This window comes from Lissotriton helveticus, chromosome 1_1 (genome assembly GCF_964261635.1).
Source record: "Lissotriton helveticus chromosome 1_1, aLisHel1.1, whole genome shotgun sequence".
Taxonomy (NCBI): Eukaryota; Metazoa; Chordata; class Amphibia; order Caudata; family Salamandridae; genus Lissotriton; species Lissotriton helveticus.
The window spans coordinates 1,422,255,147-1,422,399,325 of NC_136057.1; the positions used below are offsets into that span (position 1 = coordinate 1,422,255,147).

Genomic DNA, 144,179 nt, shown 5'->3' on the forward strand with positions numbered 1-144,179 from the left:
CGGGCCCGGGTTATCTTCATTCTGGGGCGGCGCGTTATCGGCGTCCGCCCAGGCTTGCAGGGCTGATTTAAAATCCTCTTTGGTGTTGAAGCCCGTGGTAGCGATGCCTAGGTCCTTGCAAAATTGTTTTAATTCCTTGTGGCTGTAATCTTCCATCTTTTCTTTCTGGAATTCCGCTGTCGGTCTGGTTTCCTGAGTAGTCATGGTCGCGGTGTGTTTTTCTCGGTAGTGAGTGAATTACTCTCTTGTACGATCTGCGTCGGCTCGGATCCCACCGCTGCCACCAATGTTTGAAAGGCGACCCCGGGGGAGGCAGAAGATGTCTGACTGACCACCCCTAGGTCCACCTCTCCATCAAGAAGTAGCTGAGTGTTACTGAGAGGCCTTCTGGGTGAGGGCCCTCTCCTAGGATCGCACAGCAGAGTAACCACACACCACAAATGGACACCACACCAGAGGTCGAGTTCGTAAGCTTTATCAGGCAGTAAAGGCGCTGGTTCCCAGCGATCTGTACAAGTAGACCGAGGGGTCTGTAAAGTCTCGAAAAAGGGGGGTCAGAAAGCGGGACAGTCTCGGTTGGGGTGTATGAAGGGATACCCTGCGCACAGCTCTCAATCCTCGAGCCGGGGGTTCCGAGAGGTTGAGCCGCGGCAGCGCCAGCAGGCTCTCAAGATGGTTCAGCAAAGGTGAGCCGCGGCAGCGCCAGCAGGCTCTCAAGATGGTTCGGCAAAGGTGGGCCGCGGCAGCGCCAGCAGGCTCTCAAGATGGTTCGGCAAAGGTGTGCCGCGGCAGCGCCAGCAGGCTCTCAAGATGGTTCGGCAAAGGTGGGCCGCGGCAGCGCCAGCAGGCTCTCAAGATGGTTCGGCAAAGGTGGGCCACGGCAGCGCCAGCAGGCTCTCAAGATGGTTCGGCAAAGGTGGGCCGCGGCAGCGCCAGCAGGCTCTCAAGCTCTCGTAAGGTTCCAGGAAAATGAGTTCTTCTGGGGTCGGCCGTGACAGCGTCAGCAGGGCTTTCCAGTCCAGGATACAACTGACGTCCTAATCCAGGGCTGGCCCAGATATAGGACTGGAGTCCTTTGATGTCCGGACCCTTGCGCCGGGGGGGTCAGAGGGGCCGGGATGATGGTGTCCAGACACCCAGCAGGGGGGTGGAGCCAGCACCCAGGGAGGCCGGAGGGCGATCGAAACCAGGCGTCCGGGGACGGCTGGAGGGCCATCGAAACACCCTTCTCTCCGGGATCTGTCGAGTGGCCACTCGACCACCTGGGTGGATCTTGGTGCCTCGATGTCTGGGCTGTGCTGAGGCCTGGGCCGGGGCCGAGGCCACGTGGTCGTGACGTGGTGGGCCCAAGATTGAGTCGGGCGCAGCCTCGTGCTTAGGTCGTGAGGGGCCCACGCTGGAGCCAGGGCGGTAGTGGGGGTCCGAGATGGTGGCCGGACCAGCAATGTGGGGGCGTGCAGGGTCGGGCGAAAGGGCTGCCCGATGCTGGGTGGAGGGCCGATGTCGTCCTGGACCCACCATGCGGGAGGGGTAGGACCACGCCATGAGGCCGGGTCCAACAGTGGAGCTTCTAGATCATAAGGATCTATCGATATGGGCAAATGTTGAGAAATTGGATTTTTAACTGGGGCGCCAGAAAATCCTACAGAAATATTCGTTAAGCCAGACAAAGGTACCCTAGGAAGTTTAGAGTGGATGATGGAACTCTTTGTTGCACCAGTGTCCAATAGAAATGGCTCTGAAACACCTAGTGCAATGACTTTAATATAAGGCCCATTTTGGTCCACTGGAACTGAAATGACTCCCTCACTTTGTCTATGGCTGTCCTAGCTAGTATGAAAACCTTGACTCTCATCCTCGGTATAATAATCATCATTGTAATAATGGGCAGACTGAGCATTCTGCTGATCAAAATAATTCCTGGAGTTTTGAGAGGGAAAGGAACGCTGGTCTTGAGATGATGTACCTCGCCCCCTACCCCTGGGTGCTGACTGGTAGCTACCTCGGCCTCGCGGCCCAGGCATACCACCAGTACGCTGCAACAAAACCAGGCAACTATTCTTGAAGTGACCTTCCTCTTTACAATAGGCGCATTGATTTGGACCCAGTGGGGGCCGGGGAACAAAGGACTCAGGTTTTTGTAACAGCTTCTGGAATTGGGGAAGCGGCTGAAACTGACGCTGAGCAGGACGAGGGGGATAAGCCTGTTGCAAAAGAACTTTCGTTTTTAATTCCTTCGTTTTTTTATCAAGGTTATCCTTTTCCTCTTTATCCCTATTTTCATAATACTAAGCAGTAGCCAATATCTGAGCAGAAGAAGAAATGGCCCATAAACTTTCGGAATTCTTCAATTTATTGCAAAGTTCAGGGAGCAAATTAAACACAAATTTATCTACAAACAATTGTTGGCCACCTTCCGTGCTCATATCCTGACCACTGTGATCAAGAAACGTCTCCTCAAATCGAGTAAAGAAGTCGGAAACGCTTTCATCTTTCTTTTGTTTACAGGCAGCTAACTTATCCCAATTATCATAGTTTTCATCAAAGCAATGATCCTAGCGGGAAGGTCTGTAATTAAAGCATCAGGTTTAGCACCACCCACTTGGAGTCCATCTGCGGCAAGTATAGCAGCCCAATTACCTCCTAATTCTTGGTCATGGTCCTCTCTTCGAATCTTAGTCCACAATGGTTGTGGGACCACATTTCCCATTAGCATGTCTATATCGGCCAAATTCATAATGCATGCATCAACAGTCTGGGACAACTCTTTGTAATAACCAGCAGGATTTTTACGGGGGTCTGGTAAGGATTGTTTCAGTGCCAGAACCTCAGATCTCTTCCAAGGAACATGTACCCATACACGTTGAAAGTGAGCGGGTTTAGCAGTATTAGCGCCCTGGACTAGAACCGCATTGTCAGGTTCCAAGGCGCCGGACGATCACGGGCCGCCACCAGGAACATAAACTACAATTCCCGGCATGCCGTGCTTACGTCACGTACCAACGTGAGCTGCGCGCGCACGCCAGGAAATAAAGGTCTGATTCGGACGGCGGTGAGACGCCGATAATTCCGTCTTTGCGGTGGCGTTTCCTGAGTCCTGGTTTTGAAGCGGTAAGAGGTGCCTGAAGGTTCCAAGTCCGTCAGAATCGTGAGTAACCTGATATCGTTGGGGGTGTGTGGCGTTGGTAGTTTCGATCCCAACAACGCACCCACTGCCTGGTCATACTTTGGGAGTTTCACTCGGAGGAGTGGTACTCGGAAGTTCATTGACTTTGAGTTCATTATTTTACCTTGGTGGCTTTACGTTTGATCGTTTGGGAAATTGACCTATTGCTTGTTCTGAGCCAAACTAAGCCTACCCGGGTATGTTTATATTGTACATATTGTAAATACTTGTAAGCTTGCACTGTGGCGATAGGACTCACCTGGAGCCTGTATCGAGCCTCGCTACTGCACGCCCTCTCAAAGTACTATCCCTCAGAACTTTCGAGGGCGCAAGCTTAAGGGAGAAAGTGTTAGAAAGTGAGCTAAACTCTGAGAACCACAAGTGAAGATTTTCCTAACACTGGGTTTTACGGAGGAGATTCCGAAGGTTGCAGTGTTCATAATTGTTTATTTATCTCACTCTAACAGGAGACAGGAGGGGTATTGGAAACAAAAAAGGGAACTGTGAAATCGCCCATTTATAGAACATCACGCATTGTTCATGGTATGTGTGTACTCTCTATTCCGCACAGCACAGAACAGTACAGTGCACTTTGAGCAGAGGGAATTGAATCGTGTTCGCTTTGTTTTCACAGTTGGGCACAGTTCTTCAAACCTCATCAGACCCCTGTCTCCTTTGGATTAGATCATTGAGTATTTTTCTTTACAGGTAATGATTGATGGCAGTGCGGTGGTTTTGGGTTAAGGAAACGTAAAACACACTGTTAGAGGTTAGGGAGATAGGGTGCTCTAATATCTTGTTCTTTGTTGTTGCAGATCTCCCTCCCTGCTGTTCCCTTCCTTTCCTGCGCCCCGCTGTACTATCTTAGTTGTTCGTTTCTTAGTATCGGAACACTGAGGTTGTTCGGTAGGGCCGGGATTAGGACTCTCATCACAGCCCCGAGGAAGGAGGGAGCCGAGCCTGATAGAATTATCGGCCCACGGATTTTGCCTCCTCTTGGCTGTGTTGGGAGTTCACCATGACCACCTTAGAGGACGTCATGGCTGCTTTGGCCTTAGTGCAGGTGGAGCTGGCAGCTTCCAATAGAGAGGTAGCGGCTTCAAGGGCTGAAAACGCACAGTTACGAGCCAGGCTGGACAGATTGCCCACCACTACCACAACAACCGGGGCATCCAGTAGCTCTTCCCCTACCACTTCCGTGGTGGTGGAAATGCCTGCACAAATCCCTCTAGCACCACCAGAACGATACTATGGGGACATAAAAAAGATTCAAGTGTTTATGACACAGGTACAGATGCACTTTATGTGTAAACCCAAGATGTTTTCCACACACCAAGCGAGGGTAGCTTTCCTTATATCATACTTAGGGGGGGAAGCTGCACAGTGGGCTGTTCCCATAGTCAAAAGGGATGACCCACTCCTGTACCACTGGGACAATTTCAAGGAAGAATTCGAAAAAACCTTTGATAGGAGAGCAGAGACCATCACGGCTGACAGAGAGTTGTTGAAGCTGAAACAGGGAGATGTTGATCTTGTCACCTATCTCAACAACTTCCGGAGACTCGTGGCCGAAACAGATTGGCCTGAAGCAAAAAGAACAGCCTTGTTCTATCAAGGCCTTAGCGAAGACATGAAGGATGTATTAGCCCAGATAGACCCTCAACCCCGTACATGTTCTGCTTTAATAGACCTTACCTTGCGCTTAGACCATCGCATGAAGGAAAGGAAAGGAGAGCATAAGAAGAAGGATAGAGCCGTGATGCCTTATGAACAAGCCAGTAGCAGTGACAAGCCGGCTCCTTCTTCTGATGCAATGGAGATAGGGGCGGTGCGAGCCTCCTTAACCGCCAGCGAAAGAGAACACAGACGCAAACAAGGACTGTGTCTCTATTGTGGGAAGAAAGGCCATTTCTTACGTGAGTGCCCGGTTAAGCCAAAACACAACCGGGTTCGGGGAGGACAGAGCCTTGCAGGAGTGGCAGCAAAGGAGTCGGAAAACTACACGGCTTGATGGTGAACGAAGGGAAACCCTCAGGCATACACATCATCCCTTCACTCACCCCGAATTTGGTGGACGAGCGGAACCACCTCTTTTTGAACATGACCATACACATCGACAACAAACAACATGAAGTGCAAGTGATGGTTGATTCTGGGGCTACAGGATGTTTTATGGACTGTTCTATGGCTCGCCGATTGGGAGTGAAACTAGTCCCCAAAGAAAGACCCGAAACGGTCTACACTGTTGATGGCAACGAACTACAAGCAGGCCCGATAACCTACCAAACGAGGGAGTATGAAGTCATTTGTTATACTTCCCACCATGAAAATCTGATCTTCAACATTATTGAAGCCCCGCAATATGGAATCATCCTGGGTCTCCCATGGTTGCAAAAACACGATCCTGACATAAGGTGGACTACTAAAATGATCCAGTTCCTTTCCCGTTATTGCCGCGAACACTGTTTCTCAAAGAAAAAGAATCCGGCACAAACCGTAGAGCCTACGTATTCGATAGCCACAGCTGCGGAAAAAGACGTGACCCTGCCTTCGTGTTACGCTGAGTTCGGGATGGTTTTCAGTGATAAAGAGGCGGAAGTGCTTCCACCCCACCGGACGTATGATTGCCGCATTGACCTCATCCCTGGCTCAGAGATCCCTAACGGGAGGATTTATGCTCTAACGCTACCCGAAACGGATACGCTGCGAGAATATCTCGACAAATACCTGGCTTTAGGATATATCCGACCATCCAGATCCCCTGCAGCATCTCCTTTGTTTTTTATACCCAAGGCGAATGGCGAAAAAAGATGCTGCATAGACTACAGAGCATTAAACGCCGTCACCGTGAAGAATCAATACCCGCTGCCGTTGATCCCGGTGCTGCTGGAACAGGTCCGGGCGGCACACATCTATACGAAGCTGGATTTGCGTGGGGCCTATCACCTTGTTCGCATCAGACGGGGTGACGAGTGGAAGACAGCCTTTAAAACGCGGTACGGACTCTATGAGTACTTGGTGATGCCCTTTGGGCTCTGCAATGCCCCGGCCGCTTTTCAATTTTTTCTAAACGAAGTCCTTCGCGAATACCTGGATCGTCATGTGGTCGTTTATATAGACGATATTCTCATATATTTGAATTCAACAGAGGAACACATCACACACGTAAAATCAGTGTTGCGAGCGCTTCAGGAACATCACCTCTTCTGCAAAATCACCAAATGTGAATTTCACGTCACAACGGTGGAGTTCCTGGGTGTTATGCTTACTCCATCAGGACAGGTGATGGCCGAGAGGAAGGTCCAAGCGATTGTAGAGTGGCCGCGCCCCACCAACGTCAAAGACATCCAGAGCCTGTTGGGGTTCGCCAACTTCTACAGGCGATTCATATCTGGCTTCTCTGGAATGGTATCACCCCTCACAAGGCTTACGAAAAAGAACACCCCGTTTGTGTGGGATGAAGAAGCCCAACAAGCATTTGATGCTCTCAAGACCGCGTTCTCCTCCGCACCAGTATTAACACATGCCAATCCGGACATCCCGTTCATAGTAGAGGCGGACGCATCTGAAATAGCACTGGGGGCAGTGTTGTCTCAAAAAGAAGAATCAACAGGCACCCTTCACCCGATAGCGTACATGTCTAGGAAGCTCAGTTCTGCGGAAATCAACTATACCATCGCGGAGAAAGAGCTGCTTGCCATTCGAGACGCCTTTATGGAATGGCGACACTGGCTAATGGGGGCTCGACACCAGATCACGGTTTATACTGATCATCGAAACCTCCAGTTTCTACGGGCTGCTAGACACCTGTCTCCCAGGCAATTAAGGTGGATGATGTTCTTCGAAGAGTTCCGTTTTGTGGTTACATTCCGGCCTGGTACCAACAACAGGAAGGCGGATGCGTTAACAAGGAGAGAGAATCTCTTGATACCATCGGAGAAACCCGTTCGGTCCATCATTGAGCCTGCAAAAGTCATAGGAGTAACCCATACCGATGACTTTTTGTTCCGTGTTAGGAGGGGAGTACAAACTTGTGTGTGGCGCACTTGGCTCAGACATCATCCAGAATGGAAACCAAGACATGGCGTTCCAATGAGAGGAAAACAGGTCCTGGTGCCCACAAACGTTTTACGTAAAACAGTGTTCTCCTGGTGCCATGAGGTTCCGTGTGCCGGTCACATGGGGTTTGTCAAGACGTTAGAGAAAACCCAGAGGCAATTCTGGTGGCCTTCCATCAGACCTGATTTGCGCAGATGGGTGACGGAGTGTGCCACTTGTAGTCAAATGAAAACGGACAGACAGAAACCTCAAGGACTGTTGCAACCTCTGCCCACTCCAGAGAATCCGTGGGAGAGGTTCTCAGTCGACTTCATTGTGGGGCTTCCGAAAGACCAAGGAAAAACAGCCATAATAGTGGTAGTGGATTTTTTGACGAAAATGGGCCACTTCATCGCCTGTGCCCAGGTACCCACAGCAGGACAATTGGCCCATCTACTCCTGGTGAACATTGTACGACTGCACGGCCTTCCCCGGGACATCGTGTCCGATCGAGGGGCACAGTTCACTGCGAGATTTTGGAAAACTTGGTGTACGGCTTTGCACATAACTTCGTCTGTGTCCACCAGTTTCCATCCACAAACGAACGGACAGACAGAGAGACTGAACCAATCCTTAAAACAATACCTCCGATGTTATGTGCAAGAAAGCAGCGATTCCTGGGTTGATTGGTTGTGGGTGGCAGAAGTAGCCTATAATAGCACTCAACATGCATCCACTCAACACACACCTTTCTTTTGTTCATATGGGCACCATCCCAGGTTCACCCCCATGCTGTTGCCTTCTGATAATGTGAAGCTGCCAGAGGTAAGGGAACGGATGTTGCGGGTGCGCAAAATCCTTTTGAACGCACGCAAGAACCTTGTGAAGGCCAAAGCCAGCTATAAACACCAAGCAGACAAACACCGTAGACCTAATCCGGTGTATCGGAAGGGTGATCTAGTCTGGTTATCTGCCAAGAACATTAAATTCAAGAAGCACAGTGTGTTTAACCCTCGGTTCATAGGACCGTACCGGGTGGTGGGGCATGTGAATCCGGTGGCTGTGCGCCTGCGTTTGCCTGCGCAGCTTCGCATTCATCCTGTGTTCCACGTTTCCCTCCTGAAACCCTCCAGAAGTCCAGTTCGTAGGTCCCCTTTGCCTCTCTGGGTGCAGCAGGATATGGAGTATGAGGTGAGGTGCATCCGGGACTCTAGGTGGGTGAAGGGTCGCTTGCAATACCTTCTCTCCTGGAAGGGGTTCGGTCCGGAGGAGGATTCTTGGGAGCCGGCGAACGCTGTTCGGGCTCCCCGGTTGGTGGCCCGGTTTCACCGTTTGTTTCCTGGAAAGCCGGGGGGGGTGTGGGCCCCTTTGTGAAGGGGGGTGTACTGTCAGGTTCCAAGGCGCCGGACGATCACGGGCCGCCACCAGGAACATAAACTACAATTCCCGGCATGCCGTGCTTACGTCACGTACCAACGTGAGCTGCGCGCGCACGCCAGGAAATAAAGGTCTGATTCGGACGGCGGTGAGACGCCGATAATTCCGTCTTTGCGGTGGCGTTTCCTGAGTCCTGGTTTTGAAGCGGTAAGAGGTGCCTGAAGGTTCCAAGTCCGTCAGAATCGTGAGTAACCTGATATCGTTGGGGGTGTGTGGCGTTGGTAGTTTCGATCCCAACAACGCACCCACTGCCTGGTCATTCTTTGGGAGTTTCACTCGGAGGAGTGGTACTCGGAAGTTCATTGACTTTGAGTTCATTATTTTACCTTGGTGGCTTTACGTTTGATCGTTTGGGAAATTGACCTATTGCTTGTTCTGAGCCAAACTAAGCCTACCCGGGTATGTTTATATTGTACATATTGTAAATACTTGTAAGCTTGCACTGTGGCGATAGGACTCACCTGGAGCCTGTATCGAGCCTCGCTACTGCACGCCCTCTCAAAGTACTATCCCTCAGAACTTTCGAGGGCGCAAGCTTAAGGGAGAAAGTGTTACAGAGTGAGCTAAACTCTGAGAACCACAAGTGAAGATTTTCGTAACACTGGGTTTTACGGAGGAGATTCCGAAGGTTGCAGTGTTCATAATTGTTTATTTATCTCGCTCTAACAGGAGACAGGAGGGGTATTGGAAACAAAAAAGGGAACTGTGAAATCGCCCATTTATAGAACATTACGCATTGTTCATGGTATGTGTGTACTCTCTATTCCGCACAGCACACAACAGTACAGTGCACTTTGAGCAGAGGGAATTGAATCGTGTTCGCTTTGTTTTCACAGTTGGGCACAGTTCTTCAAACCTCATCAGACCCCTGTCTCCTTTGGATTAGATCATTGAGTATTTTTCTTTACAGGTAATGATTGATGGCAGTGGGGTGGTTTTGGGTTAAGGAAACGTAAAACACACTGTTAGAGGTTAGGGAGATAGGGTGCTCTAATATCTTGTTCTTTGTTGTTGCAGATCTCCCTCCCTGCTGTTCCCTTCCTTTCCCGCGCCCCGCTGTACTATCTTAGTTGTTCGTTTCTTAGTATCGGAACACTGAGGTTGTTCGGTAGGGCCGGGATTAGGACTCTCATCACAGCCCCGAGGAAGGAGGGAGCCGAGCCTGATACGCATCTCTCCAAACTGGGGGAACCTCTCTCATAGGATAGTGTTTTAGTTTTCTTCGAACAGAAGATTTGTGTTCAGGCAGAGACCGACAAGTGAACATTGTTCTAAAGGTGACAAGCGTCTGTACAGCATTCTCAACCTCAGCACCCACAATTGTCCCTTTGTCAAATTCAACCTGAACGTCTAGCAGACCCTGAGGGGCTGGTCCTAATCCCGCATCCTCCCACTCTTGAATAAGAATAACACACATGGCATTAACAACATGTCTTTGTGTTGGCGCATCCCACTGCTGAAAAGTATTCATGATGTCTTGTACATCATACTGGAAACCATTCGTAATCCACCTGCGGGCAAGGAGGTCTAGTTTGTTTTGTTCTTCGGGACCTGGAAGCTGACTATGAGTCTGCCTACGAGGAAGAACAGGAGTCATGTTGAATGACTCAAAGAAAGGGGACAAAAAGCCAGAAACTGTGTCAACCATCCGCTTACGAACTGAGGGGGAATTCGACATAAGGACAGGGGACAAGGTATTAGGCAGGGCAGAAGAGGGGGTAGAAGAGGGGGTGACAGAAATAAAGGGAGTCTGAGGCAAAGGTGTCTGAGGCAAAGGAGGTGGCGGGGTTGGCATTACCGGTAGGGGCAAGGGCAGAGGTGCAAGGACCGGCTGGGGAACAACAAGTGGCTGAGCGGGTGGCAATAGTAGAGGTGCATTAGCACCCGGTGCATAGGGCGGGGTAATCTCAAAAGGTGAGAAATTAAAGGATCCTTTTCGGGGTCAACATCTTTTGCAGGGGAAGTTGGCAACATCGGATAACACTTATCTATTGCCATACTATGTTGTCTATCTAAAACCTCAATCGCACGATCAGTTTAATTGTCTTTAAATTGCTGATCAGCCTGTATAACCGACATTTCTTTTCCTTTTCTATCTCTTTTTGCATGTTTAATTTATTTCTGTTTTGATTCCTTTCGCCAAATGCGAAATGAGTCAAACATTGCCGGCCGGGCTTTTCTCCTAAATAGTCTTTCCTCTAAATTATCCAACACACATGGCTCAAAACTACCATCCTTCTGCCATTGTAAAATACCGTCATTCTTAATGTATTTTTCCCAAAGGTCGACAAAGATGATAGGACCAGTTCCATGTTTGGAATAAACTTCATATTTTGGAGTCCCTACTGAAGGCACTGGACAAGTGTCTTCTAGTCGGGAATCTCTTGAACAACAACAACAACACCATCTCTTGAACTTACTGAAACCAGGCATCGTTATTTCACTGGCCTCTTACTAACATCAAGGGGTCAACCAATTTAACACAGTACAAACATACTCACCCCTCGGCTTCGGTTATTGCAACAATCGAATCAACGCAAAATCAAAAACAAAGATGTGGGAGCGACCCACAATTACTTAACTAAGTATTCTCTCACACCAACAGAGGCCCGTTTATCGTCTCAAGATGCCAGTCATCACTAACGCGAACCAAAGCAGGGCGGCGGTCAGGGCAGCAGTCATCAGCAGCCGTCGGAAAGGAGAAGCTGCGTTGTAAAGACCTTCGGTCCACTTCTGACATGCAGGGGTCACTTATGTGGTGCGCATCCTCCGGAATTTTCTCACGTAGCTCCTCACGACCCTCGGGCTTGACCATGACCTTTGACGCCGCCCCACATTGGGCGCCACTTGAAGAACCAGGCCTTTAAGGGCCTAGCAGGGCAGGGCACGCCTAAATCTCCGAGTTCACCTGCTTCGTCGTACAGAGACACAGGACACTCTGTTAAGCGTAGACAACAGGATTTATTAGCTGCAGCTATGCACAGTGATCCTAGAAGTACACCAATGGTATGTTCTCAGGAGACTGCCCCTTTACTCCGGGGCTCACAGTCTTTTATATTCTTTTACACCTACATAAGAGCACTCCCAATGCGCAAAATTCGGACCAATGAGAAGATATATTTTTTGAGAAAAACAAGACATCATATGATTAAATTATCCACCCCCTAGGTCATGTTTTGACTAACCCACAGGTGATTCAATAATGGTGTCCCTGAGTTAATCAACAGTGGTAGACATGTTTGTGTATTGTAAAAGAGGTCAATTTGCAAGGCAATATAAGACGGGGAGAAGGACAATGAAAACCAACAGATGGTTTGAAACAAGGATTAGTGTGTCGAGACAAGAATACTGAAGGCCAGCAGGTAGTTTGGATAAGGCTTAGTGAGTCGGACTGGTTCCTGGAATCGACTTCACCTCAAGGATAGAGGGGTTATTTGATACGTGGCAGTACGAAGGGCAAGAGTTTTCTGTTCGTTAGGCTGCCTGAGTGAGGGCAACACAAAATGGCGGTGTAACGCAAAATGGAGTTGGAACCAAATTTCCTCAAGTGAGCCTCCTGAGGGCTTCTTTGCCCTTGCGCCTGCATCTGTATTATAGCAGTCACTGAGGCAAAGCGAATCCCTCATTTGCATGCAAAATGCCCCCATGCAAATGAGGGAACGCCCCCAGAAGATAGCGCTGGTGCTTTATGTACGCCAGCACTCTCGGTATTACAGAAGGGCCTGCACAAGCGTCTGTGGCCCCGTCGGTCAAACCAAAGTGTTCCCAGGGAAACGCAAAGCGGGCGCAAACACCTGTTGCGCCCTGGGGGTACTTATGTAATACGGCCCATGGTGCTTCCTGTCTCAGAGGTGGGATTCACCTCACAAATATTAAATGAATAGGAATAAGTGTAATTAGGCCATTCATACCACTTCTGGCTGAAAAGCACTCCGTTCAGGCACCTAAGACCTATTACACGCAATGAACTGTTGCTCATCCAGTGAGAATATATGGCCAGTGTGCTAACATTAGTGCTTGCGATTACCAAATAGCGAATGTTTACAATTCGCTGTTTGATAATCACAAACACTAATGTACTAAAGTGTTTTTTACACTTTTTACAAATCCTAGTGGGTCGCAAATAGAACTACCTCCAGTGGTGGCTGGCACAGATCGGGGTGGCGGGATGTAAAAAAATAAAAACAAACTTACCTTATCACCACGTCTCTCCTCCATCGTCTTTCCTGTCTGGCCGGAAGCAGGAAGCACCCAGGCTCCTCTAAGCAGGGCACAAGTCCTAAAAAAAGAAGTGGGGGGACGCTGATGTCATGACAGGAAGTGACATCACAAAAGGTGGCTTGCACTATCAGACTCATTGCCTCCCCTTCCTCACCCCTTAGATGCGATTGCATCAGAGAAGCCAGCGCGTGAGCAGCGTTCTGAATGAGCTCCGATCTCGCCCCAGAGAATCCAAAGAGTGAATGTGTGGCCCCATTTGCTCCAGTTATCGAGCTCCCGGTAAAATAAGTGGGGGGACGCCGTCCACCAGCGTGGTACCTCAACTCGAGCCCTGCCCCTAAGTCAATCACAACTCTGCAATGCTGTGTTGCGATTGGTCTGAGCGCCTTGGTTCGGCGCTCAAATGGGGACTGGGAGCCTGGGCATGTTCTCCATCCAGGCTGTGATGCAGCCTGGGTGGAGAACATGCAAAGTGTGCATGACTGTTTGGCCGGCCCAAGACAGCTGGCCAAATATTTGTGCGCACTTACAGAGTGCCACTACTCCTCCCCCTGCTCTGTGAGAAGAGTAGCCCCACCCGGCCCCGCAAAACTGCTGCAGCTGAAACAAATAAAATTATAATAACTTCAAGTTATTATCATTTTATTTTTCCTTTTTTACCAATTCTGAAAAACAGTGGGCTGACGCTCCTCTGCTTTAGTGCGGGAGCCGCCACTGCCTAACTCATGAATATTAATGAGGTAGGTCTCAGTTTGCGGCCATTAGAAATCACAAAAACTACAGAGAGGGTGGCCTGCTGGGGTCAGCAGATCACCATGTCTGTTATTGCTTGGAATTGGAAATAAGTCATCATTTTTTTTTTTTTTTTTTACAATGCAGACCATTTTCCTTAAAGGAAAGTAGGAGGCGTTTAAAAAAAAAAAGTTTTCTTTTCCTTTTTTAAGAGTAGGCAGAGGTCCGTGGGACCACTGGCCACTGCATGCTCTTAAAAAATAATTGTTTCCAATTCTCAGAGGGGAAGGGGTCCCTCGGGCTCCCCTGCCCATTTGCGAATTGGTTACCACTAACTTTGAGTTGGTGGTCAAGTGCGAATGTTTTGCGACTGTAATTCAGTTGCAAAACATTCATACATCTCATTCAGATTAGGTTTTTGAGAGGAGTGCACTAAACATGCCCCTTCCAAATACCGAATGACAAACACAAATTATGATTCGGTAATGCGTTACCAAATCGCAATTTGTGTTTTGAACATATTTAAAAGCATTTTTGCGCTCAGAAACGACCTGATCAGCTGTTTCGGACATGCAAAAATGCTTTGTAACTGTGGCCCATACCTTTTTGGGAAGTCAATTCAAGCCACAAGGATTGTTCCTCATCCTCAATCTAAACAGACCTTGCAAGTGTCTAAATTCCATGTGTGAGTAGCTCAGCCAATCCAGCCTTTTTCCTTTGTATTCTGGGAGTTTACAGCCTGATTCATCATTCTCCCGTTTTGCGAGCCCCTAATAGCGAATCATAAGGAATCGCTATTAAGGACTTGCAAAACGGGATTCATGTAGGAATTGCAAAAAATATTGCGATTCCTACATGTTCCTTATTTGCGATTAGCAATTAGCTAATCGCAAATAAGGATGCGATTTCAAGGGTGCAGGGGTGTCCAAAGGACACCCTGTAGCACCCCTGAAATGTAATCTACATTGGTGTTGCGCACACACATGTCCAAAGGACATGTGTGTGTGTAACATGCAACTTAGGAAAATGCATTTAAATGCATTTTTCTAAGTTTTTGCTATTTACCACGAGGTCTGACCTCTCGGTAAATAGCGCCCAAAATTGCAATTTCGCAATTTTAAAATGATTCATGAATTGCATTTAAGGAGTCTCAAATAGAGATTCCTTAAATGCAATTCTTCGCAAATGTGCGAATTCTTTAATAGCGAATTTTGCATTTGGGATGATGAATCCCAAATGCAAAAATTGCACTCGCAAAAGGCAAGATTCTGAGAATCTTGCCCTTTGCAAGTGCAATTTAGCTTGATGAATCAGGCGGTTAGTCCTGTGTATCACTTCCTAAATCAGTACAATAAGTCCCAGAATGCTAAGACAAAACTTTGAGAGCTCTACGTAACTTTACCTGAAGTCTTCTTTTTATCATGAACACCGTGTTTTAGTACTAAGTATTTATTTAGCAACCCAGTACTCAGTGAATTCTGGGAATTGTAGTCCAGTTCCAATTTATTGAACAAATTGTACTAATGTGCTCTATTGCAATAGCTTGTAAAAGGTAACACTGAAGTGGAATATGATGCTCCGAATGGCATGGCGTCCTGGATACTTCTTTAATTTTTTTTTACTTTTTTGACTCACGTAGCTGTTACACGGCCTCGTACCGTGTGTGACATCATCCACCATTAATGAACACCAATTTGCATTGTGATATTTGTGGCCAATACTCTCAGAGTTAAAGGCGCAACTACGAATCCCAGAATGCAGTATGCTGTAGGCTTTAAAGCAAGGCACGGCCGATGGGTCACTCACACTTGTCATGAGGCCACTTGCCAGCTATGGATATTCATTCTCCGCTTCTCCCTCGGCGCATGGAGGTCGTTTTGGGCTGCAATGAAGCACTACACGGGTACTCAGTGTTACAGAACTTTTGAAATTGTGCGCGCTTATCACGTGTCCAGTAAGACGTTCTCAACCCCGTCTCCACGACCCCCAAAGCTATCAAACAAGTCACCTCTGGATCGCCACCTTCCAAAGGTCATGAATCCACTTAATTTATCTTCAAATCCTAGACTCGCGTTGATATTTTTATTGGAGGGCATTATCACCACACCATTAGGAACTAAGCACACGGGAACCTATTCCTGTCAGAGGAGATTAAACCTGTCCCTTCCCCTTTAAGGGCTTGGCCCACCTGGAGCAAGTGTACCTGTGCCTGGTGACGTCACCAGAGCCCAACCCGGAAGCAGGAAGCCGAGCAAGGGCAGGAAGAGTGACAGGGAACTCGAGGGGCTGGGACCGAGATTCACGACCAGAACACATCCAGGACACCCGAGAGAAGAGGCAGCACTTGAACCCGCGGCCATGTCATCCTCGGCCGTCTTCATCCTGGACCTCAAGGGCAAGGTGAGCAGAGGGCCCGTGCAGGGAGGAGCGCGCCCAGCATGTCAGTTTCCAGTCGTATTGTCCGATGCAGGTGTGAAAATCTGTATGCAGCCTGCTGGCCCTATGCTTGAATGCTATACAGATAACCGAGCGGGTCAATGTACCTGTTGCAAATAGCGTAGCGTAGGCAAGTAATTTTTTGTTTTTTTACGTGTAACCTTTGATCATTCTGGTTTGTTTTTGCATTATTGTCCTTCCTTTCCTTCCCAATGTAAAGCGCTCTGATTTCCTCTGGGATCTTGTTCGCGCTATATCAAACTTTATACATAAATAGGTTAACCCATTAAGAAACCCGGACACGTGTAACGCGGCATCGGATACGCAGATCGCGTGTTTGGAGATATCTTAGTGGACTAATGCGAATGCTGTGGTGAACTGCCGGAACTTGCAGGTCGCAGGTTCAAACCGGGGCGTGGTAGTAAGCGGGCTGCAGAGTTGTGTGTGTAATGCTCACCGTCGACAGTAGCTGACCCCGAACCGTAAGGGTCACGCAGTCTCGAAATTTTCGAAAATAATAATATACTTGAATCATTCATACATAGTCCTAGTTCCTAAAAAACTTCCTCTTCGATGAAAGTCATGAACCTGAAACAATACTGCGCCGACATACATCTCTTGCATGCATACTTTCTCCCACGCTGCAAGAAGATGCCTTCTATGTGGTAATATATATTCTAAGGTTATGAGTTTGAATGAGATCCCTTGCAGCAGAATGAGTGTGTTTACCTAATACAGTGTGTGTGTCCTTCTGAGAGTCATACACTTTTAATATCTTTCCTGGAAACAGTGTGGATCACGGAACATCAGCAAAGGCAGTCTTGGGTGATAAATATATATATTGTGGAGGCCCCAGATGGACTGTAACCGTGGTTCTTCGAGAGAGGTAAGTTACTTACCTGCTGTGGCAGAGATGTGTTCCTCGATTTCCCTAGCCTCTCGGGGGTTCTTATGACGCTGCAGAGAGACACCCTGAAGAGTCTGCCTGACTAACAGTAGTTCTGCAGGAGACTCTTTTTATCCGGACCCAACCACTAGATGGCGACATAATGCACAGCATGTGAACCCAGAAAAGGATTCATGCAGCAAAACAGTAGCTCTGCAGGAGCGCCTTTATTACTCTTGCTGAACATTCATACCGATTGCAGGGAATTTCTTTTTAGTATCCTTGTCACCGGGGCAGCTATTCTAAAGTCAGAAAAAAAGAGCAGCACGTGTCAGTGGAAGGGAGTTACCCGTAGCAACAGGTCTCGCGCTCGGTGTTATTCTTCAGATTCATAACCTTAGAATAATTTCACCCATCATTCAGGAAGAAGCCGTTGGAAAGAGAAGACACTGTGAGATTATGAGAGAGAAAGAGAGAGAGCCCAACTGCAAGGTGTAAAGCTGCTTGGCTGTAACAAATGGTTTGCGGCGTGTGTTAGCCTTCTCATCAATACGCTTTCTCACAATAATTTACCTTCGACGATTGTGATTTTTTTTTTTAAAGGTTAGAAATATTGGAAATTTAAGAAAGGTCTCGGGTTGTATCAGAAACTTGCGTTTGTGTCGGAATCCCCCTCCTGCGTGGGTGCGTGAGCTGTGCTGTCCACTGTTCGTAGCGTTTGTGTTCACATTGTAACATCTGAGCTGCCAGCAGTTTCTCTCGAGTCCACTCATGGTGAGATTAGAACACAACGCTTAAGCAAAGTGGCGTAACCTGCCCAGCGGCATACCAGACGAGCCCTCCCTGCCCCAGCCGGAGGCTTTGATCTGGGTCAGATCTGCAGCTAAATATCCGTTCTCTGTAACCCTCCCGGGGGTGGCGGCTCCACCCCTGCTGTTCTAGTGGGACAGGGGCGGCTGTAGGCTCATGGTGGCCCTGGGCAGGGAGTGTAGGTAGGGGGCCCCGGAAGAGGGGGTCCGGGCGGGGCGGAGCGCGGAGGCCAGTGAAAAGGAGCGGTCAGGGTGTTTGGAAGTGGAACAGAGCCAGAGGCCGCCAAATCCCTGCCAGGGGCCGCCACGCAAATATGTATCCATCCTCAGAGGATTATTATATTAAGGATATATATTGGCGTGGTGGCCCCTGGGGTTTGGTGGCCCTGTGCAGGTGCACAGCTTGCACATGCCTACGGCCGCCCCTGAGTGGGAGTCCGCGGGGTGCATCTATGAGCAGTGTCTCTAGGGCAGGGTGCTGCCTCGCACTGTGTGATCCTGTCCCTCAGGGTAGGCTGCACGCACTGAGGGGCTCACCCCCGGGGGTGCGTCCTTAAGCCCGCTAACAGTCAGGAGTATGGTTAGGGCTCCCGGTTTTATGGGTGTTTTTTTTTCTTCACATTTCCGCCTGTATTTATCCATATTTATTTTTGGGGCATTTTATCTGTATGTATCCGTATTATGGGGCCGATTACGATGGCGGACGGACTTGCGTCTGTCCGCCACCCCCGAGGTGGAGGGACCGTCCGCAAGGGCAGCGGCGTTCCCTCCATGCCAATTAGGATGTGACCGCCACCCTGGCGGTCACATCCTGTATCTTTAACCTGTATCATTGCGGCGGGTGCTGCTTCAAGCAGCACCCGCCTCAATGTTAAAAATGCATGCATTGCATTTGCATGCACAAAGCGGCAGGCACCTCGCGGTGCCTGCCGCTTTGTGCATGCACATGCAGGGGGGTACCTATGGTACCCCCCATGTGCACCCCCACCCCCCCTACACCCTGGAGGGCCCGCAAGTGCCCCCAAAAGCAAAGGTCCACATGCTTTTTCACGGCGGAAAAACCGCCGCGGAAAAGCATGTTTACACACGCTTCCTAATTTGGCTGGCGGTGTCTTGCAGACACCGCCACCAAATAGCGGTCTACACCCCGCGGATCAGCGGCGGACGGACCTGCCGTCCGCCGCTGATCCCACCGCCATCCTAATCTGGCGGGTGGTGTTGTCAGGGACCACGGCGGTGAATTCGCATCCTCCGGGCCGGCGGTGGCTTCCACCGGCCCGGAGGATGCGGATTCACTGCCATCATAATCTACCCCTTAATTCGTGGTTTGTGTATGAATGAAGTTAAACTGTACATTTCCATATTTATTTAACTGATAGACGCACACTCTTTCTTTGATGTCTGTCTTGTTTTAGCTATTTAAGCTGTCAAATATTACATAACCATACATCCACTGGTAAATACTAGCATTACACCATAAATATATGTTGACATTTGCCGTTATTTAATACATTTCATTCTGGTTTTTAATTTCCCATGCTGAGCTGCTGGCCTATTATTAATCAAAGACAGCATGGAGAGTCACTTTAAAGGAGCACAATTTTCTGTATTTATCCACTTTAAATAAATCATTACATTTGTGTCTCAAGGCGCTGGGGGGGAGGGGGGGGACGGTGCTACTGATCGAAAAGCCAGGTCTTGAGAAGTCTTCTGAAGGCCAGCAGGTCCTGTGTCTGTCGTAGGCTGGTAGGGAGAGGATCTGCCACCGGCGGTGGTTTTCCGGAAGCGTGGAACTGTGGCGAGGGCGAGGTTGGCAGAGCGGAGGCTGCGGGTGGGGGTGTAGCAGCTGAGTCGGTCTTTGAGGTATGCTGGTCCGGCGTTGTGTAGGGCATTGTGTGCGTGGGTGAGGAGTTTTAAGGTGATCCTGTTGTTGACGGGGAGCCAATTCAGGCCTCTCGGGTGGGATGTGATGTGGCTGCGTCGGGGGACGTCGAGGATCAGTCGTGCAGAGGCATTCTGGATGCGCTGCAGCCGTCTCAGGAGCTTGGTGGTTGTTCCTGCGTAGAGGGCGTTCCTGTAGTCCAGTCTGCTGATGACGAGGGCCTGGGTGACTGTTTTTCTCGTGTCGGTGGGGATCCATTTGAAGATCCTGCAGAGCATTTGGAGGGTGTTGAAGCAGGAAGCGGAGACGGCGTTGACCTGCTTGGTCATGGAGAGGGCGGAGTCGAGGATGACCCCCAGGTTGCGTGCGTGATCGGTGGGTTCTGGGGCTGTTCTTAGCGATGTTGGCCACCAGGAGTTGTCCCAGGCTGAGGGGGTGGGGCCAAGGATGAGGACCTCGTCTTGTCTGAATTCAGCTTCAGCCTGCTGTCCTTCATCCATTCGGCGATGGCCTTCATTCCTCTGTGGAGGTTGGCTTTGGCGGTGTGGGGCTTTTCGGTGAGGGATATGATCAGCTGGGTGTCGTCGGCGTAGGAGATGATGTTGAGGCTATGTTGTCGTGAGACGTGGGCGAGTGCTGCCATGTAGATATTGAACAGCGTCGGGCTGAGGGATGATCCCTGTGGAGCGCCGCGGATGATCTCGGTGGTCTTGGAGTGGAAGGGTGGGAGGCGGACACTCTGGGTTGTGCCGGAGAGGAAGGATGTGGTCCAGGCCAGTGCCTTCTCTTGGATTCCGGCTTCATGGAGGCGTGCTGTTAGGGTGTGGTGGCAGACCGTGTCGAAGGCTGCTGATAGGTCCAGAAGGATGAGGGCGGCTCTTTCTCCTTTGTCCATAAGGATCCTGATGTCGTCGGTGGCAGCGATGAGGGCGGTCTCGGTGCTGTGGTTGCTGCGGAAGCCGGACTGGGATGGGTCCAGGATGTTGTTATCTTCGAGGTAGCGGGTCAGCTGTCTGTTGACTATCTTCTCCGTGACTTTCGCCGGGAAAGGGAGCAGGAAGATGGGCCGGAAGTTCTTGAGGTCGTTTGGGTCCACCTTGGGTTTCTTCAGTAGGGCGTTGATCTCGGCGTGATTCCAGCTCTCTGGGAAGGTTGCTGTCTCAAAGGAGATGTAGATTGTTTTCCGGAGATGGGGTGCGATGGCTCTGCTGGCTTTGTTGAAAACGTGGTGAGGGCATGGGTCAGATGGGGATCCAGAGTGGATGGAGTTCATGGTCTTGATGGTGTCTTTGTCGCTGACGTTGGACCAGGCGGTCAGGCGACTGGTGCGAGTGGTGGTCGCAGGGGTGGAGGTCTCGGCGGTGGATGTGGGGGTGGCGGTGTTGAAGCTGTCGTGGATGTCGGTGATCTTGCGGAGAAAGAAGGTGGCCAGTGAGTTGCACAGGTCTTGTGATGGTGGAATGTCGTTGGTGTTGGAGCTGGGGTTGGAGAGTTTTTTTTCACGATGTTGAAGAGCTCTTTGCTGTTGTGTGCGTTGCTGTCTAGGTGGTCCTTGAAGGCGGTCCTCTTGGCGGTCCTGATGAGTTGGTGGTGTCTGCGGGTGGCGTTCTTGTGGGCTGTGTAGCTGTCTGGTGTTCGTCGCGGAGCCAGCTCTTCTCCAGCTTCCGACAGGTGCTTTTGGAGGTCCGGAGGTCTTCGGTGAATCATGCGGCTTTCTTGTTGGTGTGATTGGTGGTGGAGGTCTTGAGTGGGGCGAGGGTGTCGGCGCAGTCATTGATCCACTGTTTGAGGTTGATGGCGGCGGTGTCGGTGGGGTCGGCAGGTGGTCCCAGGGCGAGGGTGGTGGTCAGTTGGTCCTCTGTGACCTTGCCCCAGCAGCGGCGTGGCATCTGATGGGTGCGGTGGTGTGTGGTGGGTTTCCTGAAGGTGAAGTGGACGCATCTGTAGTCTGTCCAGTGGGGTTCGGTGGTGTGGTTGAAGGAGACGTGGGGACTTGCGGAGAAGATGGGGTCCAGTGTGTATCCAGCGGCGTGGCTGGATGTCGTCACAAGCTGTTTGAGTCCCAGGTTGGCGATCAGGGCGGTGGAGTTGGCATCGTTTTTGTTCTCGAAGGTGGAAGTTCAAGTCCCAGGGGAGGATGTAGTCCATGGAGGGGAGGGCGTGGGTGCTGATGAGGTCGGCGATGGAGTCGCTGAACTGTGGTCGGGGTCCGGGTGGTCTGTAGACGAGTGTTCCTCTGAGGGTGGTGTTGGGGTCGGGGTGGATCTGGAAGTGCATGTGCTTGGCGGTGGTGAGGGTGTCGTCGGTGTTGGTCGAGACTCTGAGGGTGTCCTTGTGGATGATGGCGATTCCCACTCCGTTGGTGCTGTCTCTGCAGGAGATCTTGTAGCCTTCTGGGATGGCTATGGCGATGTCTGGTGCCGAGGTGGCGTTCAGCCAGGTCTCCATCAGGAAGGCGACGTCGGGGGTGGTTGAGTCCAGGAGGTCCCAGAATTCGATGGCGTGCTTGCGAGCGGAACTGGTGTTGAGGAGGATGCATCGGAGGTGGTTGGGTTCTCTGGTTGACGGTTTGGAGGGCCGGATGCTGGTGAAGCTGCAGTTACGTTTAAGACACACAAGTGACTGCAACACACAAAACGTGGTGTACGGAATCAAGTGCCCCTGTGGTAGAATGTACATCGGCAAGACTGAGCGTAAGATAAAAGTGCGAATATCAGAACACAAAAGTCGAATTCGTAATAACTCTCTAACCTCGCCACTGGTACTACATTGGATTCAAGAGAAACATAGCATTTCGCAATTAAGATTCCAAATTCTGGAACAAGTACCATTGAAACAAGGTGTAAATAATCACCAGAAATTACTGCAACGTGAAATTTTCTGGATTAAATATCTACAGACCATGATGCCAACTGGGCTTAACGACAAATATGATCTAGCGTGTTTTTTATAGAGACAATTGTGAATGATAATAACAAAAACACAGCAGGTTGCATTTCTTTATTGTAATGTCATTAAGCACAAAGCAAGAAATGTGTACAGATGTTGAAGAAGTAGTCCAAAAGTTGTGTACCCAGAATCATGAGTAATGATCCAAATGACTACATAATATGAGACCCTAAATAATTCGTTGAAAGCCTAGCACACATATCATATAATTATTGAAGAGGTGTCCAAGTACACATAATATATGATACTAGGTCCACAATACATGTAACTTAACATTGGATCACAACACAGTATTTCATTACAGAATTAACAATCCACGAAAACACAATCAAATTAGTTCTAGGAATCTCCAATATTAGATAACATTTCCCTAGTTGAATATAGGAAGAAGTAACAGTCAATCGCCAACAGGAGTGGCATACAGTCTCTTGTAATACACTTGAGTTTCACCGTAGCAAATAGGGTTCTAATATATACAAAAGTTATACACTCACAGCGGAGCACTCAAATAACAGGTAGTGTTTAGATAAAGTAGTAACACACAGCATTGGATAATGTTTATGACGGTGTTGGGCAGGGTAGCGAGGTTGATCAACATAGTGTTAAGATGGCGCCCACGGAGACTAATGGAGACGAGGACGGTCGAGCCAGTCCGTCGTCAATTACAAACACCGCGCAGTGGTTTTGGGCAAAAGCGGCGTCTTAAACAAACCGGAACAGACAAGCGAGGTAGCGGTCAGTCGGAATTTGTTGATTACGATACAAGCAGTTGGCACAGGTATGTAGGCAGCGTGGTTAATCAGGAGCGTAAAAGATAGTAGACGGGCGTTGCGGGCCATTTATAACGTTGCCTTTCGGTCTTTTAGATTAAGAAGACACAGAGCAAGACAAGGTAAAAATACGGAGAGCTACTGCGACCCGTTTTTCTTTTTTGAGTGTCATTTTAGTGGTGACTAAGGCAGAGTTGTGATTTGTGTATTACAGAGAACCAAGGCATATTCAATTGAGGTATGTTTTCAACATATAAGCTATGAACATGGAAGCAGTGTATTGAATATAGCAGTAAAGACAAAGGTTTTTCTTTTATATTTTTTCAACAGCAACACGTGAGAGTATAACTGGAGGTACGTATTTAGTGGAGTATCATAATCAATCACATGAGTCCAAGTGGTTTAGTTATATATGGGTCTGTATTTTTATTTGTGTTTTTCAACAGAAGTGTAGAGGTTATCACGAAACACAGCATAATAAAAGGGACACAGCCACTACAACCAGGTAGGCGAATATTCAGGTCACATATTAAGGAAACCCCTCACTCAAACAAAAGACACTTACACCATGTTTTCTTACTTTTTTTTTTCATAGAGACTGCCCCTGACGAAGGCACACACAAGTGCCGAAATGCATTGGGCTCATTCGAGAAAAGTTGATTAAATGCAATGTAACATATGTGCCAAATAATAATGAATTACTATAATGTAAAAATGTACTGTGAATTTTTGTTTGCAACTAAATAGTCATATGAATGTTGAAAAATGAAATGATAATTTATCAACAAAAGAGTATACTAAAGAAATAAAAGGTAAATTCATGAAAATACACATAAGAGTGGTTTAAACTGGATTAAAAAGGAATAAATCACAGAAAGCGCCGGTGCGCCAAGTGAACAGTGCGCGATTGGGTGGAAACTCAATTTTCACCATAACTACTTAGGTACCAGGATTGACAACCCTTAACAATCGCGGCACCAGTGTACAAGTGTGAAAAATTAGTTAAACTCGGAGTGCTCCTACAACTCTTTTCAATATGAAGCTGCAGTTCCGGCAGGTGAAGGGCCCTTTGGTGCGCTTCGGGTTGCCCGGTAGCAGGAGTGATCTCGTCCGGGATTGAGTGCGTGGAGGGTGCTGGAGTCGTAGTGCAGTCTGGTGTTGTGGCAGCTTCGGGGTCCATGGGTTCTGGTGCTGGGCGCAGTCCAGGCGCAGACGGGCGCAGACAAGCTTGCTTTTGGCACGCCTTCGGCGCGCCAGCTGCGCGCGGCCGCCATAAGAAGGGGAGGTGAGAGGGAGGAGCAGCTGGGAGGGATCCAATGGGGGCGGGTGCACAGGGACGCAGTGGCGGGAACGGGCAGGAAGGAAAAAACAAGCCCAAGGCAACAGGAAAACAGCTGAAAACAGAGGCAATACGGTCACAAATGCAAGCGGTCACAGTACAACTGGGGCACAAATACAAGCGGTCACAAGAGGATACTGGGGGCACAAAACAAGTGGCAACAACAAACCTAAGGCCCACTGGCCACCAGGATGAGGTGCAGGTGGAAGCCTGCGGGTGGAGGCGGGCCTCGAACACCCACAGAACGAGTCGGGAGCGGGAGCACAGGATCACAGGCGCAGTCAGGTGGAGCTGCGCGGCGTGGGGAGTGACCTGCCTGCAGACAAAAAACACATTGTTTTCTGTCTGTATTTATCTGTAAAAATGGAAAACAGGGAACCTTAGGTATGATCAACACTTGCAACGGCGGACACCTGGAACCGCACCTCCACACAGTTACCTTCAATTCACAAAGTGGTTCACTACGTCCAAGGTGTCGGCCATTGCTTGACACTTCTGCTAATCAGAAATATATATGCATTGACCACAGAATGGTGCACACAAAAAGAGAGTATAAAGTTCTTAGTTGTATGTTGATTTTCTCCTTTATTCCAACAATTTTATTTTGTTGTTTTTTCATAAAAACAGCCAAATTGTTTCGTTCAGACCAAGTTGAACTTCATCAGGGCTTATTTTTGTATTTGTTTCATAGTATATGATTGAACAAGAAGTCCATTCGAATGCTTGCGTCTTAATATCTCATGACATGATAGTCATCCATTTGGGCTGGGGTCAGAATATTACCCAACCACAACATCCAAATCCGTGTTTCGTCTCCACACCGTCAAATATTACCTCTCTCACAACCGGGAAAACAAGTAATATTCGACTGTATGGAGATGAAACGCAGATTCTGGTGTTGCAGTTGGGTAATATTCTTTCCCCAGCCCAAGCCCAAGTGGATGACTATCTTATCACGAGATATTAAGACAGCAAGCATTCGAATGGACTTCAAATGGACTTCTTGTTAAATCATGTACTATGGAACACATACAAAAACAATCTCTGATGAAGTTCAGATTGGTCTGAATGAAATGCATTGGCTGTATTCGCTGGCTGTTTTTATGAAAGAACAACAAAACAGTTTTTGGAATAAAGGAGAAAGTCAACAAACAACAAATAATTGTATGCTCTCTTGTTTTTGAGTGCACCATTCTGTGGTCTATTCAACAGTCGGGGGCTCGTTCAAGCAAAGGCCAGTGAATATCTATGAAATAGGAAAGACTCGCTGTCCCTCATCACATTCTTGTGGGGTGGGATGGGGGGGGCTTCATTTTACATTACACCACTTGCCATCCCTGCAATCCTCTGGGGTATTTCTGGGTTTCTAAAGCAGTAACTTCTATTATGGCACATGGCATGGAGATCTGGGGTAGGGCTTCATACTCTAACACTATTCCTGGAGACCAGTGGGGAGTCTATACCTTCTAACACTGCTTCTCTAGTCAGAGTGGCAATACTTACATTGTACATCTATACCTGTGCCTAGGGGTACAATCACACACATTATGCAATCTCTGGAGACCTTGGCAGAAGGGTACATGCCCCAAAACCATCCATGGGGTCTTCTGGTGGAGGCCGCCTGTCCGGCCCTGGGCATGGATTCAAAAGTCACTGAAGATCCATCCTGTCCTATTAGAGTTAAAAGTCATGACATCCTCTTGGGTCTACATTAAAACACCGTCCTGAATTATTATATAGCACCAATAACACCATTGGCACAAGATGGGTCTCTACCAACTGCCTAAAGCTTGCTTCTGAGAAGACTTCCCAAGATACTGAGAAAGTTCGAGTTCTTTGACTATCCCAAGTGCAGTGATCTAGCTATCTGTCTATCTATCTATCATTTATTTTTGGTTGAAACTACCGACAGGGCAAACTGCCTGTTTTGCAAAAGACATATTGTGGATTTACAAAGCAAATACAAGGGCTTTAGACCTGCCCATTGCTTGGCTTTACTGGCGCTTAATTTGCTAGTTTTTTCCTGGATTGCTTTCATTGTTTCAGCCTGTCCATGTGGTGTTTGCCCCTCCTATGGAGCACAGTCTCTTTACCATCTATTAGATTGGCCGGATTCTATGCTTCCTCTGCTTAGTTTTAGGGAATTTCTTTTTTCTTCTTGTTTCAGTACTCCATGAGTGCATGTATTTTTCAGCTGTCTCTCTTATGTGCTTATTCCCCCCTCCATATTGATGTCTATCTCTCTCTCTCGCCCATGTACTTTTCTGCCCTACCTGCACTTTTGTTGCTCTCTCTCCCGTTCCACGTTGCTCTCTCTGTATTTCTTCCTCCTGCTTGCCATATTTCTTTACCCCACCAGCCACAGTGTTATTTCGTTCCCATCATATACCTACCCGCGTATCAGTTTAAAAAAAAATGTAAAGCCCTTTTGCACTACGTTTTGGAAGAGCGCCATTGCCCTACAATTTATTTTTATTAACCAAACCAAATCAGTTAGGTATTAAAAAACAGTTGGAAAAGTTTCCATTTGTAGACACCTGCATGCCTGTTTAACTCATGCGTGCAATAAAATGACACAGAGGCTCAGTGGTCACGTCTTTTTCTTCTCTTCTAAAAAAGAATAGTCATGCTAGGCAGCAGCATCATTGATGTCAGTCAGCATGGCCAAATCATTTATTTTTTCAGTTTAAGAAGGTTTTATTAAAGTTTTGCAAAGTAAAAAAAAAAACAGAACATAGGCCATAAAGAAACATAAATTATGAATGAATAGAATAATACAAGCAGGCAAAATAATACAGGATGCATTGTAATCAAGAAGGATAGAGGAGATGGAGTAGGAGAAAGGAAAGAGAGAAGAAGAAGAAAAAGAGACAGAAAAAGGACAAGTGTTAAAAAGATATAGAATGAAAAAAAAAAAGAATTAACCGATAGGTTTGTTAGAGAAAAGATAAGTAGTGAAAGGAAGCCATAGGAGATCAGATTTGATTTTTTGAGAGATAGAAGAAGAGGAAACCGTGGTAATCCTATGTTCATCACAAATAAAATTCTACCAAATAAGCATTGACAATTTGGAATTATCTTTCCAGGATGATAAGATAACCTTAAAAGCTAAAGCAATAAAAAGGTCAAACAATCTAGAAGTAGACGGTACTATACCTATATCAGGCGATAATTATCCTAAGAAAACATGTATTAATGATATAGTGGTATTAAACTTAAAAAATTAACATACAAACATTCCAAACTGAGTTCCAAAAGGAAAAAACAGCAGAACATTCATATAATAAATGTTTTAACGTTCCTACAACACTGGAACAAGACCAGCAAAGAGGGGAGGAGTTGGGTGAGAACTTGCAAATACTAACAGGAGTAATAATCGCTCTATGATAAACAAAATATAAAGATTGAGTTATACGAGCAGCTGCAGAGACTTTAAATAACTTAGACCATAGTTTTTCCCAAGTAATAACAGAAAAAGAGACAGACAAATCATTTTCCCAAGCAATTTCAACATTGGATTTGGAGCGGAATTGAACATTGGATAACAATATGGAATATACAAGAGCAGCCTTAGGTCTGTGGGTAGAAAACAGAGGGTATAAAGGAGTGGAGGGTGTTATGGAGGGAAAATCAGGTGGGAGTGGAAAAGTAGATAAATGGGACCAAATAGCAGTAACAATGATAGTGTATTCACTAGCTAAAGAGCTAGGTAACTGATATCTAAGTTGCAATTCATGGAAGGGAATAATAGAACAATTATGGAGAAATTGATAAACATAAGAGACATCCTTATCCTTCCAATGTTTGTAATAAAAAGATTTACTCTTATATTTAAGAAATGTATTATACCATACACTGGATGATAAAAAACATTGCAAGGGAGTTAAGTCTTTAGAGAAAGTATTGGAAATTAGGGTCTGGGAGTATTTTAAAATGGGATGTTTGGTCAAAAAAGAGCAATTGGACATGAAAGCGACAAGTTTAAATGGAAAATCTTTCAATAATGATCGCTCAAAAAGAACCCATTTAGGGATTGGTAAATCCAAGAAATCATAAGCTAATGAAAAAGATTGTTTAATCAGAAAGGCAGAGTGGTAAGCTTTAAAATTAGGAAATCGAACACCACCTTCATTTTTAGGGCGAGTAAGTTTAAGCAGGGCAATACGAGGATGTTTACTATTCCACAAGAATTTCGTACAGATAGAATTTATTCGGGAAAAATATACATTAGGGATTTTAACGGGAAGCATAGAGACAGTATACAACACATGGGGAGTAATCATCATTTTAATAGTATCCAATCTGCCCCACCATGAAAGAAATAATGGAGACCATAAAAGAAGGAGGGATTGGAGTTTCTTAATCAAATTATTAAAGGTAAATTTAAGAGTATGCGTTATGGTTGATGAAAACCATATACCCAGATATTTAATCTTGGCAGGGCACCAGGTAAATTCCGTATCACTAAACATAAATTGATAGCAAACAGAATTTAAGGGCAGAACTTCAGTTTTAGATAAGTTGAGTTTGTAACCAGATATAGAGGAATAAAGTCGGACTTCATCCATAAAATGTGGTAATGAGTCAGCAGGGTTGGACATATAAATCAAAATATCATCCGCATAAGCAGATATTTTAGTTTCAACAGAAGAAAATTTAAAGCCAGTAATCATGGGGTTATTCCGAATGCGCTCTAGGAATGGTTCAAGACATAGAATAAATAATAAGGGAGAAAGGGGGCAACCCTGTCTCGTACCTCGAGATAAAGAAAAAACTTAGAAAACTGATTATTAACAAAAATGCTAGCACGAGGACAGGAATATAACAATGTAATATAAGAAATAAAAGAGGGTCCGAAGCCAAACCATTGAAGAGTCTGAAATATGAATTGCCAATTCATGCGGTCAAATGCTTTTTCGGCATCCAAAGAGAGAGCAGCAAGGGGGTCTTTAAATTTCTTGCCGAAGGAAATAATGTTAGTGAACATACGTGCATTGTCTGATGCTAGTCTACCTTTCACAAATTCAACCTGATCTGTTTTAATCAAAAGGGGGATAACATTATCTAGACGAGATGCAAGGATCTTGGCAAAAATCTTGCAATCATAATTAATTAAAGAAATAGGGCGGTCATTTTTACAGTAGGAATGGTCCTTATCAGGTTTGGGGCTGATGATAATTAATGCGTCCATAAAGGACCCCGAAGCTCTAGCATCAGCAATGAAGGAATTAAAGAGTCTTAAAAGTTTAGGGGCAAAAATAGAATGAAAAGTGGAGTAAAATTCAACAGGGAGGCCATCTAGCCGAGGAGCTTTGGATTTCTTCAAGGCACGAATGGCAGTAGTCACTTCCTGAAGAGTAATATCTTTTTCTAATTCGGCACATTCATCTGGAAGGGATGGTGGTGGGGGAAGGCCAGAAAAAAAGGATGCTAGATTCTGATTGGAGGGAAAAGTATCATCTGAGTAAAGAGACCGACAATAGTCATGAAAGACGTCCGCAATATCTTCATCAGATGACACAAGATTGTTAGTTGTTTCATTAAGAACAGGGCCAATGGTTTTACGTTCAGATTTAATTTTTAGATAATTTGCTAGCATCTTGCCTGCCTTATTCTGACCACCATGGTATTTAGATTTGATTTTAAGCAAAATATTACAAGCTTCAGTACTTGCCAATTTGTTAAGTTCAGTTTTTGCTGCAATTAAGGCATGAAGGGCAGTAGGAGCTTTAGATGTAAAATATGTGTGTTCTAATCTTTTAATGTGTTGCAGTTGATCTTCATATTTAGTTTTAGCAATCTTTTTCTTTTTGGAAACAAAGGAAATAACAAAGGCATGAAGGGCAGCTTTAAAAGCATCCCATGTATTTGGAATAGATGTATTTGAGGGATCATTGAAAGAAAAAGAATCAGTAATAAAAGTAGTGACATCTTTGATAAAAACTGAATCAGACAACAGAAAAGTATTGAGTTTCCAACGGCTAAATTTGGAGGAGGTAAGGGAAAAATCAAGTACAGCATAGACAGGTGCGTGATCTGATATAAAAATAGATCCAATTTCAGATTTCTGAATAGAGGGAAGTAAAGATTTACTAACTAGGATGTAGTCAATTCTAGACCTAGTATGGTGCATATTAGAGAAAAAAGTGTATTCCCGTGAGTCAGGGTTACAGGTTTTCCACACATCATATAACGGACGAGAGGTAATGGCAGATTGGAATGATTTGTGAGTTTTGTCAGTTTGAAACTTATATTTAGATAATCTATCAGAGTAAGGGTCTAACCATTGATTAAAATCCCCAGCAACAATAATATTAGGGCAATCAATAGAAGAGAGGAGAGTTTTGATATCTGACCAAAATTTGGGATCTGGGCGAACAGGGCCATAGATGTTCAACAAAACCAATGTTTTATTATGGACCACAATCTTAGCCATTACCCAAAGTCCAACATCATCACTTTTGGTAGATACAATTTGAACTGACAAAGCTTTGTGGAATAATATTGCAACACCACCTTTCTTATTGGAGGCAGGGGAGGAAAACGACCTGACCCACCCAATGCCTTTTTAACTTTAATGATTCAACATCAGAGCAATGAGTTTCTTGGAGAAAAGCGATTTGAGGGTGAAGTTTAGACAAATCTGACAATACCTTTTGTCGCTTGATAGGGCTCCCAATACCACGGACATTCCACGAGACAAGGTTACACATAATGAAGGGTTGGAAGGATGGAAAACACACGGAGTAGAAACACTGCAGGAATGAGACTACAAAAAAAACACACCAAATAAAAAGGTTACAGGGAGATAAAATATCACAAAGAATCATAAAATCAGAACAAATGTACTCCAACACATTGAACAATAGTAATGAACAATATGTAGAAAAATTGAACGACCAAAAAGTTACAGTGAAAGAGACAGCATGGAAAGAAAGAAAAAGAAGAAAGGAAGTAAAAGCAAGAAAGGAAGGACAGATAGACAGAGCAAAGCAGAGAAGAACAGTAAATAGGAGTAGGAGAAGAAGAAAGATACGAAAAAACAGATCAAGGCGAAATAGCCAGATCTGTGAGGAGATAAGAAGACAATGAGAAGGGAGCATAGTGACGCAAAGCAAGGCGAATCCCAGAATGAGAAACAAAAGAAAATGAGGAAGAGAACCATAGTTGAAGAACAAAGAAAGTGAATCAACTAAAATAGAGTAAGATGAACAGTAATAACACATAAAGACAAAGGAAAGTAGTATAGAAAGAAGAGCTAGTTACATATTTAAGGAAAGGGAGAGAAATAAGAGTAACATAGAAAGTTAAATATTAGTGTCCATTCCATTAGAGGAAAAGGATTGGAGGAAAAGTTTAAGTTATTCAGGATCATCAAAGGAGCGTGAGCGGCCGTCATGGGTTATTTTGCAGAGGCAGGGATGAAGAATGCCATATTGAATGTTAAGATGTCTCATTTGAGGACGAAGAGCCAGAAATTCTTTCCGACGGGCATTAGTTGCATTAGAGATGTCTTGTGAAATGAAGATGTTATGACCGGACCAGCTGAGACGACGCTTGAGTTTAGCAGCCTTTAAGACAGTCATAAGTTCAGTAAATTCCAAAAAGAGCTTAATAACACCACGAGGTTTGGTGGGATTTGAAGTAGGCCGACCCAGACGATGTGCCCTTTGGATGTTGAGGGGAGTCCCTGAAGTCGGAAGAGCAAGAAGTTCAGGAAGGAATTTCTGGAGAAACAGAACCATATTGGAGCCCTCAACATTTTCCGGAAGACCAAAAAGGCATAGGTTGTTACGACGATTGCGATTTTCTAAATCCTCAGCATGAATCTTTAGTTTATGGATCTCCTGTTCTAGAGTCAGAATTTTAGTGGAAATATCATGTAAGTCACTGACACGTTGTTCCAAATCCAGCACTTTGCTTTCCATAACGATCCATCCATCTTCAATTTGCTTCAATTTTTCATTTGTCGCAGTCGTAAAAGGTTGAAGCCCTCGCACTTCATCTAAAATAGAGTCAAGAACGGGGTTCTGTGAAGACTGAATAGGTGATGGTGGATCATTTTTGTGCCTTTTGGGTTTCGTGGTCAAGGATTTGGGGAAATGTGAGTCGTGTGCCATTGTATCGCAGATGGTAATCACAAACAGTATGTAGAACAAAAGCACTGAAAAGAATCAGCCCCAATCAATGAAGACACAAGATTCTTGACGAAAATCAATTCAAGATGGCAACTTGCTGTGGGACAACTTGTGGAGACGTGAGCTCAGCGGCCAAAAATGGCGGCCGCCCACGTCTCAATTGACAATGACAGACGACACATCACAGAATTACTGGAGCATACTGGGAGTGTAACAACTTAAATCGTTGTACAAACTCAAGTGGAGTAGAAATCCGGTGTGCAGCGCCGTAGCTCATTAAGGATATGAGCAGGATAAGGCAGATAGGAGAAACACAAATAAAATCCTTGATAAGGCAGAACAAGAAATGAATCCCAGCACAGCCACAATTGCAGCTATTGGCAGCAGGAATCGTCAACATTCAAAAATGAGTGTATAAGAGGCAAGGAAAAATAACCATTATGATCCACACTTCCCAGAAACTGCAGCTCTTGTACTCAATAATCCTGACAGGGTGAAGAAACAGCAAACATGACAGAAAGTCTATGGTGGCCCTGAAGCAGGAAGAAGGTCATGTAGAAAGCAGCTTATGAGCGAAGTGTCCAGCAGGAAAATGTGAGGAGAGAGGCGGCCAGGCATGGGGGCAATGTTGCGGCCAAAAAAGGAAGAGAGAGAATGATTTACCGGAAGAAATAAAATAAACGCAAGCGCGACGCCTCAAAATGGCGGCCGCTCACGTTTCCTGAAGTAAAGCAGTCGGAGCTCATCCGATGAAAACAGGACAAGTGAACGGTCAAAACCGTGTCCTGACACTCACGGCATCTTCCGGCAGAGATACCTGAAGATTTACAAGGATTGGACACAGCAGGAAGGCTCTCGAAGAAAGACGAGTACCGCCGCCGAGCGGAGCTCCGGGATGGTCCGCCATGTTGCGTTGGCGTCGAAGCCACGCCCCCGGCCAAATCATTTATGACTCCAATAATCTCATAAGCGCGACTTATTGGTTTTACCAATGCCTGTTTAGGTAGTGTTGTATTTTTTAGAGTGATCCAAGGTGAGTGTTTGACTCTGCCTCTCACCAGTGACTGGAGTCACCTTGTAAGTGATCGTGTCTTTTCACACTAATGGCATCCCATGAAGTGTCATGCGAATGACGAAGCTGCAAAAGGCACTCACTCACTCTTTTTTTTCTTTACACTGTGCCTCCACAATAAAGCCACATGAGGTGATTTAGCGGGTGTTTTGACACCAATTCTCTTTATTTGGCTGCGAACAGCCATAAAAGCAAGCGAGACATGCACAAAATAGCAATAGAATACCTACAAATCATTAAAACAATCAAATAAATTACATAAAATCATCAGGTTTGGGATATTAATGAGCAACAATCTGGATAAAAAGAGCCTGTGATGAACAAAACAGAGATTAACACTTTAGCCGCGGCCATTATTTTGCGGCAGGGCGGCAGTTCTGCGGAGTGGGCGGGGCCGCGTCGGCCGTTGGTTGTTCGCAGCACCAGCGAGGTAGTGCTCGCGATGGCCAACAGCCGACGGCAGCAGTTAAAGGGTTAAAAGAGTCGAGTGCTAAATCATAAATCCACTAAAATTAATCTAAAAACATCGACCTCCAAGAGCGAACTGCGGCTTTAAGAAACAATCTCATGTCCACATCTTTCTCTCTTGCTGCCCCACAATAACTGGCTGATGTGTCCGAAGATGTGCTGGAGTCTAGTCCTCATTGACAGGTTTGTAGTAAATGTTTCACAGACAATTCAGAAGTTGAAGTGCATAAAGAAAGCATAGAACTGTGATTCTGAATGCATGGTGGGGAGGGGTGGGGCTGCGCCAGAGAGTGGGTAAAAAACAGTAAAATATTCTGCAACTATTATGTTATTTTTTCACCTTTTAGGTAAATACATATAAATTGTAAAGCGCACACCTTAAATTAAAAAATGTATGTTAAAGTAGTCTGTGGCAAATGTTTACTTTTATGTTATGAAAGCTCAATTGGTTAACGCAATCCCTTCGTATAACCAGACTGTGACGTATTTTATAGTGCTACGAAGCCCAAGCCTGCTTTATTACTTTAAAACTGTATTACACACAGTAAAGGATAGATTGTTGCAAAAAATGTGTATGGAGATATGGGAGTAAATTTACTAACAACTCCGGCAAAGCAGCACAGCACCCAAAGTTGTGCTGCATTGCCAGGGCCGGACTGGGAACCAAAACTGGCCCTGGCAAAGTGCTCCGGGGGTTGGGGGTGCCACCGAGCTCTTTGCCAGGGCCGGTTTTGGGCCGATTTTGTTACAGGGCCTGTAACAAAAACAGCCCCCAGGGCCCGAAACCGGCCCCCACCTGTGCGGCGCGTAGTCTGAACTGCAGATTGTTTCCAGGAGGGAAGATGCAGCAGGGATGGTAGAATGCCCATTCGATAATGAAGGTATTTTTCTTTCTTTCTTTCTTCTGTTGAATCCCGCACCTAGACAAGGTTGCGGAGAACACTTAGCGTAGCTATGCACAACGAACCATCCATGGGACCTTTCTGTGAGTGCCGCCTTGCCATTTACTAAGGATAGTCTTTTCACCGACTTCGTTACTCGTTGTTTGAAACATTGATGGGTCACTGAGGCCACTCAGAGTTTCTCAAGGCCCAGACAGTCTGATTGATGCTATCAGGTAGCTCATAGGAAGTGATTCCTCCTTAAGTGGATTACATTCCATAGATGGGAGTTCACTCTTCCTCCTTTTGACCTTTTTAATCTTATACCAGCACTTGACATAGGCTCCTTTGCTGGCGATTTCCTGGCTTTGCAGGCCGAATTCCAGCCTTATTTGGGCTGGTGAGGCGTACTTAGGTAGATTAAAAATCACCCTAGCCACTCTTGAGACAGTTTTGTCTAAAATGGCCGCATAACATCCCCTCAGGCACTCGCTCCCATAAGTTATAACTGGAATTAACTTTGCTTGCCAGACTTGTAGCAGTGGGATGAGGCTTGGGCTGGCAGTTTTGTGTTTAATGGATTTTAAAGCAGTGCAATTGCGTTGCCTCTTTTCTTGATGGCTTCTTTTTGTTAATAAATGTGCCTTTGTCTAATATCACTCCCAAGTACTTGTATTCTTCAACTACTTTTATTGTTGTATCGGCCAGTTGCCAGCGATGATTAGAGGTTGTCTTTTTTTTTATATAATCGGATTACCTTTGTTTTATCATAGTTGATGGTTAGACTGTTGGTTGTTGAGTATCTACTGGTTGTGTCTAGTAGGTGTTGAAGACCAATGGGAGTTCAACTCATCAGTACGAGGTGAACTGCGTACAACAGGTTGGAAAGAGGGAGCCCTCCCATCCTTGGTGCACGTGAATTACAAATGTCCAGTTCGGTCGATAGGTCAGCCATATACAAGTTGAAGAGCATCGGGACCAGATAAAACCCCTGTTTAAGCCTGATGGTGGCTGGAATTTTTCTGGACTGGAAATTTCCTTCTCCTAGCTTTACTTGGACCCACATCTTGGTGTGTAGAAGTATTAATTGATTTAAAAGAGCAGATGGTATTTTCTTTTCCTCAAGTTTATGCCAGAGTTTGTTCCTGTCAATTTTATTGAAAGCTGATGAGTAGTCGATAAAACAAAGAAAGAGAGGTTATTTTGCTGATTTGGCTCCATCTGCTAGTAAGGACAGGGCAAGTATATTCGTTGTTGTTCCATGCCTTTGCAAAAACCCATTTGAATAATAGGTATTATTGACTTTTCTTTTCCCAGGCGGTGAGGTTATCCAGAAAGAGGCCAGCATAGTATTTGGCCTCTGTAAATTAAGGCAACAAGCCTGTAGCTATTTGCTATGTTCTTGTCTCCTTTCTTGTATATTGGAGATATAATAGACCCTCTCCAGGAGTCTGGGATATGGTCTTCTCCTGAGATATGTACAAACAGCGGTAGTAATGCAGGGGCCCAGTACTCCGGATCTTTTTTAATAGCATCGGTGGGATCCCGTTAGGGTCCAGCTTGCCTGTTGCTATCCTGTCCTTAATCTGAAAAGTTGTAAATGAAAGATGATCGTGTCCTACTGGGACAGATGGATCGGAAAGGGTTGCCTCCGAGATGTTGCAGGAGCTCTGCTGCCTGTGCTCCCCCCTGTGCCCACCCCCCTTCGGGGTTACCTGGGTTTTTGGGCTGGTCTGGACTGTGTCCTACTTTGGTTTTGGCATCAGTGCTAGGAAAGACTAAGGGGCACTAAGAATGTACTAAGAACGCGCACAGGGAGAGGTGTGGCGCCGCGGCCAGGGTGACTGACGCTGGAATCTGGGGATCAGGGTTCGAGCCCCGGCTCCAGCGGCAGGTTAGCCCGGCACCATGTGACTCTGGGCAATAGCTTGCTTAATCTTCCCGACGGCCCCCCGCGCCTAGAGACCCTTACGGGTGATTGTGCGCTTTACAAATGTGGATTATGTGGATTTACATTTTAGGGCAAGGTGGTGGCACCCCCGCTGCAGCGTGTACACCAACGCTTGCTGCCTCTTCGCTGCGCTCCGGCTGACCCAAACTCCATGCTGCTCTGGGTCAGTGTTCGGTGCACAGTGAATACTGACCCCGCCTTGACTCTTGCCTGGACCAGCCTTGCAACCCCACTACAGGGGATCACAGGGGTTCACGTGGCTCGCACCGTGGCCAATGGGCGTAGCTGGACAAACGAAGAAACGCTGCCACTTCGTTCTGCTCTGCACCACGCTCGCAATGATCAGGCCGGGTGCTGGGAGCCAGAACAGTCAAGTAGAGTGAGTGCGGCAAGACTGTCGTGATGGCCCTCTGCAAACCGCACCCGGTCTTGGACTCACTCCACCGGGCCGCCTCCACGGAAAGGGCTCTATCTGGCGTCCGCAAAAACAACACAGCTTTGCGAGCTGGACCACACCTCCAACGAGGCTCAAATAGAATAGATTTTTGTCGCCATGTAGCTTCAAATGATTCTGCCAATTATAGAAATATAGTGGCTGCCAAGCAGCATTTAGATCCGCTGAGTAACCATTTGCCCACATTTCATTTACTTTGAGGTAGCGGGCATCATGGCAAGAAGGCTTGTTTCTTCTTTCGGTCTACCTCTACCCTTGCTTCAGCAAGATGAGCCCCTCTTCCCTTTCAACCAGAAGTAACTAAAGGCCTGCATTAAGCATTCTGGAACTGTTGTTTTCCTAACAAAAGTGGGGGAACAATTACTGTAAAATTACAAAAGACTGGGAATGCCTTTCTCAATAGACCCCCCCCCCCCCCCCCTCACTTCAACCGCGGAGGTCATCCAACAGCTATTTACAGACAGAGGAGACTTTGTTTATGTTTCATTGCTTCTTGTGTCTCATGATGTCACACCCTCTGTGCCCAATCAACCCACTTGCAAGGTGCCCATAAAGAACATGGGCACGATTTTGATAATTTTACGGAACAGAATTCCACATAGGAAGTCTGCTCCACACAGTTCCCAAAGGCCCAGTGTTTCTGCACCTGAATTTCATTGGTGTGGGATCAATTAATTCAGTATTAACAGCTGGAAAATCCAGCAGGTAAAATCACTGTGGGGAAAGTCTGCATTGCAGGCCGGAACCCCTTCCATGACTCTGGGCAGACCTGGGGTAAAGTGGGGGGGAGCGTTACATGCTCCCACCTGCCAGCCAACTTTCTACACTCCTTCCTTCTCCCTCTCCACCTCCGGCCTTTACCCCTGAATTAAAACAGCTCCCTGCACAATATTAACGCGGCCATTTGCATACTTTTACTAGATGGAAAATGTCGATTCTGTGGGTTGAACTCTAAATTCACAACACTTCAACTTCAACAAAAGACAGAGCGTAAGATTCCATCCGAATGTAAAAGAGAGAGGCAGTGTTCTCATTTGTCTAGCACCTTCTTAACCCCTGAGAGACACAAAGCGAAGATACATTGCTTCATTTTATTTACATAATGGTTTGCACACATTCATAACATTAAGCACTTTTTAAACAAAAAGGAAAAAACAAAATATTCTGCCATCCGGTGTTTCGGAACAATTCTTATTAAAGTCCCAGCCCTCCGAAGATTGTCCACTTTCCTGATCCCAGGTAATTGTTGTCTTAAGCAAAGTCAGTCAGTCAAAGTATCTTTATTCGGTTCAAAGAACCTTAAAAGAAAACCGAGCGTAAAATATTCAAGCAAATCCAGCATAAAGTGCATTCATAATTATAAGGTGCCAGTTTCTGCAAGATTACATTGCTACATAAATAAATACAATACAGGTTTAGATAATAATCCGTGCAGTTCATAAAAGAAGGCGTTCTTAGAAACCATTGTGGTATTAAACATGAATGTAAACTACTAGATCATAGGGAAAATCATTTATACAAATATGTAAACTCCAGGCTAAAGTGCAAATGCCATCTAATCACAAGAAATACAAGTCAGTGAATAGGATACAGTAAATTTAGTTACAATTTTTAACACCAGGGTTAAAAATTGAAAAAAAAGTATTAATTGTAAACATATAAATACTGTGAACTTTAAAAAGTAAAGTTTAAAAAGGTACAATCTAAATGTTTTCAAATATATTAAGACCGAGATCCTACTTAGAATTTATAACCATTCTTCATTCTAATATAATTTGCAGCCAGTAAAAAATTCGAAACTCCATACACAACAAGCTTGTTATTATCAGTTTTCAGAATACGCATCATTTCCATGTACCTTCTCACACCCAACTTTCTTCCTAACGGTGCAATCCATTTCTGTCTAGCTTTCTTATAAGTATGACAGAATAAAATAACATGGGCTATACTTTCCCTTGTTGACAGCTGGCACATTTTGCACTTGTTATCTTCCTCTTCATTTCAAGCAAGTCCCCACCTGGCCGTAAAGGATCTAACTAAAAGGGTCCCGTACCTTAATTTTAAATACAATATTTTTGCAAGTTTAGGTTCTATTTGATCAAGGAAAACCTCAAAGCAAGGAACGGGTTTAACCATCAGGTAGTCATTAGTTAGTGGGCCAGCACTACTATTCGATACAGTTTTTAAAACAACATGGTTCCAAAAGATCCTCTTAAGTTCTTTTTTTGAACTAAGGGTCAAGTTTTCTGGGTGGAACCAAAATTCGCTAAGCCCTAAGTCTGTTAACCACCTGCGCACATTAACCAGCCAAGGGAAGGATACATGTGTATCTAGTGCAATTAATTCTTTCAGTGCCATTCTGTACATGAAAAGTTCTTCAGTAGCCCATAACCTGATCCAGTATAGTAGGGTCATCAGTACTGCTCTGTCCTCTATACGTTTTAATTATAGATCATATGTGAACGGAATCATCGGGGTGTTTTAGGGTAGGGGGATCAGTGCGCGTAAGATCCTGTTTTCCCCCGTGACCAATGTAGCTATTTGCTCTCCACCCCACAATTCGGACCCATAAAGAGAGGCAGTTTGAGCCTTTGATTTATATACCTCCAATGCCGGAGTAATAGATTTAGTATAAGTGGCATGGAGTTTTTTCAGTATGGGCGCCGATTTCTGCGTTAAAACAATTCCTGACTCCTTAATATAAGGACACCATGAGAGCTTCGAGTCTAGGGTCACGCCTAGGTAAACAAAGTTGTGAACCCACTCTATTGCAGCACCGTTGAGTGTGATATTGCTTTTAAAACTTTTGTGGGGCCTGATACACATATACTTGGTTTTTGAAAGGATTTATTTCCTGGCCCTTTGCTGTGCAGTACCCCTCCCAGCTTGTTTAAAAGATTCTGGAGCCCCCTGGGAGTCTGCGAAAGCAAGATAGTATCATCCGCAAAGGTAAGGGCGCACACGTGGGAGTCACCTAAATTAGGCGAGTCATGTTTTGAGTTCAATAGGGAGTCTATCATATCATTAATATAAAGGAGGAAGAGGGTTGGCGCCAGAACACATCCCTGGCGCACACCTCTCCTCACCGGGATCTCCTCAGTTAATTCCCCACCGGTCCCCCAACAAACTTTTGCGTAGTTATTTTCAAGAAGTCTTATCAGTTGCACCAGGATATTTTTGGGGACACCTTGTTTTAACACATTTTTCCAAAGTAAATCTCTTGGAACTAGGTCAAATGCGGCCTTAAAATCGATAAAAGCCACATACAGACTACCCAACTTATTTTGGAATATTTCCAGGCAATGGTTAAAAGTCTGAACACCTGGTCTATGGTGCTGATTCTTTTTCTAAACCCAGCCTGGTAAGGGGACAGTATGTCACTCTCTGTTAACCAATCATTTAACCTTTCCAGGAGGTGCTTTGCATATATTTTATGGGTAATGTCTATCAGGCTAATCACCCTGTATTTGGCGGGATTGTCTCTACACCCCTTCTTGTGTATAGGGACAATCACCGCCCCCTTCCATGAAGCAGGGATGGGTTGACCACTGCTTATCGCATTACACAGTAGATTCATGTACGGTGCCCATACATCTGGATCATGTTTAAAAAAGTCCCCCGGAACATTATCAGGCCCTGGGGCTTTCGATGCCTTGATTGATGCGATTGCCTGCCTAGTTTCTGAGATAGCAAAAGATATTAGAACGATCTCATTAGATTCTAACAGTTCTCTAATAGGACTTGGGTTCTGATGGAGTGTCAATTCCTCTGGTGCATATAACTGTCCAAAATGATTAAACCAAGTAGTGGGAGCCAGGTGGTAGCCCTGGGCAGGCTTACTAAGTGTAGTACCATTTGCGATAATCCGCCAAAATAGTGAATGATCTCTCGCCCTTGCTGCAGCTAACAAATCTTCCCATCCAGCATCCTCCCAGCGTTTGCGCTCTGTCCTTAAGATCTGATTATAACTATTCCTTGCTTGCTGAATTAAAACTGGTTCTTTGGAGTGCAGAGTTCTAATTAGAAGTTTTTTAGCAGTTCTGCACGCTTCATTGAACCAGGGATTAACTAATTTAAACTTGTTCTTGAGGGAAAGTTTCCCTATTGCTGTTCTAGTAAGTAATGGTTCAATTTGTACCACTAACATAGAGTGGATTTGAGTAATTAAAATAGGATCTGTAGCCTCTTTAGAAAAAAAGAAAGATAAAAGATCACTAAAAATATTATATATGGCAGTCAAAGGTTCGATTTTCCCTAGGTTTGTTGGCCATTTTAGGGCCCTTTTGTTATTACACAGCATAGGCTGAGGACCTGCACTCCAGCACAATACTGGGGTTGGATATATTTAGCTTCTAACGTTAAACTAAGGGGGAAGTGATCACTTTCCCTCCTTTCCTCTACTCTAAAATCAATTACATGTCCCCAATGTGTGGCACTTATCATGATATAATCTATTGGTAAAAACGCCTTGCCCCTAAGGAAGGTATTTGCTCGCTCAATATCAGATGGACACCTGCCATTGCATGCCCGCAGACCTTTTTCTATAGTGAAATTAAAAGACTGAAGAGCTGAAGCAATGCACCTTGCTAGATTGTCGGTGTTTAACTGTGGGATACCTAATACTTGATCTTCTTCCTCAGTAACAGATGACATACCCCGCAGGGGTTCGTAGCAACAGTTAAGGTCACCTCCGATTAATATAGAACCATCATTAGTAATAGTCAATGATCCCAGCTAGCTGGGTGATTAGCGGAGTTTCCTTCGCAGGATCATGTGGTCTTATGTATATATTGAGAAGTAGGAAAGTAGATTTGTTTGCAAGTCTTAAAAGTAATCCCTGGATATCATCTGATCCTGTCCGTACTTCATCTATTTCAACATCTAGTTGGTTCCTAATCCAAATTAGGAGACCACCAGAAGGTCTACCCTTATTGTGGTGCGTTGCTGCAATACTAAATGTCCGATAACCCACTTTAAATATTGGTTCCAAGGCCCACGTCTCCTGGAAAAGGCATATATCAAATTTATCCATCTAAGATTGCCAATCTGGTTCCAATAATTGTTTAGGTACGCCAGTTCTATTCCAGGACAAAATATTAAGGTTGCTTATTATAGGGGCACTACCGCTTACTGAAGTCTGCTCACTTTCTATAGTGGCATTAAGGTTGACAGGAGGAACAGTAATCCGTCCCCCTGCAGGTTCCTCATATAAATTTTCCTTAGCGGGTATTATTCCCGATAAGGACCCCAGTGATCGCACTGCTCCCAATTGTTTTGCAATGCCAGGTTAGGGGGCTCACTTAGTCAATCCACTTGTCCAAGATCACTTTGGGGAGTCGGAGCGATTACTGGGTTAGCTGTAATAACCTCTGTAACAATGGGACTTATCCTAAGGCCAGTATTAGACGCTACGGTTTTGTTTTGTCTAATCCCTATCTTTGAATCAAAGGAACCATGAGTTGTCAAATTGAAAGCTATCAAATTCTCTGCCATTATCCTTCGAGTGAAAGGTTACCCTAATATCGTCTAGGTCCCCCCTTCTTGTTTTGGCCGTTCCACAGTTTTAATGTCAGATTTAATTATGGAAAGGCAATGACGTTTAGACCATATCCAGTGAATAACCTTATTTGACAGGGAATCCATATCCTCCTCAATTCCCGGCTTCAGTCTAGGGGTATTAGTTAGAAAGACATGTGATTGATTCCATACCCCATACAAAGGATGAGAAGATCCCTGTTTTGAAGCTTGGAGGGGCAGCTCCTGGTGCTCATCTTTCCTCCAGTTGTTCGTCCATTCACAAACACTCCCTTCTAAGCTCACGGGTGGCATGGTATCAATTGCCACTTTTCTCTGGCTATTCGCTTGTGCACGTGCATACCCACGTAAACTAGCAGGTGGTGTACTATCGGGGGTCCTTCTCATATGAGGAGGAATTTGCTCTTGTCTAGCTCGACTATGCTGTTCCAGTCGAGCTAGTGGTTGGGAACCTAGATTTTGTTGGCGGCCACTTCTGTGGTCGATGTTACAGGGCCCTTGATTACTACAAGTCTGGGGGTTAGCTAAAACAGTTATTTGATGTGAGCGCTCAATCGGTTTGGTACCATTATTTTCAGTACTTAGCTCACATGAGTTGATCCCATGAGAATGAGAAATGTGGCCCGTCTCATTTAACTGAATGTTATTAGTGAGCATTTCTATCATCTTTTTAATCACACTGACCTCCTCCTCTACCTCTGTTAATTTGAGGGTCAGCGCAATTATCAAACTATGGGTTTGAGTAAGATCAGGGCACTGAGAGGGAGGTAATGCCGGGAGGTTATCCAAACTCCCGTTAGATGTTTGTCCCCCCACATGATGGTGCTCTGGGCATATTTCTAAATTTTCAGCTAGGACACAGAATCTATTCGAACATTCAACAGTTACAATTTCATCTAAGATATTAGTGGTTGTGAACTGATTGCGTGCAGGATCATTATTTAAGACATCAGAATTACTTGTTGAAACCAATGTCTTTTGCAACAGGGGCGCTGGCGTTATGAAGAGGTGAACTTTTTCTACTGGCTGATGAACAATAACTTCGTTACTAGTAATAATTTCCCTACTTGGGGACTTGTTCTTCTTGTTATAATAGGATGACATTTTGTTTCTGCCTTTAGACATGTGCCCTCTGCCATCTGCTAAAATATTTTCTACCTCCTCTATGAGTCTATCGATATCCGCCAGTGTATAATTATCAGCTGCGGATTTTTTCGGTTCATGAGTCCTCGCAATTTTTCCCCTACCAGTAGTTACTTCTGCAGCTTTTCTTTTCCCCATCTCTGATAGTCTCCCTGGGGGGGTAAAATCGATCTAAGATGGAAGTGTGAGGGGGTCAGACCTACAAATCTCATGGCGCCCAACCAGATGCAATCAAAGTTTTAGTAAGTAGTTCCACTTGGTAAGTACACACAAATAATTAAATCCTGGTGAGTTAATTCCTACGCAGCTATCCTCAGGGTGGAACTATAGAGATCACCACCTGTCCCAGAGTGGGCTGCACAACATATTATAATAGTCTTTGGAGTACAAGAAGTCCACCACGATAAATAAAGTTCCCAATGACGGTGATCACACACTGCAATATATCAGTTCTCTTACCAGTCGAAAGTTTCAGGAAACAAAAAAGGACCAAATATTGAGCTTTCAAGAGGGTTAGCCCAGTCCAGTCTTAATCGGGCTTAGACGGGCGCGGACGGGCCCGCCCTTGGCCCGAGCTGGGCGCGTCCCGCGGGAGGCGCCAAGTCGATTTAAGCGCCTCCGGGCGCTTGCTGGTGACGGCGGTGGTGCGCGCCACGCAAGGGAGCCTTGGAGATGTAGTCTCCGAAGCCCAAGGCAGCCCCACGCGCAGCCAGCACAAGCAGCAGGAATTTCAGGAGCAGACCCCCCTCCACGCTCCTGGGAGAAGGAAGATGCACAGACCTGCCCCCACAGCGGTCCTGGGCCAAGGTAAGTCTTAAGGGCGTCCCCCCCCCTTAAGCAAAGTGTATTTTGGCTTTTTTTGTTCTGCTGGGGCTGTTTTGGTATTGATTGGATGCACTCTTGGGCCTGAATCCCCGAGTTCGCACCTTTAAAGGCTAGTTCCCATAATCTGTATGCACTTTTAGACCGGTATTCTATGTGGTTGGAACTGTTTATTAACCCTGGGGTAGGACTACGCTACGCTTGCGGAGCGTGCGTAGTTAACGCTTCTACACGCTACTCAAATTGCACGTAGCACTGTGCAAAAACGCATATCGTAGCAGGCAATTTTTGCTTGCTCGTGGTCCTCAACGTCAAGTTGGTGACCGCAAACAAGCAAAATCGACATCCCGACTAGACTTTTTCCTCGTTAGCTGATCTTGAGCGTGGAAAATATACCTCTCAGCGAGATTCTTAACACGGGAGGTCAGGTTTCTCATTGCGAGTGGTCGCGTATGCTCGCGACCTCTCACGATGAGAAACTACCAGTCCGCGTAGAGAAAGCTGCAGCTTGAGTGCAAATCTACTCGAGCGGCAGAAAACGACCGGTTGCACTGTGCAACATGCAATGATTGCACAGTGCAGACAAGCATCCAGCACTGTGCAATCGGTGCGAACAGCATTTTTCCTACCGCACTATGCAGTTCGCATAGCTCGTGAAGTGCACTTCGCGTAGCTACGCGTAACACTACTATGGAACTACTACGCCCAGGGTTACTGTTTATACACAGACCACTTAATAGATGACAGGCATTGGCTTGTGTGGCCACACCTATCCTCACACTTGTATTCGACACCCATGAGTAAGTGCAACTGTACGCTTGTTAATATTTTTTGAGGAGTTTAAGCCACATGCACACACCAAAACACCTCAAGCATTGGCGAGACTGCACTCACACACTTCTGTCCATCAATTACAACTGAATGCTTAAATACTCTCTCACTCATTTTCCCTTCAAATCCACACAGAGGCATAACAGCAAAACTTATTAGGAGCGAAACTCTGGTTCTGATGCATGACCTAAAAAAACTCTCCATAAAGGATGCATGACGGACACACACTGTTCAGTCTGTGGCAACTGTGCATTCACACCTTGTTCGAAGTATGATTCAATATATATTCTACATCCGTGGTTCTTAACCATTTGACTTCTGTGGATCCCCACTTAATCATTACTGGAACCCGGGGACCCCTAATAATTCACTATTAGAATCCAAGGACCCCTACTCGGGATTATTGGAAGCAGAGTGTCAGGGACTGTCCAGGACCGTCTGCGACAGAGTCAGGGACTTGGACAAAGACTGGCTACTGGGTAGAAAATGAAGCAGAAAAGGAGTAGAGCACAGCCCAGGATCACACAGGAAGTCGAAGGAGGAAAAGGGATCCAAAGGAGAAGCCTGTACAAGTGAACAAGATGGCTAAGACTCAAAGGATGGGCACTCAAGAGGCAATTTAGCATTCAGAATAACTACAATCAGGATGGACGTGTAGACATATATACATACACAACAACATTAACAATAAAGGGAATGTGGGGTAAAGCACTCTGGAGCTCCACACAGTAATACTGAAGCTCAGTAAGTTCCTCACTCTCAGTTGCTGTTACAGATACTGACTGTAAATACCCACATATAGGATATGCATGCAAAGGCAGGGTCTGTGGAGCTGATTCTTATGGTGATGTTATAAATGTAACTCAGCGTGTCCCGTCTGGGAGACGTCCCCTAGTCACAGCTCATCCGTCCCAAAAGGGTTATCCAATTATTAATGAGTTACACCGTTGTTAAATTCACATTCATTTTAATTTTTCATTATTTTCAAGAATTCCTTCATTCTTTATATTTATAAATCCAAATAAGTGGTATTAAATCTCATTCTTCAAATACATCCATCATCCAATGCATTTCGGCTAGCAAAAAGCCTTCATCAGGGATATGGGTCTATAATCAAAAAAACATGATACATGAGGGAACAGAAGCTGATGTTCGACATGTGGTGACTCAATAGATGAAGAAAGTGAAATGGTGAGAAGGCCAACGCCCCCAGATTCAGATATTAAGAATAGGTCGTGAAACTCAATAAAACAATGGATTGTGAAACTAAATCAACACTAAATCACCCGTGAATGCGGAAAAAATGAGTTCGAATTATATTACACTGTAAACAACCTGCGTATGTCATAGAGATAGAAACTAAGCACTCATATCTACATAAAATGACGCCTGTACTGAAGTAATAGTCAAATTATTATCATGTGTAGCTCCTTATCAAACATTACAAACATTAGTAGTTCAAAAAAAGGTTCAAACAAAATATTCGTAATAAATCTACTAAATCCACAGTAGCTACACATTTTCAAGATGCTTCACATAACATCAGTCAATTGAGGTTTCTAATTTTGGAGTCAGTCTCAAAACAAGAAGGAGTTGACAACAACAAACTCCTCTTGAAACGTGAAAACTTTTGGATTTATAAACTTGATACCCTTAAGCCTAATGGGCTGAATGATAGGGTTGAATTTAGCTGTTACCTATAGAACCACTATATTGATACTGTACTTGCTTTGTAAGCCATTGAATGTTCTCCGCCAATCAACTTTGAGATAATGATATTCACCTTTTTTTAATACGAATCTCCTTTTACTTTTAATTTTATTTCTCTCTATTTCTCTTTATTATTATTTTGATCACAATGTTGAACCGTTATCTTTATTATTATTTTTCACTAGCATACTGTGATGTTTTGCGTATACTGTTCCAATATGGCACTCTCTTTCCCCAATAGAAGCTTAGTCCTTCGTTTATCTTCTTTAATGATAGCTTAACCGGCACCACTGCCCGCGGTCTTCAGACGCGAGCAACGTGTCGAGTACAAGTTCGGAGTCGTATCATCTCGCTCTTAAGTAAGTTTACTAATTGAAACGTTTAACCAGGATGACGGGAACATTTGGTTCCTCTTTGTCATATGTGCTTGTCACGATTTACCACGGAATCACCTTTGGTTGTAGCAATGTTGTATTGAAATGAAAATGGCGCGTGACTATTTTTGTTTGAACCTTTTTTTGAACTACTAATGTTTGTAATGTTTGATAAGGCGCTACACACGATAATAATTTGACTATTACTTCAGTACAGGCTCCATTTTATGTAGATATGAGTGCTTAGTTTCTATCTCTATGACATACGCAGGTTGTTTACAGTGTAATATAATTCGAACTCATTTTTTACGCATTCACGGGTGATTTAGTGTTGATTAATTTCACGATCCATTGTTTTATTGAGTTTCACGACCTATTCTTAATATCTGAATCTGGGGGCGTTGGCCTTCTCACCATTTCACTTTCTTCATCTATTGAGTCACCACATGTCGAACATCAGCTTCTGTTCCCTCATGTATCATGTTTTTTTGATTATAGACCCATATCCCTGATGAAGGCTTTTTGCTAGCCGAAATGCATTGGATGATGGATGTATTTGGAGAATGAGATTTAATACCACTTATTTGGATTTATAAATATAAAGAATGAAGGAATTCTTGAAAATAATGAAAAATTAAAATGAATGTGAATTTAACAACGGTGTAACTCATTATTAATTGGATAACCCTTTTGGGACGGATGAGCTGTGACTAGGGGACGTCTCCCAGACGGGACACGCTGTTGGTACATATTTGACGCACCCAAGCACGGAGGGTGCACCCTATAGCACGCCTGAATTGACAAAATAAGAGAAAATAGTGTGTGCAAGTGGGATATAAACTTGATAAATGTAACTCAGACAATACTCACAGTGAACAAGAAACACCACCTAGGTTGTCGGCTGTGCCTGCGAATCCTGGCGATCAAACAGGAACACGCAAGGCAGTATCAGCAAGGGGTAGAACTAAATATAAGCAAAATAGACAAGGAACTAGCCAAGAGAGGGCCTAACAGGTAAGGAAAAACATCACAGGGCACACTTGGCAGAAAGCAAGTAATAAACATAGAAGGTAATAGAAGCAAGGCAGCAGGAATAGAAAGACAATGAACTAGGAACGGGAACCAAGAAAATGGGAAGAAAAGCAGGGACTGAAAAAGGATATACAGAAGCGGAGGCTACAAGGGTATACTAGTATGGTATTGAATCGGGAGTAAAGAAAGCAAAATAGCACAGAAGGCTGTGCTGGAGCAGGAACAAGAATTGAGCAAAAGCTAAAAAGTCAAGGTAACACTGCAGGCAGTGTTAATTCAGGACAAAGGGAAACTGCTACAGCTCAGGAACAAGGAATGCTAAGGCCCAGGATTCAAGGAAGCACTGCAGGCAGTGCTAATTCAGGAACCAGGAAAACTGCAGCAGCTCAGGAACAAGAAATAACTAAAGCTCAGGAACCACAGGAAACGAGGAATTCAAAAGCTCAGGAAACAATGGAAACAGGTGTCGGTCTCACCGGTACACAGCTACAATGACCAACCTTGGCTTGAAGGGAGCTGGGGCTTAAAAGAGCTCACAGTAATCACATGAATCGGGTGTGAGTAGGCTAGCAGCAGCCAGCCACATGTGAGCTGAATTCCTCCACCCATCCTTGGCCTGCAGGGGTTGGAGACGAAGCAGTAAGCAGGGAATTCTAGGTAATGGAGTTCCAAACATGAACAGGCTGGCTACAAGCATAAGCAGGCTGGCTGTCACAAAACCCGGCATAGATTGGGAATGGTGGTGGGCACGAGAGTGCAGGGAGCGAATTGTGACACAGGGAACCACAACATAAGCATTTTCGATAATTTGAAACCCAAAACAATACAGAAACATGCATTCATCAAACAAATACATAGATGATTAGATATATAATTTAATACACAAACAAATATATAAAGAATCAGAATTTTAATTTTAATGGGAAGGTTAGAGCTTTTATAAATTCAATTTAGGCCATTCATTGTCCATAGTATATTCTGTTTAATGTACTTGTACTGCTCCACGAATCAATCTGAGAATAATAACATCGTTTTTTTGCTTCCAGTTTCAGATTCCTTCACATTTACAAAATGTTTTTAAAAATGTGAACTTTAAATTTTGCTTCTTCATTTATATACATTTTATTAATTTTCCAATCAATTGTGGTTCCCCTGTGTAGGCTTCGTGATCCCCTAGGTGCCCTTGGACCACAGGTTAAGGACCACTGCTCTACAACATACTCTAGCCTTACAGCTCAGTGAGGTTCATCTGCAGTGTGCTTGTTATATTCCATTGAGATGCTGCCTGGAATGGCACATCTCTGTGATGCTGTGTAGATTCTGGTGTGATGTCATCCCTGTGGCATCATTGACAGTTGGTCCAGCTGTGTCTGGCAAGAAGCTGTTTTGGGATCTTTGTCCTAATTAATTAATAAATATATCTTCAAGCTGTTCATCACGTTTCCTCTTGTATTCGATTGCAACAGTGCTGCATCTCACATTGCCACTTCCCCTAAACCTGGCGACCATTATGGAATGTTGTTGGCTTTATTGCATCATTGTTTTACCATTCTGAGATTACCAAGCCATTGGTTATAAACAAGGCGACCATGCTGTAATTGTAAAATTACAATAGACGATATGAAGAACGAGTGCAAGATGTCACGCTGCAATATGTAGGTTCATTGTTGTATGCATAGATTACTGAAAACAACAATCTTCCACGCCCTATGAAAATGATTATACCCTGATAAGTCCTCATTTAGTTCACTCTATGATTCTAAAGCCAAGAAAACGTTGTTAAAATTCCATTTGGGCCATTAGGAGTGTGTAGAATAGATGATGCTGACTAGTGACTGTGGTCCATCACCAGATGCCTCTTACTGTGAAAAATAAGACCATTCTGAAGCAGTAGCTGACTCCCTAACCGAAGATCACTTCATATAGTTTTTGAATTTGTTCCATCTCCAGTGAGTCAGGCCCACTTGGCAGGTTTGAGCGCTATAGACTATTTAGCACAAACTATATCATACCTCTTGATCTCTAATTGTTCTTGCGTAGAAGGTCCCCCTGGTGAATTCTATCATTTAAACAACACCCTGCTTTCTACTGTCCTACACACATTATTTAAGGAATATGAAGACACTGGCTTCCTAGGCCCTATTTCCATCAGTCATCTCTTGCACTCCAAAATAATGGAAAGACCTTTTTGACTGTGGTAACTGATACACCAACTAATTGATCTTCAAAACATAGCAAAGACGCAGGGGTCGAAATGGATGCCAATTTCTAGAATTGGATTGTCCCTTCACCCATTGATTGGACAATTATACCCATATATTAAAGCCAGATAAGATCAAGGCTCATTACAGAATGACGGAGAGGCGGTGTTATATTTGTATTTACCTGTCCTTTACATTATCCCCCACACTAACCACTGTGTCGTTCACTTTAACTTGCACTGTAGCTCCTTGGTTTGTCAGAGACATCTTGATAACTATTCATTTAATGTATGATTAAATTAATGACAATACATCTAAAGCCAGGTGCATAAAATGTATGTATCTTCTATACTGCCTGCGAACAGTAGTTTGATCCCCAATAATTTTATGACATTAAATCATTTCATGACCACACATTTGCCCTTGAGGTTTGTTTAAGGGTGTATGCAGAAAAACCTCTGATATTTCCACAGTGCCACAAACCAGGGCATCGAAAGGGATCCCACTTTGCTTTAATAATTAATACTGTGAGCCAAACATGAGGCTGCCCGTCACAAGACATCCACACAGTATTTGCAGCCTCTCTTTCTTAATATTTTTATTAGTAAGACATATATGATCTCACAGAATCCGGAAGCGGATTATGTTTAAAACTCTGACTCTGGTGCATAAAGCACTTTTTGGCTCGGGAGCAAGGTACCTGCAGCGAAGGCTTGCCTTTTATCGCCCGGTCCGCTCACTTCGGTCGGAATCTTTGTTCATGGCCGCGGTCCCTCGAGTGAGGAAGGCTCGCACTGGGGGTCGCTCCTTCAGTCTCAGGGCCCCCCAGCTGTGGAACTCCTTACCTCTGGCTCTACGTAGTACTCCCAATCTGTTCCTGTTTAGGAAGAGCCTTAAGACCTGGCTCTTTAACCTCTAGGGTGTTCTTTTTTCCTCTGTCTCTGTTTCATGTTGTTATGTTTTTTAATCGCTGAGCTGCCTACATAAAGCGCCGGGACACTCTTTCTGAGTAGCCGTGCGCTATACAAATAAAAGTATAACATAACATAACATAACATAACATTGCTATGGTCTTTTGAGATTACTGTTTCCTTCAAGCACAGCCAACAACTCTTCATATTTCCCAATGTATGCATCTTGCCATTACCTTAATGCTTTTAAACCCATAGCTGATCAGCTGAGCGATGGTCTAAAGGTAGCCTTGAAGTGGACAGACTGTTCACCTGATTCGTAATGCCTATGTAAATAGCCCAATACATCACTATCTTCATGTGGAAACTATAGTGTTTCTTTTTAAAGTCTTGCAACCTCAAGTTGCGTGCTATTAAAAAATAAATCCTCTATATTTCTAAAACCTGCATGAAAAACTGACCTTTAAATAATACTTCTGATTGTCCCCTCTTCTTTTTTTTGGTTTCAAATGGCCTTTTCCTTCCCTCATGTCTCTGGCATATGCCTACTCTCTCCGAGGGCAGCCTCACTAGGTCACATGCATCTTCGGCTTAATGTCTAGTAATGTATTTCTGCAAACTGTCAATAACTCATTTTAAAGATCACAACCACTCCTTATCTTCAAGTCACATCACAGCAACCTAAAAATACCTACTCTTCTCTAGCTCATCTATCAACCCCATCCAAGATCTGCATGAATTCACAGACTGCTTTCCTACTAAGGAGCTCACCAAACTCCTCTTAATTTAACCTAGCTCAAAAAAACTGGAATGAATGAATGTGTGGATAGTTTGCTTGAGTGTACATGCCAAATCCCAGTACCATATAACACTGGACTAACCTTGGGTTCCAGGGCAGCATGCCCCCCGTTTAAAGCACTTTAACGTCTAGTCAGCAGAAGTAGGCGCTATATAAATGAAATTACTAAATAATGCAATATAATGACTTATGGACCGCCTAAACCCTTCAGTGACATGGTATGCATTTTCATATATAGGCAAGACCTATTGGTATTGCCAATGCTTATTACGGTTTGTCCATAGACTATAAAATTATCAAATTCACTAAAACATGTTTGTTGTAATTCCATTGGATTGAATAATATGTTTAAAAATCACAAGTTATCCCTCGTATCTTGTACTGGATCTAAGGATAGCTCTGACCCATAGTTTGAAATGTTAGCCCTGCCTCCATTGGTTGACGTGTCAAACCCCACACCCCTCTCAAAGTTCATTATTTAGTTGCACCCCTGACTCTAAAGGGCTTGATATGACCCTTCACCTCGATAACACCATAGAAAGTGACTTCACGTGCATTATGACACAATAACGTCATAGGGAGTGATCTCACAAAACTGGCTCTGAAGACAGGCAAGTGTGTCTGTCTAAAGATCTTTCTTAGAAAGAGCTGCAGCATGTTCACACACCATAATTAGCAAAACCTGGATATGCACTTATTAAGAAAGAGAAAAACGACAGTCAGCTTGGTTAAATCCTAGTTGTTAGTAAGCCGCACAATAGCCGAGGCACATTACACATACGTCGCCCCAGATTGACGACTCCTCTTAGAACCGGTGTCTGTTTAGTTTCTAAGAAAATGAAGAAATTCACAGATTAGCTTAACATCTGCGTTTGAGGAGCAAACTCTGAGTATAACTGCACCATGGCAGAAAGTTCGAGTCCAGAACGAATCCCAATGTTGTGCACTTGTTTTGTGTCATTAAATACTTGCAAACTGAGAAAGCACACTTGTGTGTACCTGTTACAACAGTACATTAAATACTAAGAAGTATTGCTACACTTTATGCATGCAAATCATTTTACTCCATAGAAATTACACATAAAAACATGTTATGTAAACAAACATATTAAATCACATAACTTAACCTAACTGTATTTTTATTTATTTATTTATTTATTTATTCAAAGTTTTATATAGCGCGAACAAGATCCTTACAGATATCAGAGCGCTTCACAATGACAGGGTAGGGGCAGTAGGAATGAACAGAGGTAATGGGAGCATTGTAGTAGTCACTAACATGAAAGGATAATAATAACATACATAAAACATATCAATATACAGTCAGGTAAACAAGTAATATAAGACGGCACAAGTCATTGATCCCACTACAGAGGTGTTCAGGTATACCTTGGGTGAGTGGAAGGCTTATACCAGTGTTTTAGTATAGAGAGAGCACTGAGTGGGGGCATCGGGAGGGTGAATCAGTGACCCAACGTGTATCATATATTGGTCGGTAGTAAGAAAGTAGCGTAGTAGTGTCTCCATCAAGTAGAGGTATAGTGCCAGAGGACAAGGTGAGCATTGACACAAGGCAATGCAGAGTCTCTGATCCAGCACCTATAAGGTTCAGGAGATCTTGGCCAGAAGGATGGTTTTCACCTCTTTCTTGAAGAGTGCAGTGGAGGAGATACGCCTTGTTTCAGGAGGGAGCGCATTCCAGATCCTGGGTGCCATTCCTGAGAAGGAGCGCTTGTAAGTTTTCTCTTTCCGGAATCTACGGGGTTTCAGGAGTAGATTTTTTGAGCTTCTATTGCATCTCGAACCTCCTGCTATAGACAACTTTTGAGCGAGGTAGTTGGGTGCATTGTGGTGCACGGCCGCGTGTGTCATAACTGCAATTTTTAGTTGTATTCTGGCTTCAAAAGGCAGCCATTTTAGGGACTTTAAGTCTGGGGAAATATGCGAATGTTTTCTTGAGCCAGTAATGAGTCTTGCGGCAGCGTTCAGGGAGGCTCTTAAGGGTGCTGTTGTGGATAGCGGGAGTCCGCTGAGGGCCACAATTCCGTAGTCTATTCGAGGGATGACTAACGCTTGTACAGCAGTTTGGAAGTCTTCAGCAGGGAGGAAGGGTTTAATTTTCCTCAGTGTGTTGATTTGGAAATTAGCTGCTTTTGTGGCTTTGCTGACGTGCTGCTGCATGTTGAGCTTGGCGTCCAGTGTGATGCCTAGGGATTTCGCTGAGTTCACGATGGTGGGTTGGACATTGAGTGCTGTTAGGTTGTTGAGCCATGTTTGGGTGGTGGAAATTTTCGCCGGGGGTGAGATGAGAAGGAACTCCGTTTTCAGAGCATTTAGTTTGAGGTGATTATCGGCTAGCCAGGATTGAGTGTTAATAAGCGTGGAATTCAGATGTTTGATATCTTCCGGGGATTGAAGCTTTAGGTACAGTTGTGTGTCGTCGGCGTACATATGGAATTGGACATTAGAAGCTTGGAGCAAGGTGGCGAGCGGTTCCATGACGAGGTTGAACAATGCGGGGGAGAGGGAGGATCCTTGTGGAACACCTAGATCTGCAGGCACAGGTGAAGATAGCACATTGTCGATCTTGAACTTCTGAGACCGGTTGTGAAGGAAGGACGAGAACCATTTGAGAACCGTTCCCGATAGACCCATTCTAGTGCTTAGCAGCTCCAGCAAGTTCTCATGTTTGACCGTGTCAAATGCTGACGAGAGATCAAGTAGGATGAGGAGGCAGGACTCATTGCGATCAAGAATTTGGAGGGCGTCATCAATTATGTGTGTAATAGCTGTTTCCGTGCTATGTTTCGTTTTCGCTTAACAAGGCAATGAATAAACCTGTCGCAGCAATCAATTAGTACATTCTGTGCATAGTTTATATGACCCACCCATTCATTACCCAGAGTGGAAGGGAGTGGGGTTTTGCGTAAGATGGGGTTCGGCCCAAGTTATTCAAGCCATGTATAAATCGCTGACTGCTAGGATTTGTATAATGGGCAAAGAATCTAATCTAGGTCATATAACTAGGGGGACAAGGCAGAGGTGCCCATGCTATTTGCCCTGTACATTAATCCCTGCTTAACAATGTTGGAAGAGAGCAATAAGATCAGCTCTACACTCTGTGGGCAGTATCAGGCTTTGGTTTTAGCCTACGCGGAGGTTATTGCATTGGTGACCTTAGATCCAGCGGGTGCTATTCCGGAGATAGAGGGACTGGCCCATATATTCGGGGTGGTATCAGGGTATAAGCTAAATCCAACGAAAACACAAATTATCTGCACAAAGGCGGCCTGTCCAGGAGATGCTCGTGTAACTGAGGAAGCTACGTATTTGGGTATTAAAAGCAGGATGTGCCTTCAAGAACTAGTAGAGGTTAACTGGAGAGGTATTTTGGATGGGATTAAACAGCAATTGGACCATCTGGAGTGTTTTCATCTCTCATGGTGGGGAGGTGCAATGTTCTTAAAATGAACATCTTACCCAAAGTTATGTATTACTTTAGAGAAGTACCACTAGAATTGACACAACTACAGTTGCAAAAATTGCAGTCTATATGTGATAGGTTCCTATGGGCGAAGGCAAACTCCAGAGAGCTTTTAAATATATGATGCGACCGCGTAATTGGGGGCTAGGCAGTCCCTAACTTTACATTTTATTACTATGCCTGCCTCCTTCAAAATATGAAGATTTTTTTAATGGGGGAGGAAGTGGGCACCCTGGCGGAAACACCATCAATATATCAGATGCTGATGGGTTCAGTAGCTAAAAATAGTTTTGAGGTTTTTGGAGCCAATCTATTTTTTTTTTTTTTTTTAAACACGCTTCAAAGTGTTGGTGGCAGCATATAAGGTGTGGAAGACAATACGGAGTATGTTACATATTAGGGGCACATGTTTCTATACCCCTTTGAATTCTACGACAATCCTGCTCCCTGTCTTCTGGGAATTGAGAATGGATAAATGGAGGGCTAAGGGTATAACGCAAATAGGAGGTTTTTTTGATGATGAAGGACTCTCCTCTTTTTCGAGTTTGTCGGATAGATTTAGTTTGCAATAACTGTTTAAAAAAAAAAATATTTGCAAATGTGTGATTATCTATGCAAACAGAAGCCGAGCGGGATAAAAATCAGTCCTCTGGTTGAGGCAGTAAAAGTGGCAGCTAACATAGGTGGACTATATAGCACCCTAATGGATACACAGCGGGATGATCTGGAAGCCCAAGATCGTAAATGGTGCATTCGGCTAGGGCAGGAAGGGCTGTATATGGAACATTCAATAGACGTGACCGAACATTTTTTGGCATTTGCCAAATTGAAAGCCCAACATTTTCAGTCCATATTTGGCTTGTATCATGCACCCGCGAGGATGTTGAAATGATGCGGCTCAAATGATGGGAAGTGTTTTAGGCGTGGGATGGAGAAGGCTGATAGCGGGCATATTTTTTATGTGTGTATCTATTTAACACAATGGAGGGGACATATCGAAGGGTTTCTGTCTGAAATCACAGGCGTAGATAGTTCAATAACAATGGATGTAATGTTACTAGGGGTTGGGGACAGTCTGAGGCGGGGACAACCGAGGTATCCATTCTGATATTTAATATTCATGGCCCTAGATGTGTGTTTAGGTTGTGTTGCGTCAGTCTGGCTGCAGCAGGGGGCCCCTTCCTTTGGGATGTGGAGGGCTACATTTTATAATATCTTTAATTTAGAGTTTAGTCCGTATTCTCTCAAAACAACTAAGAGACAAAAACTGGGCACACAAATATGGGGTCCCATAATAGAGCATATGAAATGAATAAGTGTCCAGTAAGATGTACCGTACCTTGGATGGAGTATGTGTTATGTTGGTGTTTTCCTTTCTCTATCTTTACTTTCCTTGTTGCTTTGCTCATCTCCTCTACTTTCTGTTTTTAAATATCCTTATGTTTTGTGGTATACTATGAATCGATAGCCATTGTTCTCTGTAAGGTATTTAGTTGATTTTGATTTCTTATGTTTTGTGTCAAAGTATCTTTGTATAGGGATTTAATTTGATATTTGTTATGGATTGAAAATCTTAAATAAACACTTTTTTAAAGGAAGGGAGTGGGGAAGAGCTGCCCATTGCACCACCCCCTGGCGAGCCCCAGGCATCACAGACCCAACTCCATGGTCCACACAATGAACGTGTCTTCTGGTCACATCATGACTCTCCAGCATTCGCCTTGCCCGAAGCGGAGAATACCTGGCCCTAAACTTGGTTTCACTACTTTCATATTTTCACTTTACTAATTCACCACTAATCCTTTATGGGTTCTGGAGTAGCGTGCTACTCACTGAAAAAAGCGATTTGACGCCTCGTCAGGGGTAGTAAGCACTATATAAATGCAATTACAATACAATACACAAAACAAGTGCACAACATTGAGATTCATTTTTGTCTCCAACATTTCTGCTGTGGTGTAATTCTTCTCAGTTTGCTTCTTGTTAGGCAGGGCTTAATTTGTAAAAAAAAATAGGTGCTGGGGCTCATCAGGAGGCAGCTTGCACAAGCCCATTTCTCCTGTTAGCACCGCCTAAAATAGAACTAACAATGAAAGTGGGGAGAGGATGTGGTGTAAAGGCCAGAGCTGCCGACTTCGGAGCTGGGGAACCATGTTGGAGTCTCGGTGTCTGCTCAACATCCTGTGATTCTGGGCAAATCACTTAATTTCCCCATAAATTAACGTGTCCTTAACTGGTGCTCATGAAAAGTGCCAGTGGAGATGATTAAGTGCCGGTGCTGAGACCTGAATCCACTTACTCAAATTAAAGCACTGTTAGGAAGTAAGTGCTATGCAAATGCAATTTCAATACAGAAGTCGAGAAGTTCAGCTATTGACTAATGTTCAGCTGCTTGAGGTTGTTGGGGCTGATGGAATTCATCGAAGACCGTACTTCAGCATAACATTCATGGTGAAAATTCAAGTCTATTGCAAAATCAAAAATCACTTGCATTATTCCCGAGTACAAAAGGTTATAGTGCACAAAGGAAGAATGTTCAGCAGTGGCTGTACATGCTCCTTCAACAGTGACAGTGCATGTATGGTGGCTTACTGAATGTCTAAACCCATTTTAGACAGAAAAGGCACTTTCATTTAGGAGTCAGACGTCTTGGCTTGTTGCACCTCTGAAACCTTGCCTATATGTTTCCTTTGTTGTTTTCCTTCCTCGACACTGTCCTTTATGCCACTAATTTCACAACTTTTAAGTAGAGATTTTGGAACATTTAGTTCCATGTATATTGTTTGCCAAAGTGAACCTCGTGTATTTCCTTCCTGTTGAACAAACTTGTAATTTCAGATTGTAGGCTCTCAGGCCCTAGCTGGGGCATTTTGTTGAGTATTCCTGGATCCCTTGTGGAACTGTCTTGTTGCCCTAGCTGCTGTCCCGCTATCTTTGTGAGCAGGAACCCCGCTGTTTGAACTCCCGAGAACGGCTGCACCCGCCCGCCAGTCTCCAGCTACCCGGACGCTCGAAATACCATCAAGAGCGGGGGCGTCAGGAGGAGACCGGCGAGGGGCTTCACTACAACATCCAGAAGCCCTTGCGAGGTCCAGCGACATCACCGAGCGCCAGGCGGCGCTTTAAATCAGCACCAAAGCCATCGAGTGGGTTATCCCTTGTGGAACTGTCTTGTTGCCCTAGCTGCTGTCCTGCTATCTTTGTGAGCAGGAACCCCGCTGTTTGAACTCCCGAGAACGGCTGCACCCGCCCGCCAGTCTCCAGCTACCCGGACGCTCGAAATACCATCAAGAGCGGGGGCGCCAGGAGGAGACCGGCGAGGGGCTTCACTACAACATCCAGAAGCCCTTGCGAGGTCCAGCGACATCACCGAGCGCCAGGCGGCGCTTTAAATCAGCACCAAAGCCGTCTCGCGGGACGCGAGCAGGACACTGGGCGAAGCCTGGGCCAAGGGTGGGCCCGTCCTAGCCAGTCACAGACCGGAGGAGACCGGACCGGGCGCACCCCCTTAACATCCAAGCCAAGGTAATTACCTGCGTAACAGTCCTAAATATACTCACTGAGTACATAACATTAATTTACGAAATATAACGTATTGGAAATCCAGATATTCTATTCAACTAGGTCAAGTTACATACTATGTCACCAAGAGGTACAAGAAGCAAAACCATAAAGAAAAATATGGCGACCACAGTTGGTCCCATTGAACAGTTTCTCCACAAAGTAAATGAAACCATAGACCAAACTGTTTTGATGATTGATCGCCGTGTTTCATACGAACTCGATCAAGCACGACGCTCATCCATGGGTGTTCTGGCACAGGCTCAAACACCAAATGTTGCACATCAGAACAAGTCAACCTCCGAGACAAATGTTGAAATACACGCACTACCAAACACAGTTGACCTTTCAGTAGCTTCGCAATTGTCCAATTCACACTCTTCTCAGGACCTCGAACAGACCCCTGACATTTTTGCTACAACACAACCAACACAAACTGAGTTAACACAATCTGACTCTAGAGGTATCAGGGAAGGAGCTATTCCCAAAACTCAGATCCAAACTGGACCACGCTCGATGAGTCCAACACGCACAATTGCCATAACCTTTGATTCTGAATCATCTTCAAAGACCCAAAACCTACAGAATATTCTCAACATAGACCACTCTAATAACATTACGTCTGATATACTTATAATCGAAGATCACCTCAACAGACCTAATTCAAAACAATCTCGACAAGAAAAGTCGGCTCAACATTCAACAAAGACCACAAGTAATCTAAAGGTAGAATCTTTTCTACTAAAAGAAATATCGGAAATAGTAAAACATCAGCTTCACCCCATACAAAAAAGTTTTGAAATAATAGAAAAGCAAATGGCCATATTAATTGCTACAGCAAAAACAACTACAAACTCAAAGAAAAAAGACCTTTCAACTTCATTAGACCTTGCCATCAACCCTGGTAAGACGAATGTTACCCACATTCAGAAACAGGGAACGAACAATTTTGCTACTACAAAACCCACAAACACCACAAACACAAATACAAGTGAACGAAAAGGAACATTAACTAAATCAACTGTCCTCTCGAAACCCAATCCCAACCAGGACAAAGTAAAAATCTCCACTGATCCACAAAACCAACCACCCTCCAACTCGATCCCGGAAAAAATATTACCAGCAACTACCCTTACTAATCCACCTGTATTAAATACTCCCCGACAAGATCCACCACAGAGAACAAATACCAAACCAGAGCGAATAAACAAAAGATGGTCTAAAGTTGTTAATCTTCCGCCGGAAGCAGCACCCTTTGTTGCTATATTAACCGGAGTCCCAGAACTAAGTAAAGACACAGATGAACCCACCTGGTCTCTACTAAACAAAGCACGCTATTGGCTAAATATCAACAGGCCCAGTCACCCAAATAACATCACTAGAATCACCACAGTGAGAAGGGTGTCCTGGATAGGTCACCAGCCAAAAACAACTCACGGTGACTGCATAATAGTTAACTTTGAAAATCCACGGGCAGTGGACTACATCTGTTCTTGGGACAGCCCAGAAAATAACGACGGCATAAATGTCAAACGATTATCGTTCTTTTATCCTCGACAAACCAACCGTTTCGAGGACTCCAGTTGGCCATCAAACTGGTCATGGAGCCAACCCGACCAAGGTCCAAGAAACTGGAATCGGGGTGACAGAGGGCAGGGTAATCACCAAAAGTATCAGCCGCAGGGAGAATGGGGATATGACCACAGAGAACGAGGTGATTGGAACAATCACGGCAGGAGGATGTACCAACACCAGTACAGAGAACCCTGGACCGGAATTCCAACTTTCAACCACTACAGCTGCTTAGATATGGTCGACTGACCACAATCACAGCATTTCACCCCAACTCCTCTGCACAGTTCTAGATTACAATTTCCCCCCTTACTATCCAAACTGAAGAGTAAGCCGTCTGACAACGTCCACAGCTCACAAACAGCCGGAAAAGATGATCATACCCAAGAAATTACAACTCAATATGAAAGCAATCAGACCAACGATCGTCTTCATCATTGCAAATCTGTCCCTAGACCGCAGTCTACGTTACGGCCCTCCATGGACACACCAGACGAGGTAACTCTGAATACAGATCCTCCAAATCCGATTGCAGAAGCACAACTACCTGATCTGCCGTCTCAATTTGGTAACTCCACCACAGAATTTGAGAGAAAAATGTTATTCTGGAATGTGGCGGGTCTAGTAACCAAGTATCTCGATAAAATCTTTTTAGATTTGGTTCATACAAATGACTTAGTCTGCCTCCAGGAGACATGGTTGAACGATCCAATTCATCTGGTGGGATTCAGAACCTACTTCTCCCAAGCAACAAAATCATCTTTTGGGAGAAGTAAAGGGGACCTGATTACATACATCTCCAATCTTTGGCCCTGTCAGGAAATAACGCCAATAGCACTCCACCAGAATTATCAGATCATCGATATAAAAGCATCACACCAAGTCACCTACACCATAATAAACTTTTATAATAATATGAGCCTGTTGGAACTTATCAAAGCTCTAAGCGAAATTAGTGATGCAACAAATGAATTAAAAATCAAATACGCTAAAGCCACCCACTCCATAATTTGGGGTGGAGATTTCAATATACACATCTGTAACAAAAGCGATGCCCCAACATGTGGGATCACAGACGAACAAGACAACCCTACCACTCATTTTTCCCACACAGAGGAAGGAAACATCATACAGGCCATCATGTCTGAGTTAGACATAGGGTTTGCAAACTTGCTAACGATGCCAACTATCCAATTTACTCCAACGTTTCATGGAAGAGGCGCCCAAACATTAGTTGATTACATCCTAATTTCCACTAACAGCGCCATATGCATAAAGCACTTTGAAGTGGATAATAATGCACTTAGCGACCACCATCCACTCAGACTAACTTACTTAGAGCCTAACCATCATAAAACGCAAGCTAAGGATTATACGGGCCTCCTACATCAAGAAAACCTCACATTAAACAGACTGAATGGTTTTACTCTCAAATGGGGTAACCTAGATCAAGACTCAACCTGCACAAGCATAATCAAAAAATGCAGGATTCATATCGACAACTGTCTAAACCCTCTGGCAACTCCTTTGGAAATTCTGACTAACTATAATGAAATAGTGAAAACCATCGGTACAGAACTAACCAAACCTAGGAAGCAAAACAACAGTCTAAGAAAAGGTTGGTTTAACACACAGTGCAAAAAAACCTATTCAGCATTAAAGAAAGCCCTAGCAAAGAAAGATCGAAACAGAGAAGAGATTGTGCAACTAAGGAAAACATATAAGCTATCACTCAGGCAGAGAAAAAAAGAGATACAATGCAATCTCTGGACCCAACTTTTAAGCAGCAGCACACAAAAGGACAATGTAGCCTTCTGGAAAATCATAAAATCGCCATTTTTAAATAGAAATAACGACGGTCCTTCGCTGGATGTTGCAATAAACGCCGAGGACTGGGTGAAACACTTTTCAGGGGTCTTCGGTGAGGATAAACCCGGAGACTTGGTCTCTACACCCCCGTCCCTTCCTCCGGTGAACTACCCGATAGAAATTCACTTCACTATGAATGAAGTAGCGAAAGCGATAAAGACTGCAAAAAATGGCAAAGCCCCAGGACCAGATTCAGTCCCAATGGACCTTTACAAATCACTCCCTGATCTCTGGTCCCCTCTCTTAACCAAGGTTCTGAATGCAGCCAAGGAAATCAGCCTCCCGAACTCCTGGTCAACATCGATCCTGGTCCCCATATATAAGAAAGGCAACAGAGACTCTCCCATTTGTTACCGTCCTATTTCCCTCCTGGATTCGGTCGGAAAGATGGCAGGGAGGATTCTTCTAGACCGTCTCCAGGAGTGGTCAACAGAACACGGGGTACTATCAGATCTTCAATATGGGTTCAGGTCTGGACTGAGCACTGTGGACCAAGTTTTGAATTTAACACTACTGGCTGGAAAATACACCTCAGCAAAAAAATCAACTCTACACATGGTCTACGTTGACCTTACGGCAGCGTTTGACTGTGTAGAACATTCAAGACTTTGGGCAATAATGTTGCAAATGGGGATCGAGCCCGCAATCATAGATTTCCTGCGTGAGTTATACTCTGGAGCCACGGGAAAGGTTCGATATGGATTGGAGGGCCAACTCACAGACAGCTTCCCAATACAGAAGGGGGTCAGGCAAGGGTGTGTACTGGTCCCCTTCCTATTTACGCTCTATACTAATGGACTCGAAGTTGCTATGCTACAGGGCGTGAAAGATCTGCCAGAAGTGGGTCGGCGACCGATCCCAGCATTGTTATATGCTGACGATGCGGTGATCCTCGCACGAACCCCGATCCAGTTACAAAAAGCACTAAATAACTATTGCACTTTCATGGCAAGTCTCAACCTAAAAGTCAATATAAAAAAAACCTTCGTGATGCACGCTGGTACCAAAAGGAGAAGAGTAAAGCCAATATTTATGGATAAAATCCCTCTTGAAAGAACTAAAACTTACTCATACCTCGGCATCACCATTGACGAAGAGTTTAACTGGAAACAAGCAATCACGTCGCGTAAGCTGTCTCTCACAAGAACAATTGGTGCTTTAAAAGCGTTCTCCCTCCGTCTAGGAAAAATACCCATATTGGAGATGTTAAAAATTTACAACGCAAAATGCATCAGCACGGCCATTTTTGGTGCAGGAGTCTGGGGAACAGCTAACGCCGAACAAATACAGAAAGTTGAAAATCTCTTTCTAAAATTTTTACTAGCAGTCCCTAAAACCACAACTACTTTCGGCTGCCACTTAGAACTTGGACTGGATCATGTTTCAGATCTCATCAAGATTCAACCGATCATGCTGTGGCGCAGAATATGGGCAACAGATGAATGTCATCTCACAAGAGCAATCATCGAGGACTGTATGAAATTAGACTGTATGAATAAGATAAAGTGGCTAAGCTATGTAAAATCCTTCCTTGCGGATATCGGTCTCTCGAGGTTCTTCGAAGAACCACAGTCAGTAACAGACATAGCAAAGAAAGACTTAAAAAAGCTATGCCTGTCTCATTTAACTCAACTGCGATTGATGTCCGAAATAGGAAAGCCATCAGTTCAACACTGCCTTATGATACAATTGACTCTATCTGTTCAACCGTATCTGCAGTACGACCTGACGCAATTTGAAAAGTTCCTTCTCACCCGCTTCAGGTTTAATCTTTTTCACATTATGGTTTCATTTCCGTCACAGAATATTTGGACAACCAATATGACACCGTGCCCCTGTGATGCTATTTCATCTCAGTCTACGATCCACGTTCCCTTCTTTTGCAATTTTTACATGCCACATCGCAAAAGGTGGATCATACCAATTCTAAAAGTCATGAAGATCCGTAGATGCCGCCCAGCGTACCTGGCGCTGCAGTTTCTGGAAAACACCCTAGCGACGAAATCTGTCGCACACTATTTAAAACTGTGCCTCAGGCCTCGCACGAACTTATGAAAATCATACGGCTGCATTAAACACGGACTTCAGAGACAGTACAGTGTTCTCTGTGAGAGATTAACTTTTAATATATCATGAATTTAATGTTATTAATAACTTTTATTCCTTTTTATTGTGCATATTTGTACTTTTATGGCTTTCATCATGAAAACCGAATAAAGTTCCTTTGAATTGAATTGAATTGAGTATTCCTGGAAAGTGAGGAGTTCTGATAATACTTAGTTTTATGTGTACTTTTTGCTCTCTCTGCTAGTTTTTAAGGGATTCTTGCTATCTCTGGGTGTTTCCAAAACTGTATTTAATTGAGAGAACCAGCTTGTAGAAACGCAGGAGATGGGTAGGATATGATGGGAAGAAGTTCACAAGTGAGTTGTCCCTTCCTTCCAGCCCCTGATTTCCCGGAATTACAAAGGGGATGTCAACATGGCGGAGATTGACCACTTCATGCCACTCATGATGCAGAAGGAAGAGGAAGGCGCAATGACCCCGCTGCTGACCCACGGCAAGGTTCACTTCCTGTGGATCAAGCACAGCAACCTCTACTGTATCCTTTTATGTGCTACCAGATTGTATTGCACAAGCATTACCCAAGGGAGTCACAGCACTTTACACAGACAATATCGGAAAGTTACGGAGAAAATTAGGAGGTTACAAAAACCATTGCTTGACATTCATTCATTCATTCATTTGTTGTTTAAGGTACAATAGTATATACCGTAAAGGTGAATACAAGCGTACACAATATGTCCAGAAGAAGAAAGTAAAGTGGAATATTATATACAGTAAAAGCATAACGGCAAAGCAAAGGTGGGGTGGGCAAGATGAAGGGTCAAGACTGAATTTCGGTGGATTAGAAGCAGTGCCAGAGATGTACTGGTGGGTAAATTCGGGAGGGCGAAGCTCCAAACCTACGCTGCAGTCCCTGAGAAGGACTCGCACAAACAGTGCATTCTTTCTTGAAAGCTGAAGGTCCTAGGAGAAAGTATGCACCTGAAGCATCGGATAGCTGGTGCACTTAAGGACACTACAAGCATTCATTGATCCACTTGAGGACACTGCAGGCATTTATTAGTGCACTTAAGGACACTGCAAGCATTCATTGATCCACTTGAGGACACTGCAGGCATTCATTAGTGCACCTGAGGGCACTGCAGGCATTCATTGCTGCACTTGAGGGCACTGCAGGCATTCATTGGTGCACCTGAGGGCACTGCAGACTTTCATTGGTGCACTGGAGGACACTGCAGGCATTCATTGGTCCTCTTGAGGACACTGCAGGCATTCATTAGAGCACATGAGGGTACTTCAGGCATCCATTAGTGTGTTTGAGGGCACTGCAGGCATTCATTAGTGTGCTTGAGGGCACTGCAGGCATTCATTGGTGCACTTGAGGCACTGCAGGCATTCATTGGTTCTCTTGAGGACACTGCAGGCATTCATTAGTGCACTTGAGGACACTGCAGGCAATCACTGGTGCACTTGAGGACACTGCAGGCAATCACTGGTGCACTTGAGGACACTGCAGGCATTCATTGGTCCTCTTGAGGACACTGCAGGCATTCATTGGTCCTCTTGAGGACACTGCAGGCATTCATTATTACACTTGAGGACACTGCAGGCATTCATTGGTGCACTTGAGGACACTGCAGGCATTCATTGGTCCTCTTGAGGACACTGCAGGCATTCATTAGTTGCACATGAGGGCACTGCAGGCATTCATTAGTGTGCTTGAGGGCACTGCAGGCATTCATCAGTGTGTAATTGAGGGCACTGCAGGCATTCATTGGTGCACTTGAGGGCACTGCAGGCATTCATTGGTCCTCTTGAGGACACTGCAGGCATTCATTGGTCCTCTTGAGGACACTGCAGGCATTCATTATTACACTTGAGGACACTGCAGGCATTCATTGGTGCACTTGAGGACACTGCAGGCAGTCACTGGGTCACTTGAGGACACTGCAGGCAGTCACTGGTGCTTCTTGAGGACACTGCAGGCATTCATTAGTGCACTTGAGGACACTGCAGGCATTCATTAGTGCACTTGAGGACACTTCAGGCATTCATTAGTGCACTTTAGGACACTGCAGGCATTCATTAGTGCACTTGATGACACTGCAGGCAATAATTAGTGCACTTGAGGACACTGCAGCCAGTCACTGGTGCACTTGTGGACACTGCATGCATTCATTGGTGCACTTGAGGACACTGCAGGCATTCATTGGTCCTCTTGAGGACACTGCATGCATTCATTATAACACTTGAGGACACTGCAGGCATTCATTGGTGCACTTGAGGACACTGCAGGCATTCATTAGTGCACATGAGGGTACTGCAGGCATTCATTAGTGCACATGAGGGTACTGCAGGCATTCATTAGTGTGCTTGAGGGCACTGCAGGCATTCATTAGTGTGCTTGAGGGCACTGCAGGCATTCATTGGTGCACTTGAGGGCACTGCAGGCATTCATTGGTCCTCCTGAGGACACTGCAGGCATTCATTATTACACTTGAGGACACCACAGGCATTCATTGGTGCACTTGAGGACACTGCAGGCATTCATTGGTGCACTTGAGGACACTGCAGGCATTCATTGGTGCACTTGAGGACACTGCAGGCAATCACTGGTGCACTTGAGGACACTGCATGCATTCATTGGTGCACTTGAGGACACTGCAGGCATTCATTGGTCCTCTTGAGGACACTGCAGGCATTCATTATTACACTTGAGAACACTGCAGGCATTCATTGGTGCACTTGAGGACACTGCAGGCATTCATTGGTCCTCTTGAGGACACTGCAGGCATTCATTGGTGCACTTGAGGACACTGCAGGCATTCATTGGTGCACTTGAGGACACTGCAGGCATTCATTGGTGCACTTGAGGACACTGCAGGCAATCACTGGTGCACTTGAGGACACTGCATGCATTCATTGGTGCACTTGAGGACACTGCAGGCATTCATTGGTCCTCTTGAGGACACTGCAGGCATTCATTATTACACTTGAGAACACTGCAGGCATTCATTGGTGCACTTGAGGACACTGCAGGCATTCATTGGTCCTCTTGAGGACACTGCAGGCATTCATTAGTGCACATGAGGGCACTGCGCGCTTTCCTTTGTGTGTTTGAGGGCACTGCAGGCATTCATTAGTGTGCTTGAGGGCACTGCAGGCATTCATTGGTGCACTTGAGGGCACTGCAGGCAGTCACTGGTTCACTTGAGGACACTTCAGGCAGTCACTGGTGCTTCTTGAGGACACTGCAGGTATTCATTGGTTCACTTGAGGACACTGCAGGCATTCATTGGTGCTTCTTGAGGACACTGCAGGCCTTCATTGGTGCACTTGAGGACACTGCAGGCCTTCATTGGTGCACTTGAGGACACTGCAGGCCTTCATTGGTGCACTTGAGGACACTGCAGGCATTCATTGATGCACTTGAGGACACTGCAGGCATTCATTGATGCACTTGAGGACACTGCAGGCATTCATTAGTGCACTTGAGGACACTGCAGGCATTCATTGGTGCACTTGAGGACACTGCAGGCAGTCACTGGTTCACTTGAGGACACTGCAGGCATCAATTGGTGCTTCTTGAGGACACTACAGCCATTCATTGCAGGAACACCGGTTCCAGCCTGAGACCTTACATTGTGACGCAACCCCCACAGCAGATCCAACCAAAGAGTGTCGCCTAAGCAGATCCAACCAATACTGAACCCCAGACTTTACAAGAAGTTTCCTAGTTTATGCCCTTACCCTGCACCCAGCCTGTGCCCCCTTTTCCTGCAGGCTCTGCACTACCACGACAGACACTCCCACAGAAGACGCCAATTATGCAGAAGATGAGCAGAAAGCAGCAGATGATGTCACAGAAGCACAATTCAATGTTCATGTTGCCCTTATCGTAGTGCCACAGAGACACGGCTGCTGCTCACCTAATCCCACTTCATGAGCAGGGGTCCAATGTTCTCCTTGTGACAATGCTTCCATCTATCTGATGGATTATCAGGAAGCATTGTCTCTTTCCAATGCCGAAGCCTCCACCTCACCTGCATGGTATGATCACCCCCAACCCGTAAATGTTGCCATGGTGCTGGGTTTGTTGCCATAGTTATAGCACAACTCTCGCATTTCAGCTTTGAGAACCTGAGACCACTTCCAGTGCTAGCCTCTGCCCTGTTTACTGCACTGACCTCCAAGTTGCATTTTCCTTGACCCCCTGCCAGTTGTGGCGACCACCAACAAGAATGCCAACGCATCCCTGGTGTACTCTTTCCTATACAAGTTGGTTGAGGTAAGTAGGCGCCTGTGTGTCCAACTTCCAAGTGGAAACCCACTGCCGGAGCCCCAGGTTGCTAAGGACAGCCACCCACTTGGCTATGTCTCCTTGGAGTCTTGAAGCAAAAATACTGGCGACAGAGGTGTAGATGGGACCTATTAATCTCTCTGAATGAGCCCCGTCAGGGAGGCCAGCATTGACATTTTAGACTGTGTGTGGGTGGGGGTTGGGAGGGGGGCATTACTTGAGTTTTTGGCATATTTAGTTAAAACTTCATTGAGAATTTTAACATTTTATATGGACACAATTCCAGAGGAGGCAGGTAACATTTTTGCATGCATTTCACTGCTCACCTAGAATTTTCTTCAAATAGAATTTTGGATGGGGCTCGAAAGTTGTAAGTAAATTGAGGTGACCCTCAGACAATCCTTGATTTTTAGGGAGTATTTCAAGTACTGTTGGCATTTATTATCGTGTTCACAATTTCTGAGGAAATTTGATGGATTGAGAGTATTGTAGAGTCGCTCAGAATTTGTCAAGTGTCCATTGATGAAAGAAAGTAAGTACCCTTGGAGAAATTCAAGGTTTTTAGTAACTTCATGAGCTGAACGTATTTTGGGGTGGGTCACTGTTTTTGGGGTGCCACTGGGTACCAAAGTAATAGCAGTAGGAAATTCTGAGAGGCAGTTAATAGTATTGTTTTACAGTGGCCTGTTCATGATTCCTTTGTGTGTTTTTGAAAATTGTATTAATTGGATCATTCTCTGGCAGGGGAGTGTAGATATATACTGGTGGGGCACACCTCGATGAGGATGAGTGAAACAAAGATTTGACGCTTCTTCTAGGTCTTCACTGAATACTTCAAAGAAGTGGAAGAAGAAAGTATCCGGGATAACTTTGTCATTGTGTACGAGCTACTGGATGAGTTGATGGACTTTGGCTTCCCACAGACCACTGAAAGCAAAATCCTTCAAGAGTGAGTGTCCTGCTAAACTGTGGTTGTGTCGAGATCCCAATGCTAGAGGCGGTGTAAGATTTTCAAACCACTGAGAATATGTTCCTTCTGCTGACCTCAATCTGGAATGGGAGGGCGTTGCTACAATTTTCCACCTATTGGCTGGTATTCCCCATCAGTGTAGTTAATTTTCCATCTGTTCCATCAACAGGTACATCACGCAACAGGGGAATAAGCTGGAGACGGCCAAGTCCCGTGTTCCCACCACAGTCACCAATGCCGTATCTTGGAGGTCCGAGGGTCTGAAGTACAAAAAGAACGAGGTCTTCATCGATGTCATAGAGTCTGTCAACCTGCTGGTGAGCGAGAACCAACGGAGAGTGATCATTCTTTAGTGCACCAGGACACCAAAGCTCCCTTTATCAGGCGCTATGTTTTTTAAAAGATATCTTTTATTTTTCTCTTGTCTACCTCTAGCATGCAGGTTATGTAGGAATACTACACTTGCTGACCCAATGTCGTCGTAAACCATTTCCTAGATGATGCTAGCAGATGCCTAGGGCCTGTAAAATGTGAAAAAGAATATAACCCTCAAGCTCATAGCTTCTCAAACCAGCCAATGGCCTGTCCTCATAGACCATATCTTGAGTTTACTGATATACCTGACTTGGCTGTTGTAAATTGGGTTTAGTTAGGGATTTTTTACCCTTGTATCTGCCTTGGTCTCCTCTCAATAGTTTTGTTCTCTGCTCCACTGTCTTCTAGGTGAATGCCAATGGAAGTGTTCTCTTGAGCGAGATCGTTGGCAGCGTGAAGCTCAAGGTCTTCCTCTCAGGGATGCCAGAACTGAGGCTTGGACTCAACGAAAAGGTCCTCTTTGAGTTGACTGGACGTAAGTATGACAAAGACCTCCATCGACCTCATCACAGAAGAAGTCATTATAAGTATGTTGTATTTATAGACTCCATGTTCTAGTGTGTCCCACTCTGTTTCTAGATCTTTGATGGTCCTGTAGACCTCATTAGCAAACTGATTCTAGCATTCAGTTCTCTGGGTCTTCTTGACCATGAAAAGAAGCATCAGAGGCTTTACCACCAACATCATTTGGTGATGTGGCAACCCAGTCACTTAGCTAATGCTTAGCTAGGTATTAAACCTTTGTATGACATGCCACCTTTCACAGTAGCACTCTCGTAAGGAGTGTGTTGTCTTGGTTTCCTCTAGAACACTCCTTAGGAAGTTGTTGGGTGGGGAAAGGCAGGACTTCTGCAGAAGTGGTGGATATATGCCCGTACACGGGCACATCTATGGATAAGGGATTACAGCCACACGTTTTTAAAAAAATGATCCACCAAAGATTAAGGCAATTGCATCCACATACAATACAATTTTTGGTCAATTATCCACTGGATGATAGGCATTGTTCGTCGCTAGACTATGCCACCAAGCATACATAATTTTTTTATGCTCTGTAAGAAGTCAAGAAGACACTGTTGAGTTCGCACAAACTTTTTTTATTTACCATGTTTCGGATGGAGTGTAGGTCACTGTTCAGCCATCAAGCATTTTTATGGTGTGCTGACTAATGTGCTGCCTCTAACTTCTTTTCAGTAACTGTTGCTAAAGGAACAAATAACATATTGATTCACTGGTTATGTAAAACTGACTTGCTGTTACATTTTCAGTAAGCTACTGGTGGCACTTTGATATTTATGGATACTTATTAGACATTTGTTACAGATGTGTTAAATTGACTTGGGAATGCCATTAGCAGGGCACCCCACCATTCAATGAATTTTTTGTTTGTTACAGAGAAGCCTAATTTGTTGTACATTAGCCCTCAAAATGCTACAATACTGTGTAATTGTAGTGAAGAATGTGTTGGAGTGAAACAAAGTCTTTGCTTATAGGTGATAAGGTTATGAATGAGTGCGTGGAGAGTGGGGGGACATTTTCCAGAGCATTCACTATGGTATACTTTAAAAGCCTTTGGTGAGGCACCAGGTCTACCTGCCCTTTGTCTACTAGTGATAGGAGATCCCAAAATGATTGACTCCCACCAAGGTCAGCTCCTGTTGATAGTGATCATATACGGCCGGGTAGATACTTAACTCCCCCTCTTAGCAGATTCCATTGCGTACTGCCAAGAAGGTGTGTTCATCTTGATTTAAACTTGAGATGTAACCCCTTCAGATTGGCAGTTTTTAGTTTAGAATGCTGCCTATTCCCCAGGTCCATAGATGACAAGTAGTGACTGGGAAACATTGCATTATCCTTAGTGCCAGCTGAAAGTTCTGTCTGTGGTGCAAGGGCGATTGAGGGTTTCCAAATCGGGACCATGCCTGGTCTGACTTCCCAAGAGAAGAGGCTGCTTTCTTTTAAATAAAGGTTGGCCTGTGTTCTTACACCTTCTCCTATAGGAGCTTTAAAAAACGTCAGTGTTAGTGTATGTCTGGATTGTATGTTGAAACCACCTCCAACTACCAATCCCCTTACACATGAAGGCCTTGTGTTCAGATGCTGTGCCTCTGGATCATCTTCTCCGCTCACCAAGCATATTTATGCCCTTTGGACTCTCCTTTGATACGGAGTACTTAGACTCCAGATATTAACTAAATTTGAATGTACGTACAGCTGACTGCCCACAATGGGCCTCCCACAGGGCATGTGGATTGGCTTTATCCACAATGAGCCAGACCTACCATGAAATTAGGTGAGTTAGTGAGACCCAACCTAACGACTCTAGCCGGGTTAGTTTTAGCTTTGGCAACACAATGCTCACCAAACATCTGAAGTCAAGCAATTCCTTCTTGTCCTGGTTAAGTATCACAAACCGCCAATAGCACAGAGGCTCTGTGAAGACCACAGTAATTGGTAACCGTGTTAACATTTGGTCATGCTCTCTATTGCTAATATTTGGAAAGCCCAGCTCATTGTGGATGCTCTGCAGCATGGCTAAAAAGCTCTTCCACTCTACTGAATGTAATAATTAAAAAATATGACACAGGAAACTCATTCAACTCTACATAGCATCAGAAGGAGAGATTTCTGCATCACATACCACTGGAGATATGATATTTCGACTCCCCTTTGAGGGAGGTTACGCTATCAAGATTGAAATTTACGTGCCATTTTTTCTGTCATTCTACTTTTCAGGAAAGATATCCAGCAAATAGGCTCAGTTGTTTGTAATCTTTCGCTAACCGAAACTGAGGACCATTCGGCCACCATCTGGATTTTACCAGTACCTGTACTGTAGAAAAGACTACAACATTGACTTCTGCAGTATATATTTTTAAATTACTAATATTGACATGATTAGATGGATGATGGAGTTTTCCTGGAGTACATTGGGGATTAAATCAAGTACAGACAAGCTATTGCTCCTAAGGTTAGCAGAATATGATCAACATTGAACCGAACTCATGGTAGATCTGAAATATAGAAGTAGAACGGGGGCAGGGGTAATTGAAAACCCTAATTTAATATGGCTGAGGTAAGTGTGTCAGTGGTTCAATCCTGTGGAGCTACTTGGAGCCTAAATGGTGTGTGATGTCACTTACACAACCCTCTGATTTATGTGACTTTATGCCAATCCTCTTAACCTGTAGTTTGTGAGCACTCCGTGCATTTCAGAGTTCATGCACAGTCAGTTGTTCTAGTTCTTTATGTTACAGGTGTGTTCAGCCCTCGCCGGACGGGTTGTTATGGTTTGCCTGTGCTTCCATTGGAGGGGGGGCTTCAACCTCTTCTTTGTTGGTGCAGATTGCACCCCAGAATCTGTGCACCGCCTGTATTCATATAATTTAGTCTTGAGTACCCCTTCTTTGGAGACCCAGAGCTTTCTGCATTACACGCATGTGTTTAGGTCTCCGTAGCGATGTCATGCTGTAGTGGTCATGGTCTTCTGGTGGGAAAGGGGTTCTGACTTTTTCTCTCTACTTTTCTCAGGGAACAAGAACAAGTCTGTAGAGCTGGAGGATGTAAAGTTCCACCAGTGCGTGCGGCTCTCGCGTTTCGAAAACGACCGGACCATCTCTTTCATCCCGCCTGATGGGGACTTCGAGCTCATGTCGTACCGGCTAAACACGCAGGTGGGCCTCACCCGCTCATCTCTCAGCCTCTGACAGTGTTGTGAGGGTGGGGCCCAACAATCCCGGGAGCCTGGATGCCCTTCATACACCACTAAATTCCACACCTGCTCCGAGTCTCCGCTCCTCACCTTCCTTCCACCAAAGGGGCATTTGAATGCATATCCTACCAGCTAGCTACCAGGATGCCAGGGCTGCGGGCATGTGGCCCTCTGAGGTCTGATGGAATGTAAACCTGACTGGAGCATTGGTGCCCTCCTTCCACCACCACATCCCATCCATTACCGGTCCCCCATCTCCCATTCCTGCACTACTCCTGTCCCTTGATTTACCTCAAATGCCATCTTCTTCCCAGTGACACCCCACTCCCTGCCAGTCCCCTGACTCTCATTGCCCATCCATTTCTCATGCCTGCCACCCATTTCATCACCTTTCAATCATCCCCACCCTGCAAACCATCCCCCCTCTGTGCCATCTATTATCACTCCCTGCCACCCATTCCTCCTCTCACCTTCTTCACATTTCTCCAATCTCCATACATCTGAGTCTCATCAACTTACTCCTCTTTGCCCTCTTTCTACCATTGTCCCCTCTTTGTTTCTCATTGTCCTCAACTCTCCCATGCCCCCTGTTACCCTCTCTCCTGCTGTGGGTCTTGCTGAGCGCTCTCTGTCTCCCCCTGCAGGTGAAGCCGCTCATCTGGATAGAATCCGTCATTGAAAAGTTCTCCCACAGCCGGGTGGAGATCATGATCAAGGTGAGCCAGTGGGACCAGAACCACCGATCCGGCATGTTCTAGCGCTGCTGAGCCACAGACCAGGTGCTAGCATTTCAACCCCTCCTTCGAGTCCTGGGCCTAAGAGTAACTTAAAGCCTAGCACACTGAGCCGCCCAGTATACCCAAGGAAAGGACGAAAGACTGCGGAAGCGGTAATGGTACCCTAGACACAGGTTCTAAGTCCTGAAAGCAGGCACATCTGAGGTTTTTGTGGGTCCTCGGGCAACAACTTTACAAGGGTCCCGCCTCAAATGGGGACCAAGATTATGAAAACATTTACTCCAGGTTAAAACTAGGCAGAGTGAGACACAGAAAAACGTCCCTTAATCACTAGTGTTTAGAAAATAGATAAGTAAAGGGCATTCACCATATGTTCTAAAATATAGTCACCATGCAGTTATCAACATATAATAGAAAATCATTAAAAAATTTCATTTAAAAAAAGGTCAAACCAACAACTTGATCATGATAAATGCAATAACAAAAAAATGAAAATGAGACACAATTTATTCTATCACTTCATGATAAAAACAATTCATCAATACAAATTTAAAAACATAAATTACATAATCAGAAGGGTATTAATATTACAGTTCACAATTGTAAGAAAACGAAAGTCGACGCTGTGTTTCGGTGATTTGTCTAGGATATTCACCTTCTTCAGGACAGTTTTCTATCTCAAGCCACGAGGCTAGATGTGATACCAGCTTTCGGTATTGGTATGTATTCATAAAAGTTAAGATAAAATTTCTTGCGTTTAAAATATATTTATGTCCAGGGTTAATACCCTTTCACAAATAAATGTTGATATTAGAAGACCTTCTGTGGGTGCGATAGGCCCACCCGCCATCCCCTTGTGAAGCGCTAACAGACTAAGTTAACAGTTCTGTTTTACCCCATTATCAGTGTCGCTCGAAATTTTACGGTGGCACCCACAGAACTGTAATATTAATACCCTTCTGATTATGTCATTTGTTATGTTTTTAAATTTGTATTGATGAATTGTTTTTATCATGAAGTGATGGAATACATTGTCTCATTTTCATTTTTTTGTTATTGCATTTATCATGATCAAGTCGTTGGTTTGACCTTTTTTTTTTAAATGATCATTTTTAAATGATTTTCTATTATATGTTGATAACTGCATGGTGACTATATTTTAGAACTTATGGTGAATGCCCTTTACTTATCTATTTTCTAAACACTAGTGATTAAGGGACGTTTTTCTGTGTCTCACTTTACTTACCCTGTCCCTATTGTCACAATAATAGGGTTCCTCCCTCCTTGTTGTATACACATAAAACTAGGCAGAACCAGCAACTGGTGCCATCCTGTGGCATCAAACACAAGGAAATTAATGGATGGAGTGCTGAAACTTTTCAGACACTCACCCCGTCACAGATCTGGGTTGAATCCATCATCATTCTTTACCTCACTTCGCCACCCCAGTTCAGACATGGCCATATGCAAATCAGTCTTGACCCTGTTCCTCATGAGAACAGTCCAGCCTGAACTGCCGAGCCAGGTCTCCCCTGGACTGGAAACAAGCATCCTGGGACCGGTTTTGAGATAGCACCCCTCATCAGTCAGGCTAGCTTGAATGCAGTGGCAAAGTGAGCAAGGGATCCACGTCTGGGCAGACCCTGCCAACTTAGGACGAACAAAGCAAACAAAAGGAGATGATGGACTGAGCATTGAAGCTTTTCAGACACTCACCCCAGTCCCAGATCTGGGTTGAATCCATGATTCATGGAAGTGAACTAAGTGAGGTAAAGAATGATGATGGATTTAACCCAGATCTGTGAATGTCTGGAAAGTTTCAGCTCTCCGCCCATCATCTCCTTGTGTTTGCCATCCATTGGCATCAGCCATATTAGATACCTCGTCATTAATAAACAGTGCTGCATGAATACGGGGCAGTGGGAATAACGTCGCCTCTGCACCCCTTTCTGAAGGCACTGTCTCAAAGAAAGGCGCTGCTTCCAGACTGTTTTAAACACAAGGGGTTTGGGAAAGAGGAGAGCTAAAAAAAGAAGAGACATCAAAGCAGTCCCCTTAAGAAGCAGCTGTTCAAAACCACCATAAAATTTGTAGAAGGAAAAAGCAGTGAAGGTACAGGTTCGATTTTTGTGTTTTGTGTGTGCCAGTGCAGTTTCCCATTTGTGGCCTGGTTGCTGATTGGCTGGTATTTTGCCAACACTGCCGCACAACCAGTAGGCAGCTGGAAGGTGACCATCTCTCCTCCAATCAGGGCTAGCAAAGAACTAACTGCAGGCCAGACACTTTCTTAGTCAATAGAACCACAACATAGTGTGTTTTTGATAAGCCAAGAGGACATACTGGGATGTTTGGGATGGGAAGTTCCACAAGAAGGCAGCTTTTTAGGTGATGTTCTCCTGAATCTCAGCTCAATTGCAGAGCTTACTTACAACTCTGTAGAATAAATTATCAGGTCAGTTCAGGGCCACCACAATTGGCCGGTAAAGAAAGAATATGCCACATGGTTGACTAAATTACGTAGCAATAAAATGCAAATCATGTGGCAAAATGTGGTGAATTTTGTGGCAATATTTCCCTATTTTTACATTTTATCACACAATAGTGTCTGGGCAACGGTTTGGCCTCTTTATTAGCAGTTTAACACCTGTCTACAGCCATCTGCAACTAGCAGGTGACCAGTTAACAGCAGTGCTTAATTTGTTAAAAAATAGAAGTTCCAGGACCCTCTTCAGGAGGCCACCTCCACTTGAATCGTCCACTGCTGCTGTCAACACTGCCTCTAACAGGAATAATACAACTACTAACCATCACACACATACAATTGTGACAATTCTGACTCTTCCAGACCCGCCCAAAGCTATAAGAATGCTGTGGCATCAGGTATTGGTCATTTATAAAGTACATTGAAATAATAAACAACTGTTTTTATGCTCGCTTCTAAATCCGGCATAGAGCACCACCATACAGCACACTGTTGTAAGTGCCGGTGTTGACAATTAAGTGCTGGTGCTGAGCACTGGAAACCACCGGCTCAAATTAAGCACTAACAGTTGCAAAGGGTCTCCCACTCAATAGCCTTAGTGTGGCGCTGTACTTGTGTATTTAATCATTTATTTATTTATTAAACACAAATATTTTTAGAAACCTTAAGGAGAATAAAACGATATAGAAAATACACTTCACGGTCCAATCAATTGTTCAATGGTCTGGCATTTAGTAAGAGTCAGTAAATTAGGACAGGTCAAAGTGGGTGGTTTGCATGATGTCCTGTTTAGTTTTTCTTCGCAATGGGCAGCTTGTGTCATGGTTTTCATGCATTTCGTTTCTCAACCGGGGGTCGATGCAGATCTCCGTCATGCACACCTTCTCAGCCCAAATCTAATTATCCATGTGACGCTTTGTCTGTTTAAGTTGAAAACTATTTTTGAAGCCTGCAAATTATGCACAAGGTAGTGGATTTTGTGGCAAATGTGGTAAACCCATAATTATGTGTAAAACGTCACTTCTGTAGATTAACACATTCCAGTGGCCCTCAGTATATTTTTTGTGGCTAATTATTGAGAAGGGGTGTTCTAAATGATCACTGACTAGATATGTACTTAGAATATCGATTGACCGGCCATATTATGTACCAAGTTAAGCAGTCACCAGGCATGTTGAGTAGGAACCATCAGCCAGGCATGTTCAGTGTGAGAAAGATTGTAGGGTACCGTTCCTGATCAGTTCCATATCTGCAGGCCAGCGTGTGCCATGATTCCTTAAATCATGTCTCTTGACTTGAGCATGCATGGCTGTTTCTCACCTCCTGGCTCTCTTCCATTTTCTAGGCGAAAGGACAATTTAAGAAGCAGTCGGTGGCCAACAATGTGGAGATCTTTGTCCCCGTTCCCAGTGATGCCGACACACCTAAGTTTAAGACCAGCGTTGGAAGCGCCAAATACCTACCGGAGAAGAACATGGTGGTGTGGACTGTCAAGTCCTTCCCAGTGAGTGATATGGGGGGTGCTTTCACCGGGACCAGGAGCACACCCTCCACCCCATTTTGGAGCAAAGGGCGCTTCAAAGATTATCATATTCTCAGTGCTTCATCCTCCTTTCTCCCTTGTCTCAGTCATGCCCTTACTTTAAGTCTGTGTGAGTACCAAATATATATATATATATATATATATATATATATATATATATATATATTTATATATAGATTAATCTCTCACAATCTCTTACTTTGACTGTCACCATTAGACTTTCTCTGCTGTTTTAGTGGCTTTCTCTTTCTCTCTGACTTTGAGTGTGGGAGTCACGCTTCCTTTAGTGTCAGCCCCTACCGCAGCTAGTGAGATGTTGCGATTTATTTCCTTCTTGAGCATCAAAAGAGTAAAGACAGGGTCATATAGATCCTGGCAAGTGGTCAGTGGATCCACTAGGGGTGAAGAGGCCATGCCTTTTGCCACCCTGGCAGTGGACCATCCTCTCTATTTCAAGATCTTGACTACATTGGGGGATCTCTGTGCTAGCAAGTGAGCTGCCATGGCTCCCTTCAGCGGCGGCTCCTCCGTAATGCCGGAGCGTCCCCCCACTGCAGATTAAAAATAAAACGATAATAAAACAATTTTATTATCATTTTATTTTTCACTGGTGCAGAGTCTAGGGTGCGGCCGGGCTATCCTCTATGGACAGACCTCAGCACTGTTAGGACAGCCAAACCGACATGCTCACTTGGATTCTTCCAACCCAGCTGTATTGTACAGCCGGGTGCAAAAAATGCACAGGCTCCCAGTTCCTTGGTGAGCGCCTAACCAGGCCACTCGGACCAATCCTGGTGCTGCTCTCATGCTGGGTAATGCCATAAGAGCATTGCCTGGATTGGATGTGGATTCTGGGAGCCTGTGCTGGCCCATGGACTTCCGGGAAGAGAGGAGCAACGGGTGGTAAGTGCTTTTTTAAAAATTATTATTTGCCCGTCCTCACCACTTTATTTTGGTAGCAGCCACCCCTGGCTCCCTTACTAGCTCCAAAGGCTTGCCAAGTATTCAGTATATTTAAAGAGCTTGCTCTGCAAACTTTTTGTTCAGTGAAAATAGACTTAAAAAGCATACATTTGTTTTCTCTAAACAAAACCTAAATGGCCCTGACAAGCTGAGAGCTTTCTTATTTATGCCATGCGTTGCAGGTCAGTCACAGAAAGAAAACATGATTGACCGTCACCTCACTGTTAATGGCACAGAGTGACCACCACAATAACCGAGCTGTCCTTTTGTGGATGGACCACTGGGTTAGAGGCTACGATGGGCAGGCCCAGTGGATACTCTGCAGACATTAACCTAGCGGTTGCCCCACCATTAAATGTGGCGAGGAAACCAAAGGTTTCCTAAATAAAGTCCAGACTCTTTACAGAAATGAACCTTATAAACATCAGACTATCGAGTGAAAAGTACAATCAAAACACAATGTATTACAAAGTGTATATCATTGTTTGAACCAAATATAAGCACAAACAGTGAAAAAGAGTTGATGCGAAAAATCTAAGATTGTGTTTTTGGTGAGACTTACCAGATTAGCAATTTTCAAGACATCACAAAGTGCAATATAAAAACAAACATTGGCAATGCCAATAGACCTTGCTTATGGCTGAAAATGCAAGTTAGGCCTATTAGCTTGAGAAGTGCCTGCCTCTTTTGTGGGCTGTGACTACTGCCTAACAGTAGAGATACCTGCTCGGCCTGCTTGGGGTCATTCTTCCCAAGCGTTTTAGGTCTGGCTAGCTCAGTAGTCTGTGAGGAGGTGTGAGAGGGCTCCTGTTAGTGTTTTAAATCTACTCTGATGGCCGTGGCAATGCTGCCCCTAGTGCAAGGCTTGTATTATTTGATAGTGTTACAATGCTACTACAGCATTTGACTTGTACACTGAGGAGTGTATGAGTATTTCTATAGGTGTCTGACTTTAAAGCTGTGAGAGTGCTGTCAGCACTTAGGATGCTTTGTGTTTCCACCGAACGGGCTTTAACAGTTCCTCTAATTGAATTGACAGTACATAATAAGTGGCCCCAGTGTAGTGGTAACATAGAAGTTAAATAAGGGGGATGCAAACTATTCAAAGCAACATTCAAGATATATATGAACAAGGCTGATATTATTCCAATGTTTTAATCCCATTGAAAATATGCATTTATGCAAGGAACAAATCTTAAGTCACATATAAGGATGGTAACTTTGAAAATAGCAGTGCCCGAAAAGAAGGGAGGGGGTGATTGAGAAGTGAAAGTGAAAGATTATAAGTGATGGTGACATATAATCACAAACAGTTCTTGCATATAGTCTTCATGTGCCAAATAGTCCAGTACAATTTCATCAAAGTACACAATATGTTATATACAATTGCCATAAAACACAGAACTACACAGTATATTCATTTACTGTTTTGTAAATTGGGAAACATTGAAGTGTTGACGTTTCAACCCCATTTGATGTGTAGGTATTTCGAACCTTACTCGCGGGGTCTTCCTCAGGACAAGTGAAAATTGGTAAGTGATAGGCGCACCTAAAGAGAAAAAGGGGTGTGCTATCATAACCTTGAAAGAAATAATAATTGAGATTTAAAATTGTCCCACGTAGGTGGGCAAGGTTAATTATCATTACCAATAATGCGGGGACGGTGGGGTCTCTCGCGTGACAATTGTGGAGGAGCGTTGCCCTACTAAGAAAAGCCCCAGGTGTTGGACAGGCCCCATGAAGGGCTCGCTCCCTCCCCGCAGGACAGGGCCCGGGTCCCGGCCTTCCAGGTACTACCCACAGAACAAACCCGCAACCCGTCCCCCATGGGACGCCTGCTCCCGGATGTCCCTGTGTCACGGGCCCGGGCCACCGTCAGCACCATTGCCCGGCCCAGCTGCCATCTTGGACACGGCACCCCGCGGCCGCGCGGCCTCAGCCCGACCCCGACCCTGGGCCTGGCCAGGCCCCGACATCCCGGCACCACCATCCACCCAGGAGGTGAACGGACCACTTGGCAGGTCAATGGGAGTAAGAAGTGTCGATGGCTCTCCCCCGCCAGGTGCCGATCACCCCCAGCCTCCTCGGGCGCTGGCTCCACCCCCCTGCTGGGTGTCTGGACTCCCTCATCCCGGACCTTCCGACCTCCAAGAGCGAGGGTCCGGACATCAAAGGGCGCCAGACCTATAACTGAGGCAGCCCCAGGACAGGAAGGAGTTGTATCCTGGAGTCGAGAGACACCGCGACGAACTCATCCTTGACGGACTGCCGGCGCTGCCACAGCCCTGCCTTGTGAACTATTGTCCTGCCTGCTGGCGCTGCCGCGGCCCTCTGCAACCTTCATCCTCGTGGGACCTGCTGGCGCTCCCGCGGCCCGTCGTAACCTTCATCCTCGTGGGACCTGCTGGCGCTGCCGCGGCCCGTCGTAACCTTCATCCTCGTGGGACCTGCTGGCGCTGCCGCGGCCCGTCGTAACCTTCATCCTCGTGGGACCTGCCGGCGCTGCCGCGGCCCTCTGCAACCTTCATCCTCGTGGGACCTGCTGGCGCTGCCGCGGCCCGTCGTAACCTTCATCCTCGTTGGGACCTGCTGGCGCTGCCGCGGCCCGTTGCCACCTACGACCTCTTCGGGACCTGCTGGCGCTGCCGCGGTCTGACCCCTCCGAACACCGAGCTCGAGGATTGTGAGCTACCACCATTACACCTCAGTACCTGTGGGTACCAAGACTGTCCCGCTACCCCCTTCCCCTACTAGAGACTAGAATTGAGAGGATCATCGTGTCTTGATCGCCTTGTATCGTACCACCCTACTCCAAGAATTGTCTATAAAAGGTGTGATCCTGATCTTCGTGTGGTGTCCATCTGTGGGGGGGAAGTTACCTGTCTGTGCGATCGTTAGAGACGGTCCTCACTGGAGGCCTCTCCCTTGTGCTCGGCCGACCCTCCAGGTCCCCGTCTAACATTGGTGGCCAGCGGCGCGATCCGAACCAACGCGTACCGTACAGACAGGAACTCACCCTACGACTAAAACCACCATAACGACCAAAGAGAACGGATCGGCAGAGAAGTTCCAGATGGAAAGGCTGGAAGAATACAACCACCGAGAGCTCAAACAATTTTGCATGGACTTAGGCATTGCTACCACCGGGCTAAGCACAAAAGAAGACTTCAAAAACGCCCTAGAGGCCTGGACAGAGACGAATACCGCAACCCCCGGGACCCCGTAGCCCCGGAAGTCAACACCACCCTGACGGAAGAACGGAGAACAGGCCCCTCCCGAGAAGAGATTCAGGAGCGGGAAAAAAATAGATTACACGAGTTAGACTTGGCACGACTCAAATTAGACGGAGAATTGAAGTTGGCGGAACAAAAAATAAACTTAGAACACTTACGGCTCAGAGAAGAGCGAGAGGAGAAACAGAGACAGAGGGATCTCGAAGAAAAAAGACTGGCATACGAGCACGAGTGCAAACTAGCGGAGATAGAAATACGCAAACTGAACAAAAACTTAGGGGTGCCCGAGCCACAGCGCTCCCCGGGCCCAGTGCTGAGTGGCGGGGCCCAGTGCTGAGTGGCGGGGCCCAGTGCTGAGTGGCGGGGCCCAGTGCTGAGTGGCGGGGCCCAGTGCTGAGTGGCGGGGCCCAGTGCTGAGTGGCGGAGCCCAGTGCTGAGTGGCGGAGCCCAGTGCTGAGTGGCGGAGCCCAGTGCTGAGTGGCGGGGCCCAGTGCTGAGTGGCGGGGCCCAGTGCTGAGTGGCGGGGCCCAGTGCTGAGTGGCGGGGCCCAGTGCTGAGTGGCGGGGCCCAGTGCTGAGTGGCGGGGCCCAGTGCTGAGTGGCGGGGCCCAGTGCTGAGTGGCGGGGCCCAGTGCTGAGTGGCGGGGCCCAGTGCTGAGTGGCGGGGCCCAGTGCTGAGTGGCGGGGCCCAGTGCTGAGTGGCAGGGCCAGTGCTGAGTTGCGGGGCTAGTGCTGCAGAGTGGCAGCAGGGAGCTCTGGGCTTAAGTTTAAAATGCGCATGTCCCTTTAGTCGGCTGTCTTGCAACGGCCAGCCAGGCCGGCAAACCCTCTGGGGTGGCTGCACGCATTACTAATTGCATAATAATAATAATAATGATAATAATACACATTTTAACTCCTTCGGTGCTGTCATGAGTCATGGTAGGCGTGTGCTCATGACAGCCAGGAGCCGGCCGAACGTTGCCGCTCCTCCCACGCGCTGTTAATTCCCCGCCTGCGTTGGGAATTAATCAGTGGGCGGGGTTCGGATGGCTCCCGGCCGTCATGGGCACACACCCACCGTGATTTATGATGGCCAGGAGCTGTCATGAGCACCGCAGCGCCACGCCCACCCCCTAGACCCCCCCCCCCCCGCACCACGTCAAAATTCGTGCCGTGGCAAAAGGGTTAAACTTCTCAAACCTAGCTGTCTTAGATGATTTATATGCGGCAGGTCCAGCCGCGGAGCCGAGGCACCCCCCTAAAACGAAGGGATCGTACCATGGAATTATGCCAGGATAAACGAACACAGGTACTTGACAGTAAAATGAAAGCGGGACTTTCAGTCCGTGTTTCCCCCTTTTAAAAACTGTTGCTAAATTTGGAAACCCACTCGAGGGTATAAATGTCAAAAACGACAAATACCGCAATGCTTTGGGAAAATGCACACCGGAGGCTGAGCACACCAGAGGCTCATTAATTGAATTTAGCAGGAAGCGGAGATTGTGGGCTTTGAACACTGAAAATGTTGCGCCTTTGAAAAAGGAGAAAATCTCTGAAACGCGTCAGGCACTGCAAAAGCAAGCAGAATGGAAAAGCCTCGGACTAATATGTTTTTTATTTTTTAAATAAATGTTGATGTTTCAACTGTACCAGTGTGTAGTGCGGGCTCATTTGCAGGGCAAAGTTGGGATGATTGATATATATATATATATATATATATATATATATATATATATATATATATAATCATTTCTTCTATTGGATCAGTTGCCCATGAGTAGCAACATTTTGCCTGATCACATTTGTTAGGTCATTTAAGGTGCCTGTCTACTTGACCCTGACAAGATGAGTATCTGTCAGGCAGACCTTTGCTCAGTCTGACAGACACTCATCTTGCTTTAGAAAAGGGAGGGGGATTGAGCCCCTGCACACTTAATGGAGGGATGCTTCTGGACTGAAATGTATTTTCCTGTCCAATTGCTTCACAGCATGTTTCTCAGTTCATCCCATGGAATGATAATGGTATTGCTGCAGTGTACAAGAATAGTTAGCCATCTGGCTCTGGAGCCAGTGCACTTTCAGCAAAACTTTACAAGAACCTGCTAGTGAGGGTACATAGCCATATGAAAGACAGTCACAGTCTGTGATTAAGGGTGCACCCTCCCTTTTCCAAAGCATGATGAGTGCCTCTCGGGCTGAACAGAGGTCATCATGTCGGGGGCAGGCAGCCAGGCTCTTTAAATGCACTAATGTGCGGTACCTGGCGGCTTGAACCAAGCTTTGCCAGACTGAAGATTTTACCGTCCTGAGAGTGTGACCTCATCAGCCCAGGAAAGCTCTGTGAGGACAACTCCATCATGATGGATGGGGAGCACCCCTGACAGAATCAGACCTGGGCAGGTTTAACACCTGAAGTGCCCAGGGTTGACTGTCTATCATTGGCGCCTTGTCACAGAGTGTGGTGGAGGTCAACAAGTTTCACTATCTCCACCCGGCTCTGTTAAGAGCTAGGGAAGGTCCGTGAAAAGGTCTGCCATAAGACAAGGACATGACAAGGTCTGCAATTAGAGCAGGAGGCAGAGTCATCCAAGCAGCATTCCCCCTACGAAACCTCCAGGATCTCCGAGGCCATTTTCCTTCCCACTAGCACCACCGCGGCCTGATAAGACTTTGTTGGATGTTGGGTGCACTGCATGCATGTGTGTGTATGAGTACATGTATACATGTATAAATACATATGTATTTGTGCATGCATGCTGTGAATGGGTGTGTTTGTGCTTGTGAATCAATAGGTGTGAGTGAGAGTGCATGTGGACTGCCGAGTGTGAGTATGTGCGTGCAATTTCAAGCGGATGGGTGACTGTGCGGTTGTGTTCCTGCTCCACTTCTCATCCACATTGCGGGCCGCCACTGGTGAAACATACTATCATTGTGTCCCTTTTTAGGTCTTGCGTGAGCAAGCGCATGTGCTGCTCTGGCGAGACATTTAGTGAGTGGGCTTTAAAAAGCTTACCACAGCTTTTTGTGTGGCATACTGACGGCGGTTACGCGCACATGCACAAGCAGAGGCGCCATCTGGTTTTCCTCTTGCTCTCCCAAGCGCGTGCACCTTGCTCTTCCTCTGTGTCTTGCTCGTCCCAACCCCTCCCCCACTACAGAGCGTGTCGAGCGGCCGCTCGTCTTTTTTCATGTAAGTGGGCTTTTTTTTCCTTCACTCGCGGGTGCACCCCTCTGCCTCTCTCTCCCGCTGCAGCCCCATCTATGCATTCTTCGCCCATGTTCCCTGATCTTTTTACAGTTTTTTTCTTTCCTTCTTCTCCACTCTCTCTGCAGTCCTTACACCCATCGCCTCCTCTTTCCCCTTGATTTCTTCACACTACCTTTGCCATTATCGGTTTATCCACTGCCCTCTTATGCCGCCCATCTGTCCATTCTTTGCTTTCTCCGTCCCTCTTTTCCACCTCTGCACTGGCTCTCCTGACTGCCGACCCATCCACCCTCCCTGCTTCACCAAAATCCTCTTGTCTTCTCCCTTATTCGGTCGCTTCTTCTGCATCTTCTCTCTCCCCCCTCCTGTCGCTCTTTGTGTTCTTTACAGTTTTTGTTGTTGAACACAGTAAAACCACGAACCAATATGCAGAGTAATGAAGCGGGACGGCGCTACAGCCCCCAAAGGACCCATTTACTGAAGAAATGTTCCTTCCCCTCACTTTTCTCCAAGAATTTTAACACCAAACTTAATTCTCAGTAAAGCTGGTTTTACAACGCCCCCTCAGATAAACGAGCCTCGAGGAGAGCGGTGTGCACAGTGCAAGACGCCCACTTCATGTCTGCTGAGCCCCTCCTTATCCATCTATCCATGCATTCCCTTCAGAGACAGCCAGGCACTGCAGCAAGCAGAGGGGGTCGCCAGTGACCACCAACTCAAGGTAAAGAGGTGGGTAGAGGTAGACGTCCGCCTACCACAAGACCTAACACAATACCAATAATCTTCCAACCAAATGACCAATCACCAGGCAACTGTAAGAACAACCACCAGATAAAACACCTCATGGCCAGTCAGAAGACCCCCTAATACAGGAGCTCGGTGCACTGGTGACCATATTACATAGTCAATAAATGTATTTTTAATCCGTTCCAGGAACAGGAGCTAGTCTATGAAGTGTTCAAAAGAGTCCCACCCTGGACCCTCTCATGCCCCCAGCATGCAATGCATCACAAGGGCAGAAGGGTATGGAGGCAAAGTCTTCTTCGTATCCCCTTGCGCCCCTGAAAGCTGCTTCATCCAATCAAGCCCGTTGTTATGGCACTGCATGGCATGGACAGCAGCTACTTGGAGGTTTGCTAGAGCGGCTCCTCCAAATCTGGCTTGGCCAGAGTTTGCATGACCCTTGGAGACCTTGATGGAGGGGATGTTGCTGCCTTGAGTTCTCATATTTAGGAAGCTTACAAGATCTCCTGCATCCAGTCATTCTTACAGAGTACTCTACTCTTTATACACACAGGCTGCTTTAAGACACCGATGTAGTGTTCCAGACACACTGTATGTTGAAAAGTGAGCTCATCCTTCTTGGGGGTAAAGTGGCTTCAAATAACAACTGCATACGGGATAACCCTCACCTACTCTGCTCTTTATGCTCTTTAACACCTTACATTATCTCTCCCCCTTACGAGAAGACAAGTTGGGTTTGGCGGGACAGCATCCCCCCCCGGAGGATTAGGTGTGAGCCTCCATCAGGCAATTCTTTTAATCTTTGGTGTCTTTAATGGTCTTCCATCTAGCTGGGGTTTTTCATGTATGCTCTTACCAACTCCTGCTTCAGCTTCCCACAGGTTTCGGGTTTCAGGGTGTTCTTGTTCAGCAAAAAATACAGCAGTTACATTGGTGGACGGTGATGCTTTCAGAAGAGATAGCACATCCCTCAAGCACAATGATCCTCACATTGCCTGTTCGGCCCCAGACAGTGTATGAGAGAAGTTGCCCTGGAGGCGAACCAGTGCATGATGCCAGAGCCTAATTGGTTTAATAAAAAAAACAAGCATTGGCATAGTCAATAGGGCTCGCCTTTGGGACCTTATAAGTGTTTAGCCATGCAACAGTTGATGTTGTTGCACCAAGGATATTGTGCTGCATAACTAAATACTTATAAGATCCCAAAACAAGACCTATTGGCAATGCCAATGCTTGTTTGATGCTGTATCCAGGAAGAATGAAAACAAACTCGTATTGTCTGTTGTGGAAGAAGCCCAAGGTAGATCCTCATTACTTGGCCAATTACAAGTTTGTTTCTCAGCTGCCATGCTGCTCAAACACACTGAACAGATTTCTCAATTTTTTAAGTCTCAAAATATATGCTAGCCTGTGCAAGCAGGCCTTCACTCTGCATGCAGTACTGAGACTGGTGATGTGGAAGACGCTTTCGTGTTGTGTTGATCAGGAAATTCCGGCAACATTGATCTTATTAAATGTTTCGGCAACAATCGATATGCTGGACCATCGCTTGTTATTAAAGCGCTTGGAGGATTTGAAATCAAAGGCTCTGGTCGCTTAGTTTCAGAACCTTTTGTTGTTTAGGTTAATCTTGATCCATCTCATGGAACCTCATGGTTAAAACGGACTCCTGTTTGATCTTGTCAGATCATATTAATGCTCTTGTCTATCCATACGTCTGACACTAAAGAATATTTTACATATATTTGTTTTCCCACAAAATCCAAATACTTAATGCATTTATTGCAGCTAGAATGGCCTACTGTATCGCCATTTATCATGATCTTGCTTGCTTTCACCTTAAACAGAGCTGGCTTCATTTCTGCTGCTCTAGCCTCTATGCTGAAACAGAGTTATATTCAAATCTATCCATTTGGTCCTTTTAGTTAAAAGTTCCTAAGTTCCACTGAATTACTTTTGAGATGCAGAGCTGTTTATATGGCAGCTGCCAGGCACTGGAACTCCTTGGCTCTTTTTCTGCACTCCGAAGGTTATCTAATGAAATTCAGAAAAATGCTGGAAGCTTGGCTCTTTCCATTCTGCTAGGTTTTTTTTTTACAGTGGCTTCGAGAATCTTAGGCCATGGGGCACCAAGCTAGCTTAGGGTGCATGTCTAAATGTTTAAAGTTTATAAACAAAATCTGCAGGCACTATTTCTAAACTTGGTGCCAGTCTTGGAATGGTATTGACCATAGTGTAGCAGTGTTTTACTGTTCCAACATATCCACCTTGTATAGAAGTATTACTTTAGCCACCTTCAATTAATGATACATTATACACTTTAGCATTCAAAAATCACTGCCTAGCAAAAGGTTTACTGAGCGGTCATCTTGGAATGGTATTGTTTATATTGCATTATTGTTTTTTCACTCCAAGATGTGCAATTGGAACTTTGAAACAACAATACACTATGTTCAATACTATAGCAAGACACCCACCTACTGCTTTTTCCATTTTATTTTTGTATTGAAAGCATGTGCCTGTCAAGTTTAGGTGGTGGCATGTTTTCTTTTATCTACTTTTATTCTGTTAATTTATTTTCCATAGGCTTCTTGAGTTAGAATTTTTATTGTGTAAGGGTAAGCGGGTGAAAGCTAAAATGAGTAAGTGTGTGGATAAAAGGCTGTGTGAGTGCAACAATGAGTGAAAGAGTGCATAGGAAAGTGGAGCGTGGCCCACAAGAATGGGCAGGCGCGGTGAGGAGCCGGTGGGCCCTGCTAATCGGTTTGGGCTGCGGAGTGGTACACGATGGAGAAGGCACTGGACTCTTGGGGCTCCTGGTGGGGGACGGGCAGAGCGGAGCGTGTTACTGCAGACACAGAGCTCCGGCTGGAGCTGGATGGGTCCATGCTGAGGGCATGATTGTTCACTGGCCTGCTGCGACGTAGAAGGAGAGAGGGGAGAGACAGGCTGGGAGGGCTGTGTGATGCCCCGGCGCCCCCTGAGTTGGCAGCAGAGAGCCACTGACCCGGGCTGCTAGCCGAAGAGGGGAGACGCAGAGTAGTGCATGGCCCACTTCAACGGGCGGCACAGTGTGAAGATGGCAGGAGCTGGTGAGCCCTTTGGGGCTGAGTGGTAGCCCTTGATGCGGCTGAATGTGAGCGCTCGCCCTTTGGATAGGAGAGGTCTGCTGGAGAAACTGCGATGTACAATAGCCTGACACGGTGAAGACCCCAGGCCCTGCCAGTGTGATATTGGGACTCCTAGTTGGATATTGGGGGATTGGTTCATGCACGTGGCCAGCAGGAGGCACTGTGAAGTTGCGCCACACATCGTGCGTTGGTTGCACATTGGAAGGCTGGTGTCCAGACAACGGTTGGGACCACTCGTGGTGGCCTACCCTCGCATTGCATGCAGGGTACGTTTCGTGAGCCCGGTTGGGTGCACTGCTCTACCTCACTGGCTAATCTGAGACCCCGGTGACAAGTTGGGTGAGGCCGGGTGGAGCAATGAGGCGCACTAGAGGCATTCAAGGGCCTCGTCGCAGGCTGTGGGCACTACGGACGTGGAGCATTCGCAACACATGGAAGGGCAGAAGACCTCAAAGGACCGTTTGGACACAATCCTGAACGCTATCAAGTGTTCCCGTGCATCGATGGAAGCCAAGCTGGAAAGAGTGGCTTTGGATCTTAACCTGCTTCACGCGGACAATCAGAAAGTAAAAGAAAGGGTCGCCTCTGTGGAGCAAGGGATAGCGGAACGGATGCCGGCCACAGAATTTCAGGAAAAGTAAAATAACGCTCATGAGTTCAAGATCCGATACCTTGAGGGGCGGATGCAAGATGCGGAAGGCCGCTCCAGGAGGAACAATATTCGACTGATCGGACTGCCGGAAGGGGCGAAAGGCCAGGATGCAGTCACCTTCATGGAGCGCTGGATCAAGAAGATACTACCAAGCACTGAGTTTTTCCCGTTCTTCACTATTGAGAGAGCACATCGGGTCCCGGGCCAGAGGCTGGCCCCGGGCGACAGAGCACGACTGCTCATCTTTTAAAATGCTGCACTTTAAAGACCGTGATGTGATCTTGCGAGGAAGCTGGACAAGACCAAATTCAAAAACACTAAGGTGTTGTTTTTTCTTGACTACACAATGAAAATCCAGCTCCAGAGTGGGTCCCTCTTGCCTGTTAAGCAACAGCTCCGGCAGCTGAATACCTCCTACTCTGCTATTTCTGACTGCTCTGTGTGGTCTTTGAAGGGAAGTCGAGGTTCTTCGATACACCCCAAGACGCCTGGGATTGGCTGGGATTGACATCGGGTCAATACTCAGGCCAACACCCTACAGGTACCAAGGCTATGTGGGTGGATGGGAAAGTGGAGGAGGGCCCCGACGGCAGCGACCCGGGAGGCGATTTCTTGGTTCATCGGTGGCACCTGATCCGAACCAGATTCGCAGAGAACGGAAGGCGGTGGTGCGCATCACGGAACAGATGGCAGAGGTGGCAGAGCCGGAAGATAAAGCGGACACCTTACCTTATTCCTCGAGGGTTGGAAGGTCATCAGTGGCGGACTCATCAACAGACAAGATCTCGCTGAGAATGCCAGATGTCGCCCCTCAGACGGTGGATGGTATCATATGAAAGGGACTGGGCCGGATACTCAATATATGTAATGTTGCTTGCACTGCCGTGGGCGAAATCTTTTTATGTGGTTAGCTACAAGAGTTACATTTTGGGATATGGTGCATGAGGTGCGTCTGTGTGCTCTTGGGGGTTGCATCTCTGTTGCAATTTACTGTGATGGTTAACTTGATGTTACTGGGGGATTCATAATGGTACACCCTACATGGTTACACGCTCTTCTGCTTTTCCCATATCTTGGGAACCGGTAGGACATGCGGTTGTGCTGTTGTTTATCAGGTTTAGGCAGCACCTCAGGGTTGTGGGGGTTGCTCTTGTGGTTTTCTTTCTCCTCCTTGTTAGTTTCTCCCTTTTTCTTTTATCGCAGGACTTTATCAGTGTCCTAGACACAGGGGTGGATAAATCCTTTCCCCCACTTCGGGGCACAGCTGCCACGGCCAACTCTGTAGTGCTGATGGCTGGGGTTTAATCGACGTCTGGAGACACCGTAATCCTGGGGTGAGGGTGTACTCCTTCTCAGTTCCCCATAATCTGCATGTCCGCCTAGATAGGTTTTTTGGATCTTCCTCCCTACTTCCTTATGTTTCCGATTTGGAGTATTTGGGACGTACACACTCTGATCACAATCCACACAGTGTCTCATTGGCCTGGGAAGGTGGTGTTCCCAGAATCCCCACCAGGAGATTGCAACCGGCACTGCCGGAAGTCTTGGTCTTTTGGGAGGCAGTCGGAGAGGCTATAGGGGAATACTTTGCACTTAACTGTGGGACGGCTTCATCTTCTTCTGTAGAATGGGGAGCCATGAAGGTCACTCTGAGAGGGAAGTGTCTGGGACTGAAATGTGGGATGCGGAATCAGGTGGAATTGGATCTGATTGAGGTAGAAAGAAATTACTGGCGCTGGAGTCTCGAGCGATTGCACACAATGCAGAAATGTCCTCCCTGTTGGAGTTGTGTAAGAAGCATACAGAACTCTTAGACCGACAATGTTGCCTCAACTCTCTACCGTAAATGCCAAAGCAGATGGGTCGGGCCGCTGTTGGCCTGGTTGATCATGCAGGAACAGTCGGCTGGGCCCATTACAGCTCTTTGATCTCGGGATGGAGCGCTCAAATTCACGCAGCATGAAATACATGCCGAGCTGTCTTCACACTTCACGCTATTATACAGATCTGCCCGGAGGGTTCCTGAAATAACGATACAGGAATTTCTAGACAGCCCTTCTCTTCCGGCCTTGACACTGGAACAGCGGCTGGAGCTGGATACCCCACTCTCACTGGAAGAGGTTAGAGACGCAATGAGTGCCCTGCCTTCTGGAAAGGTGCCGGGACCTGAAGGGTTCCCCCAACGAATTCTATAAATCATATGCTGACCCCCTAAGCCCGCAGTTCCTTAAAGTATACACAGAGGAGCTAGAGAGCCTCTAGCTCCCAACCACAATGAGGAAGCTACACTGATCACACTCATTAAGCCCTTCCTACGTCTACGGGCGCATGCCGCACCTTGGTGTTACTGAACGGGGACTTTGTGGGCATATTAGCAAGCAGAATATCGCCGGTAATCCCACAATTGGTTTATCGAGACCAAAATGGGGTTGTGCCTGCTCGGAACACATCACTTAACATTCGTCAGCTGTTCGGGTGATGCAATGTGCCACGGTACACTAGCGGGTTGCGTCATGTTAGACTTGGCGAAGTCGATACAATTGAGTGGCCATATCTGTTTGCCGTACTCCATCGCTTTGGTTTTGGGCCATACATACTAAGACTCATTGGGTTGCTATATGGTGCACCCACAGTTCCGGTGCATCTGGAGACTCTGTTCTCCAAGTCTATACTGATAGAAAGGCGTACCGGACAGGGGTGCCCTCTCTACCCATTAATTTTTGCCTTGGCAATTGAACCGCTGGCGATGGTGCTACGGAACTCAGCGCCGGATTGGGGGCTATGCCTTGGGGACGGCCTGCACGAAGACTCACTCTACGCGGATGACATCCTGCTCTATGTCAAAGATCTCCGGCGGTCCCACGGGTGATCCCGGATACACTACAGTCATTTGCTTTACTATCTGGGCTGGGTGTGCTCTGGGGTAAATCTTGTCTTTTTCCCTTCACCCCCAGAATGAAAGATCCTCACCTAGAGGTGGATGGGACGGTGGTCCACTGGCAACTAGTGGCATTTCGATACTTGGGTATACGCATCTATCATGATGAACGTGATCTTCTAGAAGGCAACATCTCCAGAGCAGGGACAGCGCTCTAATCCCAAATCGAATTTTGGAAGACGCTCAACCTGTCTGTTATAGGCAGGGTGGAATTGATCATGAGTGTAATGCTGCCTCGTCTTCTTTATTATTTCGCCAATCTCCCGCTTTATCTACCTGATTCCTTCTTTCGTTCCCTTGAAGGGATCATCAGGGCTTTTATCTGGAATAACACTTGGTGCAGGGTGGCATTGAAGAAGTTGTACTTACCATGTCACAGGGAGGGCTGGCCTTACACAACCTAGAGAACTACTTTTTGACATCCCAGACACCGTGGGTGGCGAAATGGTTGGAGGAACTACACTTGACAGACTCGGCTGAACGAGAGCCCCCGTACTCCCAGGATAGGATCCTCTTCATATTTTATTCCGCGAACAGACCCTGCAAGCTGTTACCATTGCTGGTCCAGATTGTGCAGAAATGCTTACGCAGGGCACTGCGCCTCACCCGGCACGTCCCACCGGATGCACCCGTTCTGCCTCTACTAGGTATGCCAACAGTGAGGAGACGAGTCTGGGCAATGGACCTCCCTGACTGGCTGGGGGCCAGTATATCCACATTGGGAGATTTGTATGGAGAGGGCGCGCTATGGCCATTCCTCTCTTTAACAGAAGAGGAAGGAGTCCCTCGGGCCAGTTCCTGACACATGTCGCCTGGACGGTCATGGTGCGCCGCTGGTGGGGTGACATTTCGCAGGAACCCCAACACATCTCTTAATACAATATGTGCAGGTGATAGGCACGGGCCAACATCTGGTGAAATGGTTCGCAGAGTCGATCCGGGACTTAACACCGCTACGTACCAAATGGGAAGCGGACCGTACTCAAACAAAGACTGGTCCACGGTTTTGGAAAGCCCCAGACTGATCCCTAGAAACACTCGCTTTAGACATATTCAATTTTATGTTGTCTGTAGGGCATACCTATCCTCAGGTAAGATTAAGTATTTTAATAGACTAGATGCATGCTGTGCTCGTTGCACACTAGTGACTGCGGATCTGTTACACATGCTCTGGTCTCGCTCTGCATTGCAATCTTATTGGGATGGGGTGATCCGTGCTTTGGCTGCTAGCACCGATAGGGAGTTGCCGGGGACATGGGAGGTATGCATAACAGGGATTTTTTCCAAGAAGCAAAAAACATAAAGACTCTTCTAGGTTTCTGGATCTATGTCTAGTTGTAGCCAAGCTGCTTATAACACACCCGTGGAAGGCGGAGGAACCCCCGCCGCTGAAAGCGTGGTTTCACTCCATGTTAAACTGGGTCAAGGCTGAGGTGGTCTCATTACTCAGAGAGGATACGTTGACTCTTCATGTTTCCTATCTCCACAGCATGGAATGGAGTGGTGTGCACGCTACAAGGAATGCTAACTCTGGTAGACCCACCCGACACTCCTACCACTATTTAGCATTGATTTCTGTATGTATTGTACCATGACCTGTCTCATGAGCTGAACACAATGGAGTGCCCCATTTACCCCAAACTGTTGTTTGTTGTTTACTGATTCCAGGTGTTTACATTATGCAAATGCACGATTGTATGAACAGCATTTTCTGCACTTATTTATGGTAAACTCCTCTTCTACCCACCTATGTGGGGATCCTGCTTTCCTTCCTTGCCCCTCCTTTTGTTTATGTTCTTGGGTTTCTGTTATCTAAAAGATAGTTTGATTGCTTGGCTAATTGAACTGACATGGCAGACTGAAGCCATACGAAATGTGCATATGCAACCAACGTGTGCACGTGCAATATGTTCATACTGCATTGCAACCAGGACAAGCTGTTATGTAGAAAGAGTTTACTTGTGCATGAAACCGGGGGTAGGATATCTGCTGTTACCGAGTTTGAACTGATGTCAGCTGGGCCGTCATGTCCCTGCAATGTTATGTTAGACACTCTATTTGTGGACTACTTACTGGTTCTATATGGAAATATTTATTTTGTTAACTGTACTATTCAATGTAAAAACTTAATAAACAGATCGAACAAAAACCAAATGAGTGAAAGAGAGCATGTATGTTGACTTATTGAGTTCCTAAACTAATCAGTGACTGAAGAGGCATGTTCAGCCATAAGCCAGACACCTGCCAATGCTTATTTCAAAAAATGTTTGGAGTTATTTCCTTGAATGTGTAGGGTGGGGAGTTGTAAGCTCATTTAAGGTATGTTCAGGAGGACTGCACGACTGAAGTTCTTAACTTTGATTTTAGTTGAGGCATATACAATGTAGGTATTCTGTAAACTGTCCATAGTATTTAAGTGTTTGAATTTTATTGACAGATTTGTTTTTAGACAGATTATTTTAAACCTGTTCAAAGATGTGTTATTGGGCCTAAACTTTGTCTTTGTTTATAATGTTCCTTATTCAATTTGACAATATTTTTTGTGTTCCAAACTTTCAACTTAGAAAGTGATGTTTATTTGTTTTTGCTAGATGTGAAGTGAACAGGAGGACCTTGTTCTCTTGTGTATTTTTACTTTAAATTGAGTAGTTATTTTTTTTAAGGTTCATTTTTAGGGTCCAGTTTGCACAAGTAGCATGCGCTAGCGGATGCACTCTAGCTTGTGGGACACTATTGTTTATGAAAAGGGCTTGGAGCCCATCCATTGCTAAACATTCACTGGCTTCTGTGTCACTCTTCTTTGCTGCTTCTTAATTAGACAGAGCAGGCAAGGCGCCACTACCTGTTTCTTTTCTGGCGCATAGACTAAACACACTGATTATTCCTAATTAGTGTCTACCTGCCGCTTGCTCTATGATTAAGGCACTTAAACATGTTTTTTTGCCTCTGTTGCTTTTTTCCTGTTCCACCCACCACTTCTCTGTGTTGCTGTCTCTTCCCCTCATCTCCCACCCCTCCCCTCTGCTAGTGCATGCACTCTCACTTGCGAGACACTATCTTTTACTAAAAGGGCATGGAGCCCAGCATTGCTGCTCGTGCTGTGATACAGGTACGAATTATATTTTATTTGTTTGCCCGTTTTGCTTCTTTCCACTCTCACCCACCAACTATCCGAGTTGTTGGCAACCCTCCCCATCGCTAGTGCATGTGCGCACACTTGCATGACACTATTTTTCAGAAAAAGGGCTTAGCGCCCTCCATTGCTTACCATTAGTTGGATTCAGCATCACTCTTCTTTGCGCCTCCTAATTGGACAGTGCAGGCCAAGTGTCACTTCCGGTTTCTTCTCTGGTGCATGGATCAAGCACAGATTGACTATTCTTAATTAGTGTCTCTCCACTGTTCGCACTGTGATTATGGTACTTTGTTTTTTACTTTTTTGCCTGTGTTGCTTCTTTCCCCTCCACTTCTCCGAGTTGCTGTCACACATCCACACACCCCTCAGTGCCATCCCTTTCCCCTATATTTTTAGGTTTCAGCTAGAAAATGCATACGCTGCTTGGCTAGACAGTGCATGGGCTGTCTCGAAGAGACATGTTGGGTTCTATCTGTGGGCTTACAAGCCACCCATCTCCTACCATTGGTAAACTTCAGCGTCGCTCTCCTATTCTTTGATGCCCTTCATCATGGCATGTGGGCATCATGCCCTCTTCTTGTGTTTGGCCCTCCCATAGCTCATACATCAAGTATATGTCTCCTTACACAGCTCCTGGTTTGCGGAGCTATTTTGTTCTTTGTTTTCAAGCGCTCCTTAGGAGTACTTGTGTTTTGAGGTCGTCTCCCTTGTACACATACGAACTTACTACTTGAATGCATGCGTGTGTACATAAACAAATGCATTTCTTAAAGCACGAACAGCACTTGTTTATATATATATTTTTTTTGCACGATCTGATGGTATTGGAGCACGTGCTCCATCTTCTGTCTTGCCATAGCATGAACACAAGATGATAGTATTAGGGTGCTTTCAATGCTCACAAGATATATTCCACAATGACGCATTCATTTTTGTGGCTGATCCTGCTTCAATTAAGGTATTTATTTTTTTAATCCTTCTTGTTGCTTCCTCATGCCCTCTCTCGTCATTGTTTGCCGATATCCCCATCTCTTCCTGCTTCCCAGCCTGACCCATCCCCCCCACTACCTTTCCCGTCACGGCTGTTTTTATCTTTTTTTTTTGTTGGATGATCCAATGGTATTGGAGAGCTCTTTCCATAGTCTCTGTTGTGCACACTGCATCGCATTTGGAGATGCAGAGCACGCAACGAAATTCATTTTATTTATTTATATGTTTACTTACCTGTTAAACTCCGTAATCCATACATTACTACCCCCTACCCTGCCCCTCCCCCTCCCCACATCACCGCCCGGCCGCGGCTGGCTGTGTAATGTTCTTGACGTGAAGCACTGCGCTGAACTGTACAGTAGTAAGCAGCGTGCGGGGCGTGGCGATGAAATGGAAAGTCTGCATATGCACTGAGCTATTGTATCTACTGGAGATTCAGTATCAAGTATTAGTATACTGCAGCACGTACTCCGTGGGTACGTACAATTATGTACCTGGTTTTCAAACACAGTACCAGCATTTACCAGGGATCCGTTACGGAGTTGTGATGTAATGTGTGGTGATGCAAGAACACAGTGCACTGAGGCTTGTAACGCGTGCACGCGGTCTTCGGCACACAAAATAGGTTTTTGTGTTGCTCCTTGTTTCCCGTGCCCGCAGCCCCCACCATAACACAAAGCACAGAGATGTTATTTACATAAAACTGTTTTATTTAAATTCTTAACAGTGGGCCACTGTCATTTTGCAAACAAAGGCAATAAATATGTTAGCATTCTTTTTACAAAAATAAACACGATAAAATCTCGGCAAGGTATATGAAAGTTTTTTGTTATATCGGTTCAGATACGATGACCAGTGCAGTTGAGAGACTTGGAAAAGGCTGTGCGTTGTTTAAACATTTAAAGCACAGGGACATGCTTTTGCAGCTTTTTTGTAAAACTTTGAAGGAAGCCAGAAACAAATGTGTGCGCTGAAACCTTAACATTCCCAAGGCAAAGCTCTCGAGCTCATCATGACTTTGTATATTTACAAATCCAAAAATAAACAAGAAGCACACAAGACATCAGCGGTTCTTTCATTTACTTGCTTCCCTGTGAAATGGATCCAACAAAGAAGAAGCCCGCAAGTGGTGCGCGCTTCCCACTGCGAGCCATGTGGTTTCAATTATCACGCCCGTGTCTGGGCGCGATAATTGAAACCACACGACGGCCGGTGCGCGTAATAGATGCCATGGGCGGAGCTATGTGCCCGCCTCAGGCCAAATGCGTGCAGTCTTTCATAAAAAGATGCAAGCAAAGGCCAATAGCGTGGCCCAAAAGGAATTGCACACGCAAGAGCGTGTGCAATTCCTAGGTCCATTTCCAAACCCCCTACAAAATGTCTCTCGCTGTTCGAGCACTGCACCGCACTGCACCGCTAGGCGCAAGACCTAAAAAGAGTTTTTCGTAATAATACATTGTGTGACACTAGAGAGCGGAAATAGAGTTGTGTTGCCTCTGCGCACAAATCTTTGGGCTACCTTCAGTGGAAATGCCTTAAATAGGCAGACACTAAATAGGCTTTAAGGTATTGGTAACATTATGTTGTGTTCATTCATGTTTTGATGTATGTATCATTTTGTGTATTATGTATAATTGTTTATTATCTTCAGTTGAAGATCAGTCCCATTTTGTATGTGTGCCCCATTTCAACTTGATTCATTTAGATTTGTAGGATTTTTGAACTACTTGTGAGGGTAATTGATTGTTCCCTACACTTTAATAAAAATTGCATATCTATTCCTCTGTATCATTGCTCCTTTATATATGATAGTGCTAACACCAGCCAATGGTATTGTCGTACACAGGGGGGAACATAAGTGATTTGCCCAGAATCACAAATTGCTCAGCCAACCCTGAGATTCTAACCTGGTTCCCCAGTACCCCTGTTGGCAGCTCTGGCTGTTACACCACATCATCGCTTCACTTCAAAGCTCCTCGACTGTTTCTCACTATCACTTCAACACTTGTTCAGCAAGACCCCCTCAACACCAAACAAGCACTGGCAAAGCCCATAGATCTTGGCAATGCCCAAGCTACTAGCCTTGTCAATGTGAATGTCTTTAGCCATGTTGTCTAGCAGCACATCTGCTTTACAGCATGGCTGAAAGTCACTGAAAAAAGCAATATGATGCGGCCAGGGCAGGCCACATCAAGGCGCTTTTTTGTGTTAGGAGGGCAAGGACAATAAACTCAACATCGTGGGCGAAGAGACTCTGCATCGGCTCAACATACTGTGATTCTGGGATTCCAGTGACTTTCAGCCATGCTGGACAGCAGATGTGCTGCTAGACAACATAGCTAAAAGACCTTTACATCGACAATAGTTTGGGCATTGCCGAGACCTATTCGCTTTGCTAATGCTTCTTATTGTTGCTTCCCCCGTTGTCATTGCCCCAACTCCCATCATTGTTGCTTGTCTTCTTTTTGAGGTTGCGTGCCTTCAGCTAAGGGCTTAGTGACCGTTCCTCTACTGCTTCTGAGCAGTGGTTCTCTTACTGTAAATGGCGGCGATGAAATTCAGCCTGCGGTGTGCCAGACTCTGAGGAAACTGCCCCCCCACCCCTAACCCCGGCAGAGTGAACGCGCAGAGATTGACGCAACCCAAGCTACCAGTGTGTTTAGCAGGCGGTGCAGGAAGCTTTAAGGAGTAAGATGTGTGTTTTGTCAACACAATGCACGTTTAATTGTGTATTAGTTCCTAGTGGGTGCATCGAGCACATACCTCTGGAACTGATAACTAAACGTATTCTTCATGTGAACACAAATTACGTTTTGATTTGCATCATGATTCAGACTGGAAAAGGATTAGTGCTGTGCTGGAGACTTTAATAGAGTCGCACGTGCAGTAGACAACGTGTGCTAATGTAACAAGTTGTTTTGTGTATTTCATCACTGTGTAGGTTGTAAACATTACGCACCAGTAATTCAAGTTCTACAGTGACGAGTTTAAAGTAACTGTTACATGACTGTAACAATGTACAGGGCTGGCAGGGGCAAAGAGCCTGCTGCATTGCTTCAGAGAACTTTAGAGCCAAAACTGCAGAAAAAACACAGAAAAGCTTTTTTCTCGTTTGCTTTTATTTTTTTGTTCCATCCACTATTAACCATCCAGTTAACTAATACCTGCCTCCCCGTTCTCTACCCCCCTTTGCAGTGACGGCCACTGCACAGCGAAAGTGAGGGTTTGGGGGGGGGGGGGGGGTGGGGGGGAAGCACACAACAGGGAATTGAGGGTAAAAATAATATATATATTTTTTAACTTACTTCTCTCTGCCCTGTCACCGATGGCCGCCTCGGTGCTTCATTCCTGGCAGTCTCTGGGAAGACACAGACTCCCCACTCGATCCAGACGCTGTTCTCATGATATCGGAGCAGCCTGGTCTGCCGCTCAGACACAGCCTGGGAGCCTGTGGATTTTCTCCAACCTGACTGTGAACACAGCTGGGTTGGAAAAATAGAAGTGCACATGTCAGTTTGGCCAGCCTAAGACGGTCGGCCAAACTTACATGCGTACTTCTAAGTTCCCACCATTCCTGCATGCCATGGCCCGGCCCGTCACGCACGCACCGTCAGCCAGAGCCCATCACAGAAGATAAAATGGTATTGGTTTACCATAGTTTTATTTTTCTGTGACAGGCTCTGACCAGTGGGGCTTTGCTTCCCCGCCATTACAGAGGACCCGCCACTGCCCCATTGTCCCCTCCTAGTCTCATCACTATCCGATATGCAAAACCAGCAGTTTGCCCGTGGGTGCGATCTGTTACCTTTACCAATGCTTGTTAGAATAAGGAACCACAGGGAGAGAGTTTGAGGCTGCAAAGTGTCTCTTTCCTTGGAGGGAATCGGATTGAACTTCCTAATGTGAAAAATATACATTTTTGTCTTCTGGAAAATGAAGCACCTCATCCCATCAGTGGTTCAGTGGTGTAACAAAAAATGATAATGCTCCCCCCCCCCCCCTTTCAGAGTGTGAAGAGTGGGCCCCCAGTCTCCCATATCCCACAGATATTTATTAGTATTGAGTTGGTTGGGGGATCCCTGAAAGATTAGGCCACCCCTGTGCTGCATGGGCCTGTATTGCACCACTGCATCACACATCCCCCCCCCCCCAATTGTCTGTAGCTGTATCTACATAACTATATTCTAACCGTATTTTCCTTGTTTCTGTCTTTTCTTTCTCACCTTCTCTCTAAAGCCAACCTTTTGTCTGGCTTTCTCTTTCTGTTTCCCCACTACTCTTTCTTTGTCAGTCCATGGGCTCTCACTCTTCCCTTCTTCCTTTAGTTCTCTTTCCTTGTCTTCTTTCCTTTGCTTTCTTTCGCTCTCTGGGTCCCACTCAGTGCTTTCACTCCCATATCTACACTCTTGTTTCTTCTTCCCTTCCCTATCTGCCCCTATCTCACATGTCATCCGCCCTTGTCCATCTCTCAAGTCCAGCCATGCTAATATTAAAAGAAGTGATTGGCGGGCTCCGGCCGTCCTGCTTCTATTTGAGATGTGTGATTTGTTTCCCTACAGGGCGGGAAGGAGTATCTAATGAGAGCGCACTTCTGCCTCCCCAGCGTGGAGAAGGAGGAACTCGAAGGGAAACCCCCCATTTCTGTGAAGTTTGAAATTCCTTATTTCACAGTCTCTGGTATTCAGGTGAGTAAGCTGATGCGAAAGGGTTAATATGACAGATACAAGAAGCTTTACAAGAACATGTCAGCAGTCAAGATTTACTGTTAAAGTAGACTCTAGGTGTGGCAGTGGAGTAGAGTGTGGTGTGGTGGCAACAAGTGTGACCTAGAGAAGGGACTGGCATATAGGCAAAGTGTAGTGTAGGAGAGAAAGGTGTGGTCTAGGAAAAGGGGCTTAAGAATGGAGTGTGTTATAGTATGTTATGTCGATGTATATAGCGAGCTTATCGCCTGTGAGGGTATCCAGGGGAATGAGCACGTGTGTAGGCGTATGGTCCCTGCAAAGTTATTCAAAGAGCCAGGTCGTCTGCTTCTTGCAGAACTAAAGAAGTGAAGAGGAGGCTCTAACATGTTGTGGGAGGTTGATCCATGTTCTACGTGCCATGTAGGAGAATAAGCGACCTCCTGCTCTGCTTTTGTGAAGGCAGGGGGTGCGTGCAAGTGAGTGAGGCTGAGCGTAGGTATCTAGCAGGCCGATGAAAGTGTATGCGTCTGTTCATTTGTGCTTCTCCGATGTTGTGCAAGTCTTTACATGTGTGCGTAAGGTGTTTGAATTGGCTGCATTTGTAGATGGGGAGCAGAGGAGCTTTCTGAGAAGGTGAGATGTGTGTGCTGCATGGGAGGTTGAGAATGAGTCTTGCAGTTGTGTTCTGGATGGTCTGAAGTTTGTGCAGGAGCTGCTTGGAGATTCTGTGTGAGATTGTGTTGCCATAAATTAGTCTGCTTGTGATGAGTGCTAATGTGAGGGATTTGTCTGATGGTCTGTGGCAGCCACTTGAAGATCTTTCGTAGCATATGTAGGATGTGGAAGCAGGCAGTCCTCACTGCGTTAACTTGTGCTGTCATGTTGAGCTTGTTATCCAGGATGATCCCCAGATCCTGGCGTGGTTAGTAGTTGTTGTCCTAGCTCTGTTGGCCACCAGGTGGCGTCCCATGGGGAAATCTTTTTAACTAAGACCAGTATTTCCATCGTGTTGGAGTTGAGCTTCAAGCAGTTGGTTCTTTAGCCATTCTACTACTATGGTCATGCAGATGGTGAAATTGGTTCTGGTGGTTGTCTTGCCCGTCACGGAGAAGATGAGTTGGGTGTTGTTGGCATAGGAGATGATGGTGATACCTTGGGATCAGATGTTCTTGGCGAACAGTGTCATGTATACGTTGAACACGGTCAGGCTGAGGGACGATTCTTGTGGGACTCTGCAATCAGGTTCTTGGTCTCCGTTGTGGAGGGTTGGCAGTCTGACTCCTTGTATTCTTCCTATGAGGAAGGAGCAGATCCAGTCGAGTGTGGGCCTTTGGATGCTGGTCCTCATGAGTCTTCTGATGAGTGTTGCGGGGCACTGTTGAATGCTGCAGAGAGGTGAGCAAGATGAGGACCGCGGTTTCTCCTCAGTTCAGGATGATCCGGATGTTGTCGATGGATGTGATGAGTGCTGTTTCTGCTGTGGTTTTTTTCTGAAAAGTGCTTGTGAATTGCTTATTGATGGCCTTCCTGATCACTTTGGCTCGGTCGGGGAGCAGAGAGATTGGTCCGGAGTTGCTCAGTTGCCTCTGGTCAGCTAACGGTTTCTTGGGGAGGATATCCACCATTTCATGCTTCCAGTCTTCTGGGAATGTGGCGAATGTGATAGAAGTGTTGATGATGTGGGTGTGGGCATTGCTAATCAGTGATACTCCAGAGTTGTAGACATAGGGGAAGCAAGGATCTGTTGGGGCCTCGAAGTGAATGGTCTGCATGATCGTCCCTGTATCTTCTCTGATGAAAGTTTTCTATATGGTCAGGTGGTCGTCTTGGTTGGTGAAGGGCAGATTGGCGATGAGATCGCTAGGGTCTGGCTGATGTACAAAGCTGCTCTAGATTTTTTTTTATTTTGCTGTGCAAGAAGTCTGATAGGTCGTCCTAGAGTTCTTGGGTGGGGTGATGCTGTTGACAGATGCCGAAAGGGTGGTGTCTTCCTTGGCAATAGAGATCTCCTTGCAGTGGTTGGAACTGCCTTCAATGCGTTCAGCTAGCGCTCTTTTCCAGATGGCTCTTAGTTGCTGTTGGTAGTGTCTGAGTGAAGCCTTGTAGATGATTCTATCAGTGGTTTCGTGGCTGGCTGTCCATTTACTTCCTAGCTGTTTGCAGTGTCATTCGGAGTCTCGGAAGTCCTCTGTTTGCCAGCTTGCCGGCTAGTTGGTTCTTCTTTGCTTGTTGGGTTTGATGGGACTGAGGGAGTTTGCACGGTTCTTGATCTAGTTGTTGAAGTTGATGTCCTTGTTGAGGTTGTGCTTGGAGTTAGGTTGATCAGAGCTGAGGGCTTTCATCAAATCTGCTTACGAGATTTTGCCCCAGCTGCAGCTGGATAGGCTGATGCTGGTGGGTGCATTTGCTTGTGATGTGTTGATTTGGAAGTGGATGATGGAGTGGTCGGTCCAAGTGAATGATGAAGTAGAGTTGCACTTAATGCTGTCAATGGTGGTAAAGATGGGGTATAGGTGTGTCCTGCGATGTGTGTTGGCTCTGTGACAAGCTGGGTTAGTCCCACGTTGTTCAGGCTTTCAAGGAGTGCTGTGAAGCAGGGGTCAGCACTGTCTTCTAGGTGGAAGTTGAGGCCGCAGAGGAGTATGAAGTCTCTGGAATTGATGGTGAGAGGGGTGATTAAGTCTACGAATAGGCTGGTGAAGGTAACTCAAAGTCCAGCTGGTCAGTAGATGAGGATTCTATTTAGGGTGAAGTTTTCAAGGATTTCCAGCTTGAAGTGCAGATGTTCCATAAAAGGGGTGGCATTCCCAGTTTATGATAAGCACTTGATGGAGTTTTTGTAGATGACTGCGAGTCCTCCTCCTGGCTTGTGAAAGCGATCCTGTCATGCGATCTTGTAGCCCCCTGGTATTGCTGCGGCAATGTTGGGTGCTGATGTGGAGTTGAGCCAGGTTTCTGTTCGGCAGAGGAGGTCTGAAGCTTCGCTGCTCAGAAGGTCCCAGATCTGTTACTTGTTTGCTGAGAGATCGTGTGTTGAGTGGCATGCATGCATGTGAGTGAGTGTTTGGGTACGGGTTTTCTCTAGCGTGTAGTATTAGGTGGGTGTGTTTATGGTATTGCTGGAGCTTGCATGGGATGTATGGGTAGGCTGCTGCAGAGGACGGGTAAGTGAACACAGGTGAAGGTCCCTAGTGAGCGTGGCTGGCAGCAGTGGGAGGAGAGGCGTCCTGGGTCGAGCAAATGAAGGAGTGCTGCAGAGTATTGTTGTGGGGCAATCAGACCAGGGTTTGTGGCGCTGGACACCGTCCAGGTACCGGACGTGCTTGCCTTAGGACAGGCGTACTTAAAAGGAATGGGCAAATTGTTGATACCTTGACTCTGTTCCAGGTGCGGTACATGAAGATCATTGAAAAGAGCGGGTACCAAGCCTTGCCCTGGGTGCGATACATAACGCAGAGTGGAGGTGAGTCTGAGTGACACATTGAGGGAAAGGGCAAAAACTCCTAGTGACCAGAGAGACCAGGGTGGGTAGGGCCAGGGTGGACTGGATAATGAGGAATAGACCGATTTCCGTGCAGCACTGTGTGCTCAAATTTACAGAGCTTTACGCAACAAAGTAAGGGACGTAGCTACAAATAGTGCAGGAGGTGCAGTGGCACCGAAGTGTCCACTGCCCTAAAACTATAGCTGCATGTACTTTCAAACTGGGGGTACGCGGTCCATGTCCTACCTGATATTAAGGCCCAGGACCGGGGGTCAGCCCATTATCAACAATCATCCTGGCAGTGGCTCTGGAAGTAGGGGAGCGGAAGGTGCTAGGGAACCCCCATTAATCATGAAATAGTTTAGATTGAGAATGAACAATAAAGGGCCCCTGCCAGTGCTTTTCTTCTGGCTGCATTTCTTGTGTTTTCAAAAACAGACTGTCACATATCTATTATACTGTTAGCAAGGTGACATTATTGGCCAACTTCCATATTAAAAAAAATTAAATTGTTCCAGCACCGCTGCATCCTGGATCCAAAGGTGGCCATCTGTTATCCAATCTGATGTCGCCCAATAAAAAGGAACATTGAGAAAAAAAATCCCTGCCTCTCCATTTCCCAGAGGACAGAAAGGTGTATTGAAAAAAAGAATGCTACCTCTGGGGACCAGTGGCGCCATGATGTCAATAATTTCTCTATTTAAATGCCAATCTGCTTTTTAGGCTCGCAAATGACCTGTACAGGCACTAAGCAAACATTCCATTGCATCCCGAATACCTGCACTTCCAATTTATCAAACGGTTGTTACTAGTGCCTTCCTTTAACAGAGTGACATCTAGAAGCAATCACATCTCGAAGGCATGAAAACAGACTCTGGCTTCTTGCTGTCTCTGTCGCCTGGGCCTGGCTTTGTGCATCCATTTCTGCATTATTATTATTTTTTGCAAAACAAAGAACAAGAAATGGCAAAGCAAATAGGTCTCACCGTAGAAACCTATTTGCTTTGTCAATGGTTTTAAGTCCTGCTGTACAGCATCCCCAATTCTGTGCTGCAAGGCTAAATGATCAAAAAAGCCCATGTGTCATTTTGATTGCCCATGCTTTAAAAAAAATGTAATTGGCTGATCCAAGTGCGCGAACACTTCTTTTTTTAAGCAGTGCAGTAGAGCAACATGGAGGGTGCAGGTGTGGTGGACATGGTGAACGTGGATGGGGCATGGGTGGGAGGGACGTAATGTGGGAGAAAGATGTAACAGGTGATCTAAGTAGGGAATGGATGGGGGAAGCAAAGCAACATGGGCAGATGGAAGGAATACGGAAGGCAGGGTTGGGAGGCTGAGCAGTAGGCAAGAGGGCAGCCTGGAGTGAACGGGGGATAATCATACAGTCGAGAAAGCAACAGGGGCAGGACACTACATTAAGTGCAACCTAGAGGGGGTGGGGAGAAGCTCACAAGCGACAGAGAGCAGCACGAAGTGCAGGGGAAGAGAAGTACACAAGGGAGACGGCTGAAAAACACATTCCCTCTTGTGGAATGCTTAACCAAAAAAAAAGTAGTTTTTGCAAAGCAAGCAGTGATAGCATAGAAGCCAGCCAATTAAAAGAGATGGTTAAGAGGTTATGCTCCATGTGAGCGACAAACACAAAAAAGACAAGCTTAGACAAGAACAAGATGCAGGCAAATGAGTGACAACGAAACCCAACCAATGGCAAACAATTGACAGGCTCTAAGCCTCCATAGATCTTTGTAAGGCCACAATAAGTCTTGCAACACACAGCAAAAGCACGGTCTAGTAAGCAAGACCTAAAAACTATCTATACAAAAAAGAGACCACAAATACAGTTGAGTATGGAACAGCAATTAGCATGAATCAAAACTTATAGGTCCTCATCAATGTGGTAGATTATTGTTTTAATAATCCTTGCAGTAGAAGTCGGTGGGAGACCACTCTGTTGTAGTCGTTCTCTCCCTCTATACCTCTATCCCTCTCTCTCTCTCCTTCTCTCCCCCTCTCCCTCTCTCCCTCCTCCCTGCTTCCCCTCCTCCTCTTCCCTCCTCTTCCCTCCTCTTCCCTCCTCCCGCCTCCTCCCTCCTCCTCCCTCCTCCCTCCTCCCTCCTCCCTCCTCCCTCCTCCTCCTCCCTCCTCCTCCTCCCTATCCCCCCTCCCTTCTCCTCCCTCCCTCCCCCCATGAAGCCTTTGTGAAGTGAAACCTGTTGGCCGTTCTTTTGGTGAATGGCATCTTCTATACTGTAGCACACTGAGTGCTGTTGGTGGGTCACTGAACGATGTTGTGGCTAACCCAAACTCTCTTGGTTCTTCTTCTAGATTACCAGCTACGAACAAACTAATGTGGCTCAGTCTCGAGCCAGGGGGGCGACTTGTCTTCTACAGCGTGGATTTTACAAACGAACTGTCAACCCAGAGAAATCTTTGTATATGATGCACATTTCTAAGAGCTTGTTGTTATTTTTCTACAGGATATTGGTGTCATCCCAGGCCTATTCCCAGGATGTGCATCTTTGTGTGTTGGGTAGATACTTTGATTATAGGAATTCTGTACCACACACACAGTTAGTTTTTGGGTGATCCAGCGCTCAAACAGTACAGGTAATGCAGCGGTTTGCCCTTTTCACATATGAACCAAATTTGCATTGCGCAAACAGACAACAGGTTTCATAGGCCCACTTTCTCCACCAAGTTGTTCAGTCTTTGAGGTCTTTGCTTCTTGACTGTCAAACCTCTAAGTAGCCTTCCATTCTGGACACATTTCATGGGCTAAATGTTATGAGAAGCCTGCCTGGAAGAGTTGCAGAGGATAGCAACAGAAAAGCACTCTGTGTTGTGTTTAGGACAGGGTGTGAGTTTTTGGATTTAGTCTCGTCTTTGGCATGTCCCCTTTGTGTGATGTGGTACTTCAACCTCCTACACAAGAGGGAAAGATTGTTTTTTATAAGTAGTTTTGTACCTGCATTTGAGGGTGCTTGAAGGGTTGCCCGGGGGGCAAGGTGCATTCTTGAGGGGTGCTTCAGCCTGATCCCAGACTCTCTTGATGTGGGAGACGGAGCCTGTGCCAGTTGGTACTCATGGGAGTGGAGACCAAACTCCTAGGTGCTCAGAGCTTGCCGCTACCCGTGGCACTATTCGCGTCCACCTCCTTATAGTCTCATTTTATTAAACCTGGACCTAGATCCCTCACATGGTAGGGCCTGGCAGCAATCTACTAACCTTCTCCTGTCTCTTTTCATGTCTTTGCTATTTTTAACGACAAGAAACTCCCCGGTGGGCAGTCCTGGGCATTAGCGTGGATCTTCACACAATCTGAGATGAATCATTCGTTATTTTTTATGTTTTAGTATATGTTACTGAATTTCAGTGCAGTGTGTGAGCTGCTGTGCAGCATGTCGGTTGTAAATGAGCAATAGGGAGGCCTGAAATAATACAGATTTTCAGGAGAATTACGGGCTATAAAAATTATTATTGTTTAAATTCAGATGGTAAAGTTATTCTAGATATAAACCTGGCCTTTCCTAATAATATACTTTAGGCACTCGTTTTGTAAATGCCCTGCTCCTTATTTTATCCACACCATAACTGCATGGGGTGCGCGTCATACTTGTCTGACAGCCAGTAGACTCTTGCGCCAGCTAGATCGCCTCTACCTTGACTGTCTTGCTCCACCATTGCCAGCAAAGACTGCTGGTAGAATCGGTCAGTCTGATTGGTCGTAGGTCCAGCTTCTTCCATACACTCTTGTTGACGGACATCTGCGCTATGGGACACTTCTCAGCAGCTAGATGAACCAGCCTGTTGGGGGGGGGATCCTAAAGTTGGAAAAATACCAGCCTAGCTCTAGTCATGTTCATTACCTCGTGAATACTCCTTTCCTCTTGTCAGGTGTTCAAAAGGAATGCCTGTAAATATATATATTCCATACTTGAAAAAACCTGTCCGTTTGTGATTCAGGGAGAGAAGCTGTTGGATCAAACAAGCAGAGTCCAGCCAAGCTTTGCAGGGTGTAATGCATTTTCTCCTACATACCCCATCTCAATTTGATTCCTCCCCCTGCCCCATTAGTGTATTTTATTAACTTATACACTCTCCCATTGGCTGACTTTCTCACCAATAATAGAGACCATGGTCTCTCAGCATTTGGTAGCGTTCTAATTTTTAAGAAGCCGACTGCGCCCTTAATGCCGTTGCCCATTCTACAAAATCAACGGTGAAAACAGTGGAAGCCCACTGTACTGAACATCGGAACGTTCTATAAGTGCGGGTGTTAGTCACCTTTTTTCCACAAATCAACCCAAGGCTTAAACCTTTTTTAAAAGAGTTACAAACTAGAGCGTACTTTATTAAAAGCAGACGCAGAAACGGACTAGAATTCTTGCCAGTAGTCATTATTACATGCAAAACCTAAACCTAGGGGAAACGTGAGAAACTCTTATCAGTAGTTACTGATTTGTCCATGCAAACTGAGCCGTAGTGCTAACTCCCAGCCCCCTATTGTCACCAGCAGGACCACTCTGGATGGAGATTATCCCCAGAACAGAGCCATCTGTGGTTTTTCTTCATGATGGTTTCTGGAGTTGTGAATGTTTCTAGTTGACCGAGTTTTAGCTTCTTCTGTCTTCCTACATTGCATGTTTCCAGATGCTCTAAGCCAGTCTGTCCCTTGTGAACTGAAATACTGACCTCATTAAGTTCCACTTTTATGAAAACCATATAGAGCGTGCTATTCAGCTCACATTTATGGACACAAATAAAGAATGAACTGTCCTCCTGGCGAGAGATGCCAGTTTTCAGTGCTGTCTGCTAGCTAATAACCACATAAGGTAGGGCATTTGTTTTAACAATGGCGTGGTGCTTTGCTTGCTTGCCACAAGAGGGCAATAATGAGCCCTGATCCTCTTCCTTGGGCCCACTGTGAATTTAAATTGAGCCCTGGTGCTTTCAGATATCATATCTGCTCATATTAAAACCTCTTGGTTCCCACACACGGATACAACTGTACTTAAACCTACAAAAGGCACGCATGGCAGTGAGGCACTGTCTGCAGAGATTTGGTTTCCCTGTCATCTGTTTTTCTTATCCTGGATGAAACATTAGCCTCTCCGCATTCAATTTACTTCACAAAAAAAGGCACTTCTTCCATTGAACAGAAAGTAAAGGGTAACCAAAGTGTATACCTCAAAAACCCTTGTGGGAAAATGTGACGTAAGTGTAACCCTCTTCCTAAGGGCAGTTGGGGTATAACCGAGCATCCGTCCATTATTTTGAATTTGTCCTTCTGTAGGTCATTGCTGTTCCTCTCTTGGCCGGAATCAATTCTAAATGAATAAAGTTTACTAACAGTTCCTCTGTCTGCCTTCCTGTTGGTCCTTTCTGTCATCTAGAAATACATATTAAAGCCCACTGGTAATATTGCAAGGGGGCATATTCGATCCCTGTAAAAGCCAGACTATTATATTAAAAAAAAGAAGAAATGCATAATTGACAAATATAGCTCACGAAGGAAAAGATGCTGCATCGGCTTGAAATCTAAGAGAGCTGTAACATTCCCTTAAATATGTTGTAAGGCAGTGTGTGTTATATATGCTTTTTTTAGGAATGTAATCTCTATTAATGTATTTCATTCCTCAAGTCTTTTTTAATGTAAACAATTGTCAGATTCTTAGACCCTTCTCGCAACGGAAACGTCTTTTTTAATATTAATAAAAATCTTGTTTCTTACTATTAATATTTGCTCTTCCACTAGATCTCTGCATTCTATCGGTCTTTTAAGTGTATTGCATGTATTTTTCTTATGTAACCTGTTCTGCATTCCCGAACTTCCCAGACTACTGAAATGGAAGCGACATCAGACCAGGCAGGAAAGTTTAGTCTGACAATCCATTACAGTAGCAGAAGGTGCGAAGTACTCGGTTTCTTGTTGATGGAAAATAGCACCTTATTGCTTTGGAATTTTGATGCTCTAACTCATGTGCAGACTGCACTTCCTGCCCGCCTCTCAGGCACTTCACAAAATGGAGGACAGCCTATTTAATAAAAATACTTTAAAGAATATGAGCGAGAGAGATTGAAACGTGTTTTGATTATTAAATCATTCAGAATGTAAAACATTAATTGTAAGCTGCAAATTATTTTGGAGAAAGAAAAGTGTAATTACTGAAATTTTTTCCACCCTTTAGGCCAAATAATGCCTGCAGGAAAAGCATATATTGAGGTACATCAATAAAAAAATTAGAAGTAGTTAGTGCTGAACTATCTAGGAAATATTTTAGCATCCTCGATATATAATGCAAACAGACCTGCGCCCATACTAACCAGTTCGATAACGTTTAGCTGTTTTATTTGGCCCGTTTTTGAAGATGGTGGGATGGATGGCTTACTTAGTGTTCATTTTTTGTACTCTAGAGGGCTAAATATTATCTAAATCAGAAAATAATTTCTATTTCATTTTTATCTAAATTGTTTTAATGAAAAGGTGTTGGGTTGTACAAACGGTTACCCTAGCGAGATGTCTATCATACATAATCATTTTGTAGGAATTTGGTAGCCCAGTAAACATTATGGCAGATACCATAACTTTATATTTTATTAGTGTGGAAACACCAATCTTTGGGTACTCTGAGAACTGAATTCCACTTCTGATCAGTCTATTGCATTTCTTCTTTATGAAGGGGTTTTGGGAATTTTGTTTGTAAAATGCAAAAATGTCAGAATGTACAGGAAGTCATGCTGAACCCATGTGTTGTTTAATAGTAAATAATACTGATTTAGTACATTATTGCAACATGTAAAAATTCAGACTTTTCCATCTGAATTGCATAAAGCCTCAGGATGAAAACTGCCTTCATAGGAAGGAGGGCTCCAGTAGGATCATCATCATCTTGTCAGCTGACAACTTTGTGAATTATACCACCTGACTCCCTCGGGCCCATGGATGGATATGGGGACCCAAGGACATGAAGGTAGCATCCCAAAACTCACATCATCACTCATGCTTTGTTTATTAGATCTATATATTATTATTATTGTTGATAAATTAAATAAGCACCGGTTTGTGTAGTCTTAAGTTATTTCCTGAAAATGCAGTTATCTGGCTGGTGTGTGGAAAGCGAGACTGTTCTGATATTCTGGTCCTACGTTGTGGGCAGGACTGGTTGTGGGGAGGACTGGTTGTGGGGAGCCTTGTATGTGTGTGTGAGAAGCTTGAAGGTGATTCTCTTGTTGATTGGGAGCCAGTGGAGTTCTCGGAGGTGTTCCCATGTGGCTGCGGTGGGGGATGTTGAGGACTAATCTGGCTGTGGCGTTTTGGACTGTCTGTAGTTTTCTGAGCTGTTTCTGGGGGATGCTGGCATAGAGTGTGTCGCCGCAGTCAAGTTTGCTGGTGATGAGTGTGTGGGTGACCGTCTTTCTAAATTCTGTTGGGAGCCATCTGAAAGTTTTTCGAAACAGGCGAAGTGTGTGGAAACAGGATGAGATACTGCTTTGATTTGGTGGTTCATTGAGAGCGAGGAGTCCAGTATGATGCTGGGGCTGCATGCGTGGTCTGTAGGGGTGGGAAGTGTTCTAGTGCGACGGGCCATCAGGAGTCATCCCAGACTCAGGGGGTGGGTCCCAGGATGAGTACTTTGGTCTTGTCCGAGTTGAGCTTGAGGCAGCTGTCTTTCATCCAGTTAGCGACGGCCTTCATTCCATTGTGAAAGTTGATTCTGGCGTCTGTGGGTTCATTGGTGAGGGAGATGATCAGCTGGGTGTCATGATCAGCATAGCAGACGATGTTGAGTCCATGGCTTCTGATTATGGCTGCAAGAGCGACCATGTAGACGTTGAAGAGGGTGGGGCTCAGGGAGGAGCTCTGGGGTCCTCCACAGCTGGTCTCTGTAGGCTCTGAGAAGAACGGGGCTAGTCTGACTCTCTGTGGTTGGCCGGTCAGGAAGGAGTGAATCCAGTCCAGTGTTTTTTTTTTGTTGACGCCGGCGTCATGGACTTTCGTGATTAGGGTACAGTGGGAGACGGTGTCAAAGCCTGTGCTGTGGTTGCTTCGGAAGCCGAATTGGGAGGTGTCCAGGATGTCGTATTCTTCGATGAATTCGGAGAGTTGGGCATTGATGGCCTTCTCAATGACCTTGGCTGGAAGGGGAGGAGGGAGATGGGTTCTTGAGATCTGTTGGGTTGGCAGACGGTTTCTTTAGCAGGGGCTTGATCTCTGCGTGTTTCCAGTCATCAGGGAAGGCGAGTCTTTCAATGGAGCAGGTAGTGGTACAGTGAAGCTGGGGGGTGATGGAGGCGGCTGCTCTATTGAAGATGTAGTATGGGCAAGGATCAGATAGGGCTCCCGAGTGGATGATCTTCATGGTCTTGAGCTTGTTATCTGTGGTGAGCGGAGTCCAGTTGAGCAGGATCTGTGGGGGTGCGGCGTGGTGCCTTGAGGTGGTGGTGGTGGATGTGGTGGCAGGGTCTTGGGTGGTGAAGCTGCCGTAGATCTGCCTGATTTTGTGGTGGAAGAAGATGCAGAGTTTGTTGCAGAAGTCTTGGGAGGGTGGGCTGTCTGTGGTCTCCCTGTTAGGCCAAGCAAACTCCTTGATGATGGCGACGAGTTCTTTGCTGATGTTTGCGTTGGAATTGATTCTGTCTTGGAAGGCCATTTTCTTTGTGGTTTCGAGGAGGTGGTGGTGTGAGTTGATGGCAGATTTGAAGGTTGCGTGGGTTTCCGGGGTTTCGTTGTTCCTCCATCTCTTCTCGAGTCGTCGGCAGGTCCATCTCGACTCTTGGAGAGCAGGAGGGCCAGAGTGTTGGCGCAGTTAGAGATCCACCGGTGAAGGTTGAGCACTGCTGTGCTGGTGACTGTTAGTGTTGGCGGAGTGGTTGTGCTCAGGAAGTCGGCGAGACGTTCTTCGGTGGCCTTGTTCCAGCTATGACAGGGGGCAATGAGGTCAGTGGTGTAAGGTGGGTGTGGCAAATGTGAGATATGTGCAGTGGTGGTTGGTCCAGAGGAGTTCGGTGGTGTGGCTGTAGTTGATGTTCCCGCTGGTGGGGAAGTTGTGTGGGTTCGTGCAGTGACTAGCTGCTTAAGTCCGATGTTGGCGAGTTTCTCCAGCAGGGAGGTGGTGTTCTGGTCACTGGGATTATTCAGGTGGAAGTTGAGGTCTCTGAGTAGGATGTAATCGGTGGATACAAGAGCCTGGGGTGAGATGAGGTCTAAAATGGCGTTGGTGAAGGGCGGGTGGGGGCCGGGGAGCCTGTAGACGAGGGTGCAGCAGTGGGAGGTGTTCGGGTTGGTCTGGATCTGGAAAGTGGAGGTGTTCCATGGTTGTCATTGGGTCATTTGAGTGAGTGGTCAGCCGGAAGGTGCTCTTGTGAGCCAATGCAATGTCTCCTCCTAGTTGGTCGGTACGGTCCTTGCAGGTGATTTTGTAGCTGTCAAGGCTGGCGATGGCGACATCTGGTCCAGAACTAGAGTTGGACCAGGTTTCTGTGAAGAAGGTGACATCGGAAGCGGTGGCGCAGAGGAGGTCTCAAATTTCTGTGGCGTGTTTGGGGAGGGATTTCACGTTGAGGAGGATGCAGTTGAGCCAGTTGGGTGCGCTGTTGTTCGGCTGGGTGACGGGCGGAGCTTGCGTTTTGGCGTGAGTGAATGTGTGGCTGCAGTTCCAGCAGTTGAAGAGTACGTGGGACTCCTTCAGAAATGCGAGGTGGCAGGCGGCATGGCATCCTGAGTTGAGGGCAAGGAGGGTGTTTGTGTCGTAGAGGTGGAAGGTCTGAGAGCCAGCGGTCCAAGCACAGACTGGCACAAATGGGCTTGCCTTTGGTGCTGTGGGGGTGTCTGGACAGCTGGGAGGCTGAAAAATGCGGGAAGGGTGACTGGAAGTGGGACGGGGCCACGGGGGATCGCAGAGGGAGGGCCAACAAAGAAGCAAGAAACACAGAAAAATGAAATAAAAGTAAAAAAGGCAGGAGAAAATTAGAAAGGGAAAAGCGGAAAAAGAGAGACAGAAGGGCAGCAGAGCAGTGACGCTCTGCCACTAGACCTTCAGGGATGAGGCACAGACAGGACCCTGCGGGTGGAAGAACTCCTGACCTCCAGGTCAGCAGCAGCTGCAGCAGCTAGCAGCAGCTAGCAGATGGAGCTGCGCCGTGAAGGGAGCAAGTCCACTAAAGGTTAGTGGACTGTCACTAGGTTAAAGAAGAACAAGTCATTTCGATAACTTTCTGTCCATCTAATCTGTCTGTAATTGACTGGTCACCATACCCACCTCAGATCTACTGTACTGAGCACAAGGCATCCATGAGAAGTTAATTCCTACAGTAACATATGTGAAGAAAATGATATTTGGGAAAGCAAGATATGTTAACAAAGATAATCACAGTGTAAATCTTTCGACCCCAAGGGTTTGTCGCAATGGGTAACCAACACCGAAACCCTTGTGTGATGCAGTAAACTGAGCTTCCATGTAAAGAAATGTCTATCTGTGGGCTTTAGCACAGTGTAACAACAATTCTGTCACATTTAAAGAGGCCTTCTGCATTTGTATTACCATTTCATAATACACAGATCAGCATCAATATTTGGCGTGTCATTGTAACCAATTTAGGCCAACTGTTTTGAACATAAGTGTTCCCAAAAGTCAAAAGGAGCAGTACAAACACTCTTTTCCAGTGGAAGCAAATACCTCTTGCTTAACCAAAACTTGTAGAGAGGGAGAGGAAAACGAGGAAGGAACCAAAGCCCTTCTCTCAGTACTGCTTTATACAGTCTACAACTGCACTGTCAAACCAGACCTAAAAAGGGACCATCAAATCAATGTGCTGGTGGGTGATTGAATACTCTTTACAGAGCCTGATGATGTAGGGGCCAAAATGTGTCTTAGTTGGCTTCTTCAGTAAGATGAATTACTTATGATGGTACTACTGGAGAAAGTCCTCACTGCTGTTGTACTACAGCGCTAACAGGACACTCACTGGAGCAAGCTTACACTGCTGGAATATTATAGCACTGAGAAGCCAATACTGGAGAAAGCCATGGACTTCGATTCACCAAAATACCAGGGCAAGCGTAAGTGATTCCACATGCCCTTTGACAACCCAGATGGTTGCATCACTAGACCTTCAGCCTTGTGACATCACAGGAAGTGACATCACATGAGATGTACTCTGGAGCCATCACTGTGACATATCTAACCTCTGGCTAGTTACGTCACACAAAACAGTAGGTAAAGCGCTAGCAGATACAAATTAAATAATCGGTACATAAACCTACTTTTTTCAAATTCTATTAAAATGCTTCCACATACAGTGTTCGTACCAAACACTATCTTCAAACAGTGGTCTGAAATATGCAGCATCAGGTAAGAAGCTCTTAAATAGTATCAGCAATGGAAAATAAGCCAAATCACCCAATATCAATTAAATGTGTTGTATAATGGGAAGGTCTATGGGCACAGAATTATCAGCAAATGTGAAATTTGAAATTAGAATATCCATGTCTCTTTCCCCACTGCCAGGATGAGGATACCACTAGTGAAGTGAGACCCTAGTATGTGACCTAATATGCAACCGAAGTTGTTGTTCTAGATGGAGCAATATTAAAGTCTATTTCAAGAAAGGTTTTTGTACAGTGCACGCTAATCTTTTCTATATCAAGGTGCTCTCATTGTGGTGATAAGTGAAAACGAGGCACAGACTAATATGTTATTGGCTTAGCATCACACAATTTGGTCAAGTGGGGAAGCTGGGATTAATACCCACACTTGCGTTGTGTAATTAAGCTACTAGATTGGTATATTCGTCTATCCTCAGTTTTACAATAAAGGTGATGACGTGTTGTTAATTCTTTTCCACATTAAAAGGTTTAGGAGTAATTCATTTTTTTTTTAAATACCTTTATTGTTCAAGACAGTCTGTTTTGCATTCACACAGCATATAGCCTACAACCCACGGGGGCCGGCAGCAAAGGTTGGTAAACAAGAAACATTGGGCAAGATGATACAGCCATTCAGCCGACAACCCGGGGGTCCGGCGGCGTAGTATAAGTAGAACATGTAGACCTAGTATAACACATAGCCCGGTTAATAAATAGGTCTATAGATTTTCCCATTTTCTGCGGTCAATCGTGTAGGCACATCAGCGCGTCTTCGACATTTGTATTACCTGGGCAACTGTCTATATCCACAGTGAGTGTTGAGTGGCAAAGGTGGTTGCTAGGTGTTGTGTGGATAGGCAACAGAGGGATTGAAAATTCAGTGTGTGTGAAGTCGCCATGAAGTGAGCAGGTGTATATTAGTATAGCTCACTAATGCAGGGAAGTGGGCTCGTATAGCCGGTGACGTCAGAGCATGACTATTGCAGTCAAGACCGAGATGTTCGATAGCCTGATACGCATGGTGTCCCTCAGTGACAGCCGTGTAAGTGCACAAATCAGAGGCGAGAGGTTGCTCTCATGTTTGGTCTCCTGGTGTCAGGGAGGGGTATCCGTCCCTGCCTCAGTTCGCAGTTCACATGTGCAGGAGATGACAAGATGTCATCGTTGCGGGAGTATATTATGCCACCAGATATATGTTGTCCCGTAACATTATCTCTGCGTGTAGAATGTCGCTGTCTACAGCAATATAGGGTTCGCTCGGGGAACATGACCAATGTGTAAACAAACCAGAAAAGGGGGTGGTGATGAACAGAGTGTCTGAATTAAGCAGACCACTCTTACCCAGTCCAAAGATCAGGGCTTGATCCTTCCCAGTGTAAGAATTGGCTTTTGTAGTCTGGTCTGCCCTGTTCCCATGATGCACTGGGCCAGGGACAGACTAATTTGCATACAGCCAGGTTCTGAAACTGGGATGGTGCAATGAGCTAAAAAACGGTGTTGGATCTAGCCCTGATCTCTTGACTGGGTGAGAGTATTCTGCTTAATTCAGAGACTCTGTCCATCACCACCCCTTGTTGTAAATATTTTTGTCCACCCTAAGCGTGGAAGGGTATACTCAGATGTGAGTCCCTTGCTCATTGCACCATCAGGATTCAAGCAAGCCGGGCCGAAGACGGCTGAAATGCCAGAAACCGGTCCCCGGAAGCTTGTTTCCTTCCCAGTGTAAGAATTGGCTTTTGTAGTCTGGTCTGCCCTGTTCCCATGATGCACTGGGCCAGGGACAGACTAATTTGCATACAGCCAGGTTCTGAAACTGGGATGGTGCAATGAGCTAAAAAACGGTGTTGGATCTAGCCCTGATCTCTTGACTGGGTGAGAGTATTCTGCTTAATTCAGAGACTCTGTCCATCACCACCCCTTGTTGTAAATATTTTTGTCCACCCTAAGCGTGGAAGGGTATACTCAGATGTGAGTCCCTTGCTCATTGCACCATCAGGATTCAAGCAAGCCGGGCCGAAGACGGCTGAAATGCCAGAAACCGGTCCCCGGAAGCTTGTTTCCTTCCCAGTGTAAGAATTGGCTTTTGTAGTCTGGTCTGCCCTGTTCCCATGATGCACTGGGCCAGGGACAGACTAATTTGCATACAGCCAGGTTCTGAAACTGGGATGGTGCAATGAGCTAAAAAACGGTGTTGGATCTAGCCCTGATCTCTTGACTGGGTGAGAGTATTCTGCTTAATTCAGAGACTCTGTCCATCACCACCCCTTGTTGTAAATATCAATGTGTAAACAAAGACGGGTATGAACACAACAGTGGAATAACAACGGGGCGGGAAGTGGGAAAACGGTGGTGCTGTCAGTGTGGTATGTGACGTGAGGTCTTTGCAGTCGTATCAAAGGGGGGAGGTCAGTGGTCTCGGGGCGGGGGGCAGCTATCCGCTATTGGCGGTGGGGCATGTGACGTGAGCGATCAGGGGGAGCGAGCACATGGGTGCGGGCGTCGTGTAGTCCGTGCATATCCATAGTGGGTGAACGAGAAGCAGAAGCGCTAGCAATGGCATGGGTGCGTCGGCAGCCGGAGAGGGGGGAAGGGGGTGGGGGAATGGGGGGGGGGAAGAGGGGGGAGGGGGGCGAGCGTCGTGACGTTCCGCAGCGTCTCGCATCAGCGCGGTAGTAGCAGGTCATTTCATCTCAAGTCGTCTCTCGTTCCTGGCAAGCTTGCTGAAAGGAGTTAAGGAGATCGTCCCAGATCTGTGCAATGGGGAACTTCCTGAGGCCCGCTGTTTCTTCCCGGTGGAGCACTGCACTTTCCGCTCGTGCCCAGTTGATGAAGGATGTGTGCCAGTGCCGGGTGTGTGGGGGATTGGCGGCTTTCCAATGTTTGGTAAGTAAGCGTTTGGCCGTAATGAGACCCATATCCCAGAACCGTGCTGGCACCTTGTTCAACTTCGTGCGCCTGTAAAGTCCCAGGATACAGGCTTCCCAGGGTCGCGGTACATGTTCGTCGGTGCATTGTGTGAGTATTATTGTGACCTCTTCCCAGTACGACTGAATATTGGGGCAGTGCCAGAGCATATGTAGGAGGTCCGCTCCCACCAGGGAACAGCGTTGGCAGGCAGTGTCTATAAGGGAGAAGTATCTGTTAATTTTGTCAGGTGTGAGATAGGCCCGATGTAGGATGTAAAATTGAATGAGCTTAAAGCGGGGGTTGCGTGGGATATTGGTCGGCCCCAGCAGCATCCTCTCCCACTCTTTATCCGTCCAGTCTCTACCTCTGTCAGCTGCCCATCTCTCCCTTAGTGGCAAGATGGAAGGTTGTGTGTGTGCGCCAGGAGGGCCTGTGCCAGCCAGTGTACCATATGAGAGCCGTTGCCCATGACATGTAAATATTGCATGAGTTGATGCATCGGCGGTTCCTCCGATATATCGCCCCAGGAGGTGGTCAGTGTGCGTACAATGGATGCATGCAGTAGGAACTGCCCGGCTGGAAGGTCTGTGTTGGCGGCGAGGTCTGCAAAAGAAAGTAGCTCGCCGTCGGCGTAGAGGTCACCTAGTGTCTCCACTCCCGCCTGTGTCCAGCTGGTCAATTGGGCCTCCGTCAATGCCCCCATCACCCCAGGGGTGCCTTGGAGAGGGAGTATCAGAGCATATGGTGTTGTGGTTCGGGTGAGCCGCAAGCAGCGAAGGAAGCACTTGCGTGCCACCGCTAGGTGCAGCTGAGAAGGACAAGGGGGTCGAGCTAGGGGATGGAACAATGCGCAGATTTGCATTTGGGTCCAGACGGTGATGTCCGAGGCAGTATCTCCTAGGCTTTTACCACTAAGCCATCCCAACACCCACTGCAGCTGTGCCGCCAGGTAGTACAGCTCCATGTTGGGAACCGCCAGGCCTCCCGAGGCAGTGGGCATGTATAATTTAGTCAGCGCTACGCGGGGCCGGCCTGCGTTCCAGACAAGGCCGCGAAGCAGAACCTCAATTTCCCGAAATACTTTAGTGGGGACGTAAGTCGGAATATTGGAGAAGTAGTACAATAGCCGTGGTAGGGCTATCATCTTGGCCAGTGCCACACGACTAGGCACGTTAAGGGGTAGGGTCCTCCAAAAGCCAATTTGGGCACGGATGGAAGCAATCGCTCTCATCAGGTTCCCTTCTAGGACATCTGCTGGGTTCCAGTATATGTGGATTCCCAGATAGCGGAATGTAGTGGGGTACCATTGCAGCCGTGCTCCGCCAAGGCGGATGTCGGTTTTTAGGTGTATCCGGGCTGAAGTAGTAAGCTCCCGACTTGGACCAATTGACCCGCAGACCCGACATTTCCTCAAAAGTTTGGAAAATGTCAGTGAGAGATTCTGGGACAGCAGTCAGATCCCTGACGTATAATACCAGGTCGTCCGCATATAGCGAGATCACATGAAGTCCATCCGCCATTGGGATTCCCCATTCATCCCCCCGTGACCGGAGAATCGTGGCCAGAGGTTCCATGGCCAAGGAGAACAGCAGTGGCGACAGGGGGCAGCCCTGTCTGGTACCTCTGCGCACACGGATGGTGTCAGAGAGCAGTTTACCAGTGCGGACCCGGACTGTTGGTTCGTGGTAAAGCAGATCTACCATGGTCTCATAGCCGCATCCCAGGTCATATTTCTTCAACACCGCCCCCAGGTACGGCCACTCAACAGAATCGAACGCTTTCTCTAGGTCTAACACTAGGCACCCCGCTCGAGGCCAGTGTCGGACAGCGTACTCCTGAACACGGAACAGGCGACGTATATTATAAGAGGTGTGGCGTGTTGGAACAAATCCATTCTGTTCATGGTGTACCAGAAGGGGGACCAAGGGCGCCAGTCTCCGGGCTAGTGTGGAAGCAAGTATTTTATAGTCCGTGTTCAGGAGGGCCAGGGGGCGATAAGAGCCCATTCGTGTAGTATCCCTACCAGGTTTGGGTATGGATATCAGGTTGGCTTCGTTCAGCGTGGGAGGAAGAGTGGAATCTTCCGCAGCTGCGGTGTACATCTTTAGGAGCTTCGGCACGAGAATATCTGAGCCAGCTTTGTAAAACTCGGCCGGTAACCCGTCCGGGCCAAGGGTTTTGCCGTTAGATAAATTAAAGATGGCGTCACGGAGCTCTTCAGGTGTGAGTGAGGCTCCGAGCTCATCTTGTTGTGCAATAATTAATTGAGGCATCCGGAGGGGGGAGAGATACCCAACTATGTCTGGGTGGGGGTCGCGGAGTCTGGAGTGATATATAACGTCGTAGTGTGTCGGTAACGCATTGTGAATTTGGCGTTGCGAGTACTGTAGGCCCGTCCCGTCCACGTGTATCGCTGCCACCGGGGCCGCCCGGTCCTCTCGCGAAATCAACCACGCCAGTAATTTACCAGGTCTATCATTCAGATGGTGCAAACATGCCGAGTGGGCTGCCTTTCCCGGAGGCGCGCATGTTCCGTTCGTGCCTCCGCCAACGGCTCAGCTGCGCCATCTACCACATCTTGCTCTCTATCGAGCAGGCCGATCTCCAGTCGTGTTAAGTCGCCCTCCAGTTGGCGCTGCATGTGTCCCTGTGTGCCTAAGCAGTGGCCCCGAATCACAACTTTGAAGGCGTCCCATTCGATCTGGGGAGAGGACGCTGTGTCTGTATTTTCCTTAAAGTATTGGGCTGTCTGCGTTAGTAGGGAGTCGCGAAAGGCCGCATCCAGCAGCAGCGCCGGTTGGAGTCGCCAGGTGGGATTGGGTGGATGTGGGCGTTCCCAAGCGATGGTCAGGAAGTGTGGGTTGTGGTCTGAATGAGTGCGTCCCATGTATCTTGTGTCAGTGACAAGTGAAAGGAGGTCGGTGGACACCATGAATCTGTCTAGGCGTACGTGCAGGTTGTGTGCGCCAGAGTAATAGGAGTACACCTGTGCTGCGGGATTGTGAACTCGCCAAGCATCATGAAGATCCCACTGCGCAGCCCAGCCTAGTAGCGCTCTCGTGGTGCCATGTGTCGGTGCGTTAGCTGGGGGCGGGGAGGAGCGGTCGAGTATCGTGTCTAATACGCAGTTGTAATCACCCCCCAGTATTCATGGGGCTGTGTGCCAGGCCGCTATTGTCGTAGAGCGGCACGCGAGAAAGCTGCTCTGGTCCGTGTTTGGGGAATATAAAGAGACTAGCGCCACCTGCTGCCCATCTAGCCTGTCCCGGGCCGCCACGTATCTACCCTCGGGATCTATGTGTGTGTCCGTGACTACCCAGGGGGTCCCAGGACGAACCCACAACAGGGCGCCACGTGCGTATGAGGAGTAATCTGTGGCATAGAGCTGCCCACGCCACCTACGGTGCAAAGCGCGCACCTCCACATTATTTAGATGCGTTTCTTGGAGCAGCGCAATATTTATTTTATGACGTTTAAGATAGGAGTAAATCTGATAACGCCTAGCTGGTGTGTGCATGCCCCTGACATTCCAGGTGCAAATCCTGATTTCAGCCATATTTGCCACTCGTGGGGGGGCGCTAGGTGGCGCCAAACCAAGATGGCCGCACTGTAGTGAGGCTCTCGCCAGATCGAGCCTTTGATCAATCCTTCTGACCATCCTGACCGGGGACAGCTGTTATATCTCCCCGCCGTGGTGATCGCGGCGTCATTCCACATTCAGCGGTGCAAGCGGCGTTGGAATCGACCGTCTGTGAGCGAAGATATCCGCTGCTTTACTCGGAGGCGGCTCGGGCTGTCTGCCAGTGACCCGCCGCTCCGGGGCCTGCTGGCTGGGAAACTCCGGGGATTTGCGGCCTAATCGGGGCTGCGGACACACCGACTGCGGACCAGACTTTGTGCCGTCGCTTCCTCTGCGCCTGTGTCTTGCTGGAGGGGGACCTCCCTACATTGAAGGTGAGCCCTTCCTCTTACTGCCACCTCCTGGGAGTGATTGCAGACGGCCATTAACGACGGAAAGGGCGCGAAAAAGGCCATTGACGGCGGAGCGGAGTTCAACGGGCAGTGGCAGGACACACTATCTGGCGCCGCCTCCCACACTGCCTCACGGACCGCATAGGTGCTAATACAGCCGGGACACTATTAAAATCTGACAGGGAGCAAACATTTATCCTGCGCTGTAGCGCATTGAGACTGCACTAATCCCACTTGCTATTCTTGACCTTCCCGCCGCCCTCGCATTGCTGGAACCCCAAGGGCGGTAGGCTCGTCCATGCTGCTTGTGTGACCCTGCGGGCAATTCCTACAGCGCTCACTGTACCCGCCTGCTCTCCTGAGACGACCTTCCCGCCTTTCATTACACGACGTGCACTGCCGAGGGGTTGTCCCGCACCGGCCCAGAGGGCTCATCGTTTCCGGCTCACATCGCCGAGGCGCGGAGGCCACCTCACCGCTCCCTCGCCTGCATACGTGACTTTGCCCACTGGCTACACTGAACGCTGGCGATACCTGACCAAAGCCACTTGATCGGCTACAGGACATAACCTGCAAGGTGAACTGGCCCCCTTTACAATTGCGGCGTCGCTTTACTGGCTGCTCTTCTGGCTACTCTCCTGTTGTGATCCGCATAGAGGGACCCTAGCTGGAGCATCGGTGGGCGGATTAAGTTAACGCCACTAGCGTCTCCTGCTTCACCTGTGGCGGGGGAGACATTGTTCACCAGCCCTTCTTTACTACTTTGGGCTCGTGAGCCAAGGACTTCAAATAGACGTCGCCTCTGAACTACACGGCGCCCATAGTGCCACTTACAAGAGAACTTTTTCTGCCCTGCAATTCCGTCTTGTCACTTAGACGATACCTCGCGTCACCACACACTGGCTGCTCCTACCACGCCGGCTTCGCGTGCGCCTAGACGCGACATGGGCCGCAATGACGCCAAACAGACGAAAATACCGTTTGAATCTAAGCGGGCCTCCAGAAACACGCAAGAACCCGAAGATAGCCCTCCCGCCCGTGGACCTCCTGCTGACGACTGGAAAGCCTTGCTGCTGACCATGCAACAGAGTCTGACAAGTATAGACGCCAAAATCGACACGATCAATACTCGCATGGATAGTGTGGTTACCAAATTGGAACAGCACGACACCAGACTTAAAGAAGCGGAAGATAGGATATCAGATCTGGAAGATGGTGCCACCACGAATGCCAGGCAGGTGACCCAAATGGACAGGCTCTTAAAAATCATCGCGGAGAAAAACGAAGATTTAGAAGCCAGGTCCAGGCGCAACAACATCCGCGTCCTGGGCCTTGCGGAGTCCACCAACACTGGGAAAATGGAGGTGTTCATTGAAAATCTGGTTGTCGAACTCTTTGGTAAAGAATCGTTCTCCTCGCACTTAATAGTGGAGCGAGCACACAGATCCTTGGCCGCACGCCCACCGCCAGGTGCCCAACCTCGCCCCATCATAGCGAGATTCCTCAATTATAGAGACCGGGATGCGGTGCTCCGTCGAGCGAGAGAGATTGGCACGGTAGGCTACTGTAACACTACACTCTCATTTTTCCCGGACTTCACCCCGACGGTGCAGGAAGCCAGGAGGAAATTCTTAGGTGTAAAGAAGAAGCTCCAGGATCGAGAGATGACGTACGCCATGCTGTACCCGGCGAAATTGAAGGTTTCCCACGGGGGCAAACAACACTTCTTTCAAAATCCTCAGCAGGTGGAGGACTTTCTTAAACGCCACAGGGCGGACGAAACCAGAGGAGGCGCTGAAAACCATCGCTCCAGATCCACTTCGCCTATGAACCAGCAGGAATAGTCCTTACTCACAGTGACTGCTCCGTGGACAAGGAGAAGTGACGGACTAGGCGCCAACACCATGGTGAGATACAAATCGAAAATGTTGCTTGACTTGGTATACATATTTGGCAGGCTCGATCGCCCACCTCCGTCCCACGCCAAGAGACCGGGTCTTTACCTGGTTCCAAGTGGGTGCGAGTAGGGAGGTGGATGGCAAGTTTGGTGCCCCTAGTACGGTACCCCAATGGGCGAGCCCCAAACTCTCCCTTCTTGTGGTAGAATGGAGGGATATGTGACATTGCTAATGTTTTTAAGTTGGGGAATGGGAGGGATAGTGGGGATTGGGAGGGTTCAAGATGCCCGGCGAGTTGGGGTTGCCGGAGTGGGAGGAGGAATGTTCCAACATATTACCTGCAGGACAGAATTGTTTATTGTTCACGCTAGCAGTTGGGCATACCGAGAGGGTAGTTGGGGTTCGATTCATATATCTGCTGCCATTGGTTATTTGTGCATGGATGTTGTAGCTGTTTGGCGCTCATTCTTTCCGTTAGACATATGGGAGACGTAACTGAACCGCAGCCCGCCTCGCAGTTCCGGGTAACCTCCTGGAATATACGTGGGTTAAATAACCCGAAGAAAAAAAGACAAATACTGGGGTATCTTGACAGGCACGGGATATCTGTAGCTATGTTGCAAGAAACTCATCTGATGCCTAGCGGTTCCCCTCCATTCGCTTCTAAATGGGCTGTGAGCAGGGTGTTCTCCTCCTATTCTAATTACGCTAGAGGGGTAGCAATACTGGTGAAACGGGGTACACATTTCACTCCAGCTGGGACTGAGATAGATGCTGAGGGGCGCTACTGTATGCTATGGGGGAAATTACACTCGCACACAATATTGTTTGCATGTTACTATGGTCCTAATACAGATGACCCTGAGGCTCTTCTCACCCTGTGGGGGGAAATACAGGCATTGGGGATAGATCACGTGGTGCTGGGGGGAGACTTCAACACGGCCCTCATACCCGCACAGGACAGGTCGCACCCACATGCCTCTCATTACACTAATACTCAGCGATCACTACTAGGAATACTGAGGGAGCACCGCCTGGTGGATGCGTGGCGACATATGCATCCCACTGCCAAACAGGGTACTCATTGCTCTGCGTTCCACTCCACATGGGCCCGCCTAGACTATGTGTTTGTTTCAGCAGGTTTATCCCCATGGTTAACCAAAGCAAGTCATCTGGCGCGCACATACTCAGATCACTCCCCGGTTCTTCTCTCCCTAACCATTCCCCTTACCACACCCCCTTTCTTGAACTGGCGCCTGAATCCCGCACACCTGACTGACACTGCCTTCACTGCTGAATTGGAGCAGGAAATCACAGAGTTCTTTGAACGGAATATTAATTCAGTTTCTAGTCTCACTACAGTTTGGGAGGCCTTTAAAGTGACGATGAGGGGGAGTTGTATCGCCAAAGGGGGGGGAGTTCTCAAGGCGCTGCGAACAGACATACACAAGCTTGAATTAGAGCTCCGTCAGCTAGAGCGAGAGATGGCGAATGGAGACAGGGACGGCGCAGCGCATGCTCAGATCAGGGAAAAACTGAACGAATACTCAGAAGCGGCGGATAGGGAAGGCAAATTTCTGGGTAAGCCCTTCAACGCTCGGGTATATGGTGAGGGAGACAGACCTGGTAAGGCGCTGGCCAATGCAGTCAGAACCCCTCGATATCAAAATTATGTCCCGACCTTACTGGACAAACATGGCACACCGCACCACGATACCGCGACACAGCTCCAAGTGTTAACTGAACACTACACCTCGCTTTACACCTCACATAGGAACGACAAGCTCAACTTGCAGGAATACTTAGATGACACTGCTATTGCCTGGCTGGGACCGTCCCAACAAAAATTCCTTCATCACGAGCTCGAACTTGATGAGATCAAGGATGCCATCATGTCCATGAAGTCAGGGAAGGCGCCGGGGTCGGACGGCCTACCGATAGATTTTTATAAATCCTTTATACATGTGCTAGCACCCATACTGAAACGAGTCTTCTATGCGGCATTGGAAGAAGGCTCACTCCCCCTCACGATGCGAGAAGCTTTAATAACGTCACTGCTGAAACCGGGTAAGCCACCCGAACAATGCGATTCCTTCAGGCCCCTCTCACTATTAAATACGGACAGCAAGATCTTAGCTAAGGTTCTCGCTACACGTCTCAACCTCCTTATGGAACGACTCGTCCTCCCAGATCAGGCGGGGTTCGTTCCGAACCGTGCCACATCCCATAATTTGCGTACTTTACAGGCAGTGCTGCAAGATATTAACCCCAGGTGCGAAGCTGCTGCTGTATTCCTTGACGCCACAAAGGCGTTCGACTCCCTAGAGTGGGATTACCTCCTTACACTGCTCGAAAGGATGGGGGTCCCCTTTAATTTTCTAGACTGGATTCGGCTGTTATATTATAAACCCCAAGCTACGGTGCTGCTAAACGGTGCGCGCTCCGCTCCGTTTGAGATTCATCGAGGTACCCGGCAGGGTTGCCCTCTGTCCCCGATACTCTTCGCGATCGCCATCGAACCCCTAGCCGCGAAGCTTAGACAACACCACAGACATCGTGCACTAATCTACCCGGAACGGCAACTCCTGATCGCATTATACGCTGATGACATGACCCTCTATGTAGACAAACCACAAGATAATCTAAATCCCTTATTGCGCGAGATTACTAAATTCGGAGCTATAGCGGGGATACAGATCAACTGGGCGAAATCTGCTATGTTCCCCTTGACAGACAAGACCTCGGAATTTCCTCTTGACTACCCCCTGGTGTGGGAATCCGATGAAATAAAATATCTAGGAATCAGAATCACCAGGAATCGAGAGGACCTTATCAGGGCTAATTATGGGACGGTCCTGGACAAATTGACAGACAGCGTTACCAGGTGGCTACACCTTCCTTTATCCATGGCAGGCCGCATATCACTTATAAAGATGGTGGTCCTCCCCAAATTATTATATCTCTTTACGAATATACCCTATAGCCCGGGTTCTTGCTTTTTTCGGGCCCTCGACTCCCAGCTATCGCGACTGATCTGGGGTGGCAAACAAGCTAGACTCAGCTTGAAAACCCTGATGTTACCTTATCACCAGGGAGGGTTTGAAGTCCCGGACTTCCGAAAATACTACGATTGTGCCCAAGGACATTTTGCTTCGTACTGGTTCCATCCCCCTCCATTCATGGCCCATCTGGCGGTTGAGGATGGCTATATGAGACCGGAAAAACCCTCTGGGTATCTCTACACTGCGGTCAGTATGACCGACAGAGACCCGTCTACGGTGGACTGTACTGTCAGAGCCTGGAAGCGCATTGCAGGGCATATGGGAGTACTCTTTGCCTACTCGCCTCTAATGGCGGTGGCTAATGACCCCAGAGTGAGTATCGCCCGAGAAGAATTAGGACGTAAATTCCTTGCCAAATACGCTATAAACACCTGGGGAGATCTTTACCTGCAGGGTGCTTTCCGCACGGCTGTGCAGATTTTTGGGGACAATTCCCCCACGATGATGGATACTTTTCTCTATGTTCGCCTCCGACAAAACATTAAATCCGTCACGCCCAATTTTCCGGACGAACCAGAAATCATGACGCCTCTACACTCCCTGCTCCAGGCCACTGTCCCGAAGCATGTAGTCTCCATGTTGTATAAACACGTCCAGGTGGCTCCATCGCCTCCCTCCTTTAGAGCCCGGCATGACTGGGATGCTGACCTACCCGAGCCCATGACAGACGAGCAGTGGGAGACAAGCTGCTCTCACACACACGCCGTAACCGGAAACACACGCCTCCGATTGATACACTATAAATTCTTGCACCGGCTCTATTTCACGCCGGCAAAGTTGCACCGTCTGGGCCTCAAGGACGACGATAGATGCCTCCGCTGTGGCACCCCGGGAGCAGATTTTATACATCTAGCGTGGGGATGCCATGCGGTCGCCGCGTACTGGCTAGAGGTGTTTGACGCTCTATCGGCCATGCTCGGAATATCCATAGACCCTTGTCCTAAAATAGCACTGCTCGGACTAGCTCACCCTGCTGTTAAGGCGAACCGCAAATTTTTTGCACTAAGCCTCCTTTTGGCTAAACGTCAGGTGGCATGCAGATGGGGCAGGGGGCGGGCACCTAAATTTAAGGACTGGCTGAGTTGCATGGCTACCTGGCAAGAACAATTACACAACTATGCTGACCTCTTACCACCTAAATCACGACCCAAGGATCTATGGGGTCCCCTTACTTCGTACCTACTACACTCACACACTGATGAGCATTCTGTGGAGGGAGATACCTGAGGAATGGATTGCAGTGATAGCCGCTCCGCCCCCACACGTGGGCTATGCCCACTTTCACACTGTCAACGACATTACCCCAGCGCGCGCCTCTTACATATGCTACCCCCTGCTGGAAATTGCTTGCTTTAGGACCTGCGTTTGCGAACACGCGTGGCTCCGACTGTTACGCCCCCCTAATACATAACGTACAGAACATGGAGGGACGGGATTGCGGGGAGACGAGCGTCCCCCCCCTCACCTTTTGTTTTATTCGGACTTGGTTCAGGAACGGTTATTCTCATTCAGGCAAACATTCACTGCAACATACCCATAGCACGACACAATATTGTACTCTCCGCTTGGCAAGCGTGCATACTACCTTCCCCATGGTTGAGTCAACATTAGTGCAGTGGTAATGACACGGCCGGCATGGCCTGGCATCCAATGCTGGACAGTGACTCCAACTTTGCGCCCCCCGCGCTACAAAGCTCCACCATTCCACTGCTCCAGCATGGGGGCTTCGCAGGGGGAAGGAAATGAACGTACTACTTTGTTAAGTTGTTTTAAATGTAAAAAGTAACCTCATTGCATTGTTGCTCAAAAATCACAGTGTAATCAAGTAGATCTCCTGCACTCTCCTCTATGACCCATGTTTAATTCCATCGCGGCCGGCCCTGGTGGGTTGTAGGCGGCTTGCTGTGTGCATCCCATACCCTTATTGAGACTACTTGACCATCTTCTTACGGAACACTGTAAAAGCCGGCCTACGATTGTGGGTTGTAGGCACAGAGCTGTATTTCATGTGTTTATGACTAATAAAGGTTTTCAAAAAAAAAAACAAAAAAAAAAAAAAAAAATTTGCCACTCGTGTAGGTCCCCTTCCCACCAGTCCGATCCAGCTCTGCAGGTTGGGCACCCCACAAGCCCTCCGTCTCCACCCCCGCCCCCAGACCACAACCAGACGTCATCACAGTTCTCAAGAATCCCCACAGGTACACAAGAAGAAAGGAAAAGGGGGACATATAAAGCCAAGAAAAGGCAACATTGTAGGTAATACCAAAAGGTCGGCTAGACAACATGTCACCGTCCAAACGCTCGAATGAGCTATAGTAAACTATACAGTTCTAGGGGGGTGGCGATCGGCTTTCGCAACCAAAGTCTGAAGAACAATAGTGTCCACAAGAGGAGTGTCACCTGTCCCAGGCCAAAAAAGAGAGGCCGTGCCTGATAAGCAGACCCCGGATTCCACCCGCCCAGGACATTTTAAGCTATAAATTTGGGGGGGCAGTTAATGACAGGAAACAGATTCATAGCTCGTGAGGAGTTCTTGTCGCCAGAGGGGCCAGAACAAAAGTCTCTGGTGTGTGTGTGCAGTCACAGCCGATGCGTTGATCACAGCAGGGTAGAGGATAGGGTCACGGGTGCATAATGAAACGTTACTCACTGTGTCACTGCGTCGCTCAGCCCCCATGGCTGTGAGAGCCCTGTAGTAGTTAGTGCTGGAGGCCGCTGACTTCAGGGCTAAACAAAACAATACCAGCTTTGCTGCACCATTCCTGCGCTGCCGGGGAGCAAGGCCTGTGGGCCATCTTAGCCAAGGAGATCCACAGTCTGAGGCGTGACGTCCGGAGGGTCCGTGGACTGTTGGGAGTCTGGTAGGCCGTAGATTGCCTCATCATCACTTGGAAACGTGTTCGGGCTAGCATTCGGGGCGTTGGACGGGGTCGGGGAGCTGCTGATCTCTGTGACCCTGCGTAGTGCATCCTGTTGTTCTTGTAATATTAGATCCGCTGGTGGAGAGCGTGTAGACACCTCCTGGGTGCGGGGGGGGGGGGTAGAAGTTCTGCGCCTACGGCGTCGTCTGGATCCCCGGGCACGCGAAGTCGTAGTGGTCCCCTGTGCTCTCCGAGGCGCCTCAGCCACGCCACCGTCCAGCCAGGCCTCAACCTCATCTGGGCTGGTGAAGAAGTGCGTTTTGTCCCGTGCTACCACTCGTAGCTTGGCGGGGAAAAGCAGTGAATACTTGAGGTTCTCTTGGCGCAGTCGTCTCTTCACTGTTAAAAAAGAGTGACGTTGTCTTTGAACTTGCACTGTGTAGTCAGGGAAAAACATCACTGTGGTGTTGTCTATCCGGACGTCGCCAAGTTTTCTGGATTCTCGCAGGATCGTATCACGGTCCCTGTAATTAAGGACTCAGAAGATTAGAGGCCTGGGGTTGGAGCCAGTGGGGAGGGGCCGTGTGGGTACCCGGTGAGCCCGTTCTACCACAAAATGGGGCGACAGTGCTCCCCCCAGCAGCAAGTCTTGTATCCAGGCTTCAACTCGTCCAACTGGGTCCATCCCTTCCCATTTCTCCGGGACACCTACCAAGCGGATGTTATTTCTCCGTACCCATCCTTCCGCGTCCTCAGCTCGTTCCTCCAAAAATTCCACCCGGTTGAGTAGGTCCCGGACATGCTTGTCTGTCTGGCTCACCGTAGGCTCCAGCGTCGACACCGTCGCCTCCAGGGTTGAAGTTCGGTCCTGTAGTTTCTTATGGTCGGCTCTCAGGTGGGTCAAGTCTATCGCTACGCTGTCTATCTTAGTCTCCATGGAGGTACGAGTCTGTTGGAGGGATTCCTCCAGCCGCTCCATGGCGGCTAGCACATGGTCTAGTTTGGACGTCACTTGTTCCGAATCCATTTTAGACGTCGCCTTGGGAAGCTTCCCTTTGATCGAGTGCCTCCGGTGCCGGTCCGCGTCTTCACCCCTCCAGACATGGGCTAGGCACAGCAACTGTGCAGGGCTGGTGTATTAGTGGGATTGCGCAAGTCGCAGTCGCAGGTGGCCAGTATGTAGTGTCTTGGGAGTTCGGCAGCCGCAAGCACAGGTTAGGTCCGGTGCGGTGGCAATGGTAGCGGTGCCCCGCAGTGTCCACAGCTCCGCAGCTACAGAATAGTTATTAGCGCCCACTTGCGGATGCACAGATGTGCGATGCAGGCAGCGGCTGAATGGGGGTGTCTTCAAGTGGTCGAGCAGTTCCTCTTACAACTCCCCCACAGTAAGTGTCCTGATGGCACAGGGCAGATGCATCGGCGCGTGATAGTCGCTCTGTTACTGCTACTCCCAGAGTTGCGGTGGAGGGGCTGCAGTGGGGTGTCTGTCGTGTGGTAGTGGCTCCCAGCCCACCTCGAAGAGTTCTCGCTGGGCAGAGCACAAGTCCCTACCCCTCCGGGCAGCTCGTGGCACAGCGTCTCCGCAAGTGTCAGGGTCGTGATGGCGGCAGCCCCCCGCGTCCGCGTCCGATGGTGGCAGATGATGAGTAGGGTCCCCCTTGCTGGTCACAGCTCTCTCCGTGCCCCTGACCGCAGCCGCACACGCCACCCGCCAGGTCACCTGACCAATAATTACACCACTTTGGTTTTCGGGCCCATATACTTCACTTCACCATATACATTGATCAGATGACCTTACAATCTACTACCAATAACCATGAGTCCCTTCGATTTGTTTCTAGAGTACCCGACTTACCATCCACTGTTACGGGTACCTATGACCACGATGGGTCAGGGAGCTAGCTGTAAAAGGAAAGGCACCAAAATACAAAACCTAATTTAAATAGCTTTGATATTCATAAAATGACCACGGACAACTGGGAAGTTGTAAAAATTTTATCTAGAAATCAGTTTCGGAAATTATAAGGTTTACAGTCAAAAGGCAGTCAATAATCAAGATGACGAAAAATCACATATCCATAAAGGAACAAAGTAAGGGTAAACATTTAGGTTTTCTAAATGATAGTGCAACAGGGAATATGCTATAAATGGAACTTAAGAATAGACATCTTAAAAAGGGCAAGTTTATGTAAGTATACATTTATACTACGGGAAACATATTTCATGAATATGAATGGGAAATTAGGAATCCTAAAACAACTAAATAAGAGTAAAAAGTGGAATACGCTCTAACTCTAGAAATTTACTTCAGTCAGTTCTATAGGAGAAAAATTATAGACCACATCAGAAAATTGCAAACTGCAATGGAGAAATTGATTTCTAAAAGGGAGGGTAACATAGGAACACGCTATGAAATTAAATGCGAAATGATTTTAGGATATGCAATGGTTGCAGAAAGTATGGAAAATTATCATGTGCAAAGGTATGTCTTTATTGAAGCAAAGACAGAAAAATAGAAAGGTGCAGTTTTAGAGTTTTCGGCAAGATATTTACCTAGACTGGTGTGAAAACCAACCCTGGCCACGGGTCAGTTAAGGGCAGGAAATACCCCCAGGAAGGACAGACATCAACGGGACAGCAGGTGCAGAATGGACACCCCAGGGCAGGACAGGAAAACCAGATTAGGATCAGGACAGGACCACCAAGGCACGACCAGCACCCGCAGTTTGGAAGCAACGCCTGCGCTCCACCCTCTCTGCAGCTATCAGTCAGAACCCCGATTGGGTTAGCGAACTCCCAAGCAAAGTGCTCCGCCAGCACTTAAGGTTTAGAAAAAACCTTTGAGTCTATGGTCAAATTCGGACAGAGTGCTCCGCAGCACCTCTGTATCAGTCACCTATTGAGAGCGTTGGGTCAGTGACAGGTCAGCTATTCAGACAAGTCGGACGATTTCCCTAGGTGAACCTAGGGTAGATATACTGTTCTTGGGTCAGTGTACCACCCCCCAATGTTGCAAAGTGTCAGAATCCCCAATTTCGATTGGTCCTAAGGTAGGATGGGTTAACACACCAATCAGAACAGACTTTTCTAAGGCCTAATTTGCATTTTAGGGTACCGCCTAGCAAGATTGGGGTTCCCATGAGAGAATATGCAGAATACAATAGGAACAATATCATTGTAACAGTTTTAGAACATTTAACTCCATCTCGCTGGGGCAGAGGTGGCTTTCACATGAGCATCTTGACTGTGGCTCCCAGCTGGCTGAGTTCCAGTGCCCAAGGTTATTTGCCTCTGGCTGCACGCACATGCGCAGAAGGGACCTTCAAGATGGCTCTCGATAGATTTCAGACCCCCATTTCCCGTGATACATGAAAAGTAAGCGAAAACAAATTAAAACATAGAAATAAATGAATGTATTACATATCATAATTTCGTACTTCAGGTTTGTCATTATAAAATATACTATGCTGTTAAGGGTAAGTGCTACACATAACGACACGATGAGCAACAGCACAAGCTTCACCACGTTATTACATTGAGCAGCCATCTTGTGGCTATTACGCATGCGCACCCTTTCCCTCCAGACTACATCTACGTAAAGTCACGTGAGTATGACTAACGCATGCGCAGAAGCGAAAATTCAAGCAGCGGCCCTTTTAGGTACAAGGGTTAATCGTATTAGTATAACACATAGGCAAGCATCACTAGGATACACACGCACATTCAAAAATACATAAATTAGTAAAAAGAACAATTGGGATTACAGGATTATAACAGATTTCGAGGTTTTTGAATCGAGCAAGTCGCGATGCGAAATCTTGCTCTATCAATCCCCTCTTTGATGATATTTACTATCATCACAAAATAACGGAACCAGATGCCAACTTTCTTTCACACTTTGTACAACTCTATTTCTTCCAACAGGCGATTCAGTTTCTCTTTCTTGTTTTTGGTAGGGTGAGAATTTTTCACCCTTTTGTAAATCTGATTATTCATTTCTTCCAATTCAAGCTCATCCGCACTCCGTTTCACTCCTCTCGCATTCACTTGGTACTTCTTTGTGTGTTTGCGACATTTGCAACAGACGAATATGAGGAATAGGATAAAACCTATAACTCCAATTGGCATCAGTACCTTAAACAGTAAGCTTTTACCTAAGCTAGCAAACCAATGACCTACATTGGAGAGACCATCAACCAGTCTCTTCCAGGCACTGTCAACCTCGAGTGGTTTGAGTTCCTTTTCCAAATTAGTAATGTTTTTCACATATCTCTTGAGCTGTATGCTTTTGTCCGGAATGTAAGTGCAACAATGTTGCGCCTTCAGCATCCGGCAGACTCCGCCCTCTTTTGCTAATAAGGTGTCAAGCGCAAGTCTGTTCTGCAAAACCATCGATCTGATCGCAACCATTTCGGTATTGACCAGCAGAAATCCATGAGCTGTGTCAGTAGACAACACATCCACTATTGTGGACAATTTGCAAATTCTGTGAGTGTTCAGAACCACTCCCACTCCAGGTATCAGTGCACTAAAGATACTACCCATTATTTCACCTACGCTTTCTCTTTTGCTATGCACTAAGCCATTAGGGTTTTCACTGCTTCCAGCAACTTTATTCACATGGTATATTTTCGGGAAGACAATGCCAAAATAGCAGCTTCCATACCAGTGATCCGGCAATTTGAAATAAGCCTTGTCTCCACATATATAATAAATTCCTGGAAACACAGGTTCTGACCCATTTTTGAAACCCCAACCTCCAATTACCTTATAATTATGTTCACATTGACTGGAACCAATGAAAATGTTATTATAATAACTAGTCTTCTCGCGGTGAAGACAGAGTTTCCCTTTCTTTTCGAAATCCAGCAACAGAGCAGGCCCCGCCCCGCCAGTTGAGGTGCCTTCCATGTTTTCAGCCAATTTAGGTGTTTTCTGTCTTTTGTTATTTGCCTTTCTTTGGAAACTCTCCCTTCTTTTCTCTGCCATGTTCAAGAATATTTTCTCTTGTTCATGTAATGAACAGGTCAAGTTATCTCTGTGTGCGTCATTTAGGTCTATGGTACCTATAGTCTGAAAGTATTCTCCCATATAACGTGTAACGTCACTTTTAGTATGTACAGGATTCAGATTTCCACGTATAGGAAGTTCAGAAAATATCACGTCTGAGTTAGAGTAATAGTACTGTAATGGTCCTCTTTTGTAAAATAAGCTTGCTAAAATACTACAAGAAATTCCGTAAGTCAAAGGTAAGTGATGATAAGTCATGCATTCAGCTACAGAAGTAGGTAGCTTCATGCAGACATAGAAATCTTCTATCTCCATAGTTTCTACCAGGCCCGGACTGGCCGTTGCAGGCACCGGGCAATCCCCCGGTCGGCCGCGAGGGTGGGGGCCGGTTTTGGGCCCCAGGGGGCCGGTTTTGTTACAGGGTCGTTTTTTGCAGCATAGCTGCAAAAACGGCACTGTAACAAAATCGGCCGAAAACCGGCCCTGGCAAAGAGCGCGGTCGCACCCCCCAACTCCCCCGGGGGGAGGGGGGGCCGGCCGAGCACTTTGCCAGGGCCGGTTTCGGTTCCCAGTCCGGCCCTGGTTTCTACATAATGTACTAACAGGTTTGCGAAAACATTTAAATGAGTCTGGTTCTTAACTCCATGATAATGCAGTCCTTCCTCATCTGATGCTTCGAAGTCTCGTTTTGTCTGTCTAAGTGCCTTTTCATGTCTTTCTACACTTCGTGTTGTCAGTTCTTCAGTGTCGGTAGTCTGAGTAGGGTAAATATTAGTACTTTTGCTTACCATAAAAGGAATGAAAACTGTTAGCAGTATCCAAACTAATATAACTATAACTATACTACATATACATACCTTGCAGCATGTTTTGCAACAACTGCGGCTAGGTCTACCACTCACGTTTGAATCAGACATCTTGGCTCAGAAGAAGTTTTAAACCCCTCTTTGTGGCCTTGCACAGGTATCTTTATACTGAGCAATTTCACGGCGGTTCGTCCTCTTCTTCTGCAGAGTAAACAGCAATCGGTTCCCCGTCGCTTTCGTCAGTAATATCAAGATCTTCAAGATTTTCCAAAATCAAGTAAGTCCACTCAGGATCTTGATATTTTTCGTTCAGTCTCTTTATTCGATCACTCCTTCGTTTGGAGCTTTCTCCAGTTTGTTCCGCTATTCGTATGCTTTTTCTTCTGTCAGCAAGTTTCTCTTCTACTGTTTTTATTCTCAGCCTTAGTCTCTTAATATATCTTGGTTCAATATTTTTCTTTTTCTTAAGTCTTTTGGCTGGCACTGTGATTTGGCTTTCTTCTATTGCTCTTTTGTTTTCACTTGTTTGTGGCACTTCTGTTTCTGCTTCTTCCCTTCCTGTCTGACTAGTCCCAGGTCTTGTATCTATTTCTTCTGCCTGGTTACTAAGCTGGCCTGGTTCAGGTAAATTTTGGGTTTTGCTTTTGAATTTCTCTGTTTCTGTGTCCTGAACACGTTCTTCTAATTCTATCTGATCCTGTTCAAGCACTTCGATCCCTTGATTTTCTTCTGCTCGAACTTTTACACTAGTTCTAGTCTGTCCCTTTTCGATTTCAGGAGTTAGTGGAGGTGTGTCAATCACCTGTTCTGTCCCTGTCTGACCTTCTTCTTCGTCCTCAGACTTGATGTGAATCTCAATAATCTGAGGGTCTTCGCCTGTGCCTGTCTCGACCTCTCTATCCCACTCTCTATCTTCGTAGATTCGCTCTCTTGTTCTGATTGGGTCTTCAATGAGATCGGTTATAGGTATCCAATCATCTTGGCTGGTGCTCGGTTGCTCGTCATCAGCTACTTCCGGACCAACGTCTGCAGGACCCTCAGCTGTACTGGTGCTCGGCTGTTCATCATCAGCTACTTCAGGACCGACATCCGCAGACCCCTCAGCTGGACAACCTTCAGCTCCAGGCTCCTTGTCTGGAATTACCTTTTGAGTATGGCTGGCATGGATCCACCTGGGAACGCCGGCACACTTCACCGCTGTCGTGGTCACCAGTATTACTTGGCGTTTTTCTCCCCACCTCGGTGCAAGGCAACTCGAACGAGTGTGCTTCTTGATTCTAACCCAGTCACCAGGAACCAACTTGTGAACTGGAGTTGTCGGGTTGGCGACGGCGTCTTCCCCAATCTGGCGAGAGATAGAACGCACTTGGTCACCCAGTTGCCTGCAGTACTCAAGTACCAAATCATCAGAAATGCTTAACAGTTTGTTTCCTGGTACCCATGCTTGTCTCATCACTCTTCCCATCAAGATTTCATGGGGGCTCAGGCCTGTTCTCCGATCTGGAATACTTCTGAGTCCCATCAGAACAAGAGGCAAGGCAGTAATCCAATTCATTCCAGTTGAGTCACACATTTTGGCCAACCTCGATTTTATGGTGCCATTTATTTGCTCTACCACTCCAGAAGCCTCTGGACGATGTGCACAGTGCAACTTTTGTGTGATTCCAAATGCTTTACAGAGTTGGTCCATCACCTCATTCTGAAAATGTCCGCCTCTATCTGATTCAATAGTGACTGGAACCCCGAACCTAGGTATCAATTCTCGCAGTAATAATTTGGCTACTGTTAAAGCATCACTCTGTGGGACAGGGCAAGCTTCCACCCATTTTGAAAATAGGCAGACAATGACAAGGACATATCTTTTTCCCTCGCAACGAGGCATGGAGATAAAGTCAATTTGTATTCTCACAAAGGGACCCCCTGACTTTCCAATCTTCCCCAGTTCAACTACTGTTCTCTTGCCAGCGTTGAACTGTTGACATGTCATGCACCTCTGGCAAAGGGATTCTGCTACCTTCCTGAACTTCGGGTTATACCAGGTCTGTTGAAATACCAGAACCATGGCATCCCTACCAATGTGTGATCCTTGATGTATCAGCCTGGCCATAGGGGCAAGCAGGTGTCTAGGTAACACAGGCATACCATTTGGGCTCACAATGACACCATCCTCACGTCTTGGCCGACAACCAAGTTCCTTCCACTTCTCTTTCTCTTCCCAGGGCACAGCATGCTGCCATTCTCTCACTTCATCCCAGGTAGGCACTTCTTCAAACACCATAAGTTGGCAGCTGTTTCCAGTCCCACCCAGTCTGATATTCATTGACATGCGATCCATAGCGCATTGTTTTGCTACCCGATCAGCAAAATCATTTCCCAATGACACAGGGTCAAGGCCCTTTTTATGAGCAACACATTTGACCACTGCCAATTCTTTTGGTAATTGGATTGCCTCTAGAAGGTCTTGGATAACTTTTCTATTTCGAATGGGAGTACCTGATGAAGTCAGGAATTCTCTTTGTAGCCATAATTGGCCAAAGTCATGCACAACCCCATAACAGTACTGGCTGTCAGTATACACTATTATTCTTTTGTCTTTTCCCAATTTACAAGCTCTTATCAGAGCAATCAATTCGGCTACTTGTGCAGACTTTACTCCGAATAAACAGGATGCTTCTTTAACTCTGTCTAAAGCAACCACAGCGTAGGCAGCACTTAGACCCACCAGTTCGTGCCTCATGCATGAACCATCCACAAACCATTCCTCATCATGTACAGGCAAGGGTGTTTCTTTAATGTCTGGACGGGGCTTGGTACTGAACTCTGTCAAGTCAATGCAGTCATGCTCGTGGTCTCCCCCATCTTCCAGAATCATTGAATCAGGGAGTAGAGTGGCTGGGTTCAAGACATTACACCGAGTAATGGCTACATTTGCAGCACCCACGAGAATCCTCTCGTATTTAGTCAGCCGACTAGGGGTGAGATACTGAGTCTTGGTTCGGGTCAGCAAAATTACAACTGCATGGGGAACATACACAGTTACAGGATGTCCCATGACAATGGATTCACTCTGCTCTAAGCTTGTGCAAGTGGCAGCTACCGCTTTCAAACACCCAGGTAATCCAGCAGCCACTGAATCCAAAGTGGCAGAAAAATATGCCACGGGTCGTCTGGTCAAGCCATGCTCCTGTGTTAGGACTGACAATGCACAATTATCACGAGTGTCACAGAATAGAGCAAACTCCTTGGAATAATCAGGCATCCCTAGAGCAGGTGCTGTACACAGACAATCTCGTAATTTAGTGAATGCTGTTAAGCTTTCATCATCCCATTCCACAGGGTCCTGTGCTCCTTTCTTTGTCATTTTTATCAAAGGCTTTGCTAGGACTGCGAATCCCACAATCCATTTCTGCAGTATCCTACAACTCCAAGGAACATTCTGATTTCTTTCTGAGTACGGGGTAACTGCATATTTTGAATTATTCTGACTCTCTCTGAGGTGACTTTTCTGACGCCTTTTTCTATCTGGTGCCCCAGATATTTTACTGATTTTGAACAGAACTGTAATTTTTCAGGGGCCACTTTATGTCCCTTCTCACCTAGGTGGTTCAGTAGAGCAATGGTGTCAATTACACAGTCCCTATGACTTTTGGACGCCACCAAGAGGTCGTCGATATATTGCACTAAAACAGACTTTCCAGGTAAGACTAAAGTTTCAAGGCATTTTTTCAAGATCTGATTAAAGATAGAGGGGCTTTCTGTGTACCCCTGGGGGACACGATTCCAAACATACACATGACTGTTGAAAGCAAATGAGAAAAGAAATTTGCTGTCTGGATGCAATGGGATTGAAAAGAATGCGTGACATAGGTCTATCACAATAAACCATTCAGCATCCCAGGGAATCTGATACAGGATCACTGCGGGGTTCGGGACAATAGGACAGCAAGGAACCACAATTTTGTTTACCTTTCTCAGGTCCTGCACTACTCTGTACTTGCCACTAGGCTTCTTGATTCCAATTATGGGTGAGTTACATGGGCTACTCATCACTTCTTGTATGATGTTTGCTTCTAGCAATTTCTGTATTTCAATGGCAACTCCTGCTCTTACTTCGGCACTCATTTTGTAAGGCTTAGTATTTGGGTAAACTGCATTTTCTTTCATGGCTATTTGTATTGGATCTACATTGGCCATCAATCCTACATCCTTTCCTGTAAAGTCCCATACTTCTGGTTTCACTGTCTGTTGAAGTTCTTCAGGTAAGTCCTGTATAGTCATTCGTTTAATTTCTGAGTCAGGTCTGATTAACATTAATTTATAAATACCATCTTCATCTGGGGTCTGAATTTCGACGCCTTTTGGTGTGCAAAAGATGGTACAGTTCATTTTGCACAGCAAATCACGTCCCAGTAAGTTCACTGGACTAGTGTCACAAACGACAAATCTGTGCATTTCTTTGAAGTTCCCTATTGAGATCTCCATGGGTTGTATAACGGGGGTACTAATCAATTGATTAGATACACCCACTACTTGGATTGCTTCTCCCGAGAGGGGTAGGTTTGGAACGTCCGCTGTTCTCACAGTAGAACGGGTAGCACCAGTGTCCAACAGAAAGGTGACATCATTTCCATCAACCTTTCCTTCAATGTATGGCCCTGACTGGTCTACCGGCAAGGAGGCGCCAAGTACACACTCCTTGTCCTCCCCTCTCAGGCCCCGTCAGTACTCGTCGTCACAGAAAAAAGTGTTGTTTAATAAATACTGCGAAGTTGCTGCATTTCTGTTCTCATTGCCCCCCCCCCAGATCTCTACGTCATCACCCTGCGGTGATTTTCCCTTAAAAATGGGCTTTGGTGCTCGGGGTACTTGAATTGTTTTTACCTGCTGCTGGGTCTTTCTTGGCTTTTCATTCTGCGTCTGTGGAATTAAATCAGGTGTTTGGGTATTATCACTCTGTAAATATGGACACTCGTCTCTCCAGTGTCCAATTTCTCCGCACTGGTGGCAGGGAAATTTCTTTTTGGCTTCCTCTCTGCTCATTTTTGCTCGGGGCTTTCCCCCACCCCCAGGACCTTGGTTCTGAGTAGTTTTATTTAACTTATTCAATTGCTTTTCTTGCTGTTCTGCGAGCTTTACTTGTGCCCACATAACTTTCTCCTTCAGAGCCTTCTTCTTTTCGGCCATCTCGTCCTCACAGTACTTTGCGTACCGTAGGACCTCGTCCATTTTCTTGGACTGCCAACAGATTTTGTTATCTTTTATCCATTGACAAATTTCAGGTCTTAAACCGTTTACAAACCTGTAAATAAAATGCGTCATGTCCTTCATTTCGATGTTATCTATCTGTTATCTATACCACTGTACGTTTTGAACACCTGCAACAGCCTTTCATAAAAGGAATGCACAGTCTCGTCCCTTTCCTGCGTGGTTCTATCTATTTTAGTCCAATCAGTTTCCTTTGCGGGCACCTTTCCCTTCAGGTGTTGGA

The 144,179-nt window shown here is 46.4% G+C and overlaps 1 protein-coding gene across 1 annotated transcript; it reads left to right on the forward strand.

Annotated features, from left to right (window-relative positions):
* The first annotated feature begins 15,808 nt into the window (after positions 1-15,808).
* Positions 15,809-113,868, forward strand: AP1M2 (adaptor related protein complex 1 subunit mu 2). The gene is made up of 12 exons (XM_078685296.1): positions 15,809-15,994; positions 65,919-66,075; positions 69,761-69,828; positions 70,659-70,789; positions 70,980-71,127; positions 71,534-71,660; positions 74,720-74,862; positions 75,545-75,616; positions 79,465-79,623; positions 103,198-103,323; positions 106,711-106,786; positions 109,136-113,868. Exons 1-12 carry the CDS (start codon positions 15,953-15,955, stop codon positions 109,156-109,158), a joined length of 1,272 nt encoding a protein of 423 aa, XP_078541422.1. The 5' UTR covers positions 15,809-15,952; the 3' UTR covers positions 109,159-113,868.
* The last annotated feature ends 30,311 nt before the right edge of the window (positions 113,869-144,179 follow it).

What these genes read in the sequence shown, in the direction of transcription:
- AP1M2 (XM_078685296.1), top strand. Translation starts at nt 15,953, where the DNA reads ATGTCATCCTCGGCCGTCTTCATCCTGGACCTCAAGGGCAAG. An exon ending in CAAGCACAGCAACCTCTACT is followed by an intron (nt 66,076 to 69,760) that starts GTATCCTTTTAT and finishes ACCCCCTGCCAG; the next exon opens with TTGTGGCGACCACCAACAAG. An exon ending in TCACAGTCTCTGGTATTCAG is followed by an intron (nt 103,324 to 106,710) that starts GTGAGTAAGCTG and finishes ACTCTGTTCCAG; the next exon opens with GTGCGGTACATGAAGATCAT.